Here is a 139,122-nt window from a genome sequence, read left to right as displayed (position 1 = left end):
CTGATTTTGAGACTTGGGTGAGACATCCAGGTGGTGCCTGGAAGGAAACACAGTTCTGCAGCTCTCTTGGGAGTCTGGGAGCCAACATCCTGGAGTGGATGGGATTGGCCAGAGGAAAAGAGCTTGAGGCCAAGGCTCGCGGTCTGGCCTCTGTGGGTAGATTTCCTGAGTACATGGGCCTCTTGAGTTAGATTGGAGATGCTGGCAATCTGTAATCATGCCAGATGAGTACGTGGTCCATCAAAGAGATAAAGGACCCCAGATACGAGTCGTGGGCAGATAAAGAGGATTCAAGAATGAAGACTGGAAAGGAATGGCCCGAGAGATAGTAAGAAATTTAGAAGGGGATGTCAGGAATCCAAGGAAGTAGTCCTTTAAGAACCATGGAGCGGTCAGTGGTGTCCAGTCCAAAATTCTAGGGAGGTCAGATAAGAGGAAACTTGAAAAGAGTCCACCAAATTCAGCTATTAATTGATCGTTAGTGTTTTTAATGATTTCCACGGCTGGTGGCTGGGGGAAGTGGGCAGGGTAAAGCGAGAATTGAGAATGAGTATGGCCTCTTCGTTTGGGAAACTTAGGTGTAGACAGAGAGGCGTCAAGGGTCAAGGATAATTTCCCTCCCCTCTCCCCTTCCTTCTTTTCTTCCTTTCTTTCTCTTTTTAAGGAGGAAAGGGCTTGCACATGGATACAGGAAGAGGGGGGAAATCCATGGCAGTGGGGGTAGCAGGACCGAGAGAGAGGCCACTCGACAGAGCAAGTAGAGGGGGTAGAGTCGAGAGCGCTGGTGGAAGGCCTGGCCCTGAGTGCAGGAAGTGCCACCTGCAGGAAGGAGTGAAGGCTGGGGGTGAATACAGATAACAGGCAAGGGAGGCATTAAGGTGGTGCCAGCCATGGAAGTCCTTTCGGGAGCCCCTTTAGGAGTCTGGTGCCTGGCAGAGGGCGAGGCGTGATGTCTCCAGATGAGGAGACACCCTCTTCTGCTCTGAAGACTTCGTGGCGTTTTCCTTGGTCTGGGACACTCTCCTCCTTCTGCTCTGCCTTGTCTTCCTCCAGGAAGTCTTCCCGGACTGACACCCCCACTCCGCCTCTCCCAGCGGCTGGCTCAGGTCCTCATTCCTTCTTTGCTCCAGCACAGAGGCAAAGAGCTCCCCCTGCTTCAGTATCTGTCTGTGTGTGTCTGGTCTCTGGAGAGAAAGCACCCAGAAAGGGGAGGGGTGGGATGAGGACATATGTGTATCTGTAAAACGGGTGGCTTCTCTCTCAGGACTGCCCTCTCCTCAGTTCTCAGGATGAGCTCAGGCCACAAGGGGGCTGGCATGGTCTGGGCAGCCCGCCCAGTTGGCAGGCTGGCAGCCAGGCCCCTACTCTGCCTGGGACCTTTGCTCCCTGCTCTGATGGCCCTGGCCTCCGTTGCCATGGCGGCCCCTTAGTTTGGGGGTAAACAGAGCTCTTCCTCCTCCTCTTGTCCAGTTCACTGACACTCGAGTGTCTCTCCAGGGATGGGCTGGAATTTCAAGTGTGCAGGCACCCCCCCTGCCCCACTTGCGGAAGGCACAAGGTGATGAGTCACAGAATTTAGGCCTCTTTCTGCCCCCTCACTGTTATCTCACTGCCCCTGCTGCTCCCTTCCTGCCCAGCCTGTGTCCCGCTGGAATTGCGGAGGGATGGAGATAAGGACTGAGACTCATTTGGCCTATCGGACTGGGCGGTGGGTGTAGGGAGGAACCTTTCTATCCTGGATTCCCTCCTTCAGGCTGTTTCCAGGCTATGGAGGCCTTCCTGAGGCCCATCCACTCCCTGGTATCAGTGAGAATAATCAGGGCTTCTCTTCTCCCTTATCTTCTGGATCCTTGGGGCCCAGAGTGAAGGAGAGGAGAAGATAGAAAAAAGGAATGTGGGAGAGAGGAAATGGGGAACAGAGTGGTGAAGAAGACTCACCCAGGTAGAATAGAATCATAGAACCATTCATTCATTCATTCTTTCATGTCGTGAATCAAACCGCTTTTTGTGCTGAGTACCAAGGGAAACAGAAACATGTGTAAGACACGACCCTGCTTTTTTTTTTTTTAATTTTTTTTTCCAACGTTTATTTATTTTTGAGACAGAGAGAGACAGAGCATGAACGGGGGAGGGGCAAAGAGAGAGGGAGACACAGAATTGGAAGCAGGCTCCAGGCTCTGAGCCATCAGCCCAGAGCCCGACGCGGGGCTCGAACTCACGGACCGCGAGATCGTGACCTGAGCTGAAGTCGGACGCCCAACCGACTGAGCCACCAAGGGGCCCTGACGTGACCCTGCTTTTAAGGTAAGTGACTTGGTGCTGACGTGAGGGCCCTCTACTTGGCATTTGGGGGATTCTGTTTTATGCCCCAATTACTAGCTGCTGGGCAAGTAACTTCTCTGAGTCTTGGGTTCCTCATCTGTGAGGAAGGATAATGACACTGATTCCCCAAGGTCATTGGGAGGACCAAACGGGACAAATATGCAAGACTGCCTCCTTAGCTGATGTTCAAGGCATGTTAGATGCCTGCAGATCAGGTTTACAACCAGGGAGGTGTTCGGGTAAGGGTAACCCAGCCCAGGGGTGTAACAAAGGCTGGTTTTGGGGGTCTCTCTGGGAGTGCCAACTCCCAGAGGTGGTGTGTCGGGGCAGGCTGTGTGGGCAGGTGCCTGGTGTGTGGTTTTCATTCAGTAAATGTTTGCAGAATGAATGGGGTGTGCGGGAGCCAGAGCCTGCAGGAAGGGTAAGGTTTCAGCAGGTGCAAATGGTGGGGAGGTGTTGTGGGAGGGAAGGGCACAGCCCTGGGGCTGGGGCAGGGAGGCAGCTAGTGCCAGGCGGGGAAGGCTCAGCTCAACCAGAGGAGGAGTTTGACCTTTCCCGAAGGCAATGGGAAGCCCTGAGCTGGGGAGTGACAGCACTATAAGTGGTGTTTATAGAGGATCAATCTGGCTGGGCATGGTGAGAGGACGTTTCAGAGCAAAGCCACTTGGGGAGGTGGAGGGGCACAGGGACAGAGGGGTGGAGGGAGAATGTGTACGTGTCAGAGCTTCAGGGCAGGTAATAGTGTCATCTCCCCCTCCAGTCTGCAGGGGGGCCCTTCACCCCAGCACGTCTCCAGGGCCCATCTCAGCTGCCTGCAAGAAGGAGAAGGGAACATCACAAGAAGGTGGAGAATTTCTCAGGAACCCAGAGAGCCAAAGAACACTACCTCCTTTCTCCTCGCCCCTCCTTGGGACTCAGAGCCCAGCTCAGAGTAAGGGGGTGGGGGGAGAAGACCAGGATTGGAGCTGGGACCTGGGTCCTTTGGTTTTCTGGGTCCTGCTCCTGTCCTCTAAGAGGAAGAGTGACTCAATATGTGTGTGTGTGTGTGTGTGTGTGTGTGTGTGTGTGTTTTAAGTTTTTGATCTTTTATTTATTTTTGAGTGAGACCCAGTGTGAGTGGGGGAGGGGCAGAGAGGGAGAGGGAGACACAGAATCCGAAGCAGGCTCCAGCCTCCGAGCTAGTAGCAAAGAGCCCGACGCAGGGCTCGACCTCACAAACTGGTGAGATCATGACCTGAGCCAAAGTCGGACGCTTAACTGACTGAGCCACCCAGGCGCCCCTCAATGTGGTTTTTAAAGCTAGAGAGGTAGTTACTGGTGGCAGAGAGAGCGAGATTCCATTATGCTCCAGGAAGAGCTGTGAGGGAACCCCAGAGCTCAGTAACCAGAGGTTGAGGTGACAGTGTTGACCGGCCCTGGGACTGAACTTCCCTGGGAGGGAATTTTCTGTCTCGGGGCTGGCCACTAGGAATCTGAGACCTTAGCCTTTGCTGGGATCAGTCATCCTGATCCAACTCTTCTCCCCCTTTGCTCCCACCTCCTTTGGTCCCATCTCCTCATGGACCACACACCCTGGAGGCACGCTGCCCAGGTCCACCACCCCCTCAGCCCCCAGCTCTGACTCAGCCTGAGCCCCTGGGAACTCAGAGATAACTATTTTTGCTCTCCCGAGGTGGGAGATAAGGTTTACGACTCTGATGGGCCCATTCTCCATGAGGCAGTCTGTTATATACACACACACCTTCAACTGCATTCCTTCCGGGGCCTGACTTTGCCTTACTCAGTCTTTTCTAGAATTGCAGACCATCTGGGAGCATCATTTTCGTCCCTGAGGGCAGTTCCCCACTGTCTGGCCCTTGCTGTGCTCCTGCTGCTCCCACTGTCCTCTGTTCTTCGGCGTCTGAGCAGGCCTGACCCAGTCTAGGTCCGAGTGGGGACCTAGCCTCTAGTGACCCTAGTCACTCAGTGCTACTCCTATTACTCCTTGGATGAGCCAGTCCTTCGTCCAGTCTATCCTTTGGCCCCTTTCAATGCTCCGTGAAGGAGAGGATGCTGTCATGTTCACTGGCTATTACTGCAGTAGGAGGGAGCTATGGTCGACTCCAGAGTATTGTCGAAGGCATGCTTCATCACAGGGGCCCTTTAAGTAAAGGTGGGAGATGAAGGACAGGAGGAAAGGTGAATTCTTGGAGAAGAGTTTGTAGTTTTCTGCCATCACAGTAGGAGTCCTATACAGGGACTTTACAGGGCAAAGAAAGTCTCTTGCAAATACTGTCACCATATAATTCATTTGATATACGAGAGAATTACAGCTGAGAGCCCAGATCAGGTATGATTTCAAGTTTAATGCTGTCCCCACTATGCTGCAATAACTTCTAAAAACCACATGGATTTACGTGAACTGGAAGGAATTCCAGAAATAAATGGTGCCTCTCCTTCGTTACACAGATGCCACTGTAACTCAGAGAGGGGAAGTGACTTGTCCAATGTCACACGGCAATTTAGAGACTGAGTTGAGATCAGAACACATGTTATTAGATTTCCAAGTTTATCTTTTTCAGCGACTTTACCTTGTTCTAGGAATGGTTTAAGACAATTCTCAAGGGGTGCCTGGATGGCTCAACTGGTTAAGCGTCCCACTCTTGATTTTGGCTCCGGTCATGATCTCACCGTTTGTGGGATCGAGCCCCGCATTGGGCTCTGCTCTGGGCGTGGAGCCTGCTTGGGATTCTCTCTCTCCCTTTCTCCCTCTCTCTGCCCCTCCCTCGCTTGTTCTCTCTTGTTCTCTCTCTCTCTCTCAAAACACATGAATATTAAAAGAATAAAACAATTCTCAAAATGGAAATTAATTTTCATTCCATTTCATCTTAATCCCAAATCCAAGAGCACTCAGTGGTGGTAGGAATTCGCAGATGTGAAAGGGCCTGAGGGCATGTCAGCTGGCAGGATAAGGAGGGAGGGTGGAGAGCCAGAGGTCAGTTATGCCAGCTACGCCAGCGGGCGCTCAGCTGTTCTGGGATTCCTGGGTCTCCCCAGATCAACAAGGCAGCGTCTGGAGGCCTTCTGGAAGGCATCTTCCTTTATCAGAAGTGCTGGCTTTCTCTGCTGGTTTGCAGACGACGCTGCTATCTCCTGCCTCCCTCCGCCTGTCTCTGGCTAGACCTGAGAGCCTGGGACAGCTAACTTTGGGTTTTAGAGCCAGAAGGGTTGGGTGGAATTCTGAGCCTGGTGCTTAAGTGCTTTGTGACCTTAGGAAATATTTCGAAAGTTTCAGAGCTTCCGTATCTTCAGATGTAAAATGAGGCTATTTGTACTTTCCTATAGGCTTAATTGTGAGGCCTGAATGGGGTTATAAAAGGTCTATGGTATGGGGAGTGCCCTGGCATCTGGCACTATCTTGGGGCGACAGGGAGAGAGGGAGGTGTAAGGCAGGAAGGTGAGACAAGGCTCTGGGGGCAGAGAGGGTCCAGTTCTGCCTTTCCCATTGGCTACTGTGCAACACAAGCTTTTCTTGACCTCTAGGCTGTTTCCTCAGCTCTGAAATGGAGATAGCACTTGTTTCATAGTTTCTGTAAGGATGAAATGTAGTCATTACTGTCTTAGGGGAACTCCTAGGCCATTGGGAGTGGCTGAACCCGTGCCCGAGTCTGGGAGACCAGGTCAGAGCTGAGGGTATCTAATCAGGCTTGGAGGGCTGGTGGGGAGAAGCCTGGGAAGGAATGTCTGGGAGGGCTTCCTGAAGGAGTTGCTTAGGGTAGAACCAGACTGGAGGGACAGAGAGAGAGAGAAGGAGGGTCCCTGGTCTGGTGACCTGTGTGGGTAGAGAGAGGGTTTGTGTAGGTGCTGGGTGCCACGTGGAATAGGGTCAGGTCATGGGTGGGAAGGGGCGGCTGGAGGTGGAGGGTCAGTGTGGCTGGATGTGGGAGCCATGGGAGCCATGGACCCACGAGCTTGACTCCTGTAGCTGGACACTTCTGAGACGGAAGCCCAAATCTGGGAGGGGAAACGGCCCTCTCCTTGGGTAGGCCTTTCTCTCCTCTGCCTTTTTTTTTTTAAGTCTTGCACAAACAGTATATATTTTATCTATTTTTTCTTATTAATAATTTATTTCTTTTTAAATTTACATCCAAATTAGTTAGCATATGGTGCAACAGTGATTTCAGGAGTAGATTCCTTAGTGCCCCTTACCCATTTAGCCCATCCCCCCTCCCACAACCCTTCCAGTAACCCTCTGTTTGTTCTCCATTTTTAAGAATCTCTTACGTTTTATCCCCCTCCATGTTTTTATATTATTTTTGTTTCCCTTCCCTTATGTTCATCTGTTTTGTCTCTTAAAGTCCTCATATGAGTGAAGTCATCTGATTTTTGTCTTTCTCTGCCTGACTAATTTCACTTAGCATAATACCCTCCAGTTCCATCCACGTAGTTGCAAATGGCAAGATTTCATTCTTTTTGATTGCCGAGTAATACTCCATTGTGTGTGTGTGTGTGTGTGTGTGTGTGTGTGTGTGTGTATCACATCTTCTTTATCCATTCATCCATCAATGGACATTTGGGCTCTTTCCACACTTTGGCTATTGTCGATAGTGCTGCTATAAACATGGGGGTGCATGCGTCCCTTCGAAACAGCACACCTGTATCCCTTGGATAAATACTTAGTAGTGCAATTGCTGGGTCATAGGGTAGTTCTATTTTTAATTTTTTGAGACTCTCCTCTGCTTTCTATGTTCTGAAGGCTGCTTCTGCTGCTCAGGCTTCTCTTAGTTTCCAGAGACGATCACCTGGGAAACCTGAGGAGTCAAGGAAGGAGATGAGGCAGCCCCTGGCCTTGGGGAATAGATGGCCTTAGCCTGGAATTCTGTTGGGAACACATAAACACACACCAAACTGTGTTGCCATGGGAGCCTGCCTAACACTTCCCTGAGGCTAAACTGGCCCGGCCACACCAATGGCCCTCCTTCTGAGTCCATTCCTACCTTTCAGGTCAGCAGGCTTACCAGAAGACCTATGAGAGAGTCACTGTGTCCTGCTTTGGGATTGTCTTAGCCCTTAGAGCCCATGGGATCTGGGAGGTAGGTTGGTTTCTGAGTGATAGATAGCAGGCCCTTCCTTGACCCGAGCTACTGATTCGTAAATTCATTCATCCTATTATTGGTGGCATGCCTGCAAGGCATTTCCCAAAATTTTATTATTTTTTAAGTTTATTTATTTATTTTGAGAGAAGAGAGAGAGAGAGAGAGAGAGAGAGAGAGAGAGAGAGAGAATGAGTAGGGTAGGGGCAGAGAGAGAGGGAGAGAGAATTCCAAGCAGGTTCCTCGCTGTCGGCGCAGGCTCCCATGGGCTCAAACTCACAAACCGTGAGATCATGACCTGAGCTGAGATCAAGCTGGGTGCTTGGGGCGCCTGGGTGGCTCAGTCGGTTGAGCGTCCCACTTCGGCACAGGTCATGATTTCGCGGTTTGTGAGTTTGAGCCCCGTGTCGGCCTCTGTGCTGGCAGCTGGGAGCCTGGAGCCTGCTTCGGATTCTGTGTCCTTTTCTCGCTCTGCCCCTCCCCCACTCATGCTCTATCTCTCTCTCTCTCCCTCAAGAATAAATAAAACATTAAAAAAAAATTTTTAAAAAGATTTGGATGCTTAACCTACTGAGCCACCCAGGTGCCCTGGCATTTCTAATGCCGCCATTATGGTCATTAATGAGACAGTCAAGGTCCCTGCGTGTATGGAGCTTTTTCCTCTTGGTGGGAGAGGTCCCCTAAGTTTGTCAGAATCCCTAAAGTAGGAGGTCTAATTTAGATGTTTGCCATATACTAATTGAATAAATGTAATAGATATATTTTCAAGTTACTAACTAAAATAAGAAAACCGTCTTTGGACAATTTCTTCTGGATTATCCATATTACCGCTTCCCTTGGTGGAGACACCTGGATACTGACTTTGTAAGAAAGCGTCGCTGGAGACAGCATGTGCAGGCTTTGGACTTAGTCCAGACTTGAGGTCAAGTCTTGAAGGGCTTTTAGTTTCCTGATCTGTAAAATATGGTTAATGGTACCTTCCTCATACAAATGATATATGCAAGAGATCTGACACTTAAAAAAATTTTTTTTATGTTTATCTACCTTTGAGAGAGAGAGAGAGAGAGAGAGAGAGAGAGAGAACGAGCAGGGGAGGAGCAGAGAGAGGGAGACACAGAATCCGAAGCAGGCTCCAGGCTCCAAGCCATCAGCACAGAGCCCAATGCGAGGCTTGAACTCACAAACTGCAAGATCATGAACCAAGCCGAAGTCAGAGGCTTAACTGATGGAGCCACCCAAGTGCCCCGAGATCTGACACTTTGATATTAGTGGGAACCCAATAAATGAGGGCTGCCACCATTATCCCCACTGTTTCGACAACCACCACCACCAGTACCATTGCTGGCAGGGAAAGGGGCCCTGGGTTGAAAGCTGGGGACGACAAGAGGGTGGCAGGGCTCAGTTTGCATGGCCAGCTCCCTAGGAATTGGATTTGCAAGCTTGTGTTTTGCATGGTGGCAGATTTTTGCATGCTATCCCTTTATTACTCTCTCCTAGAGTCCTCCTTACAGCCCCAATTGCCACCTCCCTCAGCTCTTGTGAGCCAGCTCGAACCCACCTGGGCACCTACCGTGGGCTGGGCAAGTACTTTGGAGGACACAACGATGCACGAGATACTGTTCCACCCTGCAAGAGGGAATACTGGGACTTCAATTTTTTTTTTTAAATATAATTTATTGTCAAATCGGTTTCCATACAACACCCAGTGCTCATCCCAACAAGTGCCCTCCTCCCTGCCCATCACCCATTTTCCCCTCTCCCCCACACCCCATCTACCCTCAGTTTATTCTCAGTCCTTAAGAGTCTCTTATGGTTTGCCTCCCTCCCTCTCTAACTTTTTTCCTCCCCTTCCCCTCCTCCATGGTCTTCTGCTAAGTTTCTCAAGATCCACATATGAGTGAAAACATACGCTAGGTCTTTCTCCGACTGACTTATTTCACTTAGCATAATACCCTCCAGTTCCATCCACATTGCTGCAAAAGGCCATATTTCATTCTTTCTCATTGACAAGTAGTATTCCACTGTGTATATAAACCACATCTTCTTTATCCATTCATCAGTTGATGGACATTTAGGCTCTTTCCACGATTTGGCTATTGTTGAGAGTGCTGCTGTAAACATTGGGGTACAAGTGCCCCTATGCATCAGCACTCCTGTATCCCTTGGGTAGATTCCTAGCAGTGCTACTGCTGGGTCATAGGGTAGGTCTATTTTTAATGTTTTGAGGCACCTCCACACTGTTTTCCAGAGTGGCTGCACCAATTTGCATTCCCACCAACAGTGCAAGAGGGTTCCCGTTTCTCCACATCCTCACCAGCATCTATAGTTTCCTGATTTGTTCATTTTTGGGACTTTAATTCTTACAAGGCCAATGTGTCCAAGCAGGTGCCTGCTCAAGTTCCACGGGGGTGGTGCTGAAGGGGGAGAAGGGGTGGGGAAGCTGCATGGAGGGAGGCTTTAGGAAAGGCAGGGGGACGCGAAAAAGAGAGGCGGTGGAAATCAGGCTGACATTGACTGGAAACCTGCAACTGTTGGGGAAACGTTCCTTTATCTCATGTTCACATCAGCCCTCTTGGGTAGTTGTCTGTATCTGCATTTTCAGCCGAGGAAAAGGAACGTCAGAGACAATCTATGATTAAGTAACTCGCCCAGCTCCGCACACTTAGGAAGTGGCTCCAAAATTCTTTTGATTGCATTCACCATCCTGTGGCTTTCCGTCACACCTGGCTGTGGGGCAGTAGCATGTGCACGGGGACAATCCCAGCAGTGAGGAATCCATGGGATTCAGATCCCAGTTCTTTAAAAAAAATTTTTTTTTGATGTTTTATTTATTTTTGAGACAGAGAGAGACAGAGCATGAGCAGGGGAGGGGCAGAGAGAGAGGGAGACACAGAATCTAAAGCAGGCTCCAGGCTCCGAGCCGTCAGCACAGAGCCCGACGCGGGGCTCCAACTCACGAATCGTGAGATCATGACCTGAGCCGAAATTGGACGCTTAACCGACTGAGCCACCCAGGCACCCTAGGACCACAGAAGTTCCGTGGTGGCCTCATCATGCTGTTGCTGGAGTGAAGGCGTGCACTCGCGTGCATGTGTGATGAACAAAAGGAAGGAGGCAAGTGTAAACTGTTCAGGGGAGGGTCTGCACACTCACTCTGCAACATCCACTCCGGGCCAGTGCCCTGCCAGGCAGAGGCCGGCACAGAGATAGGAACCAGACTTGGACACTAGAGGACCCCGACCTGTCTGCAAGGAGCTCTGGTCTGGCGCCGGTGGGACAAACGCGATGGCAGGGGTGGGCCCAGCAGCCGCTCTGGCAAATGCGTGTACCAATCTGGCTGGAGCAGAAGGTGGGTGCTAGGGTTGAGTGGGGAGCTACCAGAAGTGCATCTGAGCCACCATCTTGCTTCCCTTCACCTTGGACCCAGTCCTGCAATCGACTGCCATATCCTGTTGGTTCTTTCTTCTTACCGTAAGCTCGATTCCATCCCTGCCTTCCCGCCTCACTGCTCCCACCCCACCACAGGGCTCCCCACTTATGTTCTGCAGTAGCCCCCGTCTAGTCTCCTGCCTCCAGTTTTGCCTCTACCACTTAACCTACACATCTCAACTCTCTTAATCTCCCTAAAACACTGCTCTAACCATGTAGCCCTCCTGCCCCACACCTTCACTGCCTCTGTGATCTACAGGATGAGCTCTCGTCTGGCCTTTGAAACCCTCAGTCCTCCCACCTCCTCACTACCTAAACTACCTAAACTCCAAAACCTGGAGTTTTTCTGCTTCATTCCAGAGGATTCCTGTTCCCGTCTAATGACTCCTCGCATTTCTGGATCTTTCCATCCAAATTCTTCTTTTGTAAACTCAACTCAATCAAGCCCCAAACCATTTGAAACAGTGCTTCGCCTTCTTCGAAGTCCTAACAGCGTATGTTTGGATCACTCATGTATTTGAAATCAATATTTCATTGAAAAGGTACAAAAGGTAGGGGCGCCTGGGTGGCTCAGTCGGTTAGGCGGCCGACCTTGGCTCAGGTCATGATCTCGCGGTCCGTGAGTTCGAGCCCCGCGTCGGGCTCTGTGCTGACAGCTCAGAGCCTGGAGCCTGTTTCAGATTCTGTGTCTCCCTCTCTCTGACCCTCCCCCGTTCATGCTCTCTCTCTGTCTCAAAAATAAACGTTAAAAAAAAAAATTTAGAAAAGGTACAAAAGGTAGACTTTGGCCAGGCAGAATTTATATTTGCACAAGAGCTCAGTGTGTACGCCGATATCTTTACACCCCTGCAGCCCTCTAGATTTCCATGCCTTCCTTTGTGTACATTTGGATTAGTGTAGGTAGTGAACATCTGTTGTTGTTACCTGCCCTATATCTCATCCTCCTTTTTTGGCGGATCACCAAACTACCACTTTCCCGTAGTTTGGGTGGGGCGGACCACCCCTCTCCAGGCTCTGGCCATGTGTGCGATCTGGTCTTATCAAGGTTTACAGTCTTGTACAGCCCTGGTGGGTTCTGGGACGAGCACGTGATCCAAGACAGCCCAAGGAGAGTCGGCCTTGCCACTTAGGCTGGGAGGATGGGGTGGTCGTTCCAGCCGCAGCCTGGAGCCGGTCTGCCCGGGGAAGGAAGGTGACACAGAGGAAAATAAGAGAAGTAGAGAGAGACACTTTCTGATGCCATCACTGAGCCCCTCATCCGGCTATGCCAAAAGTCATATGCACCCCTGATCCTCCCAATTGGGTGAGCAAATAAGTGATCTCTGACCCTGAAGCCCCTTTGAGTTGGATCTCAGTCACTTGCAAGCAAGAGTTGTGAGCAATGTGTATCTGCGTGCTGGGGTGTGGATGATATGGCCCCTTGTCCATGGGTGTGTGTGTGGTGTACATTGGAGAGTGGTGTGTATGTGGCTGTGAGGGATGGGCAAGGTGAGGGGGCGGGCACATGCTCACGTGAGGGAGGGCGATGTGTGGTGTGTGTGTGTGCGTGTGCGCGAGCCTGTGGGGTGAGGCTGATGTGACTAGCTGTGAAGGCATGTGTACATGGGGACAGGGGATGTGGGGTATAGATTGGGGTTGTGTGTGCATAGGCGGGGGTGGACATGTGAGGGATTGTTTGTTCTGGCAGAGCACCTGCCTCCTGTGTGTCCTGAGGGCAGGAGTCCAGCTTTGTGTCTCTATATACCCAGGGAGAACCCAGCGGTTGCTCAGAAAACCCCTGTTTATCATCAGTAGCCTCCACCCTTCAGAGAAAACCCTCATTGTTTTTAGATGAGGCCAAATTGCTTGGAACCCTTGAGTGACATATGGAATCATAAAACGTGATGTTCTTGAGTAAGTCAGAAATATCCGAGGCTGTTTAGACCAACTCCTAATATCAGAGGAGGAAACTGAGACTCAGGGTGTGTGACTCCTTGTTTGTTACTTCCTTTTAACCCAGACGGTAGGGACAGGGGTGGGCAAGGCTGGCATTGGGGCAGCTCACTTTAAAAAAAATTTTTTTAATCTTTATTTATTTGTGTGTGAGAGAGAGAGAGAGAGAGAGAGAGAGAAAGTGGGGGAGCAACAGAGAGAGAAGGAGACACAGCAGAATCCAAAGCAGGCTCCAGGCTCTGAGCTGTCAGCACAGAGCCTGACGTGTGGCTCGAACTCACGATCCGTGAGTTCATGACCTGAACCGGAGTTGGATGCTCAATGGACTAAACCACCCGGGCGCCCCTGAGGCAGCTCACTTTTTTTGTTTAAAAAATTTTTAATGTTTTTATTTATTTTTGAGACAGAGAGAGACAGAGCATGAGCAGGGGAGGGGCAGAGAGGGGGAGACACAGAATCCAAAGCGGGCTCCAGGCTCTGAGCTGTCAGCACAGAACCCGACGCAGGGCTCCAACTCACAGAGTGTGAGATCATGACCTGAGCTGAAGTCGGACGCCCAACCAACTGAGCCACCCAGACGCCCCATGGGGCAGCTCACTTTTGAGGAGACCCCTCCTCAGTCCTGCCTCTCCATGGGCTATGGTTGCTTTTATGGTGAGTGATTAACCTCTGGCTGTGCGTAGATACCGGGGTATTAGATACCGGGGTGTTTATGACTTCCCTTGATGGGTGCCCTTGATCCCTGAGCCTTCTCTGTAGGGAGGGCTGTGCTTTAGCTGTTTGCATCCTGTTCCTCCTTCAGCTCCTCACCTCCCTAGAACAGACTGGTGTCCCCAAGCCAGAGTGTCCCAGCCACCATGCCAGAAATGGGCTATTACCGTGTGATGTATTGGGCCCCTCAGCCCTCTGAATGTCTGAGTCAGGCCTGACCACGTCTGGTCTCAGGCTGACCCTTCTGTTCACACCAACCTGCCATACACAGATGACCATTTCTTATATACCATGATCCACAACTGTGGAAAAGGTTAGGAAAGGCCTAAGCAGTGGCCGTATCCCTGAATGAGGTGGAGACCCGAAGAGCACCTCTCAGAGGCGTAGGCTTCGCGCATGACTTTTCAGGACCCCGCCGGTGCCGTGCCATTGGCTTTTCTGTAACCGGTGTGGAAGGCTCATTGCTCCTGTGTAACACAAGCAACAGAGGAGCACTTCTCTTCACCTGGGGGCAGGGAGGGTGCCTTGGGCTACATGTTAGTGTGTGCCTAACCTGGGGCCATCTGCCAATATGGGGTATCGGGGATTCAAAGGTTCTTGTCCAACCCCCTTGTGTTATGGATGATCTCCTTTAGAAGCAGAGCCCAAGAATTTTCTGAGCAACTGGGGCCGGGGGGAGGGGGCTGGAAAATGGAGACTCCGAAGTTTTCATCCTAGACAAGAGTGACTTCAGGCAGCGCGGAGGTGAGGAAGCTCTTCTCCGCAGCTTTTACCATCCTCCTTGCTGGACCCTGGGGCTCGTGGTGGCATCCTGTTCTCAGCCCTTTCTCTCAGACCCTGCCCCCTGCTCTTTCGTACCAAGTAAGTATCATTATTAAAGTATTAGAGCGCGTGGCATTACGTGTCTCTCTGTCTCCCTCAACATATAGTGAAGGCCGTTAGGGACCCTGCTCCCCCAGAGCCTTCCCAACACGTGCCCAGTGTTGAGCCAGCCACCAATGTACTGAGTCAGTGACCGAGGACTCCTAATGGTCACTTTGCAATAGAGATCTTCAAGATGCACTTTGCCTTGGCCAAAGGAGGCTCCCACGTGTACCTAACTGGTGCGAAAGGACCCTAAAAGCTATCTCCCCAGACTTTTCAGGTTGGTGCCTGATAGGCAAATGAATAGATGAAGGAATGAGAGGGTGAATAAAAGCAGGAGGGAATCGAGACCGTGGGTCCCTGCCCCAACTCCCCACCTTCCGGCTCAAGTTGCTAGGCAGGAAGTTCAGAACAATAGACCTCTGGATGAGAGCTCCGTTGTTGCCTGTTGCCCGGATAATTCTCAGGGCTGGAGGGTGGGGGTGGGCCTGGGGGCTGAGCCTCAGGTCCTGCTTTTTCTTTCCTCCCTCCTGCACTCCTGTCTGGTAACCTGAACACACTCTGGAGGAAAACTTTTTTCCTGCAGCGGAGCTATGGGGGTCCCGTGTGACTCCTTCCGTAGGGCTCCTCCCCTCTCCCCTGGGAGGCATTCTCCAGTGACTCCCTGACTTCCACTTCCTGTCACTCAGGTCACCCACACCGTTGTCCTCACTGCCACGAGTGGGCCCCTTTCAGGCCTTCTTTTAGTCTCTGTTTCCTTGGCCAGCGCCGTGGAATGCCAGGCTCTGGGGACCAGCCCCTCTGTTTCCCTTCTTGAGGAACAGGCGTATTATCCTTGTAAGTAGGGATTCTGCAGTGATCTGGGTTGGGGCTTTGGCCTATTTTTTTTTTTTAATTTTTTTTAATGTTTATTTATTTTTGAGAGAGAGACAGAGAGGGACAGAGCGTGAGAGGCGGAGGGGCAGAGAGAGAAGGAGTCACAGAATCCGAAGCAGGCTCCAGGCCCTGAGCTGTCAGCAGAGAGCCCGACGCGGAGTTCGAACTCACGGACCGCGAGATCATGACCCGATCTGAAGTCAGATGCTCAACCGACTGAGCCACCCAGCCGTCCTGGGGGCGTTGGCCTATTTTCTCTGGGGAGAGAAGAGTGTGTTCCTGGAAGTCCGGATGGTGCAACCAGACCTAAAGTCTTGTGTTCGACCTTGGATTAATGGAGGAAGCTTTCAACAAAACCAGATGGATTGCAGCCTGGATGATTTGGGTGTGCAGGCTCCAGACGGAACCTAAGTAAAGGGGAAGGACTCCAAGTGGCTCCCTCCCACCTCGGCTTGCTGGCTCACCCGATGGATGGCGTCTTCCAGTTTGATATGTGTGGAGATCAGGGTGTGAGGAGGTCAAGGTGGGCGGGAGACCTCATCATCTCCAGGCTGTTGGGTGGAGGACTGCAAAATGATTGGTCCCAAGATCGGCCACTTTGGCATGTGGATTCTTTTGAGCTGAGGATAATCAAGGCCCACAAGACTCAGAAAGAAACTTTGATGTTCCCCCTAGCTGCCTAAAGGATTTAGATAGAGGACCTCTGTTCCAGGAAGGGAGCTATCACCACGGATTACAGAATAATATGAACTAGAGGTGGTAGACATGAGAAATTCAGCAAAGTCTGTTAAAATTCCTCTCTCTGTCCCATTGTTTCCTTATGGCCCAGCCTACATTTGTTTACCAAACATTTACTCTTTTCCACCTTCCTGTGAATTGCTTTCCTTTCCCTTGAAGTGCCAGACCCTATAGCCTTGTCCTTAGCTCAGGATGACATATACACCTAATTTTGCCCAACTGTCTCTGGAATCTCTCATGTTTATGAGGATTCCTCACACATAATTAAATTTGATTTCTCCTGTTAAGCTGTCTCATGTCAGGTTCATTCTTAGACCAGTCAGAAGAATCTTGAAGTGTAAAGGGAAATTTTTCTCCTCGAACACGAGGTTGTGTGTCTTTTTCCTCTGCGATGAGGCTTATCTTGCCGTCCTTCTTCCCATACTTGTTCTAGTAACATATTTTTTAAAAATCTTAAACAATAATTTTTTTTTTCAACGTTTATTTATTTTTGGGACAGAGAGAGACAGAGCATGAACGGGAGAGGGGCAGAGAGAGAGGGAGACACAGAATCGGAAACAGGCTCCAGGCTCTGAGCCATCAGCCCAGAGCCTGACGCGGGGCTCGAACTCCCGGACCGCGAGATCGTGACCTGGTTGAAGTCGGACGCTTAACCGACTGCGCCACCCAGGCGCCCCAAACAATAATTTTTTTTTAATGTTTACTTATTTTCGAGAGAGAGAAAGAGTGTGAGTAGGGGAGAGGCAGAGAGAGAGAGAGAGAAACAGAGAATCTGAAGCAGGCTCCAGGCTCTGACCTGGAACCCGACGTGGGGCTCGAACTCACAAACTGTGAGATCATGACCTGAGCTGAAGTCAGATGCTCAACCGACTGAGCCACCCAGGCATCCCTAAAAAAATCTTTTTTAATGTTTGGTTTAATTTTGAGAGAGAGTGTGTGAGTGGGGGAGGGGGGAGGAGGTTGCCAGAGGGTCCAAAGCGGGCTCCGCGCTGAAAGCCGTAATCCCGATGCCGGGCTCGAACCCATGAACTGCGAGATCATGACTTGAGCGAAAGTCCCAACCCGCGAAACCGTGAGATCATGACCTCGGCGAAAGTCAGACGCTCAACCGACTGAGACACCCAGGCGTCCCCTAATGACTTCTAATCACATCTCCTATCAGGATCAAAATTTCAGTTCAGAGAACATTCGTGGACGTCTAATCTTCTATGTGTAAAGCTCTATGGTGGTGGGATATGGATCAAAGGCTCTGAGCGTGGAGGATTTGCAAGTTCTAGTCCTAACCCTTACCTGACCTAGGAATTCTCCCTGAGCCTGGTGGGCAGCTGCTAAGCCAGCCTTTGTCTCAGTACTTCTCAGGAGAGGAGCTTGCTGTCTCTCTAGGCAGTCTATTCTCACTCTGGCTTTAATCATCAGAGCCGCCACTTATCATGAAGAAAAAGAGTCACCACTTAGTGAACATTGAACAATTTAGGCCTGAGGCCCACAGCACAAAAATCAACCATAAAATCCACTTTATTATTCATGATTTGGTTTACTGATGGGTGTTCCCGACATCTGTGGCTTCCCACTTAAACTAATTGTTCTTGCTGCCTACGAGCTAAACTCAGCTATTTTTATGCCAACATTAAGATTTTAAGTTGCCCATCTTTTCGAGTGATTTCGGTGCTTTGGGAACACTGCCCTGGTTACTAATGGAGAGGCAGGGAACCTGCTGACCTTTGACATCTAAACAAAATCTTCCCTCCTGTCCCCTGATCCCTATGCTGGCCCACAGGTCTCTGCTTTATATATGTGGCTAATTTATGTTTTTGTGGCCCTTTTGTGTAACAGCTTTATTGACCTATAATTCACACACCGTACAATCCAACCATTTAAAGTATACAATTCAATGGTTTTTAGCATTTTCATGAGCTTGTGCAACCATAACCATAATCAAATTTAAAATATTTTCATCTCTCCCAAAATAATACCTTTGTTCTTTTTTTCCTTTAATGTTTATTTGTTTTTGAGAGAGAGAGAGAGAGAGAGTAAGCAGGGGAGGGGCAGAGAGAGAGGAAGACAGAATCTGAGGCAGGCTCCACACTGTCAGTGCAAAGCCCGATGTGGGGCTCGAACCCACAAACCTGGGAACTGTGAGATCATGACCTGAGCCAAAGTTGGACATTCAACTGACTGAGTCACCCAGTGTCCCAAGAATACCTTTATTCTTTAGCAATCACCTCCACTCCCCACCCAGGCTGGAGGTGGTCCAGCAACCATGAACCGATTTTCTGTCTGTACAGATTTTCCTGTTCTGGAGAATTCACATAAATAGAATTATGCAGTATGTGGCCTTCTGTGATGGCTTCCTTCACTTAGCAGTGAAAGTGTTACCATATTGTAACATATATCACGACTTCATTCCTTCTTAATGTGAATGATGTTCCATCATGTGGCTATATCACATTTTGCTTATCCATTCATTCATCAGTTGGTGGGCATTTGGGTTGTTTCTTTTTCGGCTATTACGAATAGTGCTGCTATGAATGCGGTGTCTTGTGTCTTCTCTCCTGATCACCGAGAGGAACTCTGTGCAGACCGTCTTTTTTTTAAAAATTTTTTTTCAACGTTTTTTATTTATTTTTGGGACAGAGAGAGACAGAGCATGAACGGGGGAGGGGCAGAGAGAGAGGGAGACACAGAATCGGAAACAGGCTCCAGGCTCTGAGCCATCAGCCCAGAGCCCGACGCGGGGCTCGAACTCACGGACCGCGAGATCGTGACCTGGCTGAAGTCGGACGCGTAACCGACTGCGCCACCCAGGTGCCCCTGTGCAGACCGTCTTTCCTGATGGTTTCGAGAGACGTGAGGGTAGCGACTACCCTGCCCACCAACCTCTGCCCCTCCCCCGCCTTCCTGACACAGCTGCCCATGACTCAAGGCCTCCTGGGGTCTTTCAGCTATACCATCTGTCTCCTCTTTCCTCCTTCTGTTCTCTAGGAAAGGCAGTTTGGGGCAGAGTCATCTGGGTTGTCAGGGTCAGGCACAGTCAACGCTTTCCCTTTTGTTGGGCAGACCGCAGTGACCAGAGACAGCCTTATAAGGAGTTGGGCCCTGGGCTGCCCCAGGCTGGTTTTCTCTTCACTCACCACTTGGCCCTAGTTCCAGGGCCTTTCCCTTCTGCCTCCAACCCCAGAATCCCAGGCAGGGGCCCTTGGAGAGGGCAGCTCGGGCCTTCTTTTGCATTGAGGCTGGCTTGGGGCATCAGGGGAGGGGTTGGCTGGGGTCTCTGGACAACAGGGAGCTGACAGATGAGATGCACATACTTCTAGCCTAGGATAGTTCTGCGCTGCCCCACAGCTTGAGAACCACAGGGCTCCTTGTAACCCCCTTTGTCCTCACCTAAACAAAATGCACTTTAGGAACCAGAAAGCCAGGTGGGTGGAGGCAGAGGGGCTGAGATGTCAGGACTGGCTCTGGGTAGTTCTTTTGTGCTCAGGATCCTTCCGCCCCCCCCCCCCAACATCCCCCCTCCTCCCCACCCACCCTGCCACCTCTGCCCCTAATCTGCCCTGGTCCACCTGACGACAGTTGTTGGGGAGGGGAAGAAGTGGGGAGCTGGTGTCCTCCCTCCCCAGGGCTGCCATACCTGTCTGACCAGCCCCTCCCTCTCTCTTTCCGGCTCAGCTCTCTGTCCCTGGTTTTGGCCATGGGCCCACATGCCCTCCCTTTGGTCTCTGGAAGGAGAAGTCTCTCTGCCTTGCTAGCGTGGGTGTTTGTTGCAGGGGTAGGGGGGCATGCATTCGATTCACTTTTTGGAAATCAAATCTTCTTTGAAGGGGCTGGGAGAGGGCCTGGTGCAAACAGGTACTCACTGGATTTCGCTGTGCTGGTCCAGCACCTCAGGAGGTGGTGGGGAGAGTGGGGAGGAGAAAAGAGGGGAGGGGAGAAAGGAATGTGGTCTTTGTGTTCCCTCTGGGAGTCTCTGACTCATCTTTCTGGAAGGGACTTACGAGTGTGTACTTCTGTGTGTATCTGTGCGTGCGTTTGGTCTGAGTGGAGCTTTTCTGTGTGTTTTTCTTTTTGGATTTATCTCCGTCGCCAAAGAGGGGGCTGCTGGGTCTTTCTGTCCCTCTGGGTAGGGGTCTGTGTGTCTCTCCTTCTGGAAGTCTGAGCGTGTCTGCTGAAGGATGGGAAGGGTCCTATATACCTGGCCTCCTGGCAGGTGGGGGCAGTCACTGTCACCCCTTTCCCTGGGGGGGGGGGCGTGTGCCGCTCAGCCATCTCCTCCAAGGGACTCAGGTTTCTGGCATCAAGTTGGATGTCACCCAGTCCCCACCTCATGCCCTGCAGGAACTTTCCGAAAATCTAGCCCCAGTCATCACTTAATTGCAGCTGGAATCTCTGCCTCAGGGACCCAAACCTCTTGCCTTACACCTGCAGCCTGCCCCGCCCAGCCCGCCCAGGCCCCGGGGTGCCCTGCACAGCTCCCCATTCTCCAACCTTCTACAGGTGCGTGTTCTGTCCCAACCTGCTGTCCTGACTCATTCTAATAATGGGTTCAGGGAGACAGGTGCAGGGACTCCTCCATCTCCTCCGGCCTGAGAAGAGAAAGAGGGGCCAGGTGGCTACAGCTTGACTCACCATCAGTGCCCCCAACTCCACCCCACCCCACACCTTCCTGCCTCAGGATCCTGCCTCCCTTCCTGTGAATTACCCCCTGGGCGCTATGGGAATGACTCACTCTTCCAAGGAGCAATTATAATGCAGCTTCCCTCTCTCCCGGGCTCCCCCATCTTTCCTTAGTCCTTATTTTTCATTCTCTGTGCCCTTTAGTAAGGCCTACAGTGTTCAGCCTGGCCCCGGGGAATCCTGGGATCTTGGGAGGAGAGGAAGGCACTAGGCCGTGTGCAGGAAAAGTGCTCTGTTGGATCTCACTTTATCTTGCACCTAGAGACCCAGAGGGAAGACAACCAGTGTGTATGCGTGTGTGTGTGTGTGTGTGTGTGTGCATTTATGCCACAATTATTTACCTGGCCCCTTTGGGCACTATAAAAAAAAGTAACTGAGGAGAAGGGGAGCCTGGGTGGCTCAGTCGGTTAAGCGTCCATCCAACTTCAGCTCAGGTCATGATCTCAGGGCTCGTGGGTTCGAGCCTCACGTTGGGCTCTGTGCTGACAGCTCAGATCCTGGAGCCTGCTTTGTATTCTATGTCTCCCTCTCTCCTGCCCCTCCCCCGCTCATGCTCTGTCTCTCAAAAATGAATAAATGTTAAAAAAATTAAAAAAAAAAAGCAACCAAGGAGATACCAGACAGTTGGTTGGCCTCAGGTTCAAGGATTTGGAACCTAGAGGGCCTGTCCTCCAGCCTGGGCAGAGTTTCATAATAACTCAACATGGAGACAACATGACGTGGTGTCTTTGGGGTGTTGGGGGTTCAGGGATCCCTTTCCTGCTATGCTTCTGAGTCCTTGCATTTATTTCTCCAAGGAGGGAAGGAGATGACGCCCAGAGTAGGACTGCAGCGGCTCGGTGACCCCAAGCAAGTCTCTTTGTTACGTGGGGCCCCTGCAAGGCAACTGTTCTCCCCAGTTTTACACTTCCGGAATCCTTCTTTTCTGAGCTTTTGGGGCAGTGCTAGAGTGGGCTCCTGGGTAGGAGCAGCTCTCTGCTGCCCCCACCTGAGTCCGGCCTGTAGGTGGCAGGTGTCGGGTTAGGCCCAGCCCCCTCAGGGCCTAGCCACTCAGGTACCAGGCTGATCCCCCTCCCCTTGGGCTGTGCTCTCTGTTATAAAGGGCCAACCCTGGGGAGCTCTTCCCACCATAGAAGCAGCTTCTCGGCTTCTTCTCGAACCTCAGGCAGGTTCAGCCTACTCGCCTCCACTCCAGCCTCCACACCGGCCTCCACCATGTCCATCAGGGTGACCCAGAAGTCCTACAAGGTGTCCTCCTCCGGCCCCCGGGGTTTCAGCAGCCTCTCCTTCACTAGTGCGCCTGGCTCCCGCATGAGCTCTGCCCTGTCCCGGGTGGGCAGCGGCAGCAGCTTCCGGGGTGGCCTGGGCAGCAGCATGAGTGTGGTTGGGGGCTATGGCAGGCCCGGCGGTATGGGGGCCATCACGGCTGTCTCAGTGAACCAGAGCCTGCTGAGCCCCCTTAAGTTGGAGGTGGACCCCAACATCCAGGCCGTGCGCACCCAGGAGAAGGAGCAGATCAAGACCCTCAACAACAGGTTTGCCTCCTTCATCGACAAGGTGAGGATAGCCCCCCCCCCCCCCCCGCCCCGCTCCGCCCCCCTGCGTGGCTGGCAGTGCCTGGGGCTTGCCAGGGGTCCCGACCGGTCTCTTGGTCACCCAGTCTGTGGGTACATCTCCAGCTCTCCACTGGCGACCTGTTGGGCGCCACCCACCCTGCAACACTCTCCCTTCCAGCGATGACTCAGTCCTCCCGTGCATTTTGGTTTGGGCTGGGGCAGCTGTGGGGAGAGGGTCCGGGCCGCTTCTGACTCTCAAACTTGAGGCTTCCTCCCTTCACGCATCTCACCCCTACCCGAGTGCTGACCGGGCTATGAAGCTTTAGACCTGGAAGAGCCTTAGCTGTTCAGTTGTGGGGTGGGAGGGAGGCCCCTCGTCCAGGTTCACCCTCTCCCTAGCCCTGCCCCTAGGGCTCCCCAAAGGTGCCCCTCTGCTTTTTTTTTTTTTTAATTTAAATAGGGTTCGATAGGATTCTGGAAGAAGGAAACGGGTGCCTTGACTCAACCAGGCAAATATTGATTGAGGCCTTTGTCGTCCCAGGGCCCGGGTGTGGGGGCACCGAGATGAGTCATCACCCGGCCCCTGCCCTGGGAACCCGCGGGGTGGGCGGGGTCGGGCGGGGCAGAGCCTCCGTTTCCCCCCCCCCCCCCCCCCCCGTCTCCCCCCCGCCCCGCCCCATGGGGTGAGGGGCTGAGGCCTTCCATCGTGGGGGAGCGCTCCCCTACTTGGGGAGCTCTTAGTTTCTGGGGGGTGGGGTCGGGGTGAGGGGACGCCAGGGCCTGGCTTCGGGAAAGCTCCATCCAGGATTCAAAGTCTGCGGGCGTTGGATACCTCGCCCAGGTTTCGTGTCCTGTTCAACCCCATAGTTTATGGCTTCAAATAAGGTGTCTGTCTGCCAACGCCCCTCTCCCCACTCGGCCCTTGGCCCCTTTCACTCTTTCCTACCCCGGCTCCGCCCCAACCTGGCTCCACTTTCCCGACGGCAGGCACCTGGCCGGGTTTTGCAGCCTGGATGTTTGCTGCCCCAGGGGCCCCGGTGGGGGTGGGGGTGGGGGGAGTGCCCAGCGCGCTGGAGGATTGGGCCACTCCCTGCTGAGTGGCTCCTGGAGGCATTGTGGGAAGGGAAGGAGGCAAATCCTGGGGCAGAGTGACGCCCTTAGGAATTGGAGTCCCCCAGGGAATTGGCACTCCCCTGTTTGTGGCCGGCTTGCTGCCCCCTTGGCCCAAAGCACCCTTGACTTTACTCCTTGACGGGGTTTTGTTAGCTTTGGGGTCCTCGCAAGTGAGTAGTTAGGCACCGGGCTCTGAGTCCGAGTTCCTGGATCACAGTACTCTGCCCTTCCCTTTGATGGGGCTATTTTGCCAAATCTGATCTCATCTATAAAATGGGCTTGATAATCCCTAAATCAAAGAGGTTTTGCCGATTCAAGCATATGATGTATGTAAAGAGCTTAGCAGTGCTTGGCCCATATTAAGCAGTCCAGTAAGGCTAAAGGTTAAAATCATGTACTCTTTATAATTTGGGGGCTGAATGACATGGGGAGAAAAGATTTCTAGAGAAGAATTTGTTGGCTCTAGACCAGACCCTTAAATCCACCTTCTCTTTTAAGTCCCCTCAGGTTAAAGAACAGAAAAAGTGACGACTTGGGGTTAAGAAAAACACATTCTTGTTTTTGGAACCAGTCTGTTATTCTTTCTTTTAAAAATTTCCTTTCTGGGGAGCTTGGCTGGCTCAGTCAGTGGAGTATGTGACTCATGATCTCGGAGTTGTGAGTTCAAGCCCCATGTTGGGTGTAGAGATTACTTAAAAAATAAAATCTTATATAAAAAAAATCCTTTTTGATATGCCCTAGTTTCTTCCTGAAATCTGGATCCCTTGAGCCCAAGGAACCCAGAAACTTTGTGTTTGGGGCAGGAGGAGAGGGCTGTGGATTCGGGGGTGGGGGTTAGTGGGAAGACCTCCGTGATGCTGGAGAATCACAAAGGGAGTGTGGTGGAGACGAGGTCTGCCTGGTCTCTTGCCCCTTTCCCAACGCCCAGTCACATCTGCACAGAGATAGGCTCCTGAAAGGGCCCGCCTGGGCTTCTCTAGGCTACCACAGGGTTGGGGAGACCCAGGCTCAGAGAGGGTAAGCAACTGAATGTTGCTCGGCACAGGTTGGTAGCAGCATTTGGCTAAAACCTGGGTCTTCTGGTCAGTGTTCTCCAGGCCGAAGAGCTCAAGTTTCTCTCTAATCTCTAGGAGTCCCTCAGAGCCACTCCCAATAATAATGATAATGACAGTAATATTTGATATGAGCCCTTGAATTTCCTTTTCAACCTTACATAAAGTATTAATCGAAACTTGGCTATTCTTGCTGATTTGTAATACACAGTCTAAGTAAAGAAGACCTATTCGTTCTACGACTATCGTTTCAGCGTAACTCCCCAGCTGATCCCTTCCATCTATGCGCTTGCCTATCATCCCCACTTGTCCCCACCCCAGCACTAGAGGCACATGGCCCCCTAGTCCACTGACCGCCGTGCTGTCTCTTTCAGGCCATTGGTGATTCTCCCAGAACAGCTAACCAGCTCTCTGGGTTCTGGAGACCCCACTGCCCGGGAAGTGGGCTAGAGGAAAGGACAGTGCTTGCTTCCCCCCACACTGCACCTGATGGCCTGATGTGGACCTTCTTGCTCCCTCCTTCCCTCATGCAGGTGCGGCACCTGGAGCAGCAGAACAAGATTCTGGAGACCAAGTGGAACCTCCTGCAGCAGCAGAAAACCGCTCGCAGCAACATGGACAACATGTTCGAGAGTTACATCAACAATCTCCGACGGCAGCTGGACACCCTGGGCCAGGAGAAGCTGAAGCTAGAGGTGGAGCTTGGCAACATGCAGGGCCTGGTGGAGGACTTCAAGAATAAGTGAGCTGCCCTCCCACCGCCCCCTACCGACTGAAGTCCTCCTGCCCTGCCTAAGACCCCAGGGCCCTCTGCTTGTTGGGCAGTGCAGTCCTATGTAATTAGGGTGACCAGAGGCCCAGGCTTTCCAGGACAGTCTAGGTTTATGCCCATGGTCCAGGCATAATTGTTAACAGCACCCACCCCCTTTCGATCTCAGAACTGTCCAGATTTGGACAACGAGGTGTATGTTAATATTTACGTCGTAAGCATCAGATGGGAGAGGCCTCTGGTACGTACCTGCAGCCCTGGCCTCATTTTCTCCTTACCCTTGATTTCCAGCACACCCCAGAAAGTTCTGTCTGAGGTCTCCTGTCAATCCCCGCTGCTAACCCTCTTCATATGCCTAATCCAATGTGCACACGTGGATTCAGAGAGGGGTTTCCTGCCACAGGCCTCCCCACTGGCTGATGATAGCCTGGGGTAGGGGTGGGGAAAGAGTTGACTGGTTGGGGCGGAAGCACCAGACCAGCCCTCGTGTCCTTCATGAACTGAGTTTCCTAGATATCGCCTCCCCAAATACTCAGGATAACCTCACCTTTGCCTTCACCCTGATTCTAATTCTGTTCCTCACCAGATACGAGGAGGAGATCAAAGAACGTGCAGACATGGAGAATGAATTTGTCCTCATCAAGAAGGTGAGGGAACACTCCTCCCCGACCAGACATGGGACGCGGGGCTTAGAGACCTGGATTAGGAGGTTTTCCGGGTTCTGTCCCTAAATGTGTCCAAGTAATGGGGCATTTGGGTGCCTCCCAGGTATACAGCATAGAAAGATAGACAAGGACTGAGGGATACTTAGGTACACTTGGACAGAACTCTGAACATTGATGTTAGGACGTGGTTAAGAAAATGGAGGTCTGGCCATGGAAGGGCCTCTTAGTGGAGGAGGAGGAGGGCTGCAGAAACTGAGGTAAACGTGTTTGGGCTGGGGATACAGGTGTGATGGGGCTGAGGCTGGAGAATCAGGCCATGGAGTGAGGTGGAAAAGTCAGTTGGTTAGAGGTTCTGTGTCTGGGCCATTGGGTGTCCCTGGTTGGGGTTGTGTGTGGACACTCAGCTCAGGCTGCCCCTCCCCTACCACCCAGGATGTGGACGAAGCTTACATGAACAAGGTAGAGCTGGAGTCCCGCTTGGAAGGGCTGACCGACGAGATCAACTTCTTAAGGCAGCTGTATGAAGAGGTATGTTCTTGGGGGCTGAGGACTGAGGGCCCCCCCGCCCTGTCAGAGGCTCCTCCCAGCCCCCAGGGCATCAGCAGACAGAGTATCACCAACTGAATGATTACAATTATTGACATAACCCAGCATGATGGTTCTATATGTTTTGCCCCCCCTGCATGAGGGTGAGGGAGGCTTTATTACCCCATTTCGTAGGCGAGAAAACAGGCTCGGGAGTGAAGTATCTTGTCCAAGGTCTTCATACAGAGTGGTGACCCAGCTACAACCTGAACCTGCTCTGTCCCCAGAGCCTTTGTTCTGAATCTTTGGGCCTTCTAGAAAGCTCTTCAGGGGCTTACTACTGGTAGCTGAGTGTGGAAGGGCGCTGCTGCTCAGGTTACTCACCTGAAGCCAGGTTGCCTTATTATCCTTATCTTCTTTCACCTGTACTTCCCCCCAGGTTTCAGGTCTTTGACATGTCTTCCTTCTTCAGGAACGTGGCCCTCTCCCCAGCTCTAACTCCACCTGCTTCTCTCCTCTGTTGCTGGCCTCCCTGCTTTTTCCCTAAAGAAGTCCCTTCTGCCAGAGGGGGCTTCTTGGGTGCAGGGACAGGGCCTTACCCCCCCACCCCACCTGCCCCCTACAGGAGATCCGTGAGCTGCAGTCCCAGATCTCGGACACGTCCGTGGTGCTGTCCATGGACAACAGCCGCTCCCTGGATCTGGATGGCATCATTGCCGAGGTCAAGGCCCAGTACGAGGAAATCGCCAACCGCAGCCGGGCTGAGGCTGAGACCATGTACCAGATCAAGGTGAAGAGTGGGGTCACTAGGCTGGCCCTCCCCTCTGGCTGGTTCTGTGCCCTAGTACTTAAGGAGGGAGCAGGATTTCAAAGTCGACCTTGCCTGCTGTGAGCTGGGCCTGCTGAGTGGGTACTGTGGAGACAGGGATATCCGTGTGCCTGGAGGTCTGGAAGAAGGCCGGCAGTGGTGTGTGCATGTGTGTGTGTGGGGGGGGGGGGTGGGGGGGTGGGGCAGGGGTGAGGTGAGATGAGCAGGGCACTTGCCTCACTCGTGCCTCATACCTGCAGTACGAGGAGCTGCAGACATTGGCCGGGAAGCATGGGGATGACCTCCGTCGCACGAAGACGGAGATTTCCGAGATGAACCGGAACATTAACCGACTCCAGGCTGAGATTGAGGGCCTCAAAAACCAGGTATGGGCTGGGCTGGCGGTGGGAGAGGATCCCTGGACATGTGTGGGTGACAGCGAGCAATGCAGCAGGGAGTGAGGGGCCTGGGAAAGAATCCTAGACCGGACTTCCAGGTTCTCAGGCTGCTCCTGGGAGGCTGAAGGGTGCGGAAAAGGTTCCTGGGGCCGTCGCAGGGGCCAGAGGGGGTGCGACAGACAGGTTGGGGTCCAGAATGGGTTGTCCCAAGCCTGCTTTATTTTATTGTCTTGTATATCAGGGTAAGGTCAGGCTCTGCTGCTTTTAACACAGTCTGGAAAGCAGAGAGCTGGCCCAGTTAGGGCGGGGATGATGCTTCATGGCGTCCCAGGTGAGAAGTTTGTGCAAGGAAGAGTCTGGGAACTGCTTGGATTTCCCTATTCTGGTTCCTTTTTTTTTTTTATTTCATTTATTTATTATAAGTAAACTCTATACCCAACGTGGGGCTTGAACTCATGACCCTGGGATCAAGAGTCACATGCTCCACCACCGCCAGCCACTGCCCCGCCCCACTCTATTTGGGTTCCTGAAGCTCATTGGTAGCATTTTCTTGGTGCTAGGTGGAGTTGGTTAATCTAGGTCAGGGAGAGGCTCTGGTCCCTAAAAAAGGGAAAGGGAAGGTGGGTGCAGGGGGAGGAGATAACCAGGCTCTGCCCTGACCTGCTTACCTTCTCCCTGCCCCCACAGAGGGCTTCCCTGGAGGCCGCCGTAGCTGATGCCGAGCAGCGTGGGGAGCTGGCCGTGAAGGACGCCAATGCTAAGGTGGCCGAGCTGGAGGCCGCCCTGCAGCGGGCCAAGCAGGACATGGCCCGGCAGCTGCGGGAGTACCAGGAGCTCATGAACGTCAAGCTGGCTCTGGACATCGAGATCGCCACCTACCGCAAGCTGCTGGAGGGCGAGGAGAGCAGGTGGGTGTTGGGGTCTCTGAGCGGCCCTGGCGCCCCAGCCCTGGGACCTGGCATGGGGAGGGGTGGGAATTGAGTCCCGTGGTCCTGGAACCAGGGTCAGGAGTTGGGTCTGATGTCCCGTGTGTCCTCTGGGTCCAGGCTGGAGTCTGGGATGCAGAACATGAGTATCCACACTAAGACCTCCACCGGCTACTCAGGTGAGTGTCCTGGCCCTGGGGTGCAGGGCAGGAGGGTGGGGCCTTTTCAGCCAGCTCCTATACGTCTCCCTCTTGTACAGGTGAGGAAACTGGGGTGCAGTCAGATGTCTTGTCCAAGGTCACCTAACTAATTCAAAGCTCTGTCCTACTCTGCTCCTGGTTTCCCCCCAGTAATCTTAAAATAACGAAGCAGGGTGATTTCCCAGGCCTGCGGACCGTGTAGGGAGTGACAGGGAACAGGGGACACGGAGCCTGATGTGTACATGGCCTTGTGCGCTCATGTGACTGCTTCTATCCCTGACCAGGTGGGCTGGTCTCAGCCTACGGGGGCCTCATGAGCCCTGGCCTCAGCTATGCCATGCAGTCTGGCTTCGGCTCTGGTGGGAGCTCTGCTTCCTCCAGCCGTGTCAGCTCCTCCAAGGCTGTGGTGGTGAAGAAGATCGAGACCCGTGATGGGAAGCTGGTGTCCGAGTCGTCTGACGTCCTGTCCAAGTGAACAACCACTGTGGTCTCTCCCAGCCTCCCCGCTCCAGTGGCTGCCATAGACCCTGTGGGGGAAGGAGCTGTGCAGGGGAGCATCGGGAACGGGAGGCCCACCTAAGCCTCGCCCCAGTCCTCGGCCTACCCTTAGGGGGAGTCCACTGCCCCGGGTACCCCCTCTTGCCCCCAGCTAAAAGCCAATTCAAGAGTCTTTTCCCAAATAAAGCCTCAGATGGCTCTGCCAATCCCACTTGGCTGTGTGCAGCCCGTGTTAAGGGGTGGGGTGGGGTGAGGTGGGGGAGAGGTGGTCGGGAGGCCTCTCTTGGGACTCAGAAGCTGGGGGGAGGGGGTCCTGGAAAGTAGGGGGCACCGGGGAGGAAAGTCTGGCCTTCTCTAGGCTGTTCCCAGAGAGACTTCTTTGCTGAAAGCCAGATGACGCCTTGCCCATTAACGTGCTCTTAAATACCCATTTCATTTTATCTGTGCAACAAAGCCTTCGAGGCCAGCAGAGCAGGTTTTGGGTGGTATTATCCGGAGAGAGTTCAGTTTCCTTTCTATAGCATCACAGGACCGCTTGCACATAGGGCCAAGTAACTGGCCCAGCTAGAAAGAGGAGGGTCTGGCATTGGAACCCAGTTCAGTTCCCAAGCCTCTCCTCTTCCTCCTCAGCCAGGCGCATGGCATTTTCTCGGTGGCCACAGATGTCTTTTTACCATCGTGATTCCTTTGCAGCTGAGGACCAAGGAGTCCTGGTTTTCCCATCCCTTCAGAAGCCCAGAGTCCATTTCTAGTAACTGGGTGTGTGTCACACCTGCAATTTCTAGAAGCCAAGATCGTATAGGACTTGGCATTGATAAGTGGGCTCTTCCTGTTCCACTCACGGTTGCACCCACCCTACAGTGGTCTTTGCCCCCCCCCCCCCACTTTCCACCCTTTTAAATGCACTTTTTATATTGTAGACACAGCTGAGTATGCGAAGGGCGTGTGCGTTCTGTGTTTGCATGTGGAGGGTGTGCTGTGTGTATATGGGTGTGGATATATTCTGTGGAATGTGTAAAGGGGTTTGCCTGTTTTTGCTGAAATGCAGCCTCCAAGGTCTAGGGCAGGACCAGAGGTTTAGGACACAGCGAGGTGGGGCAGCGCATCCCTGGCCTGTGGTTTCACTGCCACGACCAGGGAGTTCTAGGCTGATATGTTGGCCCCCTAGACTAAGTGTGGACAGGCCCTTATTTACTTTCCGAAACACCAAGGGAGAATAAACAAGACAATACAGAAGTGTGGACAGCTGGCACTGGAAGTTCAAGTTCTGGTCCTGCTTGTGGGTCTCCAAGCTTCTGTCCCCAGACCCTTGGTTTCCCAGCCTCTGGACTCTATCTTGCTACCTCCCTAGCCACCCACCTCAGTGAAGCTGCTTCCTGACTGATTCCCCTCATTCTACTGCCCCACCCCCTCCCGGGGCCAGGGTTCTGGACTCTGTTGCAATAAAGGACTTCCCTCTTCAATGATAAAACTAAGCACCATTATTTAGAACAGCACTGGGGTGCCTGGGTGGCTCAGTCTGTTGAGTGACTTGGGCTCAGGTCATAATCTCATGGTTCGTGAGTTCGAGCTCTGCGCCGGGCTCTGTGCGGACAGCTCAGAGCCTGGAGCCTGCTTTGGATTCTGTGTCTCCCTCTCTCTCTGCCCCTCGCCCGCTCGTGCTCTCTTTCTCCCTCTCAAAAATAAAGAAACGTAACCAAAAAATTTAGAACAGCATCATCTCTCTAATTATTGTGGCAGCAGCTTGAAGTAAATTCATTTTTGTTGCAACTTGCAAATGCATATACAACGCTAACCAGCCTTCTGCTCACGTGTGACTGACTCACCAGGTCCCAGGAGGTGGCAGGGTAGTGTTAGAGCCCAGAGCAAGCCCACCACGAAGTGAAAGGGACCTCTTGCCCACTGAGGCCCCGAGTCAATATTTTCTATTGTGCCCCCCCCCCCAATCCTTCTTGAAGCTAGCCACCTTTCTTATTAGGCCCTGCCCCCCGGGACAGTGGGCATGCAGGGGGCAGCCAAGGGTCCCACCAGTAGCCTCCTGGAATTTACTTCTACACCCCAGGTGTTTGTTCAGGGAAAGACAGAAAAGCTTTGGGGAGAATTCCTTTTCCCTCCCTCCCCCTCCTTCCTGTCCCAGTTGCTGTGTACCTACTATGTGATCAAGGTCACTCAGGAGATAACAAAATACCAGAGCTTAGACAAGGACACTGAGGAAGGATGGAAACGTTACTTCAATACCCACTTGAGGGCGGAGCTTGTCCATCACATTCCAGCCCTCCGAGGGGCCTGGGTATTAAAATCCCCATTTTATGCACAGACTTTGCATACGGTTACCCTGTAAGTGATGGAAGTGATGTCTGATGCTTGGACCAGCGGGCGCTTTTTTGACGATACTCGATTTTTATCATATGTACGCATGTCACACGCAGCTGAAAAAATTTAAGCTCGTTTTTGTTTTTGAGTAGATCTAAAGGTCCCCCATACACAATTCTAAGTACAAACGGCCTCCTTCCTCACCAGCCACCCGGTTTCTCGCCCAGAGGGTAACTAACATTACCTGTTTCTTGTAATTCATCTCAGCTAGAGTTTATGTACATATTAATTCCTTAGGTACATACATATATACAGGTGTACTTTTCTTTCACAAAGGGTTTTACACTATATGTAGTATTGTATGTCGTGCTTTGACATTCAGTCAGTGCCTGTTCTTCCATATCAGCATGCAAATTGTTGTCTTATGCTTTTTCAAAGCTGCATAATATTCCGCCTATGGATGCTATGTATGTATTAGTGTCAGGAAGTAAGTAAGTAAGTAAGCAAGCAAGCTCTATGCCCAACGTGGGGCTTGAACTCACGACTCTGAGATCAAGGGTTCTGTGTGCTACCGATCGAGCCAGCCAGGTGCCCCATATTACAAAAATTTTTTTAATTGAGTTTTTAATTTTAATTCCAGGATAAAGTCTCATATTTTATTTAACCAATCCTCAAATTGTGGGTCTTTTCAATCTTCTGCTATGACAGCAAAGTTGCAGTTAATGACCTTGGATACATGGCATACTGTACATGATGAGGGTATCTGAATAATTCCCGGAGTTGCTGAGTCAAAGTAAATGTACATTAAAAATTTTTTTTAAGGTTTTATTTTTTTTTTAATTTTTTTTCAACGTTTATTTATTTTTTGGGACAGAGAGAGACAGAGCATGAACGGGGGAGGGGCAGAGAGAGAGAGGGAGACACAGAATAGGAAGCAGGCTCCAGGCTCTGAGCCATCAGCCCAGAGCCTGACGCGGGGCTCGAACTCACGGAGCGTGAGATCGTGACCTGGCTGAAGTCGGACGCTTAACCGACTGCGCCACCCAGGCGCCCCTAAGGTTTTATTTTTAAGTAATCTCTACACCCAGCATGGGGCTTGAACTCACAACCTCAAGATCGAGAGTCGCATGCCCCACTGACTGAGCCAGCTAGGCACCCCTGTACGTTTAAATCTTCCATAGATATTAGAAAAGAAGCTTGTGTTTTTATAGGACTGAATTTTAGTTTTCTAGAAAATCTATGGGTATAGAAGGCCCATGTTTGACTATCCCAGGGAAATCAGACATTGCTCCTCAACTCTCACCCCTCCAGGAATAAAATAATGAATCTTCCAAGCATTTGTGGGCCATTCTTCATACATTGTCGTTTCAAGGTTTGCTCTGCCCTCCGAAGGTGATCTGGGCTAAGATGGCCCGTGATCACCTTAGGTGATCTAAAGCAGGCTCAGGAGGAGGTCCGGACAGAACTAGGGTGCAAGGTGGTGGGAAGGGAGGAGGCTGCTGGGAGAAGTACCCCGTGAGGAAGAGAAGAGGGGGCTGGAGATCAGCTGGCCAGTGGGCCAGCCACAGGCTTCTTCTTTGCATATCCTGGTCAGTGTTAGCTGCTTTGCCTATTCGGCACCCCTTCTCCTGTTCTGGTAACAGAACAAACACTCCGCCTACCTGGCCACTCCCACTGTATCCCCCTTCTTTTCAGGAACTGTCCTTTCCAGCTCTAGCCTGTGGTTCTGGTGGGCCTGCCAGTCACAGTACCTCTTCTCTGGGCCCACGGAGGGCTGGAGTCAGCCTGGCCAATCAGAGAACAAAGCCTTTGTTCCTTTTTTGCTGAAGTGTAACATAGATGTAATAAAGGGCAGAAAGGGCTTGATGGATTTCTGCTTATATCTTCCCACGTACAACATAGAACATTTCTTGTATCATAGAAGCTTTCCTTGGACTCCTTGCCAGAGTGCGCTTTTTTTCTTTTCTTTTTTGATGTTTATTTATTTATTTTGGAGAGAGAGCACAAGCAGGGGAGGAGCAGAGAGAGAGGGAGACACAGAATCCAAAGCAGGCTTCAGACCCCGGGCTGCCAGCACAGAGCGGGACAGTGCGGGACTCGAACCCACGAACTGCGAGATCAAGACCTGAGCCGAAGTCGGACACTTAATCCACTGAGCCACCCAGGCGCCCCCAGAGTGCACTTTTAAAAGTACAAATGAGGGGCACCTGGGTGGCTCAGTCAGCTGAGCATCTGACTTCAGCTCAGGTCGTGATCTCATGGCTCGTGAGTTTGACCCCGCATCGGGTTCTGTGCTGACAGCTCAGAGCCTAAAGCTTCCTTCTGATTCTCTCTCTCTCTCTCTGCCCTTCCCCTCTAGCGTTCTGTCTCTCTCTTTCTCTCAAAAATAAATAAATATTAAAAAAAAAGTACAAATGAAAAATAAAAGTAGAGATCAGACTTGGTTACTCTCTTACTTAGAACCCTCTAATGTCGGGGTGCCTGGGTGGCTCAGTGGGTTAAGTGTCCAACTCTTGATCTCGGCTCAGGTCATCATCTCATGGCTCGTGGGATCGAGTCCTGCGTCAGGCTCTGCCCTGAGAGCGTGAAGCCTGCTTGGAATTCTTCTCTCTCTGCCTCTCTACGTGCACACACGCACCTGTGTGTGTGCCTTTCTCTCTCTCTCTCTCTCCCTCAAAATAAATAAACATAAAAAAAAGAACTCCTTGATATAGACACTCCCCACGTCCTGCCTCGGCCCACAGTTTGGGCCTGCTCGGCCTCTGCCTACTCCTCAGGCCTCCTCCTGGCCATTGTCTCCTGTGTTCTCGTTGACTCAGTGATGTGGGCTTTTTGGTGCTTGGTCACACTTCCTTCTGCCCAGGGCCCTTGCACATGCTGTTCTGTCTTTTTGGGGACATGTTGCTTTTCTATGCACACATAGCAGTTTCCTATTCTTTTTTCATGGTGCAGCACAATGCAGCTTCTGCAGGAAAGCCTTCTAGACACGTGGGCTGGGTGGGCTATTTCTTTAAAAAACAATTTTTTTTTTTAATGCTGATTTATTATTGAGAGACAGAGAGACAGAGCATGAGCATGGGAGGGGCAGAGAGAGTGGGAGACACAGAATCCGAAGCAGGCTCCAGGCTCTGAGCTGTCAACACAGAGACGCACGCGGGGCTGGAACTCACAAACCGCGAGTTCATGACCGGAGCCGAAGTGGGACGCTTAACCTCCTGAGCCACCCAGGCGCCCCGGGGCTGTTTCTATAATAAGTTCTCAAAGTATCCTGTACTTTCTCCTTGTAGACTATCACCCTCTGCTCATCTGTAGTGATGCCTTATTCATGTCAGCCGTGCCTGATAGACTGGAAGCTCCACTGGGGCAGGGACCACATCACATCTGCCCAGTTTTTCCTTATCTTCAGTACCTAGCAGAGTGTCCGGCATAACGTAGGTGATCAAGAAAAAAAATTATTAAATAAAAGAATAAGTGAGCCATTTCCCTATTGATGGTCATCTGTTTTTTATTTGTTTTCTGCTATTTTAATCCTTTAAAAGTCCTTCCTTAGGGCTGCCTATCTGGCTCAGTCAGCTGAGCATGTGACTCTTGATCTCAGGGTTGTGAATTCAAGCTCCCTGTTAGGCACGGAGCCTACTTAAAAAAACAATGTCAGGGCACCTGAGTGGCTCAGTCGGTTGAGTGTCTGACTTTTGATTTCGGCACAGGTCATGATCCTAGGGGTAGTGAGATTGAGCCCTGCACCTGTTTGAGATTCTCTCCCTCTGCCTCTCTCCCCCACTCATGTGCTCTCTCTCTCTCTCTCTTTCTTAAAAAAAAAAAAAAAAGGTTAAAAAAAAAAAGGGTGCCTGGCTGGCTCAGTTGGTGAAGCACGTGGCTCTTGATTTTGGGGTTGTGAGTTCAGGCCCCCACTGGGTGCAGAGATTACTTAAAACTAAAACCTTAAAAAAAAACAAACAAAAAAATCCCTCCTTCTTTTAGGGGAAAAATGATCAATTTGCTCATACCTAGTCCAGAAACTGCTGATGTGGTGGTCTTTTTTTTTTTTTTAAGTTTATTTATTTATTTTTCAGAGAGAGCGCGAGAGAGAGATAGAGAGAGCAAGAGTGGAGAAGGGACAGAGAGATAGGGAAAGAGAATCCTAAGCAGCCTCCCCCCACTGTCAGTGCAAAGCCCTACTCGGGGCCTGAACTCATGAACCGTGAGATCATGACCTGAGCCGAAATCAAGAGTCAGATGCTTAACCAACTGAGCCACCCAGGTGCCCCTGATGTATTGGTCTTTTAAAGCATGTCCCTTAGGGGTGCCTGGGTGGCTCAGTCCGTTAAGCGTCCGACTTTGGCTCAGGTCACGATCTCGCTGTCCGTGGGTTCGAGCCCTGCGTCAGGCTCTGTGCTGACCGCTCAGAGCCTGGAGCCTGTTTCAGATTCTGTGTCTCCCTCTCTCTCTGACCCTCCCCCGTTCATGCTCTGTCTCTCCCTGTCTCAAAAATAAATGTTAAAAAAAAAAAAAAAAAAAAAAAAAGCATGTCCCTGCAAAGTGGCCTCGGCCCCACATCAGCAACTGTGGCCTTCGGTAAGTGCCTGGGAAGGAGTGGGAAAGCAGGCTTGGGACCAAACTTGGCCCAAATGTGCATAGCTAGCAGTGTGGGCCTGGTGCCTGGAGGGTGGGGATGAGGATGGCAGAACTGAATCCAAAGACACCTACGACAACGACAGGGTCCTTGGCTTCAAACGACTTCCAGCTTACCCGGGAAGACAATACACAACCCAGAAAAGTCAACTTCACTTGCTCATTCAGCAAGCCGTTGGTCACCTGGGAGGAGGCAGACGGTCAGGCACAGGGTAGAAGAGGGCTGGACGTTTGGCACGTGGCAAGGTGAGAAGTCGCTATGCATGATGGACTCAGTGATGATTTAGGGAGCACTGACCACGGGTGGTCCCCCAATTCGCGTTCTCTCCCCCTTTCCTCAGTAGTTTGCCACTTTTAGGTGGGCACATGGCCATGTAGACTAAAGCCTGCATACTTCTGCCTTCCCTGCAGTTAGCTGTGGCCACGTGACAAAAGGATAGAAGTGGAGGGTGCAACTTCTGGGAAGTATCCTAAAAGGGAGGGAGTGTGAACTGCTCCCTTCACCCCTCCCTTCTGCTGGTGGGAATGCATACGAAATGGCTGCAGTTCAGCAGCTATCTTGGACCATGAGGTGACCTGGGGAATGAAAGCCATCCTTAGAGCAAAGGAGAGATGAGACTTGGGTCCATGGCACCATGGGATGCCATACTAGCCTTGGACAGATTATTTCCATGTCTGGACATCGGGAGAGAAATAGACTTCCATCTGCACTGAGGCATTGTTATTCTTTTTTTTTTTTTCTGTTACGCTTACCTGAAGCCAATCTTTTTTTTAATTAAAAACAAATTTTAATGTTTATTTATTTTTGAGAGAGAGAGAGAGAGCACAAGCAGGGAAGGGACAGAGAGAGAGAGGGAGACACAGAGTCTGAGCTGTCAGCACAGAGCCCGACACAGGGCTTGAACCCACAGACCATGAGATCAGGACCTGAGCCGAAGTCGAATGCTTAACCTACTGAGCTGCCCAGGTGCCCCCTGAAGCCAATCTTAATACAATGAGCATATTAGCCTGACTCAGGGGTATAGCTGCCAAAGGAGCCTAGAAGATGATCAGAGAGGGGGCTGGCTGGGGTAAGCAAACTGGCTTCCAGCCCCGTCCTGCCTTTGACCTGCTCTGGAAGGTTTGGAAAATCTCTGTCTTCTCTAGGCCTCAGTCCGCTCTTCTTGAACGGGGTTGTTGGACTCTTTGGCTGCTAAGATCTCTTCTTCCCCTGCCATTTTAATCTTCTGGCTATTTCGGTGAGCCCTGGAGGCCCGGAATGCTGCGCTGGGGAAGTTGTACTCGATCTGAGAAGCGGTGGGGGTCACTGGGGATTTTTCCCGGCGGGGGGGGGGGGGGGCAAAGAAGTGAAGTGAAGGAGGAAGTACTTTAGGAAGATGAGCCTGGCAGCTCCTGGCAGGGACGCGTGGTGACATGGGGTGGGCTCTGGGTGAGCATCAGAAGGCCGGCTCTCCCCCTCACAGGGTCTGTGGACACCCTGCCTGCCCTCTCCGAATGCCAGTTTGCTGCCGGTGACATGGGAATGATCAACACCATCCCCGGGGGGTTGGGGCTGGAACTCGGTAATGAACGTGAAGGTGTTCTGTGAGCCATACATGGTGGTGCCTGCTCTTTCCCTCAGGAGCCCTTTCAGGATGAGTCCTCTCTCTGCCTTCCCTTCTGTGTCTGTCGCTCACCCCCGTGACCCACTCCCCAATAAGACCGGGGAGCCCCACGAAGCATGGCGCTGGCATTATGGCCGAGGGGCCCTCAGGCAACTGCCCACTCCGGTCCCCTCTCCACCTCCACGCCCCAATTTCGCCCTCTCCTGTGTCGGGCGTCTTTGCAGATGTCAGAGAGCTTACGAAGGCTTCACTGGGTCTGGTTCTCACATGTTCTCTGTGAGGAAGGGTCACATCTCATTTAACAGGTGAGGGACGGGGTCTGAGGCCAGGGAGGGAAAGTCATTTCCTCAGGGTTGCCCGGTTGTTTGGTGGCAGAGAGTGGATTGGAAAAAGGAGCGCTAAATCTGGATTATTATTTGACCTGTCCAGACCCTTCTAACCTGGGGGGGAACTTGTGGGTTAAGAGGAGAGGACTGTGGAGTAGGCCAGGCTGGTGGGCCGCCGCGGGGCTGGGGGAGGGGCAGCTGGGCTTCTGTGACCTTGAGGCCCGTGCGTCACTTCGGGCAGGCTTCAGGTGCCCCCTGGCGGGAACTTTGGGGAGTGCGCAGCCAATCCGTTTCCTCGCTGTAGCCTGCTTCTGGCTTCTGGATGGTTCCCCTGACGCTACCTTTCCTTCCAGCTGCTGGTCTACCTGTGGGACTTATTGCAACAGTGAGAACGTGAGCAACTTGGAGGATTTTTTTGGTGGAGGGGGTTAAAAATTCAAATGCCAATGGGGGCCAGAGAGCTAAGGTAAAAGAGGGAAGTTGGTCTGGGGTGAGAAATTGTGGAGAGTCACAGGTTGTTTGCACATAAAAATTGCTGGGGTAGGGGCGCCTGGGTGGCTCAGTTGGGTTAAATGGCCGATCGTGACTCGGTTAAGCAGCCGACTTTGGCTCAGGTCATCATCTCACAGTTCGTGAGTTCGAGTCTCGCATCGGGCTCTCTGCTGTCAGTGAGGAGCCTGCTTCGGATCCTCTGCCCGCGCCCCCCCCTCCCGCCCCTCCCCTGCTTGTGCTGTCTCTCTCTCTCTCTCTCAAAACTAAATAAATACTAAAAAAATTGCTGGAGGTATTCTTCACATTCACAAAGAACTATGCTTTCCCACTGTCTTTTTGGAAACATGCCGGCTGTTCATCCTCCCACTGTAGACTGAAAGATAAGCATAGGATGGGTTATTTTTCTTTCTCTATCTCATCTTTTCTCATTTTCTCATTCTTTTCTCTATTTCGTCTTTACCCTAAGATGGCCCAAGTATAGACATGGCATTGGACACTCAGCTTCAATATGGGGACAGCGAAAGGGCATGGTGAGGACTGTGGCAAACCAGAATTACTTACAGTACCTGAGCCAGAGGCACCCCTTGCCAGGCGTTTTGACAGCCCTGCTCTGTTATCCTCTGCCTGTGCCCCTGCATCCCTGGTGGTGAGTCCGAGGGGCCAAGGGAGTGTGCCCACCCACAAAGCCTGGGTCTCCCCATCCTGTCCACATGGCCCTAAGCTCACTTCCAGGAACTGCTTGGGCTTCTTCCCTGGGTCCTCCTCCCTTTGCACCTAGTCCTGGCGAGGGGATGGCTGATTTGGGGGTGGGGGAGTCTCTAGAGCTGCCCTGTCCCACCAGGCAGCCGCCAGCCACGTGTGGCCAAGAACTTTGAATGTGGCTAGTCTGCATTGAGATGTGCTGTAACTATAAGATACACACCAGCTCTTGAAGACAGTGTGAGAAAAGATGAATATAAGAGATGAATAATTTTACATATTGATTACATGTTGAAATCATATTTTGCATATATTGGGTTAAATAAATACACCATTCAAGTTAATTCTACCTATTTCTTTTTACTTTACGAACGTGGCTACTAGAAAACTAAAAATTCAGGGGAGCCTGGACGGCTCAGTTGGTTAAACGTCTGACTTCGGCTCAGCTCATGATCTCAGGGCTGGTGGGTTTGAGCCCCACGTCGGGCTCTGTGCTGACAGCTCAGAGCCTGGAGCCTGCTTCGGATTCTGTGTCTCCCTCTCTCACTGCCTCTCCCCTGCTCGCACCCTGTCTCTCTGTCTCCTTCTCTCAAAAATAAACACACACACACACACACACACACAAAGAAAACTAAAAATTCGTATGTAGCTTGCATTTGTAGTTCACACTGTATTCCTGTTGGGTTGGTACAGCCAGCCCTTGGAAGAGTTGTCCTGGTGACCCCTCCAAATGTGGGGTGAGGTACGGGATGGACCTGGGTTGGAAGGGGAGGGGAGCTGTAGGCCTCCTTTTGTACCCTTTGGTGCCTGCCCAAGTGTTGGGGCCAGGCCCTGGGCAGCATCTTTACTCAACCCCTGCCTGCTGTAGACATGCAGGGTCTAGAACTTTTATCCAGAATTTTCAGAACTTACAACTTTGCAACAGAAATTGGAAATCGGAATTTTTGCATGAAATCTGATTTTAAAAAGTTTTTATTTTATTTTATATATATAGAGAGAGCACAAGTGGGGGAGAGGGGCAGAGGGAGAGAGAGAGAATCTCAAACAGGCTCCCCACTCAGCAGAGCCCGACGAGGGGCTCCATCCCACAACCCTGAGATCATGACCTGGGCTGAAATCAAGAGTCGGTATGCCCAACTGACTGAGCCACCCAGGCGCCCCATGGAATCTGATTTTTCAATGTTGACAGCTAATTCAAGTGTTTAGGAAAAAACAGTCTAAGAGCACACAAGCCAGGGAAAACACAAGCCAGGCTCTGGTTCAAAGAGGGGAGACTGAGGTCAGAGAGACAAAGTTGGAATTGGTTCCCACAGCAAAGGAGCCCACACCACCATGCAAGGGACTGTGGGAAGCATAGAAAAGGAGCTGGAAAATCTCCAATACCAGTCTCCACCCCCATTTGCCACACTTTGAGTCCAGTATTGATGTTAGGGGCCAGTGCAATGGTGGGGACCCAAGGGACGCAGAAAATCTTGGATTTTCATCGTTCCCTGAAGCCCGCTGCTTAGCCCGTCTGGACCTTGGAAGACTGGGCACTAACACTGGGCCATAGTCTGAGGGAAGGTTGAATTTGAGCGAATAGAAGGTACCTCAGATGTCCACTGGGGGGCAGCAGAGGAGTAGGGAAGAAGCCCGTCTACACGCTCCTTAGAGCTGAGTTGGCAGGACTGCCCCGCCCTCCCCACTCCAGGAGCCAGAAGGGGGGAGGTCCCTGGGCTGCAGTCCACCACAATCCCACAAGGTGCTATCCTGCAAATCAGAGGATGCTCCCATCCTCCTGGGGGATTCAGCCCTGGGCACGGCTTGGTGAGTGGAGCTTGGGGAGGATTTCAGTCCCCATTTACCTATGTCTTACACACCTGACAACCTAGGGGCCAATGCTGTGGTGGTGGGGAGCTGGGGGACGAGGGCCCCCAGGAGTTGAGTGGGGTGTGTCCCCTGCTACAGGGCACTGGAAGGTTGAGTTCCATGAGAGAGGTGGCAGGGGCTCCCCTAGAGGGCGCCACACTGCCAGGTGCCAGTCCACTGGGTCCCGCCTCTCCAGCAGCAAAGCCAGCGGAGGCCAGGGTGGGAGGGCTATGCTGAGGAAGAAGGGCTGGCTGGTGAAGCTGGGGACAGGACCCAGGAGGATGTGCACAGCAGGCGTGGGAGGGGACGGGTCTTGGTTCTGGAAGAAGGGACATCTACCCCATCAGAACATGGCTGCCCCCCCCGGCCTGGTCAGCAGCACAGAGCCCTGGTACTCTTGTTTTGGAGGTTCAGAGAGGGAAGTCACTGAGTGTCTCAGCAGAGCCAGGATAAGGACTTGAGTGTCCGTGCTCCCAGGCAGTGCTCCTGTCTCCACAGCACTCCTTTGGGTTGATTCTGATCATGTCGCCCCCTGGCCAAATCCCTTCATTGAAGACAACCGAGCCCCTGAGCTTGGCACTCAAGGCCCTGCCTGCCCTGGCTGAAGACCATCCCTGCAGCCACAACCCCCGCCATTCCCCCCCCCCCCCCACCCCCACCATTGCAGGTTCCTGGAGGAAGCCTCCTGGCGCCTCTCAGTCTTTGTGTGTGCTCTCCCCCTGTCCGCGATGTGCATCTCCTGTCCGGCCCCTCTGAGGCTGGGCTCCCTCGCTGCCCTGCACTCCACCACGTGGCCTGTGCACTGTGTTGCAGCTTCCCCAACAGACGGTGACGTTGGTGAGGGCTGAGTCGGCCTGGAATGCATCCTGTGTCCCCGTGCCTGGCACAGAGCGAGCGATCGTAAATATCTGTTGTTTCAATGAAAGGGAGGCCTCGCCCTGCCGGCTGCAGCCTCGCCGTCACGGAGAGAAAACAGGCATGTGCGTGCATATGTGTGTGTGTGTGTGTGTGTGTGTGCACTTGTGAGCACACATGTATGTGGTGCAGCGCACACACAGAGGGCCTCGGGCAGCAGAGATAGGGAATAATTCATGGGGGAGGCTGTACGTGCACAGGCACAGACAGGCACAGACAGGCACAGGCAGATGGCATCGACCCGGAAAGACACAGCGCTCTGTACGTGGTGGGGGATTTGCTTTTTAACCAATATTGTCCTTGTTGTATACCATACACACAGGGGCGCTCATGCCATAAGTATATAGCTTGATGGGTTTTCACAAACTGGGCGCCCTGATCGCGAAAGAGCAGGGCAGACCCCCAAAGCCCCCAGTGGGAGCTTTTAAAATGCCTGTTGCTTGACTCTCAAGCCAAGAGAGGGAGGCAGAGAGGAGCGTGGAGAGGAGAGAGTCTGGGCGTTCAGATCGCCGCCTCTCCCGCTTGCAGGCTCTGGGCCTCCCAATTTTGCCAGAGGAGCTTTACTGCCTTTTGGACGCAGGCCCCGTCCCTGATGCCTCTGCCACCATTTTGTCACTGTCCCTCTTCTGTCAGCACCCGGCCTGCTGGGCCCCTGCAGGGCCCCCTGCCAGAGCCTACTCCTTTTCCTTGTCCACCTCAGGTACCAGAGGGTGTCTATGCTCAAATCAGCCCCCTGGCCAGTTTTGCTTCTCTTCCTCATACCTGGGGGGGGGGGCGGTCTGTGAGAGGGCATGGCTTCTGGGATGACATCCCCCAACCCTCTGCCCTGGCCTGACTGATCAGAGCTGCAGAACAGGAATAAGGCATGGATCACACGAAGCCCACCCCGAAGTCTCGGAAGTGCAAACACAAGGGGTGTGTGTGCGCGGAGCCCTGCGCCCCCAGAACCAGCTGTCTCAGGGCACAGCTGGCATGACCGTTCGGGACGATTATAAACACCCAGCGGTCTGCGCAAGTCTGTGTGACGGGCCACGCGCAGGGCACTGTTTTCGACCGTGTATATTTCCCGAAGGCTGCCTGAAACTCTGTGTCTGTGATGGGGCTCTGGGTGACTGGCAGTGCCGGGGCCCCGGCTGTGATGGGCTGGGAGCAGACGACTGAGTGGTCGCGTGTGCGCGGCTGCATGTCGTCGGGCCATGAGACAGCGCTGGTTGTGTGTGTGCTTGAAAGCCCGCGAGTATGGACAGATGCCCGCGGGCTAGGGGACAGTGTGATGGAGCTGTGGCTCTGCGTGTGTTTGCTCACTGCAGTCGGGAAGTCACTGGTTGCTGGGGGACCCAGGATTGCTGAGGGTCAGTCAGAGGCACCTGATCATCTTCAGGTCAGTCTGAAGGAGAAGGGAGCAGGGTGTCGTGGTGGGGACTCTGGAAGGGCTGTCCCTTTCCCCTAGGGTCTTGCCAGCAGGCCCTTCCTTGTAGCCACCCCCCCACCCCCCACCGGCTCTGGGGATCAGGCGCTGTGCCGACTGCCTGCAGAAATGGGCTAGGTGGAGCCCAGGCTGGGGCCCAGATGCTGAGGTGGCAGGCCTAGGAGGAGGAGGTGGGGCCAGCGACATGCCACAGCGGCAGCCGGGAGCTAGGGCGCCCTGCCCTGTGCTGAGCTGGCAGCTGGCGCTGGGAGTGGGCGGGGCCCCACCCGTGCAGGCCAGGGCAGGCCAGGCAGGGTCTGTCTCAGGCCAGGGAGGGGAGACAGCTAATGGGGCAAGCCTGGGCCTTGTTTGGTCAAGATGCAAGCTTGAGGGGCAGTGGTCCCTGCTGGGGGAATTAATTCCTTGTGTGAGGGGGGCGGTGTGCCTGCACCCTCACTCCTATTGTATGTGTGTTTGATTTACGTTACGTATTTGTGTGTCTGTCTCGTTGGGTGCGTGTATCCGTGGGCCGTGGGCGGTGGTGTGTGTGTGTGTGTGTGTGTGCGTGTGTGGCTGGCACCCAGGCATGTGTGCGTGAGGGTCTTGCTCGGATGTGTCTGTGGACAGGCCGTGTGCCCGCACGACTGCTATGTCACGCTTGTGGAAGACATCTGTGTAAGGCAGGGCAAGCTTTCTCCAAGGCCTGTGTGTGCGCGCGCATGATTCACGAAGGTTCTAGGTGCAGATTGCCGAGGGGCGGTGGTTGGCAGTGGCCTGTCCCCGGTGAGTGGGCACAGAGAGTGCAGGGGGCTGGGCTTCCTGGGTTGTTTGTTCAGGACCTGGAACCTGCTTGTTTCTGCAACAAATCCACATGTTCTTCCTGTTCCCCCATCACCCCCTTTTTGGGAGTTCTGACGGCGTGTGTGTGTGTGTGTGTGTGTGTGTAATGACCTACAAACCATTTACCGTTCTGTGTAACCACTCCACTGGTTATATGTGTTTGTAGCAATCCTAAAAACCACGTGTGCCGCGTGCAGCGTGTGAAATATACGTGTGTAAGTGTGACACATACCCCTGTGTGTGTCCATGTGCAACAGCCCCCACAAAACATCGGGTATGTGCGCGCGCGTGTGTGTGTGGCTCCCGTGCAGTATAAGGATCTAGCTGACCGTGTCCCTCAGCCTTCTCTCTGCTGGGAACCTGGCACATACATTCTGTTGCTCCTCCAAAGCCCACATGCCCTGACACTCAGTTTCTTTCTGTTCCGCTCCCTGGTCCCCACCCCACTCCCTCTCACAGCCCGCAGGGATCCTTCCCTGGGCTAGGAAATTCTGGGCCCTTCTGTGAAGTCAGTGGTTTCCCCCAAGTGTGCCATGGTACAATGGGGCCAAGTGGAGGCTGCCGCCAGCTCAGGGGTTTAGGGAGCAGCCACAGCCAGCGGCAAGAGCATACGTTTTGCCGCCAGACAGACCTGGGGTCAAATTCAGACTCTCACAAACTATACGTGTGTGACTCTCTATGCCTCAGTTTCTCCGAGGCTTATCTTTAGAGTTGCTGTGAGAAGCAACGGATGAGAGGAGCGTGAAACTTCTAGCATAGGGCTTGGCATGCAGTAGTCTCTGGACATGGGTCCTTTTCTTCTCAAGGGATGGCTTTTTTTTTTTTTTAATGTTTATTTATTTTTGAGAGAGAGAGAGAGAGAGAGTGCAAGTAGGGCAGGGGCAGAAAGAGAGAGGGAGACACAGAATCCGAAGCAGGCTCCAGGCTCTGAGCTGGCAGCACAGAGCACGACGCGCGGCTCGAACTCACGAACCATGAGGTCATGACCTGAGCTGAAGTCTGATGCTTAACCAACTGAGCCACCCAGGCGCCCCTCAAGGAATGGCTTTAAAAGCACTGTGAGATCTTGCAGGTAAGGCCCAGGGGATGGAAGGATGCTTTGAACCTCATGTGCAGGGTAGCATCTGGTCTCTGACCTCCAGGGGCCCTGTAGCATGGAGGTGGGCAGAGCCGGAGCCAGAGAACTCTCCCAACGTAGCCTCTGACAGACTGGTCTGGGCCTCTCTGAACCCAGGCCTCAAAGAGGCGTGGAGGTGGTGTCCAGGATGTGTTTGGAGGGCCTTGCGGGGGGGGGGGGGGGGCGGTGCAGAGATGATCTTGAAAGGGTGGTCAGGGAATGACACTCCAAATGGAGACTCAAAAGAGTACCATAAACATCAGCGGGACCCACAAAGATCTGGGAGAGGGAGACACAGACACTTCCCGAAGGATAGGCACGGCTTCCCGTTTCAGAAGGACAGAAGTCCCCACCACCCCAAGGGTAGACACTCGGATCCCCCAGAAAACCAGACACCAGACTGTGCGCCCTACAAAGGACCCAGTTTAGATGTCCCGCGCGCTCTCCCTGCTGAGTCAGGCGGGCCTAGCTTAGCAGCGGGCAGGTGTTGGCTGGAAGCTACTGGGCATTCGTCCAACTCCAGGGGTGGGGGATGGGGGGTTAGGGTGAGTCACCGAGAGGTGCCCCGCGGGAGCCGCCCTGGGCCCTGGGGCCGCCGTGGGAGCGCTGGGGCCCAGCCAATCACCGGCTGCCACCCGGCCTGGAGCTCTGGCCCCGCCCCCGCGGGGGTGGGGGGGTGCGCTGGCTTCCCAGCTCCCAGGGTCCTTTGCAGCCCAAGGGACCTCTGATGAGACACCTGGCCCGATCCTATGGTCAGTGCTTCCCGAGGGGGGTTGTAGGAGACAGCACTGGGCTCTCAGGGAAAAGAGCTCCCAGCCGGAGTCAGCTCCTGTCCCAGAGGCCCCCTTCCTGTTTTCGCAGGGGTTGGTTAGGGAACCGGCCAGGGGTGGGATTGCCCCCTTCTTGCTCTGAGTCCTTCCCAGGTTGTCTCTGCAGGGCACTCAGCCTCTCTGGGGAGGGGACAGACTGCCCTCGTTTCCCAGGCTAAGGGGCTGTGCACTGGCATTTCCTCCAACAGTCTCCACGGCACAGGTCCTTGGCCCGCAGTCAGGCACACGGCTGTATTCAGAAAACACAGGCATTATTTTCTAGAGGGTCATTGTTCCTGAGGTTCTGGTGGCCCCAGCTACTGAGCCTGGCTTGGCTGGGGCCTGGGCCTTGACACAGACCCACGTGCAGACATGCATAGACTCCCTGAGCAGGTATGACTGTGCAGATACATGGACACATACAGACAGACGTGCAGATGTCATGTCTCGTATATCTGAGAAAACACACACACACACACACACACACACACACACACTTTGAGCACAAGAGGCAGGCATCCCAGCTCTGTCCCTTACTAGGGACTTTGGGTCAGTTATCAAATCTCTCTGTTTCCCTACCTGTGAAATAGACATTGCTAGAATACCTTCCTTAAGGGTCGTTGAGAGAATTAAAGGCAATAAGAGGTGGAAAGTGCCCCGTGCATTGTAATAGTTCCATAAATGGCAGCTATGATGATCACTGAGGCCCACACGAATATACCCACACAAACACGCTTAAGGACACATACCAAGGCACGCAGACACATCAAACCTCAGACATCGATACATACATAAGGACCAGGTGTGTTTGCACATAGATACACAGACACAAACAGCACCCCCAAGGAAAACAGCAACCCCCACGACAACCATAAAAGCAAGTTTTACTGCTCTGGGTGTGATGGGAACAGTCAGCCCAGCTGGGTGGGGGGCGGAGGCCTCCGCGTCGGGCGGTGCCTGCCGAGCTCCTGCTCCCACTCAGCCCCAGGGAGAGGACGCTTTCATTCTTCCAACACGCCCCTCTCTGTCCCCCTAGAGCAGTCACCCCATGCTCTCTCCACTGTCATCTGAAATCAAACCCCACCTTCTCCTAACATCCTGAGTCCCAGGGTGGGGCCCCCAAGGATTTGGGCTCCGGGTGGTTAGTGGTCGGGCATGATGGCCTGGCTTCCTGGGGAGGGCTTGGGGGTTGTCAGGGGTAGCCCTGTCCCCACCACGTCTCTGGGCCGGTGGGTTCTGGAGGGTAGTGGTTGTGGGGATTTGGCTGCTGGGTCCTGGAAGCAGCCAGAAGTGGACCACCTGCAGTGGGGGACACCCCTCTGGACTCAGGTCCCCTTGGGCTCTGGACAGGATTCGGATAGCTTCTCTCTACTTTTTTATTTTCTTTCTATTATGGTAAGAACTCTTACCATGAGATCTACCCTCCTAACCTTTACATGTTCAGTACGGTATTGCTAACCAAAGGCAGAGCCGTGTGCGACAACTCTCTAGAACTTACTTGGGGGCCCAACTGAGCCACCCTCTACTTTGCCTTGTGCCCCCTGTCCCCAGCTCTTGCCTGTCTTCAACCCTCCCCAGGGCCGAGGACATTGGAAAATGGGTCTTTAGTCTCAGGGAAAGCTAGAAGGAATCCCTGACCCCAGCTTTGGGAGTGAGAGTCCTTCCCTGTGGAGTCATGGCCACCCCAGCCTGGTTTTCCACTTAGTGCTTTGCCGTTTCACTGGAGTGAAGCCCTCTCCTCATGGATGCATTAGGATTCTGGATAATTTTAGTACCCCAGGCTGTCGGAGCTGGAAGGAACTCCCAAGGTTACTGAGTCAAAACCGGAGATGCAGGGCCTCATGTCTGAGGTCACACAGTGATTCTGTAAGGGCAGCAGTGGGATCATCCAGAGGAACCCCACTTCTAAGTGCTTCTGTCTCCCCTGCCCCTCCTGTCCATTTTCACAACGAGCAGGTCTGAGCTCCTTCCCCGGCCCCCTGGTCCTAGGAGCTGTGGTTGGAGACCAGAGCAATGGGGGACTCAGACCCTGTTCTCTGGAGCTCCAGCCTGATGGCGGAGGAGGGTGTCAGATCCAGGGAACAGAGGCACATGCCATAGCTGGGACTTGAACATAAACACACACCAGACTGGAAGGGTCTCACAGCCTCTGGGAGGTTTATCAAGCAGTTGCCTGGAGGAGGGTTTTGGGGGGCATGGACAAGTCCAGGGGATGGCCTCCAGACAGTGGGGCTGGGGGTCTTGAGGGAAGATGGATGAGGCTTGTTCTATCCACTTAAGGAGTAAATCTCTGCTGCTTCTACCCTGGGGACCAGAATCCGGGGATTGACTGGGTGACTCTTTGCTTCAAATGTTTGGCGCAACTAAAATGGCCAGAGAGAGGCTTGTGTGTCTTACCCAGGCCTGGACCTGGGCGTAATGCCCTGTAGTGTAGGACACTGGAAACGTTCAGGGATTGGTCTCACTGGTGGAGCTGGGAGCAAGGAGATGATGGTTCCACCAATTCCTTGCCAACTGCCACTCGCCTGCTCCAGAAAAAGCCAGTCCGAACTTCCTGGAGGCATGCTGGCCCTTGGTTGTGGCCCTGTCCTGCTGAGGGGTCTTCAGAGGACTGAGAAAGCCTTTCAAACACCCAGGCGTTCAACAGACCCCTTCCTTCCCTGCTCTTAGATTTCCTGCCCCTTTCTGCCCCCAGGGCCTGGATGAGCCAGAAGGGTGGGGCTCCCAGTTGGCAAGACTCAATTTTGCTGGCTGGGAGTTTTTCAGGGTGCTAATTAAAAGGAGCCACCCAGAGAGAATGACTTCACTTGTTCACACACACACCCTTCTGCCCTGCCCTCTCCTCTGCCCCCATTCACACGCCCAGCCAAGGCAGGGGCGGCAGGCAGAGGGAGCCCAGCGGCGAAAGCAAGGGTTGTGAGTATGTGTAGATGTCAACAAGCAAACTGCAGGCTCAGAGCATTTTTGACATTTTTTTTGAGAGTCAAATGTTGCAGGCACTGCATTTCTCCGTGGCTCCCCTCCCATCGGAACTGAACTGGCAGAGCTGACCTGGACGGGAAGATAGGTGTCTCCCAGAGGCCCCCAAAGAGCCCCATTGCTGTGGGGGAAATCCTCCCCTGGCTTGACCTCAATACAGCCAGCTGCTGCCCCTCCCTAGTGGTTTCATCCCCCATGGGCTGAGGCCTGGGCTGGAGAGACCTCGGCCTTGGCTGTGTGAGGCTCTCCCCACTTCCTCAATCTTCTCTGTATTCCCTAATCTTCCAACAGTAAAACCACGACCCCTTCTGTGGCCGGGGCCGCAGGATGGGGGCGTGGGTGCCCAGGTGGCCACTGGTGCAGATCCAGGGGTATCTGGGGCCACGGGTGATGCCGACAGCTCAGAGCTCCCAGTGTTTTTGCTTTGGTGCTTGCTACAACCCCGCTGAGCCCTTGGTCTTGGCTCGTCGGGGGCGAGATGTGAGTTTCCAGATTCTATAAAGATCTAGTGGGGGACGACCCTCAGTCTCCATGGGGCCGGGGAGCATTGGGGCGCCCGGGAGGCTTAGGGGCTGGGCGGCTGCGCCCACGTGGGGCCTGGAGGGGAGGAGCGGCTGCTCGCTCTCCTTCCTCCCCCTCCATTCTGGGAATGCCCTGCAGGGGTCGCCCTAAGCCAGGCTTCCTGTCGGCGGCCAGCGGTCAGGCCCTGTTGAGAGGCGGGGTCCCGTCTCAGCCCCCTGCAGCCAGCACCGGCTCTCTTCTCCCGCTGGGGTCCTCCAGCAGTGTAGGAAGGGCCAGAGGCACCATGGGGCCCAGGGACTCTGAAGCGACGGGAGTGACAAATGTCTGGGGTGGCCAGACAGAGAGCTTGCAAAGGACATGCAAATGAGCCTGGCTAGCGTGCGCGCCCAGGCCTGAGCCAGCGGGTGTTTGGGCCCAGGCCCCTCTTCCCTATCGGAGGGGTGTGGAGAGAAGTTGGCGGCCTGCTGTCTGCCGGCCCCCGTGGGTGTTAGGATCCCATCCTGGCTGCTTGCGCCTCCGAGAAACTGTGCCAGGCACGCGCTGGGTGCTTTAGATGCTGTGCTTACTTGTCACGATAACCCACTGGCAGGGAACGTCACCCTCATTTACACCCGTGGGCTTGGCATGAGGTTTCCCAGTCTCTCCCTTTTTCCTCACAAATCAGCAGATACCGAATGGGCTGGAAAAGAATGTGACGCGGCCCCACCCCCCACCCTCTGGAGAGCTGGGTCCTCCTGGGAGGTCCCTGAGAAAGGGGGCTTCGGTTTGCCCTTTGCCACAAAATGACTCCTGGGGGTCAAGCCTGGGAGAGGACTCTAAAGAGGTCATCTGAGCATTCCCCTGCCTCTGTGGGGCAGCCTCTCCCGGCCTGATTCGGGTCTCCCAGCCCCCTCTCCCAATGCTCCTTGACTCTGACCTTTCCTCATTGTCAGCTGTCTGCCCCCAGGCACCCTTGCTGCAGCACTAGCCCCTTACCCTGGCCGGGCCGGGCTTGCCAAGGAACTTTGAAAAGGGGTTTTTATTTATTTTATTTTTTAATTTTATGTTTTAAATTTGCAGCCAGTGGGAGGGGACTAAATGGGAAAAGGGATTTTGATACAGTTTCTCTGCTTCCTACTTGAAAAGCGCCTTCGTGAGGCACGGGTCGCTTTCCGGGAGTAGAGTCCCAGAGAGGGAGGGCCGAGTGGAACTGATGCTCTGGCTCCCTGGGTTTCTGACACGGGTTCTCCCTGGCACTTGGCTGGGCCCGGACAAGCTGGAAGGGGGCTGGGGTGGGGCCAGGGGAGGTGTGCCCTCCCCCCTCCCCCCACAGTGCTTTGCCTCGGCCCCACCTCAGCAAGGATCCTGTGCCAGGCTTCCTTGGCACCGCTCCCCCCATGGTCTCTTCCCTTCACCGTGCCTTCCGGTCCCTCTCCCTCCGGCCCCTGTGGATCCCCTCTCTCCTGAATCTTTCCCTGGGCAACCCCTCCTCCAGGCCTGCCTCTCTGGGCACTTTGGATGGTTACTCTGGAGTCCCACTGAGTTCTCCCTCCCTACAAGCCCAGGGGCTCCGGTGCTCCTCCCTGTTGCTGGGAACAAGGCAGCTCGAGGAATGAAGCTCTGGCACATTCCAGAATTTGAAGGTGCTCAGTGGCTCAGCGCCTGGGCTGCCTGGGGTCTGAGACCCCTGGCTCGGGAGGGGTCAAGAGGCAGATGGCCCAGGCCTCCTTAGGGGTAGTGATGGCACAGGGAGACGGGTACTTTGGGGGCTCAGCCACCAGGCCTCAATTCTTACCTTCTCTGTTCCCCCCTGTCCTCCACCCTGCGTGCAGCCATGCGCCCACCCTCCCCAGCCAGGTGTCACAGAGGCCAGAGTCCTCCTTCTCATCCCTGCTTCCCTCCACTCAACAACCTTTCCCCCTTGCTTCCTGAGCTCCCACCACGCTCCCATCCTCTGCAAGTCTTTGCCAACAGCCCAGCCCCCCATTCCCCCTAGTTGTTCTGTCTGGTCTGAGCATGTTTCTGTCTGTCTTTGGTTCCCCCCCGCCCCCATCCCCTTGGAGGAGGAGGAAGAACAGAGGTGCCCATTCTGGCTGAGAACAGACAGGAAGATGAGAACAGGGCCTAAGAAAGGGTCCAGACTTTACAGACAGACCTGGGTTCTAATCCGGACTCTGTCACCACTGATTGTGTGATCTGGGACAGGTTATTTAACCTGACCGAACTTTAGTTTCCCCGTCTATAAAGTGGGGTTAATTAGAGGTCCTATATGCAAAGCACCTGGCATTAGTAGTTGTGCATTAAGTGATGATTACTGTTAATGCATATAACACCGTAAACTATCGAGACAACTTCCTGGAAGAGAGGTCTTCTCTGGAACCCCGAAATGAAGGGAAGGACCCTTCTTGATGTCTGGCCTCTGCATCCAAGTGACCCTTCTTTCTGCGATGTCCTCCCCACCCACTCCTGTATTGTGGTTTTGCCTTCTCAGGAGATGCAGGGTTGGGTGGGGTGCCTGCCTCCTGGGAGGGGGTTGGTTGTGGGCTCTGAAGTTGTTCCCCCCACCCCAGGCCCCAGTTCCCCTCTGGCAGGGCGTTGCCAGCCCCCCTGCCCCCCATAAGGATGGCTGGGGCAGGGAGGCAAAGTGCTCTCAAAGCCTGGAGAAGGGCTTAAGCTTTCTGTCCATGGCTGGGAGCTGCCCCAGGTGCCCTCAGAGGGGCTGCAGTTTGGTTCACAGGGAGAGGGTGTGGGTCCAGCAGAGCAGCGAGTGGGAAGTGGGGGGCGAGGTGTGGGTCCTGTGCTGCCAGGAGCATTCCACGACAGGGGTGGGGGTGCAGGGTGGAGATGGCTGGCACTGGTTTTCTTCCCGAGTTTCGATCAGTGGGGCGGGGTTTAAGGCTGGGCTCTGTTGAGCTAGCAGCTTTTCTCTAGGAAACGAGAAGAGAGAAAAACAATGAAGGCTGTTCCCCGATCAGGTCAGGGGCACTGTCCCCTCAGCATGGGGAATTTGTGTCTCTGGTGGCCCCCTCCCCAAGAGCTGTGTGCTTGGGGTGGGGCTGGGAAGCATGGACATTCACACACAGCCTTCGCACACACACATACCCTTACGCACTCACAATATACAACCTGGTACACCCCCTTACATGCTGATGTGCACGAGTATCTTCTATGATGTTCACAGAGCTACGTGTGCACGCTCCCACCCTTATACATGCACGGCTAGCTTCCACAGTCGCGTGTGAACCATATATGCTTCCAGGGCCCCTACACTTTGACTTGTGCACACACATATTTTGTCCTACGTGGTCATCTGATCTCTGCACATTCACACTCGTTGTCCTGCATTCAGTTAAAAGCTCCCCACGATGCACTCCCCACATGTCCCCCCCCACCCCCCCACATGTCCCTGTTCTCTCTCTCTCTTGCCCCAGGTTGTCCTCAGAGAACGTGAGAGCAGGAGGAGTCCCGGGAAAGGCAGCCTTTAGTAGGCCAGGGCCTGGCTGGCGAGTGGGGGCTGAGAAGATAATAATCAAAGCTAATAGTTGGTAGACACCACCCTGTGCTTGGTGCTGTTCTGGGCACTACGTGTATCATCTTGTTTGACGTACACAGCAACCCTATGAAATAGGAATTATTATTCCCTTATTATAGTTGTGAACATGGAGGCACAGAGAGGTTAGGTCACTTGCCTGAGGCCACAGAGCTAGTCAGTAGTGGAGACAGAACCTGAACCCAGGCAGTCTGACTGATGCTCTTAACCATCAGCCTATAGGTCCTCTCTTCCTGATCCTGACCCTCAGGTCACTCTTGGGCTCTGCCCAAGGTACCCTGAGGACCCCAGGAGCTAGCTTCCGGGGAGTCCGCGTACTGTGTGGGTTTCCCCAGGGCCAGCTGGGACTTTACCATGTCCAGAAAAACACCCAGGAGTCCCTGGTGGTTTACGTTCCCATTTGGGGGCCTGTTTGGGGGCTCTCACCTTATAACCCCATCAGGCACCACAGAAGTGGTGGCAGGGAAGGCACTTCAGAGAGGTCCTGATCAGCCCCTACTCCTGTTTCACGAATTGCTGCGGGGCTGGCTTCTGCCTGGCTCCCAGACCCTGTTCTAGCTGTGAGAGCCCCGGCTGCCTGCAGGGGGAGTGAAGAGCAGGAGAAGCCAGGCCTGCTTCTGCTCCTGTCTGGAAGGGAATACCAGGAATGGGTCTGAGCCCTGGAAAATCCTAGAAAGATGTCTGGGACCAGGACTGGATTAGCCTGCCCTGTCCAGTGACTTGCTGGCTGGCCCCCGTGGGAGACAGCGTATGCATGCATGTTCGTGTATGTGCGTACGTGCGTTCAGACGGGGCTCCCAGAGGTTCACGTGTCCTCTGGGAAAGAAATCACACAGTGGACCCGGTGGAAAGCCCCGAGGATCCCTGCAAAGGAGTACCCAACCATTTACAATACTCTGATCTACATTTATTGATACAGACAGGGTGAAACTGGCCACAAATCCATATGTGTAATCTGATCCCACCTCCGGGAAATACATATTTATATGAATAAGTGGTGCTTTCGCTAGAGTAGCATACAGCACTACGCTAGAAACATGCATATACACATATGCCTTCAGATTTATGCATATATATAATTATAACACACAAACTCCATAAGGGCATGGATCTTGATCTGTTTCATTGGCTACTTTATTGCTAGATAGTACTAGAACAGTACCTGGCACAGAGAAAGTGTCCAATAAATATGGGTTGAAGGAATGATGAAAGATATTTACATGTGGAAAAAGTCTGGAAGGTTCGGCACCAAAATGTTGACAGCGACTACCTCTAGGTTGTAGTTTTTGGAAGAGTTTTATTTTTCCTAACTTTATTTCATTATCTGTCGTTCTAAAATTTTCAGTGATGAACTTGTATCATCTGTATAAAGAAAAGGAAGTGCCACAAGCCTTACAATCCGGAAAGCAACAAGTGTCTGGGCAGGGCAGGAGGGGGTCACAGAGCCAGTCTCCCTTCCTGGAGGACAGCATTCTTAGCTGGATGGGATTATTTGTTGTATCTGAAACACCTAGCACGGTGCTTGGTGGTGAAAAGTGGCTGGGTAAATGTGATGGGTGGAGGGTAGCCTTCATGAGCTTGCTGGGGTGGTGGGAGTGGGTAGGTGACTGGGGGCTTGGGGTCCTCCTCCGTGGGTCTCTATCCTAGACTCACGGCTGTCTATAATGCGGGATGAAATGAGTCCTGGCTTAGTGGGTTCTAGTCCTATCCTTGCTGTGTGCCCTGGGTAGGCTGCTTTCCCTCCCTGAGCCTCAGTTTCTTGTGCTGTAAAACAAGGGTATTGAACAAGATGACCTCTTAGATCTCTCTGCTCTGACATTTTACAACTGGCAGGTGTTATATGGGGTATTTTTGTTGTTGGGTCACTCTCTGGTTGTGCGTTATTGTGGTCTTTTATTTTTTTAATGTTTATTTATTTTGAGAGAGAGAGAGAACACAAGCAAGGGAGGGGCAGAGAGAGAATCCCAAGCAGACTCTGTGCTGACAGCGCAGAACTGAATGTGGGCCTGGAACTCACGAACTGTGAGATCATGACCTGAGCCGAAATCAAGAGTTGGACGCTTAACCGCCTGAGCCACCCAGGTGCCCCTGTGGTCTTCTTAACTGGAGTCTACATTCCTCAAGGTCAGGCATACGGTCTGACCCAGTCTGGGTGGCTCACAGCAGGCCCACTGTCAGGCCCCTTGGGCCCTGTCTGTGCTCAGCCTGCTGCTGTCTGCTCTTTCTCCAGCCGGGCCAGCCTTGTTCTCCGTGGACCCAACCAAGGGTTCCCGCCCTCATCACTGTCATGACTTAGTGGTTCCATGGATGAGGGGGCCATGATTCTTCGCTTTGGGGGGGTGGGTGCGCTGCAGGGCAGAACATGCATCAGTGGGTTTAGGGATTAGATTAGATATTAGAATTTCCTAACCCTCGGGATAGATTGGAAGAGCCCCTTACCCTCTGCTTTCCCCCTTCTCAAACCTGTTTTCATTACCTCCCTCTTCTGGAAAAGCTTCCCAGAGGAAACCTCTATTTCCCATCGCCCATCCTGACAGCTAACGCTGCTCCTGGTTCTGGTCTTATTTCTTAGGTTTGTGTGTATTTGGGTGTGGGACCACTTCTATCAGAGAGTTTCTTAAACGTTTGTGGACAATGATCCCTAGGAAGAAATTCATTTTATTTATTTTTATTTTATTCTTATTAAAAATTTTTAGATGTTTATTTTTTTATTTTTTATTTTTTTAAATTTTTTTTTTCAACGTTTATTTATTTTGGGGACAGAGAGAGACAGAGCATGAACGGGGGAGGGGCAGAGAGAGAGGGAGACACAGAATCGGAAATAGGCTCCAGGCTCTGAGCCATCAGCCCAGAGCCCGACGCGGGGCTCGAACTCACGGACCGCGAGATCGTGACCTGGCTGAAGTCGGACGCCCAACCGACTGCGCCACCCAGGCGCCCCAATGTTTATTTATTTTTGACAGAAAGACAGCTCTGTCATGAGTGGGGGAGGGGCAGAGAGAGAGGGAGACACAGAATTTGAAACAGGCTTCGAGTTGTCAGCACAGAGCCCGATGTGGGGCTTGAACTCACAGACCGTGAGATCATGACCTGAGCCAGAGTCAGATGCTCAACCGAATGAGCCACCCAGGCGCCCCTATTCTTATTTTTTAAAATGTCTATTTATTTATTTTTGAGAGAGAGAGAGAGAGAGACAGCAAGCAGGGAAGGGGAATCCCAAGCAGGCTCCGCCCTGTTAGCACAGAGCCCAATGTGGGGCTCGAACTCACAAAGGGTGACATCATGACCTGAGCGGAAACTAAGAGTCGGATGCTTCACCGACTGGGCCACCCAGGCGCCCTGGAAAAAATCCATTTTATATCACAGTTCTGTACACACTTACACACACACACACACACACACAGAACAAAATTTCGTGGTGCCTCACTGTGATGCACGCTGATAGGCTGGTTGAGACCCATTCAATTGATTTCACAACCTCCTGCTGGGTTGTGACTTGCAGTTTTGAAAATACTGTTCTCTCAGACTGAAGTTCCTTGGGGGGCGGGGGCAGAAGATTCAACCCCCATCCCCAATCCCTCCCTTGGTCCGGGTACAGCTCTGCAGATGGCCAGGGGAGGGATGCTGGCGAGGGGGATGAGCGGGGCGGAGGGTGTGGGGGGGAGCTCATCCGGGTAACCCCCCCTTCCCCCACTTCCCAGTCCAGGACTTCCGGTAAGGCCTTACCTTACTTTTCCCCAGCGCTGTAGGAATCCTGGGAACTTTCCCCTAGAAATTGCCCCATGGGCCTTTCACCCTCTGGGGTGTTAGGAGGCTGACCTTAGCAACACGTCTCACAAATATTTACCACATCAGGGGCACTTGGCTGCTAGCGACAGGGCACCCAACTGGCTGAACCTGATTGGTTCAGAGTGGCGGCGCCTGCGTGCTGAGCCCTGGACGGGCAAGTCTGGACTCCCAGGTTGTCTGGTGTGAACACCTCCCTCTTCCCTCGGTCCGGCCCTGCCTCGTTTCCCTCTCCCAGGCACCACTGGTTTGCTCCCCGATGCCTGGGAGGGTCTCTCTCACCTCCGCTAGTGGCGTGCTGAGCCAGCTTGTGCAAACGCAGGGGAGCTAATTGTGCCCATTTTGTCCCGGCTCTGCAGTCACTGGCCCGAGCGCCATGCCGCGGGCCTCCTGAGAAGACCTGGGTTCGCGTCCTGCCTTGGCGTCTTGCTGTCTTTGAGATCTCAGGCACTTGCTTTTGTGCCTGTAGCGTAAGCAACCATAATGCTCGCTTCTTGGATTCTGGAAACAAGATGAAGGATCTGCCAAGGCCTGGCCCGGGCACAGCGATGGTGCCCAGAGGGTCCTCAACAGGCATTTGAGGAGTGCTTCACGAAACGTGATCAGGTTTTATGTGTAAAAGGTTATTATTCCAAAGTAGGAGTTGGGGCATTGTCCCTTACTGCCTCTCTCTCTCAACCCTGAACTTGGGGACATACATTTAAATTCGGAACTCCCAGGCAAAGCTTTGCAAATCCCTGCTCTCCCAGGCCTCTGTCTTGGGATTGCACTCCCTGTGGGTTTTGGAGCCTCATTACCTGGACTTGGAGGGGTTGCGGGGCTGTAGCTTGGCCCACCCTTGATGCAGTAAGCCCATTTTCGGGGTACCTGGGTGGCTCAGTCGTTTGAGCGTCTGACTTCGGCTCAGGACATGATCGCCTGGTTCATCGGTTCCAGCCCTGCGTCAGGCTCTATGCTGGCAGCTCAGAGCCTGGAGCCTGTTTCAGATTCTGTGTCTCCCTCTCTCTCTGCCCCTTTTCCCCCTATCAAAAACAAATGAACAAAAAACTAAGCCCATTCTCTGGATGGTGCCACCTTCCTCCATTGCCAGTGAAGTGAGGAGGACTTGGGCCACCTGTCCCAACCCAGCGGGCAGGAGGCTACTGAGGCAGAGAATGCCGGAGTGTGCTCTGCTTGGCCTGGGGCGGAGCAAGGGACTGCCTCTTTAATCTCCTCCCTCTCCTTTCCTGCCCCACAGGCCACCAGAGATGTATGTTAATTACAGAAACTGGCCACATCTGAAAAAGTGCTGCCCCTTCCTTGTCCTCACTGGCTTTGGGCAGCTTCGAGCCTTCCAGCTTTTTCTTTTTTTTTAAAGTTTTTATTTATTTTGAGAGAGAGCAAGAGAGAGCGTGCGCATGAATTGGGGAGGGGCAGGGAGAGAGGGGGAGAGAGAGAATCCCAAGCAGGCTCCTTGCTGTCAGTGCAGAGCCTGATGCAGGGATCTATCCCAGAAACCTGTGCGATCATGACCTGAGCTGAAATCAAGAGCCAGACACTTAACTGATTGAGCCACCCAGGCGCCCTGAGCCTTCCAGCTCTGATGCAGGAAGCAGCTCCAGGTTGAACTGCGTTTCCTGTGTAGGCCATTGGCACATGGATGAACGCGTGACATTTTAATAGCTCTATTTTATTTAAATACGAATTGGAAAAGTTGGAACTACCACACAAAAGCCATGATTTGAAGGACATTACTGGCTAGGGTCAGAATTAGAAACAAAGTGAATTGATTTAGATTTGATTTAAAGAAAACTATTGGGGCGCCCGGGTGGCTCAGTCAGTTAAGCATCTGACTCTTGATTTCAGCTCAGGTCACCACTGAGCCCCTTGTTGGGCTCTTGGCTGACAGTGTGGGGCCTGCTTGTTATTCTCTCCTCTCTCTCTGCCCCTCCCCATTGACGCTTTCTCTCTTTCAAAACAAATAAATAAAGTTAAAAAAAAAGAACACCATTAAGTACATGATGGTGAGGATCGCATGCGCGAAGGACTGATGTTCTGGATGTTCTGGATAAGAATTTGGCATGTATTTCTCAGCCGTGAAGGCCAAACTGAGGGAACCTTCTGTGACTAACAGAGAAGTCATGGGCTGTGCGTGGTGGGGGGTGGGGAGGCTGGCTGAAGACAAGTGAGGGACACTTTTCTGTCCAGTCCCCCTCAAACAACAGGACAGTAACCAACCCCTTCATTGCCCTGCAAAAGCCAGGAAAACCAGAACAAGCGTGGGCAGCACAGCCTCGCCTTGACCCCAGGAGAGGATTATCTTCTTCCTGAACTTGTCAAGAACACGAACACCTGCTGCTGCTTCTAGAAGATCCCCGGGCCCCCACGGTATCCTGTACATATAGTACAGCAGCGCCTCCAACACCTCTGTTGCATTTACTGGTTTTCACATAGATTCCCCACCAGACTGCAAATTCCTCTAAGGCAGGGACTTCTCGGTATTCTTTGTTTCATCGAGTCTAGCACCCGGTAGTGCTTAATGAATGTTGATAATTGATGTGGAGGAATGACCTTTACTTTTGCATCTACTGTGTGATCTCAGGCAAATAGTCCTACCTCTCTGGGCTTCAGCTGGATACGGTGTCCTTCAACACGGATATTTCCAGGTCTCTGAGAGCATCATAGTGTGGTGGCCAAGCACAGAGACTCGAGAGCCCAACTACCTCGTTCATGTTCTGGCTCTGTAGCATACTAGCTGCGTGGCCTTGAGCAAATTGTCTGTTCTCGTCAGTGCCTCAGTTCCCCTTTCTGTAAGATGGTGATACTAAAAGTCCCTGCTTCATAGAGTCGTTAGGATTAAATGCTTCATATACGTAAAATTCTTAGAATGGGGCTTGGCACGCAGGCCCCATTTGGTGTTTTATTGTTGTTTAAAATAGTTCACTGACAATGTTACCTTGATAGTTTTTTGGGTCAGACAAAGGCTTTCTGGGATTCAGTGAGATTTTTTTTTTTTTTTTAAAGTGGCCCCAGCACAGGGCTTGACCTCATGATCCTGAGATCCAAGACCTGAGCTGAGATCAAGAGTCAGACACTTAACCGACTAAACCACGTAGGTGCCCCAATGAGATATCTGATACATTTTCTGATCTTCTTGTAGAGAGACAGGAAAATGGGGTCAGGATAAAATGGGTGCAGGGGACGGGGACATACAGGCCTCCAGTTATGGAATGAATGTCACAAGAATGAAAGACACAGCACAGGGAATGGAGTCTATGTTATTGTGATAGAGTTACATGGTGACAGATACCTACACTTGTGGTGAGAACAGCACAATGTGTAGAGTTGTGGAATCACTGTGTTGTACACCCGAAACTGACGTTGTATGTCAATTCTACTTCAATTAAAAGAATTGGATGCTGGATTTAAAAAAAATGGGGTCTGGAGAAAAGTATGACTGGGTAGATTCCCAAATAGCTGAGCATAAGACCCAAAAGCACAGACCCTGGGAGGATGTAAAGGGAGGGCGTCCAGTGGCATGCTACCTGAGTCTGCCCTTGCTTTCCTCCAAGACCAGGACCCTGGGTCAAGGTTCTTCCAAAAGAGTAATTCCCCACTGTTACGCCAACACACCAACTTACAACCCGGTGCGGCCCCTCTCAGACCACCTCCCATTCTGTATTCATATGTGTTGTATCCTCCGTGGGACTATATATTCCTTCAGAATGAGGATGGGGCCTTATCCATCTTTTATCTCCTGTATCATGTAGCTCAGTGCTGACCCAAAGTAGGAGTTCAATAAACACACACACACACACACACACACACACACAGACACAGACACACAGACACACGACCGTGTTTCTCAAATGCATTCATGCCCCCCACCTTCAGTGGTTGGTTGGGGATTGACCAATGCTTCAGAGAATTAAGAGTCACAAGGACTTCCAGAGGTTGAAAGATGGAAGGAAATCAATGAAACGAAACTGAACGGGGATCCATTCATTCATAAGGTATTTATTAAGTGCCTCCTGTATGCCAGGCACCATTCTTTTTTTTTTTTTTTTTTAAGTTTATTTTTGTTTATTTTGGGAGAGAGACAGAGAATGGGTGGGGGGGGGGCAGAGAGAAAGGTAGAGTAAGAATCCCAAGCGGGCTCCGGGCTGTCAGCGCAGAGCCTGATGTGGAGCTTGAACTCACAAACCACGAGATCATGACCTGAGCTGAAATCAAGAGTCAGATGCTTAACTGCCTGAGCCACCCAGGCGCCCCTGCCAGGTGCCATTCTAAGTGCAGAAGATACATAAATGAACAAAGGGGCCAAATGCCTGCCCTCATGAGGCTCACAGTCTGCTGTGGGAAGGCAGGTGAGCAAAATGAATAAGTAAAGTACATGGAATGTTAGGAAGTGCCAGGAGCTAAGTGGAAAGAAAGAAAGCAGAGAAATGGATAAAAAGTGTCAGAGGAGGGATGGACCCAGGGTTGCAATTTTGGTTTTAAGGCAGCAGAGAAGGTGACTTTTAGGCATGGGTATCGGCGGAGGAGCATTCCAGGAAGAAGGAACAGCAAATGCAAAGGCTCTGAGGCATGAGTGTTCCTGGCACGCTCGAGAATAAATCAGGGGATCAGCTAGGTTAGGCCTGTCTCATGTCGTATACTTTTCTTTCCTTATTGTAATTGCAATGAAATACTTGTCTAATTACCTGTTCACTGTGTGTGTCTCCACGAGACTCTAGGCTTTCTTGGTGTGGGGGCTGGGCTTTGCCCTTTGCTGAATTCTTAACCTTCAGAACAGGCTCCCGCATGCAGTCGGTGCTCAATCACATTTTGTTGATACAAAATTAAATAAATGTGAGTAACGAATGGCATTTGGGTCAAGAAATTGCACAGGCAGGACAGGCTTGAGCCAAAGAGGTTGGGGAATTCTAGCGGTGGCCAGGGGCGAGCTTAGGGCCCCCGGGAGTTACAAGAAGCGGTGCCAGCCTGGCACTTTCCTGAAGGTGGGCCCAAGTGGTCACGGGCTACAGAGCAGGAGGTGTGGCTGAGGAGGGTTAACCGGGAGCAGGGAGCCTGAAGACAGCCGTAACCGTGACCATAACAGTGACCCATCAGAGCCTTCACACTCCCGGGTTTGGTGTGAAGTCCGTGATTCGAGCTGTTTGTCCTTCGGCTGCTGCATGAATTGAGACCTCTCTGTGCACCTTTGTGTACGGGAGCAGATCGCTCAGGCCGTGAGGGCCTCGCATTCAAATCTCCAAACTGCGTCAGCATTCTCTCCATCACTGAATGATTGTTTATTTATTTATTTCAAAAAAAAATTTTAATGTTTATTTATTTTTGAGAGAGAGAGAGAGACAGAGTACGAGTGGGGAGGGGCAGAGAGAGAGTGAGACACAGAATCCGGAGCAGGCTCCAGGCTCCGAGCTGTCAGCACAGAGGCCCACGCGGGGCTCAAACCCACCAACTGCAAGATGATGACCTGAGCTGAAGTCGGACGCTCAACCGACTGAGCCACCCAGGCGCCCCTACTTATTTATTTATTTATTTATTTATTTATTTATTTATTTTTGATTTCTTGATTTTGATTTTATTTTTTTAAATTGTTTTTAATGTTTATTTAATTTTGAGAGAGAGAGAGAGAGAGAGAGAGAGACTGAGTGTGAGTGGGGGAGAGGCAGAGAGAGACATAGAATCGAAAGCAGGCTCCAGGCTCTGAGCTGTCAGCACAGAGCCCGACGTGGGGCTCGAACTCACAGACCATGAGCTCATGACCTGAGCTGAAGTCGGGTGCTTAACCGACTGAGCCACCCAGGCGCCCCTTATTATTATTTTTAATGGAAGGAAACAGCAGCATTTGAGAACCGGGGCGATTCAAGAAGGTCCTTGGGTGTGACAGTCACGGATAAGGACTCATGTCTTAAAACACTTATTGGTGCCTAGCGTATGCCAGACCCTGAGCTGGATAGAGTGGTGGACAAGTTATGACCAAGGGCTTAGTGGGTTGCTCCGTGGGACGGTGGCCTGAGCTGAGTGGTGGTCCTGGCTCCAGCCTGATCAGCTGTGTGGGTGGCCTTGAGCAAAAGTCACTCAGATCACGGAGTGATGGGTCAAAGCAGGCTTAGAGGACATCTGGTGCCATCTCTTAGGTTACCCAAGGGTGCACAAGTCTCTGCACCCCGCCCTACACCCTATGGGGCCTCAGTCTTTAAGTGTAAAATGGGGGCATTGGTCAGATGCCCTTGAAGTTCACTCTGGCTTTACTATTCTATAACATTACAAATATGAGGAAGTTCTAGGGAGGTGGATTTGGTGCCATCCCACCGTGATCTCTGTCCTCCACCCTTAATACCAGGGGGAGGGGTGGTAGAGTCCAGTTCACAGAGATGTTTCTCAAACACATTCACGGAGCCCGGAAGGCAGGCATCTGGCTTTCCTTGTTGCTGCAAGGTGGTCCCCAGGGGGGAGGGTTTGGAGGTGAGTCCTCAGTGGGATTCAGCCCATTTCCCGGATTCTCTTTCTAGACCCCAGAGTGGCTCCACGCTGCCTCCCTCTCCATGGCACACTCGGATTTCCTGCTGGGATCTTTTCGCTCTTCTTCTCTTCCTCACCTGGCCCCTTAGCGCTTTGATCTCCTTTGTTCTCCCCACCGAAGGCCCCACTACTTCTTCCCCTTGAGGTCATCTGTGGTTCAGCTTCGTTCAGGGGTGTGCCAAGTGGGGCGAGAAGAAGGAGGAAGGGGCTTCTAATCCTCTGGAGGGAGGGGAGACTTGCTCACTGTTGTCTGGCCTGCGGGTAGGGCAGCCACAGGATGGTTCACATTGCTAGGACTGACTTCCTCATAGCATGTCCCTTGAGTGTCCATTATGCCGAGTCCCTGCTTATTCTTGCTTTGAGTTGCATTATCAAAGGCACAGTATCCTAGTATCAGGGGCCATCGGCTCTAGGAGCAGGTGGGGGGCGGGGAGGAAGAAATTGCCCTCCCACCATATAAAGAAGGAACTTTAGAAATTTCTAAAAATCCGAGCTGTCCAATGCTGCTCACCAGCAGTGGAGGAGCTTCAGGGAGCTTCAGTGGTGGTGGCTGGATGCCCCCTACCAGGCGTCCTGGACCTGGTGGGAGGCTCACGGAATACCAGAGGGCAGACACAGAATCTATCCTGGGGGGAGCCCCGGACTCCCGTGTCTGCTCCCAGTACCCCAAGGGAGTATTTTTCTTTTTCTTCTTATTTTTTTATTTTTTATTAAAAAACATTTTTTTTAACGTTTATTTATTTTTGAGACAGAGACAAAGCATGAATGGGGGAGGGGCAGAGAGAGAGGGAGACACAGAATCAGAAGCAGCCTCCAGGCCCAGAGCCGTCAGCCCAGAGCCGTCAGCCCAGAGCCCGACGTGGGGCTCGAACTCACAGACCGTGAGATCATGACCTGAGCCGAAGTCGGACGCTTAACCTACTGAGCCACCCAGGCGCCCCTCTTCTTATTTTTTTAATATGAAATTTATTGTCAAATTGGTTTCCATACAACACCCAGTGCTCACCCCAACAGGTGCCCTCCTCAATGCCCATCACCCACTTTCCCCGGGAGTATTTTTCTAAATACATATTTTACTTCAGAGCCCAGGTGCCTCTGATCTGTAAGCTGATACACTCAGTGTGTGACCCAAGTGGATGGGCCTGGGCTGCGTGCCTGTGGAAGGAGCGGGGACATAGGCTGGGCTTGGAAATGCGCCACTTGCCCAGATCCTGGATGGAGATGCCTGGTTGGAGTGGGGTGGCGCCTCATGGATGATTGCTGGGTTGAGCAAGAGAAGGGACTTGGACACCCTGTTTTTCGGTTTCATTTCCAAATCCTGGAGCGTCTTTCAGCCAACGATGACAATAACACCTTTATTAACCTCGTAGTTTCTCCTAGTGCCACCAAGCGCCTTCCTTCTCCAATTATTGCAGGTAGATTCTCCCTCGAGAAGCTTCACCCTCTTCTGTCCAGTGTCTCCTGGGCACTCAGATGCTCCATCTGAACCCCGTCTCTCCTTTCCCACCCCCCCATCTCCTTCTCTGGGAAGCCTTCCTTGAATGACCCACAGTGACTGCTCGGGGCCATCGCTCCCACCCCCAGCCCCGGGGTCCAGGTCTCCGGCTGCTTCCTTGTCTTTGGGACGGGCCCAGCTCTCTTGCTGGCCTGGGAGCTCTGAGGGCAGGGTCTGGGCCTCCTTCTCCCTTGGGCTCCGCACGTGTTGGGCCCCTGTTCTCCAGCCATGTCGGAATAGGTCAGCTGGAGCCAGTGACAGATACAGTCAGGCCAAGAGCATCTTGCTCCCCAAGGCCCAGCCCAGGCATGGGAGGGGATAAAAGTCTCGTGCTGGGGCCTCGGGGCAGGAACTCACACACTTCGATTATTGTCCGTCTGTCTGCCTGCAGCTGTGTGACCTTCCGTCTCTACCATGTCTCACCCCTCCTGCCAGGCCCAGAGGGGCTTCAGTGTTCGCTCGGCCTGCTCTCCTCGCTCTGGGGGCTGTGGCAGAGGCAGCTTCAGTAGCAGGAGCTTCGGTTCTTTTGGGGGGCGCAGGGGGGGCTTTCGTGGGAGGGCCTGGGCATCAGGGGGAAGGCTAGGGGTGTGGCTTGGGGAGGGCCGCTGTGGGCCTGGGCTTTCCCTGTGCCCTCCGGGGGGCATCCGGGAAGTGACCATCGACCACAGTCTGCTGACCCCCTTGAAGATTGAGATTGACTCCCAGTTCCAGGCGGTGCGGACTCAGGAGACCCAAGAGATCAGGACCCTCAACAACCAGTTTGCTTCCTTCATTGACAAGGTGAGGGTCAACTCGGCTAAGCCCCTCTCTCTGGGCCTCCCTCGGAGGAACTGTCCTCAGTGGGTTTGGGAATGGAGAAGTTTCCTTGGCTACCACTTTTCTAATCACTTCTGCAGTGAGGAAGGCCTTCCAGTGGTTTAACTGCAGTCCTGATTAGGCTGAGGCCCTGCTGTTCTATGGTTGGGGCGCAGGGACAGAGAACAGTCGTTCAGCAGTGGGAAGCCCCTCCCCTGTTAGCCATCCTGATCATTTTGATGTGCTCAGAGCCTCATGCGAGGGCGTGAGGCTGCCCCTGCCCAGGCTGGATTTGGGAGGTAGGGGAAAGGTGGGCCAAGTGGTGGTGGGGGGTTCCTGGGGCTTGACTTTCCAGAGCCTGTGGCCAGGGAGTCCTACCGGAGCCTCAGGGACCCTCTGTTTGTGCTGCAGGTGCGGTTCCTGGAGCAGCAGAACAAGGTCCTGGAGACTAAGTGGCACTTGCTACAGCAGCAGGGGGTAAGCGACAGTCCCCAGGGCCTGGAGTCTTTCTCCGAGGCCTATGTGGCCCAGCTCAAGAGGTGGCTGGAGCAGCTCCAGAGAGAACGAGGGGCCCTGGATGCCGAGCTGAAGTTTTGCCAGGACCAGGAGGAGGAGTATAAGGCCAAGTAGGCAAACCCCAGTGCCCCCGGGGGCCCGGGTGGGGTCCAGGAGGATTTGGATCGGGGCTGTTGTTTGGAGGGTCTCCCACATGCTGAGCTCCCGGAGACACATGGGTGGCCTCCCTTCTGCATCCCAAGCCCTCTGATTCTCAGGGTGCCCCGCTGTCACAGGTAAGGAGGCCCCACAGTGCCTGATGCCCAGGTCTAGAGAGCCTCAGTTCCAATAGATCCAGCTACAAGGGCCACGTGTCCGGTCAGGGCTGGGAGGGGCCTGTTTAAACAATGCCGTAGTGGGTTTTTCCTCGATAAATCCTGTTGAGCAAGCTGTGGGCTAAAATGACTCAGATGTTCTCTGGGCTCGGTAGTGGAAGGGAATCCACTTAGGGGGACCATCCCCAGGCTTGTGGCATGATTCACAGCTGGGCTGTGTTTCTGGGCTCCCCACCTAGGTCACCTGGTGGTGTGGAGAGAGCCCTGGACTAACCAGAGGCTTGGGTTTGGCGACTGTGAGCAAAGGGGTAGCTGTGTGGCCTTTTACCTTTGCCGGCCTCAGTTCTTTACCTGTAGGTTGGGAACATGTCACCTGCTCTTCTCATCTCCCAGAGCCATTGGGAGGATGGCTTGTGAGGCGGGGTGGGTCCTGCAAAGAGCCCAGGATTGGGACCGGGAGAGCTGGTCTTAGATCTGCTCGAGCCACCTAATTATCTACGACTTGGGCAAAGTCACGTGATCTCCCTGACACAATCCAAAATGTCCCCTTCACATGACGATTGTGAGTAGTGAGGAGAGGTGTGGGAATGTGCCTTATAGACGTGAAGGAAAGTGGCCTCATGTGGTCGGGTGGACACGGGCTGAAAGAGTGGAGAGGGTCATAGCCAGATTGTGACAATGACCTCCTGATAGGGAAGGTAGGGGAGCTGGCTGGTTATGTGTCCTGCTTGGAAGCATCTAAAGGCAAGAGGGGCCTTTTCTGGGAGGCTGTGCTTGGAGGAGGGGCATGGGTTCTGATCTCACCACCTCAGGCATCGTCCTTCTGTACGTATTTGACAGGTATGAGCAGGAGGCCTACAGGCACGCCACACTTGAGAATGACTTTGTGGTCCTAAAAAAGGTGAGGGGGGGGTTGTCCAGCTGCTTCCTGCGGATCCTGAGCACCCACCATGCACCTTTAAAACCCAATTCAGGGCTGGGAGGGCAGGGGGTGGGAATCCTAATGCAGCACATGATCTCATGCAGCCTGTAGGGGGCCCCAGGGAAATGAGATTTCTATGTAGACAGAGGGACCACAGGACAAGATCGGATGGAAGGACTGCATGATGAGCTCTGGGTGTCACTGTGGGAGAGGGTGGGGAGGGAGTGGAAGAAGCAGAACTGGTTGAGAGTAATCCGGGAAGGCTTCCTGAAGGCAGTGTGGGTCAGTGTCAGGCAAAAGGGAGAACAGGGTGGGGCGGGGTTGGAGGAGGAAGGAGTGGGTCTGCGGGGAGAGCTGTGGATGAGTATTGGGCAGTGCGCGACCAGAATTCCTGAGCCAGAGTGGGACCCACAAGCAGGAAGTGGGAGTACATGGCTTCTGTCTTCCTGTCCCCAGGATGCGGATGGGGTTTTCCTGAGCAAGATGGAGCTAGAAGGCGCACTGGAGTCTCTGCAAGGGTACTTCTGCTTCTTGAGGCATCTGTATGAAGAAGTGAGGATCCACCAATGCAGGGTGGTGGTCTGCTGAGGGCAGGTGGGAGTGAGGGGAGGGGATGGGGCCAGCAGGCTCCCTGGCCACAGTGGGAGTGGCCAGGAGGCGAAGCCTGGTTAGGGTGACTTGGATCCAGTCATGCAGACATTTGACAAGCAAATACTGAGAATGTACTGTGTGGATTGCTAGGTCCTGGAGATGCACGAGTCAATAACCAGACACAAATCACAACGCCTGCTTTCTGTTGGGAGACAGGCAATAAACAATAGACCTACTAAAGAAGTAAATTGTAGAGTACATTAGAACGTGATCAGTGCTATGGCCAACAGGAAAAATCAGAGCAGGGAAAGGGAGCTTAGGAAGGTGGGGAGGGGGAAGGCAGGTGGCAATTTCAGATAGGGTGGTCAGAGTGGCCTTAATTAATTTTTTTTTTTACGTTTGCTTTTTTTTTTTTTTTAATTTTTTTTTTCAACGTTTATTTATTTTTGGGACAGAGAGAGACAGAGCATGAACGGGGGAGGGGCAGAGAGAGAGGGAGACACAGAATCGGAAACAGGCTCCAGGCTCTGAGCCATCAGCCCAGAGCCTGACGCGGGGCTCGAACTCACGGACCACGAGATCGTGACCTGGCTGAAGTCGGACGCCCAACCGACTGCGCCACCCAGGCGCCCCTACGTTTGCTTTTTTTGATAGACCGAGAGAGACAGAGCACAGGTGGGGGAGGGGCAGGGAGAGAGGGAGACACAGAATCCGAAACAGGCTCCAGGCTCTGAGCTGTCAGCACAGAGCCCGATGCGGGGCTCAAACTCACAAACCATGAGATCATGACCTGAGCCGAAGTCGGACGCTTACCCGACTGAGCCACCCAGGCACCCTGAGGGGCCTTATTTGGAAGACAAAGTTTGAGAGAAGATTAGAAGGCTGGTGGGGAAGTTAACCAGGCAGGTGGAACCGGGGAATTGCAGGTGGAGCGCAGGGCCCCCAGTGGAGCACTGGTATCTTTGTGGAAATGAAGAGGCTGTGGGGGTTGGAGCAGAAGGAGCGAGAGGGAGGCAGGTGTGATAAGAAGTCAGGGCAGTGATGGGGACCAGGCGATTTTGAGCTTGCAGGACATTTACCTTTAATGTCCACGCTGCAAGAGTCATCAGAGATCACCTCCTACAACCCTCCTTTTCAGGAGAGGAGACAACAGAGGGCATGCTCAGCACCACCCAGGGGAATGAGGGCTGCCCCCTGACGGAGTGTGGGCAGAAGTCAGGCATCCTGACAACCTGCCCGGGACTCCAAGGGGGAGAGGGAGCAGGGGCAGGTGGACACTGAGTCAGTCTTCCCTGCAGGAGCTGAACCAGCTCCAGACCCAGGCCAGCGACACGTCCGTGGTGCTGTCCATGGACAACAACCGCTGCTTGGACTTCAGTGACATCATCGCTGAGGTCCGTGCCCGGTACGAGGAGATTGCCCGGAACAGCAAAGCCGAGGCCGAGATGCTGTACCAGACCAAGGTGCCAGGGCCAGAGGGCAGCACCGGGCTGGAAAGGGCTGTGTCTCCATGCCCATGCCCCAGAGTGGTCGTCCCCCTCGGTCCCCTTGGGGCAGTTCTGATAACCTCCTTGGGGCTCCAGGGCTGGGTGGGCATGGCCACTTCCCCTCTCCAGGAGGGGGGCAGTGAGGGAAACCAGGGGACACCAGCCCAGACTGGCGTGGGCTCATCCCACCGTGTCCTGCCTTCAGCGTTTCACCTGCATTCCGAGTGAGGATGCGAGGAGGCGAAGAATTGGGGACACGATGTTTCTCATGGTCTTGGGGTCAAAGGTGAAGGTCCTCTCAACTAATGGTGTCACCTCTGTCCCCCTCAGTACCAGGAGCTTCAGGCGTCCGCCCAGCTTCACGGGGATAGCATGAAGGAAACCAAAGTCCAGATTTCTCAGTTGCAGCAGGCGAGTCAGAGGCTGCAAAGTCAGATTGAGAACCTCAAGAAGCAGGTAAGGCTCCCAGAGCTCCCCAGGCCCTCCCGGCACTCTCTTGGTGCCAGGGTCACTGCTAGGTTTGTGTCCAGGTTTGAGTACTGGCTGAAGCTTTGGATAATTTGGGTGGAGAGAACCTCAAGCCCCATTTCGGAGGAATTTGACCTCCTTCTGAATTCAAGCCTGTGTGTGTTTTGCACTGAACAACTCCAGGGGGCGCTGCTCGCGCTGCCTTTCATGGCCAGGTGTACATTTGGCTTTTGGCTCCTTGGGGGAGAGTGTTAATCCATCTGTTTTCTAGTCTTTTCGTTTGAGTCTTACTCCTCAAGCCCAGCGGAGACTCTAAGGCTAGGTGCTGACTTTCTGGGTCCCGCCTTGGGGAGTGTGAGAGCCAGGAACTCAGGGGGCAGGCGAGATGGGAAGTGGAATGGGGGTGCATGGGGGGGGGGCGAGCCCTCCGTAAGCAGATGCTTTAGATGCTTTGTGTGGGTTGGAGGTGATGCTGTAGGTGCCTGGTGTGGGCTGGCAGGGGGAGAGGGAGAGGGCAGCAAGGAGAGAGACATGGTTTCCTGCTAGTCCCGGAGACCTCACTTCTAGACGTGAAGGATTACAGACTCTTCAGCTCTCAGTATCTTTGCACCCACTTTCCCCAAACCCGAAGAATCGGTTTTGGGATCGGCAGAGGGTTGAGAACCGAGACGGCAGATCAGGCGGGCTCCTCACGCGCTTCAGCTTGGCAAGCAGGGCGCGTGTGACCCGTCCACTCCCCGGTGGGGCCCCCCTGGGAAAGCCCTTGGAGCTCAGGCCATTCAAAGCCCAGACGCAGTCTCCACCCATCCTCACCTGCTCTCCTGTGGGATGTGATTCGGGACCCGAGATGAAGGTGACCAGGTCTTATTATTCAATTTGCTGCCAGTGTTTTGTCCATAGATTTGAATTCCTTGCTTGCGAATGCCTCGGCAATGTCTATTAAAATGCAGATCCCTGGGCCTCTGTCAGACTGAGGGAATCAGTATCTAAGGGCAGAGCCCAGATACTCTCTAAGCTCAGTTCGTTTACCAGGGTGACTGAGGGTGCGGAGCCTCAGCCCAGCAGCCAGTACTTAGGAGTGCTACTCTGTCCCCACATCTGGGACCCACAGCTTCTGCCACACAGCAAGGTGCCTGTCCTGCGAGAATCCCTCTTGGGAATTCTTCCCGCCCGGCCCCATTTTCCTGCACACACATGGTGGACTGGATATCCTTGTGCCAGACCTAGGGCAGAGCCCCGCGGTCTAGGACCAGACATCAGCTGTCCGGGGTTAGGGTCCCAGTTCTGCCCCTCACCGCTTTTCTGAACCTCAGTTTCTTCATTTGTAGGATAGAGATGATATTTCCCAACAACAAGGTGCTTGTGAATAGAATACAAAAGAAAAGAAAAGAATAGAAAAACATAGAATAGAATAGAATAGAATAGAATAGAATAGAATAGAATAGAATGGAATGAGACTATGCTGGGATTAGAATAATGAGAGCCTTTAGGGAATGCCTTCTTTCCTGACCCAAACAGGAAGGTAAACCCACTGGATGGCAGATTAGATAGAGAAGTTGTTCCCCTTCTGGGAGTTTTCTATCAGATCAGAGAGGTAAGCACAGAGAGTGCACATGGTTTGATATACAGTAAAACCTTGGCTTGCAAGTAACTTGTTCTGCGAGCGTTCCGCAAGGCGAGCAAACATTTCTAACATATTTTAACTTGACAAACGCGCGATGTCTGGCAATACGAGTAGTATGTGACACTGAATGTCACATGATCACAACTGAGCCAATGGTTCTTGAAATTCGCTTTGATATAGGAGTGCTTTGGATTACAAGCATGGTTCCGGAATGAATTACACTCCCGTACCAAGGTTTTACTGTACTTTGATAACAGGACAAAGTGTTTGAAATGGGGCTGTTCTCAAACCATCAAGGATGGTGGTCACCCTCAAGATGAGACTTGTAGATACTGCTCCATACAGGACAGGAAGGGCATTAAGTGCCTGGGTAGAGGTAAAGTGCCTCGGGTAAGGAGCTAAGGGGCAGGAGTGGGAAGAAATAGGGGAAGATCATTGGAGGAGGTGAGACAGGAAGCAGATGAGTTTGCTGTGGCTGCCGTAACAAAGTACCACCAACTTGGAGGCTTGAAAACACCAGACCGTGTATCCTCTCAGTTCTGGAGACTAGAGGCATGCCATCGGGTGTTAGCAGGTGCACTCTCTCTGAAGGAGCTGGGCGGGGGAATTCTTCCTCGCCTTTTCCTAGCCTTTGGCGGCCCTGGGACTCCTGGGCATTCCTTGTCTTACGGTTGCATCACTCCAGTCCCTGCTTCCGTTGTCACATGGCGTCATCTCTCTGTGCTCGTCTCCGTGTTCTCTTGTCTTTTTCTAGGGACACAACTCATTGGATTTAGGGCTCATCTTGCATGCAGGATGCTATCATCTTGTGGTCCTTAATGCATTACGTTTGCAAAGACCCTCTTTCCAAATAAGACCACAGTCTGAAGTTCTGGGTGGACATGACATTTTTGGGGACACTATTCGACCCACTCGGGGAGTTAAGGAAGCAGAAGAGGCAATGCGTTCCCTTAGGATGAGAGCAACGGGGAAGTGGGGGTGACCATGGATACTTTGAGCTCATGAGATTGTGGTCTACCCTGGGCTTTAAGCTCCATCCACAGCAGGTGACTTGGGAGGCTGTATTGGGCTTGCAGCCACTTTCTCCCTCATTTCTACACCCATCCCAGAATGCCGACCTGCAGGCCACCATCACTGATGCTGAGCAGCGTGGGGACCTGGCCCTGAAGGACGCCCAGGCCAAGCTGGAGGAGCTGGAGGCTGCTCTGAGAGCGGCCAAGCAGGACCTGGCCCGGATGCTGCGGGAGTACCAGGAGCTCATGGGCATGAAGCTGGCCCTTGATGTGGAGATCGCCACCTACCGCAGGCTGCTGGAGGCCGAGGAGTGCAGGTGGGGGGCCTGGGAACTCAGCTGAGGGGGCAAAGGGCGATGGACTGCCACCGCAGTGCTCTCCTTGCTGAGGGGGATTCTGAGATTTCCTGGCACTCCGAGCCACTAAGGGCAACCCATTCTGCTGGGGGGCGGGGAGGCAGAGATTTAAAATCGGGACTGTGGGTTTTATCTGCTGATTGGGTATGTGAGCTGCTCCAAGAAGCTAAAAAGCATAGGGAATGCATTCTTTGCAGCCCTCCTTAGCATTTCCTTCTCTTGTCCTTTCTCCATCAGGATGTCTGGGGAATGCACCAGCCAGGTCACTGTCTGTGAGTATCAGGGGACTTGGGGAGAGGGGTCCCCGTGGGGAGCTGAGGACCCTGCCGTGACTCTGGCGCATTTCTTGGCAGCTGTAGGGGGAGGCAGCACCATTGTGTCTGGAGGAGCTGGTGGTGACCTGGGGGGCGCTTGTGGACTCAGAGGCGGGAAAGGCAGCTTCGGGTCTGGCTGCTCCAGCATCGTGACCGGAGGCTCCAGCGTCACCCTGGGCTCTGGGCAGGGCCCGGTTTGGGGCCCCTGCTCTGTGTCCGGCTCCGGCTTCAGCTCTGGCTCCAGCTCCGGCGGCCACACCATCCTGAAGAAGACGGTGGAGTCAAGTCTGAAGACGTCCGTCACATACTGAGTGACTTGGCAGCCGCTTGCTCCTCTTGCCTTCCAGAACCTTCTCAGCCCAGTTCCCACCTCCACCGCCCTTCCTGGCCAGCTCTGTGTCCCTTGCCCACAACCTGAGCCAGCTCACAGGGGACTCTGCACAAGTCAATAAAATCATGCCTGCCCGCTGTTCCGAGTGTTTGCCCTGTCTCCCTTGCTCTGCCTGCTGACCCACATCTCCTTTGCCTGCTGTCCACCCCAGGCCAAGTCCACAGCACCCTGTCCTCTAGCCAGCCAGCCTCGTCCTCTCCTCCCTGCAGCCCTCAGGAGGAGCTGGGAAACCCCTGATGGGCTTGGCCAGCCAAATATTGTCCTTTGTGGGGAGGGGAGGGGCCTGAGGCCCACTGACCAGAGCCTGCGGGCTGGAATCACGGGCCAACCTGCCTACTCCTCTTCCCCTGTCTCTGGACCATTTCTCTAGCTCTTCTGTGACATGAAACAGCACCCACTTCTCCCTGAGGGGGCATCTTCCCTTCTCTCTCTCCCCTCTCCCACTCTTTCCCTTTCACGAAGTCTACCGAGTGCAAACCATACTTGAGGCACTGTGCCAGGACTGGGCTATGCTGGCAAGCTGGATCAATCCCAGCCTGCCCTCCTAATGGGTTCAGTCTCTCTTTCTCTCTCTTTGAGTAAATTCTATGTCCAATGTGGGGCTCAAACTCATGACCCCAAGATCAAGAGTCACATGCTCCATAGACGGAGCCAGCCAGGTGCCCCCGGGGTTCAGCATCTTCCCCGTCCCCTTCAGTTTCTGGGTTCTCCAACATAACCCCTCCCACCCATGAGAGCCAGATCGTCCTTCCAGAGGCCTTGGTTACCAGGGCCAGAGGCCAGCCTCCTGTAGCTAATTCAGACAGCCTCCGTTGGGGGATGGGGGTTTCTGGTGAAGTTCCCTCTGTGTCCTGCCCCTTTGTACAGTCTCCTCCAGGGACACGCTGGCTCCAGCTCCATCCGAGGTAGCAAGCTGGGTCCTGTTGCCTCAGCCCCACCTCATCTCTGAGCTTTAACCTGGCCCTTCTCCTGGACAGCAGTGCCCCCAGGAGATTAACAATTCAGCAGTGATGCTAAACACTAGCTTTAAACAGGTGATCCAAGGGCATTTAGAGGGGAGGCTGAAGGGCAGAGATGAAGGTACCCTGTGGCGGTGTGCAGTCTCTCTGCCACTCCCTCTGGCAATTCAGCTCGGCCCCCAGGCTTGCACCTCACCCAGTAAAACAGAAGCAGGCCTGCTGCCCAGCCCGTGCTCTCTGCAGAAGTCAACCTGGGAAATATCGATCACTGTTTGGGAATATCCAACGGGCATCCCACACCTCATCCCAATCAGCTCATTGGGGGGCTCCTTCTAGCCCTCTGCTCTGCTCCCTGGGATGTCCTTCATTCCCTCCATCTCTGCTGATGTTTCAGTATCTCTTTTAGCTTGTTCCCTGGTAAATTGGCTGTACTCCTGACTGAACACAGCCCCTCATCCCTGTTCTTCCTTCTTCCCATGTCTGCACCAGATTTTTCTCCTCCTGGAAACCTTCTCTAATTCCCTCAGTCTGAATGCGCCAGACCCTTTCTGTCCCCGGCCCAGCCTGGCTGTACCCGTAGCTATCCTTGGCTCTGTCTCTGTCTGGTTCTTGCCTGGGACCCAGGTTTTCCCATTAGCCTGGAACCCGTGGGCAAGTTCTTCTCCTGCACCCAGGATGGGGACCAGCTGCTCAGCTTGTGCAGGGGGGCTCTGGTGGGCACTTGGGACTGAAACTCAGCCCATCCCCTTACCTCTTGACTCTCATCCCACCACCGGGCCTGTCTGAACATGAGACTGGAAAAGTCTTCTTCCCTCTTCCGTGGGAAGCTCTGCAGGAGGCCAGGAGTGTGGGCATCAGGGCCAGGTGCTAAGACGGTGGGGAGGGTCACCTTCTCCACCCGGGCCCCTACCCCAGCAGCCCGTCAGCTCCTGCATGGCTCCTCTTGTCTCCTCCCTCCGCATGTGGCTAACACCAAACTCCGTGGTCTTGGCCACAGGAAGTCAGGCCGTTCCCCAACCCCCGTCCCAGTTTTAAGGGGAGGTCAGCCCTTTTCTCAGACCTGTGGATCTCTCCACTGAAAATGTCTGAGAAGGAAGCTTTTGAGCCTTCTTTAAGGGAGATAGGGGTTGGGGGTACACGGCTCAGGAGCCAGGATTCCTGGGCTTGCGTCCCAGCTCTGCCACTTACTAGTGGTATGACTTTGACCAAGCTGTGGAACCTCTCCAGTTTCCTCATCCGTGGAAAGAGATTAATAACAGCGCTTACCTCACAGGGCTGGTGGAGGGTCGTGCCATTTGGCGTCCCAGCAGGAAACGAAATTCACCTAAAAGGTCGGCTAAATGGACTTTAATGAAAGGAGTACCTATGGAGGTGTGGGCGTGGCTAAGGACACAGAAAGGATGGAGGGGCCCAGAGGCTGGGAGCAGTGGGAAGCCACTGCCATCCCCAGAGGTAGCGAGGCTAGTGGTTTGTCCAGGACTGAACCTTTTTCCAAGACGTGGGGCTTTCAGTGCTAAATAAGGACAATCCTGGAAGAACCAGGGTGAGGAGGCCACCCGGTGTAGAGCCGAAAGACAGGAGGAAGGAGTGACAGATGAGACAGGAGCAGGGACTCTTGGGGGCATCACTTGGAAGAAGCCATAATCATGGAAGAGGCTGGGGAGAAATACCAGTCCTCCCTTCCTCTCTCCCAGATCTCCTACTGACCCCGCCTCCCGCCCCCCATCCCCTCTGCCTTGGCCAACCCACCTGGAAGCCGGAGAGCAAGGGAGCAACCTACAAGGGTCTAGAAGGTAGATGACTGATCTGGGGCAGGAAGGAGGTGGACGGAGCCTACCCATCATGGACGTGAGATGTGTTACTGCACTGATGTGTCTGCCACGTAGGAAGTGCTCAGTAAATGCTGATTATAAGAACCATTGCTGTTAGTTTAGAAAGTCCTATCCCTGTATGAGGGCTCCCAAGGGCAGCAAGTGTTTTCTTTACCCCGTATCTTTCCTTTTTTTTTCTTTTTAAAGTTTGTTTATTTATTTTGAGGGGCACCTGGGTAGCTCAGTTGGTTAAGTGTCCGACTTCGTTTCAGGTCATGATCTCGCGGTCCGTGGGTTCCAGTCCCGCATTGGGCCCTGTGCTGACAGCTCAGAGCCTGGAGCCTGCTTCGGATTCTGTGTCTCCTTCCTTGTCTGCCCCTCCCCGGCTCACGCTGTCTCTCTCTCTCTCAGAAATAAACATTAAAAAAATTTTTTAAAAAAGTTTATTTATTTTGAGGGGGAGGGGCTGAGAGAAGGAGAGAGAGAATCTGAAGCAGGTTCCCCACTATCAGCCCAGAGCCCAGCTCCACGAACCATGAGATCATGACCTGAGCCAAAATCAAGAGTCAGACACTTAATGGACTGAGCCACGCAGGTGCCTGGCACCCGTATCTTTCCTACCGCTCTGTCCCCAGCCTGGCCTATGTTGGGTGCTCAGCTGACACCATCAGCCATCTTACCTTGTCCCTCCTGCGGCAGCCTGCCATCCCCTCTGCTCTTGTGTCCTGCCACAGTGGGGGGGGGGGCCCAGGCAGGTGACAGTCTGCAGACACAGAAGCCCTTGGTTGGAGCGGCAGCAGAGGGGAGGAAGCGATTCCTAAGCCACAGAAAGAAGGTCTAAGCTTGGGTGTTCAGTATGAAAGCAGAGAGGACAGTCAAGGCCCCAAGAAGAAGGTCCCAACGGTGGCTGGGTTGGGACCCGTGAGCCCCCATCCCCCCCACTGCCTAGGAGGGAGCATGTCTCCAAGCAGTAACTCAGAGAACAAGCCCTGGGCGGCCTGTGCCGCTGTCTGTCACCAGCTTTCAGCACAAAGCCTGGCTCAGCGTGCCAGGTCAATGACATGAGGCTGTCGTCCCTGGGGAGTGGTGGAATGTTTGTTTGTAGCAGACGCTACTCCCACCTCCCCGGCTACCCTGACTCAGACAGCTGACATCACTCCCTTCCCCACCTTCCCCAGAAGCCCCACTCCCCGCATCCCCTCCTGCCTTCCCCCTCCCACACCCCTGCAGGGAGAGATAGAGGAGGCTGAGAAAGTGATCACAGCCTCGGGGACTGCAGGCAAAGGTCAGTGGGAAGTAATGGCTCAGTCCTGGGATGGCTGGCCAAGGCTTTTTGAAAGGATTTTCCCTGCAGGCTCTGCTTATAGGAAGAGGCAAAGGAGGCCCAGAGAGGTTGAGAGAGCAGCCCCAGGACACACAGCTCAGTGGGGATTCCGTCCCAGCCTGGCTTGCCCCAGTGCCTTGTATCCGAGCTCCCAGCAGGGAGGAAGAGCCTCTCTTGGGCAGTAAGGGTCTAGTTCTCTGAGTGCCCTTCACCCCATCCCTCCTGGGTGTTAGGTTTGACCTAACTTGCAGCCTCTCACAGTGGTCCTGGGAAAGAGTCCCACAGCCTCCCCTGGGCCTGGAGTGGGCCCGCTCTCCGCCTGACTTCCTTGGGCTGTGGAGCAGGCCATGTCCTTTCCTTTGGGATCCTGGGGACACAAGTGGCCACAGCCCCAGCTCCCTGCCCAGCCACTGTGGGAGAAGCACGGCAAGCACTGTGTCTGCTCCTTCCCTCAGGCGAGTTTCTCTCACCTCTCTGGGCCCATTTTCCAGTTTTCCAGCTAAAAGCTCAAGGGGGGAGGAGGGACATCTCTGAAGTCACCTCCTCAACGTTGTCTCAGTCCTAACGGCTGACACCTCCAAGTCTTCCTTTGGGGCTGTGCCTGGGACTGTGTGAAGTGATTGAAAAGCCTCCAGCCCTTGGGATTCAAGCATCAGGATCCTTGGGGGCTGGGAAGATGAGAATGTTGGGACGCCCCGTGGGCCTCTTGTGGTCTTTGTTGGACACGTACTTCTCAGATCTGTACTTATGTCCAGTCCGAATGGGGCCTCCAGCCCCCTCCAAAGTGGCTGGGCCCTTCTGGGGATGCTCAGCTGCAGGGCAGAGGGTTGGGGGTCTCAGGTGATGGTCAAAGCCCTCCATCTCTCTTCGGTCCCTAGAAGAATGTGCTTTTCCCCACTCATCTCCCTGGTCTCGGGGACCCCACCCAGCAGACCATCTGCCCGTGTATGACTGAAGAGCAGACTGCTCCCGCCCCCGCTCTGTCACCTGTGCCCCCCACCCTGGACGTGCCAGGAGGCAGTGAGGCCGTGGGTTGGGAGGCTGGGACTGGAGCAGGCCTGGGCACCCTCTCCCCAGCCCATTGCTCAATGTTCCTTCCCTTACCGCCTGTGCAGCCATGGGCCCTGGGGCCTTGGCTTACGACAGGGGCCTGGGCCAAATCCCACAGAACAGAGCCCCATTGATGGCGGCCATCAGGGCTGAGTAGGAGGAGACCAAGCCAGCCACTGGGTGGTGGGGGTGGCCGTGGGAGACTGTATCATCCTGTTCCAAGTCAGGAGAGCCCCGGGGGGGAGAAGGTGGCATCCTGCCCCACACAGTCTCGGCTCAGCCCCAGCTCTGGAGCACAGGTGATAACTGGGCAGCCCCTCCCTCCCACTGGGGGAGAGGGGACTCCCCTGGCCCCCGGGGCCCCTCCCTCTCTTCCTGGGGCAATGGGGCAGGAGTGTCTGTGGAGCCCAGGAGCCAGCCCAACCGGGAAAAGATAAAAAGCCCTTCAGTGTCACAGAAGCTCACTGCGTTCCCTCACAGCTCTCTCAGCCTGTGCTCCGGCCCCTCTGACAGCCATGAGGTCCTCTATGTCTCGGCAGACATACTCCACTAAAGGAGGCTTTAGCTCTAACTCTGCAGGTGGAGGAGGCGGGTCCCGGGCCCACACCAGCTTCAGTTCGGTGACGGTGTCCCGGAGCAGTGGCAGTGCTGGGGGAACCCGCTGTGGCCCCAGCAAGGGGGGCTTTGGCAGCCGAAGCCTCTATAACTTGGGGGGCAGCAAGAGCATCTCGGTCAGTGTGGCTGGAGGGGCCTCCTCAGGGAGGGCCCCGGGGGGCTTCGGCTTTGGCGGTGGGGCCTATGGGGGCCTGGGCGCCGGCAGGCAGACATTCGGGCCTGCCTGTCCTCCCGGAGGCATCCAGGAGGTCACTGTCAACCAGAGCCTGCTGACCCCTCTCAACGTGGAGATAGACCCGGAGATCCAGCGGGTTCGTACCCAGGAGCGGGAGCAGATCAAGACCCTCAACAACAAGTTCGCCTCCTTCATTGACAAGGTGAGCCTGGGTGGAAGGAGGCCGGGAGGGGCCCTTGGAGTAGAAGCAGGGTCCCTAAGAGAGGGTGGGCTGGGCAGAGGCTGATGTAGTCCATGTGCAGTGTGGCGGGGTTGATGGAATGACTTTTAGAGCTCTCCCGCCTGCGCCTGGGATGCCCAGACGTGGATGGCTGGAGACAGTCTTCTGGATCTTACTGTCATTGCTCAGGTGAATCTCAATTCTGCTCAGGAGGTCTGCGGCCAAGCCCACCTTGACTGTGGTGCAGCCTTTTCTCTGGCCATCATTAACACGGTCACACAGCAGCCTATCACACAGTGAAGGGGCAGACTGTCCTCACTACTCCTCTTAACAGGGTGGTCCTTATTGCCTCTTGTCATTTCACCGCTGGGAAAACTGGTTCAAAGGTCACACATGTTATCCAAGGAGCCCCATCTGTTTCCTGTTCTCTCAGTTTTGGAGAAGGCCTAAGGACAAAGATGTGATTGGGCGTGATAGAGGGGGTTGTCCTGGGAGAAGTCACCTTTCTCTTCTATTCCCACTTGCTCTTCTGGCCAAGAAGCTCAAGTGGGGATGAATGGTGAAGAGGGTGGTCACCAGAGCTAGGGGTATAGAGTTTGGTCTGTTCCAGATCGGGGGCGTCCTGACTCTTTCCCTGGCCTCCAGGCTGACCACGTGGCTCTTGTACTGCCCTCCGGCATTTTCAGGTCCATTTCACTGTATCGTCTACTTCTACTCCAACCCCCCAGGTAGAGGGACCATGATGGGGAAAATCATGGCAGATGGCCACACCTTGGTTCAGTGATGTGTGGGTTCCCAGAGAACATTCATGTCCTTTTCTGACGTGAAACCTAGTGTCCCATGAGGAATCAGAATAGGTGATATTGTGTCTATTTTAAAGAAGAGAAAACAGAAGTCTAGAGGGGTCAAGAGATTTCCCCAGGCTCACACGGATACTTGGAGGCAGAGGTGGGCCTGAAACTCAGGTTCATGGGTCCTATGGTCCTTGGCATTAAGAGGCCCTGTCACCGCTCGTGGCAGGTGCACCTGATGCATGGTTCCCAGGCCATGTGATTTAGGGCCTGGGGTGCTGTGGAGGTGGGACCTGGAGAAACCAGATGGTGGAAGGTGAAGCAAGCTATTCCGCCCACCTCCTCACCTTCTCCCCTAGTGACTTTTGGTCCTCCTGTGGGACTGTCCCAGAGGTCAGACAAGCAAAAACCTCTCCCAGGCTCTCAGCATCACAGTCTAGGACGTGGTCTGTGTGGTTGTCCCTGCCGGCCGGGCAGAGAAGCCCCCCAGAGCCCACCCCTGAGCTCCCTTCTAAGTCTTTAGAGATAGGACTGGGCATCTAGAGTTAAAATTTAAAAAAAAATGTCAAATTTACAGAAAAGTTACAAGCACAGTACAACATATTTCTAACTATTTTTTCACCCAGATGCACCCATTTTTAAAATTTAATTTAATTTTATTTCCAATACAGTTAACCTACAGTGTTATATTAGCTTCAGGTGAACAGTATAGTGATTCAACAGCTCTACACATCACCCTGTGCTCATCATGACAAGTGCCCTCCTCAGACCCTGTCCCCTACTTCACCCACCTCCTCTCTGGTAACCATCGGCTTGTTCTCTCGAGTTAAGAGTCTTTTTCTTGGTTTCTCTCTCTCTCTCTCTCTCTCTCTCTCTCTCTCTATTTTCTTTTCTTTTTTGTTCTTTTTCTTAAATTCCACACGTGAGTGAAATCATATGGTCTTGTCTTTCTCTGACAGACTTATTTTGCTTTAGATTCACCAATGTTTACATTTTGTCACATTTGCTTTCTCTGTATATGTGTGCGTGTCCACACGTCCATACATACATGTTTGTATATATGCATACATACATTCACATACACTATATACGCATTTGCATTAAAAAAATTTTTTTTAATGTTTATTTTTGAGAGAGAAAGAGACAGAGTGCAAGCGGGGGAGGGGCAGAGAGAAAGGGAGACACAGAATCCGAAACAGGTTCCAGGCTCTGAGCTTGTTAGCACAGAGCCTGATGCGGGGCTTGAACTCACAGACCGCGAGATCACGACCTGAGCTGAAGTCGGACACTTAACTGCCTGAGCCACCCAGGTGCCCCCATCATCTGCATTTTTAACAGTTGATTTTGATGCAGAATGAGGGTTCACAAACATTGATCTAGTCCAGTGTAATCAGTGTAAGTAGGAAAGGGAGATGCAGAGAGAAGTGACTTGACCATCACCAACCACCAAATGACTGAGCTGGGGCTTTGATGGTTTATTAACTCTTTAGAGTCTTGTCATTGGATTGGACTGTCTTTTTCCAGCAAAGAATGTTTTCTCAGGAACTCCTCCCCTTGGCAATGTGTAGTCTGCACTGGCCCTGTGATGTCCTGGTCGGGGATGGGTGGTGGTGATGGGCCCAGTCCTGGGTCCCTCCTGGGGCCAGAGGAATGGTACCAGCCCACCACCCTTCTTGCTCTGGCTCAGGTGCGGTTTCTGGAGCAGCAGAATAAGGTGCTGGAGACCAAGTGGGCACTGCTGCAGGAGCAGGGCCAGAACACGGGTGTCACCAGGAACAACCTGGAGCCCCTCTTTGAGAGCTACTTGGGCAACCTGCGGAGGCAGCTGGACAGCCTCCAGAGCGATCGGGGGAGGCTGGACTCAGAGCTGAGAAATGTGCAGGATCTCCTTGAGGACTTCAAGAGCAAGTAAGGAGGACTGGACAGGCTGGGAGCTTGTGGGGGTGGGGAGGGGACAGCGTGGGAAATCACCCCATTCCCAGGCTCCTGGGACCCACCCGGGGCAGTGCCCGGACAGAGCTACTCCCCTTGGGTGTCCAGGCTCTGGACCCATTGCGTCCTGGAGAATTGTCCCACTTACTTGTGTATTGTTCCTCATTGTAAAAACTCTAAGGTAGGGAGGACAGTGCAATGAACATTTATGTCCTCATTACTCAGCTTTAATAATTCTTAACTCGTAGCCCATCTTGTTTTATTTCTACATCTACTTGATTTTTCCCTTACCTTATTGTCTTGAAGCAAATCCCAGCCATCGTGTGATTCCATTCACAAATATTTGCTGGCTATATTCATAGAGCCTATCTGCATAACTTGACTTAATAAAACATAAACACAATGCCATAATCACACCTAAAACTTTAAAATTAAAAAAAAATTAATGTTTGTTTTATTTTTGAGAGAGAGACAGGGACAGAGTGCTAACAGGGGAGGGGCAGAGAGAGAGAGAGAGAGAGAGAGAGAATCCAAAGCAGGCTCCAGGCTCTGAGCTGTCAGCACAGAGCCCGACGTGGGGCTCGAAATCATGAACCGCGGGATCGTGACCTGAGCTGAAGTTGGACGCTTAGCCAACTGAGCCACCTAGACACCTCACACACCTAAAACTTTCAAAAGAGTAATTCTTCAATATCATCGACTGTCCGTTCATTATGAATTTCCAATTGTCCATACATGTCCGAAGTTTTAAAAATACAGTTTGTTTGAATCAAGACCCAAATAAAGTTCACATATTATGATCAGTTGATATGTATATTTGTCATTTTAGGGCCCAATCTTTCATAACTTTTCCAATAACTCGATACTGGCAATTTCTAACCCTTCAAGTCTCAGCAAAAGCAGTTGGAGAGAAGTTAGTTGTTTTAAAAGATGTCCCGTCTGTTGAAAGTGAAAGCAAAGATGAGCCACTGTGGACACATCTTTGCCTGTTCTTATAAAAGCCTCCTCAGGGCTCTGATCCAAAGAGATAGTTGTTCTTGGTCGCCATATTATTGCACAAATTCTGTGTCCATTTCCTCAAAGGGGGGCGGGGCAGGAATATTTAAAGACTGTACCCCAAGTTTCTTCACTGGTGGGTTGTATTACAGAACTCCTTCTCAAAGGTGTTCTTAGATAACGTGGGACCCAACGGGGCTTAAAGCCGAGTGGGTTAAATGTCCCAAAAGGCAGAACCTGGCTGAGCCTGGCCTGAGTCTTCCTGTGTAACAGGTATGAGGATGAAATCAACAAGCGCACTACAGCGGAGAACGAGTTTGTGGTGCTCAAGAAGGTGAGCAGGGTGGCAGGGAGTGGGGGAGGTGGTTTTTGGGCTTGCCAGGGTGCTGGGCTGACTCAGAGGGAGGTGAGAGTCCTGGGGGCTGAGGCATCTGCCCTGCTGTCTCTCTTGCCCCCAGGATGTGGATGCTGCGTACATGAGCCGGATGGATCTACACGGCAAAGTAGGGACCTTGACCGAGGAGCTCGAGTTCCTAAACCACCTCTATGAACTGGTGAGTTGGCAATGGACAGAGACAATTACATTTACATATGGCATTGGGGATTCCCCCGCAGGTCTGATCTGAATTCACCAGTGCAATTTAATTGAGGGAATATAGAACCTGGGCCTTTAATTAATACAGGCTTCCATGTATCAGGTGCTAAGGATGGGTCAGACACTGGGCTAAGCTTTATATGATCCTCTCAACAAAGCCACAATATAGATACCATTATTGTTTCCATTTTATAGTCAGGGACACTGAGGCTCAGAGTAGCTTCCTCATGGTTACATAGCTAGTTAGATGCAGTGCTGGAAATAAAGCCTGGTTCTTGGACTTCTTCAAAGTCTGACTCTTATTCCTGTGTTAGACCGTTTTCCTTCTAGAGCATTTGTAATGGAGCAAGGGTTGGAGGAGCAGAGATGGACAGAGAGGGGATGGAGATTCCAGGTTGGCTTGGGAGTTGAGGTATGGGTAGTGGGTAGATTGTAGAATCCAGGCCGGGTCCCAGGAAACAAGGGGCTTTGAAGACCAGGCTAAGAGGGCTGAAGTTAACCCGAGTTGATCCTAGCATCTCAGACTCAGACTTGGAAGGGACCTCGTGGCCCCCCTTCCCCTCCATGCTGGAGCCCTTCCTCAAACATCGCTGATAGGAGTCATGTAGTCTCGACTTGAATGCTTTTAGTGTCAGGGAACTCACTATTTTCTAGGGCAGGCATTTTCATTGTTGATCAAATTAGAAAGCTGACTTCAATCTTCTTCCCGTCACTTCTGCTCCTGATTGGCCCTGCTTCTGCCCTCCAGGCTGCACACATCCGTGTGGCATGTGTCTTTCATATGGCAGCACTTTAGAGGTCAGGATGCTTAGGTGACTGCCATCTGTGGCATATGAAGAAGCTGAGGAAATAGGGTTCTGATCTCAGACTTTGGGAAACAGGGGAGGTAGGGAGGGCGGTTACAGACTTGCATTCCTGCAGCCTAATGTCGCACTAGTTTATGTGTCATCTTTAGAAGTCACTTCACGATATTTGATCCTTCATAAAAACCCTGGAGTTTTTCACATGAGTGCTTCCAAGTGAGGTATGTATCTGTTTGCTTCCAGCTTCCAAAGACAGGAAGTTGGCCGTTGAATTTTTGTAACCGAAGAGTTAATGAGTCCCATTTCTCCTGTGAAATATCATTGTGGTTTCATCCCATTGTCTGGGCAACTAGACACTATTGGGCACTTTGAAACTTGATTTCCCCCATCCATATGTTGGAGATACCCAGTTGGGTAATTGGATATATTTATTGATGATGCCCCAGCTTTAGGTTCTCTGTGGACCTGGTCAACTTTCAGTTCAGTGGGGTGATAACATTTCAGTGTAAGTGACTGGTAAGCACATTAAAGCAGATGGGGCCAAGAACGGAGTCCTAGTGCAAGACCTAGGCCTTCAGTGGTGCCTTTCTCCCAGGCTGACCTCACTCCACCAATCAATAATTTATGATTCAAGTGGCTCAGCTACTGTAAAATCTAGGTGACCACATCATTATCTGGCCCACATCTTTCTGTCTTGTGTTCAAGAAGTTGTTGGTCAAGCAATATCTGTGATGGTCCCTTAGCATTTTAGTAAGACAACCATAGTAGAAAGTGAAATCCATTTGGCTTGGCCTTTCCTTAGGGAAGTCTTGCTGGCTCCTTGCCTCTTACTTATATTTTGTATTTCTAGAGGTTCATAGGAAGATGACATCAAATTTAAGTTGAGAAAGTCTAAATATCATCCCCTCAAAGATGAGGACATTTGCCGTGTCTGGGGTTCTGGAACCTGTCCTACTCTCCATATTTCTCATGGATCTCTGGGAGTGTTCATCCCCTTGGCAATGCCATGGCCTTCTAGGATATGCTCCTTTGGCCTGGACCCCTGAGATCCCCAACAAGGCCAAGGCCTCTCATACTCTCTGTGTCTGTCTTGGTTTTCCATTTCTTCTCCAGAATGCTGCTCTTTCTAGGTTGATGATTGTTCTCTTTGATGGGAAAGAGGCAAATGACGTAGCAGTTGAGTTATTGGTGTTTTGGGTTAGTCCAATGCTGCCTCTCTGTTCTTTTCACTAGAGCTTACCTACAGCCCTTGTCTACTGGCCTCAGCATTTCCCCTGGCTCATCCATGGCTGTGTTTTTCTCCTTCCAACATCTCCATCTGCCCTGTCAGAATGGAACTTGTTGGGGAGTGTTCTGTGCCATCATGATGATTTCCTAGGTGCCTCCCCACTTTTTTCCTTGCTGGACCACTGATGGTCATTCATTGCTTGTGGATTCCTCATTCTCCTCTCTTAGATTCTTTTTGCTTTTGGGCCAGGTCAACGGTGCCCACCCCCTCTTCTCTGAATGGACAACAATTGGCTTTCTTACTAAGACCCATGTCTGCATGCTCAGTGTTTCTTTCCTTTGCGGTCCCTTATTCATTTAACACATATTACTGAGTAGCTTCCACATGGCACCAGAAGGACAAAGTCCCTGCTTTGGGGGCCCTGTATCTCCAGTTACCATGTGGTGAGGCCGTGCTGGGACAGAGACAAGGTATATGGGGCAGGTTGAGCCTGATTCTTCCTGGGAGAGCTGTGGGAGCTTCAGAAGAGACGGGATTTGAGACGAATTTTGAGGGAAGGGCAGGAATTCTAAAGGAAGAGCAGGAAGGGCCTGCTAGCCAGGGTCCAGCCTGCACAGTGACACAGAGGCAGCATAGAGCACCTTGTGTTTGGGGAGCAGCATGGATGTTCACCCCTTCCTCTTCACCCATCCCACATTTTTAAAAAAATTTTATAGAGAGAGATAGAGTGAGTGGGGGAGAGGAGAAGAGGGAGAGAGAGAGAGAGAGAGAGAGAGAGAGAGAGAGAGAATCTCAAGCAGGCTCCACACTCAGTGCAGAGCCTGATGTGGGGCTTGATCTCATGACCCTGGGGTCATGACCTGAGCCAAAAGCAAGAGTCAGATGCTCAACCTACTAAACCACCCTGGCGCCTCTGGATGAGATATTTGATTGGCGCTGGGGTTTGGGCAGTTTGTTGGCAGCCCAGGGCAGGAAGGACCATGGGAGAGACGGAGGCAGAGCTCAGCTAGGAGCCAATGCACATGGTGTAGCGATAGAGTTGAACCCAAAGCCAGAACACAGAAACTAAGCTGCTGTTCATGACATCTTTAAATGCCTGTTTCTATGTCAAAGTTGATGGTCCTAGAAACCCAGGAAGGGTCCAAGAATATCACCAAGGTCTATAAATGTCAGTATATTCTAGAGGAAACGATTTGGGATTTGTCGCTCAACTGACTGGTTCCAGTTGGGCTCCAGGACAGGACTGGATGACCTTGGATGTGTCACTTCTCTTCTCCAAGACTCTTTCCTCACCAACTTCCATCAGGACCACCGTGAATGATGCTGCAGGTTGTTAACTGGCTGAGTGGAGAGTGGGGTTCGAATGAGGCCCACGGTCAGCTCCCTGGGCCCCACCAGCTGCTTCCACTCAGAGGGGAGACTTTTCCCAACTTGACAAAAGCACCCTGTGCGCCAGTCATGGCCTTGCCTGCCTCCCAGGGCTTTCTGATGATGAAAGGGACTGGTGGACGTGCTGGCTGAATGCCTGGCACCAGGGTTAAGGGCAGTAAGTATGCATTCTTTCCCCTTCTTTAATCTCTTGGAAACTTGTAAATGCACAAAAAAAAAAAAATGTCTTTACCAAAATGAGAGCGCCATTTCACAGCCGGGGAGAATGATGCTTTTCCTTCTAGGCTGGAGCCTGGGGCAGAGCACAGGCCTCCTGATGCCACCTGGGGACCCCGTCCTTCACCCTTCAGCTGTCTCCTGGGGGCCTGGAGCAGGGGCACCGCTGGCAGCTCTCTCTTTTTCCGCAGGAGCTGAGCCAAGTGCAGACCCACGTGTCTGACACCAATGTCATCCTTTCCATGGACAACAATCGCAGACTTGACCTGGATAGCATCATTGCTGAGGTCAAGGCCCAGTATGAGCTGATTGCCCAGAGGAGCAGGGCTGAGGCTGAGGCTTGGTACCAGACCAAGGTGAGGAGAATGGCCGGTCAGGTGTATGGGCTGGGACTGGACACAGAACATCCCCCATCGTGAGAGGCCTGGGGCCAGACACACCCAGCCTCCTCAGGCCCCTAGTCACCCAGGAGGGCCGGGAACTGACAGCTCACAACAGCCACCTTTTTGGTCTCTAGTATGAAGAGCTGCAGGTGACAGCTGGGAAGCATGGGGACAACCTGCGGGACACTAAGAACGAGATTGCTGAGCTCACCCGCACTGTCCAGAGGCTGCAGGGTGAGGTGGATGCAGTTAAGAAGCAGGTGAGCCTTTGGCTGGGAGCCTGGGGGTCAGGCCTGGGTTGGCGGAGGTGGGGACCTTCTCACTGTCATGCTGAGGGGGTCAGAGCTGCTCTTTTCCTGATGGATGGGACACACTCAAACACTGGATCAATGTACTCCTTTTACAGGACAGGAAACTGAGGCCTGGGGAAGGTCACATGGCATATTAGTGGTAGAGCAGTTGGGACAACGTCCTCCAAGGTGGTTGGTCCCATGTCCAGGGGGTCAGAGCAGGAGGCTGAGGGTTCAAGTGTTCAGGTCCTAGATGCTGATTCCATTTAGGGCGTGGCTAAAAAAGCAAGGACTTTTCCCCGTATCAGGGTGAAGCACCTGGTGAACGGTGAGGTTACATTATTTATTTTGTCTCTTTTGAGGCACTGGGTTGAGTTGCAGCAGGAAAGGCTAAGGTTAGACTTCAGTAAGGACTTCCCCAGTGGTGCTACAAGACCCTGCTTGTGTATTAGTATCTCTTCTCTCAGAGGAATATTTCTGCTTTCCTTCCAGCTCGGTTAGTCAGGGTGGGTGGGGTGGGTGGGGGATGGTGACGTCTGGTTTGAGGGCAGAGAGGTGGATGTGATGACCCTGGAGGGTGTCCCCAACCCCTCTCCTCCCCTGGGCAGTGCCAGCAACTGCAGAATGCCATCGCAGAAGCGGAACAGCGTGGGGATCTGGCGCTGAAGGATGCTCAGAAGAAGCTTGGGGACCTGGACACGGCCCTGCACCAGGCCAAGGAGGACCTAGCCCGGCTGCTGCGTGACTACCAGGCCCTCATGAATGTCAAGCTGGCCCTGGATGTGGAGATCGCCACCTACCGCAAGTTGCTGGAGAGCGAGGAGAGCAGGTGGGGGCCCCTCCTGCTTCAGAGGGCTTCCCAGCCCTGCCCTGGGGGAGAGCTTGACCGCCTCTGCCATGCGTTTCCTCGGTTAGCACAGTCATTGGTAATCCTTAGGGTGTCTGGAATCCCTGTAAGAGTGAGCCTTCTCCTTCCAACACCAGGTGCCACCACCTTTGGAGCTTCGAGAAAAAATGAATCATCTCTGTCCTTGGGAAGGCACGAGATGTAAAGAAATTCCCCTCAGCCAGAAACTGGGTGTTTTTTGGCATGGGCTGTTTGCTGTCCGTGGTGTGTGTGCAGAGGGAAGTGAGGACGGCGCAGGACGGGGCCACTTGGCTTGCCCTGGCTCTGCTTTCTCTGCAGCAGCGGCTGGAAGGGCCACGACGTGTTTCTCGTGTCTCCTGGTCTTGTCTTGCGGGCCCTGGCTCGAGAGATGACCCACTGAGTTGACCCATTGTAAAGGCAGAGAGAGGGAAGGAGGGAGTCGGGGAGACAGAGGGTTTTCGCTTGGGCTCCGGGGACCCCTGACCCTTCTCCTGGTCTTTCTGCTTCTGCAGGATGTCTGGAGAGTGCCCCAGTGCAGTCAGCATTTGTGAGTATTTTGCTGCCTTCCCCTGCCCCAGGCCCAGCCCCGTCCTCTGCTCAGTCCACTCAATCTATCCTTGGCCGGGAGCCCATGTTCCCCCCGCCTGAGCCCCTGGAGACCAGTTGGGGGGTTCCCAAAGAATGAGCTTCCCGCCCCACCTTCTCCATCAGTGTTCCATGGCTCCACGGCCTGCGTTTGTTGCTGTCCCTCACTGGTTTCTCCAAGTCCCCGGCCCTCCTCCAGCACGGCTGCCCTACCTCACCCAGACCCTTTGTCTTGCAGCGGTGACTGGCAACTCCACCACTGTGTGCGGAAGCGGTGCCGCCGGCTTCGGGGGTGGCATGTCCCTGGGCGGGAGTGGGGGTGCTGGCAAGGGCGGGTTCAGCACCAGTGTGGGCTACAGCACCAAGGGAGGGCCCATCTCTGGGGGTACCTCTATCCTGCGGAAGACCACCACGGTCAAGACGTCCAGCCGGAGGTATTAGCTGCCCAGCCTCGCAAGCGGGGCTCCTGCCGTTTTCTCCTTGCTCTACTCACCGCACCTCTGCTGCCCTCCCTGCCTACCTCCATAGGAGCGGGAACAGCCCCCGGACCACAGGTCCAGTGTTACTTGCATGCCAGACTCTTTGCACGTGATCTGCATTTTGGGAAGGCTCAAATCTGCCCAGGTTTTCTCCTTGCTTCTGCAATGTGATGGGAGGGGGGCGGGGGTTAAGGCTACCATCTTGAGTGATGTATTTGAGTGCTTTGGGAGTGATCTTTTGACAACCGAGAGGAGGCTAGATTTCCCTCAGTTCCTCTGCTTGTCTGCTCTGCACTCGGGACAGGCTGGGGGGAGGAAGGAGGGAAGTTGGGAATGGTCCCCGAAGGCCTTTCAACCTCCCCGGGCTCCCACCAACCCCCAATCCCTTTCCAAATTTACCCACCCCACCTCCCCTGTCTGTGCCTGTGATGTATCTCAATAAATGGTAACTGCAGCTAGATGTCTGTGGCTCCAGTCTCTCCTGCCCCGGGGAACTGAAATTGTCAACCACATGCTCATTATGCCCCCATGCTAATTACCATGTTAAAAGCACATCCACTGATAACCATCACCACTGTAGGCCTGGCTCTTACTCTCTCCCTTGTGGAATTCACAGGGGGAGACTTGAGGGAATATCTAAGTTGTTCAAGGCAGAACCCAGCCACTGAGCATCTGCCTATTACCGGCCCATCCCCTGATGCTGTTGAGCCCTCTGTTAAGGGGCTCAACTTGGCCTTCAGAACTGGGCCGACTTGGCTTCAAATCCCGGTTCTGCCACTTACTGTGTGACCTTGGGCAAGTCACTTAACCGCTGAGCCCCAGTTTCCTCTGTCATAAAAGCAAGGTGTGATGAGGACATGTGTAAATCACCTGGCTAATGAGGGTCTTAACAGGAACCAGTTCTCTTCACTTGCTTTCCCTCTGGCTCCTGGTTTCCCAAGTAATTCATCATCTTGGCGTCAGATAGCTTCTCTCTCAGCCCTCATATCTGGTCATTAAGAAAAATCCACATTTTTCCAACAACAGCAGAATACACATTTTTCTCAAGCACACACAGAACAATTTTCTAGGGTAGATCATATGTCAGGCCACAAAACAAGTCTTGGCAAATTCGGGAAGATTGAAATCATACCAAGTGTTTCTCTGGCCACAATGGTATGAAACTAGAAGTCAGTAATAGGAGGAGAACTGAGAAATTCACAAACACATGGAAATGAAACAGTAGTTTCCTCAACAACTAATGGATCATAAAAGAAATTCAAAGGAAAATAAAAAAGTATCTTGAGACAAATAATAATGGAAAAAAAAAACTTATGGGATACTGCAGAAGTAGTTCTCAGAGGAAATTTTATAGCTATAAACACACATGTCAAGGAAATAAGAGGGGCTCATGAGTGGCTCAGTTGGTTAAGCATCTGACTTCGGGCCAGGTCATGATCTTACGGTTCATGAGTTTGAGCCCCATGTTGGGCTCTGTGCTGACAGCTCAGAGCCTGGAGCCTGCTTCAGATTCTGTGTCTCCCTCTCTCTCTGCCCATCCCCTGCTCACGCTCCGTCTCTCTCCCTCAACATTAAAATAAACCTTAAAGAAAAAAAAGAACATAGAAAGACTTTAACTAAACCACCTAACTTTACACCTTAAGTAACTAGAAAAAGAAGAACAAACTAAGCCCAAAGTCAGCAGAAGGAAGAAAAGGATAAAGATTAGAGTAGAAACAAATGAAATAAAGAATAGAAAAACAATAGAAAAGACTAACCAAACTAAGAGTTCTATCTTTGACCCTTCAAACAAAATTGACAAACCTTTAGCTGGACTTCCCAAGGAAAAGAGAGAGAGGATCCAAATTAACAAAATTATAAGTGAAAAAGGAGGTACAATAACGGATCCCATGGAAATGCAAAGGATCATAAGAAGCTCCTCTGAGCACTCATATGACAAAAAACTGGACACCCTGGAAGAAATGGCTGCATTCCTAGAAACATACAACCTACCAAGACCAAATCAGAAAGAAATACAAAATCTGAACAGACCAATTACTAAGTAAGGAGATTGAATCAGTAATCAAAAATCTCCTAACAAAAAAAAGTCCAGGACCAGATGGCCTCACTGGTGAATTAAACATTTAAAGAAGAATGAATGCCAATCCTTCTCAAACTCTTACAAAAAATAAAAGAGGAGGGAACACTCCCAACTATTCTACCAGGCCAGCCTACCTTGATACCAAAGGCAGACAAGGGCACTACAAGAAAAGAAAAATACAGGCCAATATCCCTGATAAACATAGTTGCCAACATTCTCAAGAAAATTCTAGCAAACTGAACTCAGCAGCACATTAAAAGGACGCTACACTATTGGGGCTCCTAGGTGGCTCAGTTGGTTAAGTGTTTGACTCTTGATTTTGGCTCAGGTCATGATCTCATGGTTCAGAAGATCAAGTCCTGGGTTGGGTTCTGCACTGACAGCATGGGGCCTGCTTGGGATTCTCTCTCTCTTCCTCTTCCCTGCTTGTGCACATGTGCTGTCTCTCAAAATAAATAAATAAGCTTAAAAAAAAGGGCCTTACATTGTGATCAAGTGGGATTTATCTCTGGCATACAAGATTGGTTCAAAATACACAAATCAATAAATGTGATACATCACATTAATATAATGAAAGATAGGGACGCTCGGGTGGCTCAGTCAGTTAAGCGTCTGTCTTTGGCTCACAGTTTGTGAGTTCGAGCCCCACAATGGGCTCTGTGCTGACAGCTCAGAGCCGGGATCCTGCTTCAGGTTCTGCCTCTGTTCTCTCTGCCCCTCCCCTGCTCATGCTCTGTCTCTCTTTCTACCTCAAAAACAAATAAACCTTAAAAAACTAAAAAAATATATAATGTAAGATAAAAATCATATGATCATCTCAATGAATGTAGGAAAAGCTTTTGAAAAAACTCAACACCCATTCATAGTAAAAACTGTCAGCAAACAGGGCCACATATAACAAGCCCACAGGTAGCATCATACTCAATGGTGAATAATTAAAAGTTTTTCTTCTTGGATCAGGATCAACACAAGGGTGCCCTCTCTTACCATTCCTATTCAACAGAGTACTAGAAGTCCTAGCCTGAGACATCAGGCAACAAAAAGAAATAGAAGCTGTCAGAATTGGAAAAGGAAGAAGTAAAATGGTCTCTCTTTGCAGATGACATGGTTTTATATATAGAAAATCTTAAAGACTCCACCAAATAACCATTAGATCTAATCAATGCATTCAGTAAAGTTGCAGGGCACAAAATCAACATACAAAAGTCAGTAGTGTTTCTACACACTAATGATGAATTATCTGAAAGAGAAATTATGAAAATGATCTCACTTACAATAGCATCAAAACCAATAAAATACTTAGGAAGAAACTTAAGCAAGGCAGTGACAGATCTGTACACTGGAAGCTGTAAGACATTGATGAAAGAAATTGGATAAGACATAAATACATGGAAAGATATCTGTGTTCATGGATTGGAAGAATTTAATATTGTTAGAATGTCCATACTACTCAAAGCCATCTATAGATTCAATACAATCCCTATCAAGATTCCAATAGTAATTTTTTTTTTTTTACGAAAGTAAAAAAAACAGTCATAAAATTTGTATGGAACTACAAAGGAGTGCAAATAGTCAAAGCAATCCTGAGAAAGAAGACCAAAGCTGGAGGCATCACACTTCCTGATCTCAAAGTATACTATGAAGTTATAGTAATTAAAACAGTATGGCACCAGTGTAAAAACAGACTCAGAGACCAATAGAACAGAATCAAGAGCCCAGAAATAAACCCATTTATGCATATACAGTCAACTAATATTGATAAGGGAGCCAAGAATACTCAATGGAGAAAAGACATTATCTTCAATAAATAGTGCTGGGGGAATTGGGTATTCACATAAAAGAATAAAACTATCTCATAGCACCCACAAAAGTGAATTCTTTAATGGATTAAAAACTTAAAGGTAAGACCCGAAACCATAAAACCATAAAACTCCTAGAAGGAAAAACAGGGAAAAAGCCTCTTGACAGGGTCTTGGCAATGATGTTTTGTGGGTTTGACACGTAAAGCATAAACAACAAAATAAAAAATAAACAAGTGGGACTCTATCAAACTAAAAGCTTCCACACAGCAAAAGAAACAATCAACAAAATGAGAAGGCCACCATGGATTGGGAAAAAATATTTGCAAATCACATATACGATCCAAATTATATAAATAACCTTTACAACTCAAAAGCAAAAAAATCCAAATAACCCAATTAAAAAATGGCCAGAGGACCTGAATAGACATTTTCCCAAAGAGGAAATTAAAATAGTCCACAGGTACATGAAAAGATGTTCAATGTCCCTTATCTTCAGGGAAATGCAAAGCAAAACAACAATGAGATATCACCTCCCACCTGTTTGAATGGCCCCCATCACAAAGGCAAGAGATACAAATGTGGGCGAGGATGTGGAGGATAAGGGAAACCTCGTGCACTGTTGATGAGAATGTAGATTGGTGCAGCCACTATGGAAAACAGTGCGTAGTGTCCTCAAAAAATGAAAAATAGAACTCTCCAGATGATCTCGTAATTCCACTCCTGGGAATATATTTGAAGGAAACAAAATCACTATGTGGAAGAGATCTCTGCACTCCATGTTCATTGCAGCATTATTTTTTTTAAGTAAATGTTTATTTATTTTTGAGAGAGAGGGAGAGAGAGAGAGAGCGCATGGGAAGGGCAGAGAGAGAGGGAGACGAGAATCCCAAGCAGGGGAGGCTATTAAGGCTCAGGGAAACTAACTCTCACACCAGCAGCCATATGGCTGGTTAGTGGCTTCTAGGGCTGCTGATATCAAGCCGTATGTCCCTTTCCTGTGAGGCTATCTCTGTCCCACCCCTGCTTCCCTCTCTCTCCAAATCTTCTCGTCCTTCCCCTATCGTGGCTCTCAGAGTCACCCCTTTCCCTCTTCATCTCCACAGCTCCCTACTCTGAGCTTGGACCTCACTCCTCAATCTACACCCAACTGGTCTATGCCCTCCACCCCCCCAAACCTTACTACCAAATCAGGAGAGTGGCCTCCTGTGTTGAGGCTATCATTGTATCCACCCCATCCCGGACAACCTTAGACCTCCTGACGATTCATCTGAACCCCTCTTGGTGGATGTCCCCTGTACTCTGAGCCTGGTCACCCCATCCTCCTTGGAAGAGCCCAGACATGTCCCATGAAAGCTTCCTCTAGGGTTACGGGAAGGTCTGCGGATGGGCTGTGAGCCAAACCCTAAACCACAGCTTAGGAACACAAAGACTTAGTGCTCGGCAAAACCAGTTCCACCTTACCAAACTGGGTGGTCTCCAGCTTGGGAAGACAGTCACACTTTCAGAGTGATGTTTCTCGTTGCAGGGGTGGACCGTAGGCCACCCCTGATGTCCAGCGCCTTCTAGGAATAACAGCTACTGTCCCCTGAGTGCTTACTGTGTGCTGGAGCCACTGTCAACGCTCTAGCTGATCCACTCCCAACAGCCTCTGATAGAAGTACTGTTATCATCCTGATCTTGCAGATGAGGAAGCTGAGGCACCGAATGGCTAAGTAACTTGTCTAAGGGCACTCAGCCAGTAAGTAGCAGAGCTGGGCATGGAACCTAAACAATCTGATTCCAAACCCCAAGTTCTTAACAGCTGGGTTATGCTGCTTTTACGGAGAAAGATACAGAGGACAGGATGCCGAAGCTGGAAGGGGACTTTGGATGCGATCCAGTCCAAACTTTTGATTTTATATGTAAGAAAACTAGGGTTGAGAGCTGGGAGGACTTGCTAATGGTTGAATAGAACAAGCAAACAGTTTTACTGAAATTATATTTACAGCTTAAAAACTCGAGATATTTGGGTTATCATGCAATAAAGCACAAGGATTCTATCACTTGTCCGGAAGGTCCACTAACAACAACGTGTTCCTTAGAAATACTTGTTGAAGGCTGGGAATGACCAGCACACAGGGGTTCCCACACAGAGCTCCTGGAGCCTGAAGACCCCAGGGACCGCTTGGGGTGGGAGTGGGGTGGGGTGGAGGCTAGCCCGTGAGAAACCCACACTTCCCTTCTCCTAACAGCAGTCGGTCAGAGTATGTCTCCTTTTGTCTGTTTTACAAGTGGGGCTATGCAAGTCTTGGATGGCAAGAATGGTTTTGCCATCCATATGTGTCAGGTCGTCCCTGCTTGCACGTGCCCAGGGTGGGAAAACCTCCCCTCCCCCATTCTAGGAGTCCTCACCTCTCACTGTTCTTCCTGGCCCCTTCCTTGAATGCCGACTGCTCCTTTCCTACCAAGTCTCTGATCCCCAAGTTGACTCTGGCTGCCCGAAGGGTGACTCAGGCCTGTGTGCAGCTGAGGTCCAGTGACAGTGACTGCAGGCACAAGGGCACGGATCGGCCAGGGAGGGCGGGGGTACTTTCTCACAGCGCCAGCCAGCTTTGGGGCTGCGTGAACGACCTCGGGATCTCTGTAATCCCAGGCTGAATTCGAGTGCACACCTGCCTCACTCAGAAAGCCCTAAACAAACACACCCTCCTGCCCCTGCTCCACACCCCTGTCAGCGAGCCATCCTCTTTGTAAGTGTTCTCTTTTTTTTAAAAAAAAATTAAAGTTTATTGCTTATTTTTGAGAGAAAGAGAGAGAGAGAGAGAGAGAGCAAGTAGGGGAGGGAGGGGCAGGGAGAGAGGGAGACACAGAATCTGAAGCAGGCTCCAGGCTCTGAGCTGTCAGCACAAAGCCCGACGCGGGGCTCGAACCCACTGACCCTGGGATCATGACCCGAGCTGAAGTCGGTCGCTTCACCATGGTTAAGCGTCTGACTTCAGCTCGGGTCCTGATCTCCTGGCCCAACAACCTCTTTGATGAGAGTGGGAACAGTGGCTGGAGGACAAAGGGTCACCGAGGACAATAGCGGAAGCTGGGGGGTGGGATGGCAGCCAGCTTTTAGACTTCGCTGTCTGGTAGAGTCACCTTGCTGCACCTCCTGAGTCCAGCCTATGTGGGCAGCAGCCGTCTCTCCCTTTTCTAGGGAATGACCCTCATGTGTGCTTCTGTCACTCCAGGAAAAATCTGCCCCTGCAGACGGGAGGCATGTCTACCTTCGGTTTCCCATGTTACAGTTTGAGGGGCTTGTGAACTTCTGGCAATTCTGACTTAATAAAGGCACAGACTATGGCTATAGTCTAGAACTTTCTTCCTGTTTGGCTTGGGTTTATTGTAGGATGTGTAATTAAGTTAATTTGCTTTTAATGAAAAAAAATTAAACAATTTTTGTAGGTGCATACCTTATTTTTTTAATGCTTCAGGTTTTTATTTAAATTCTAGTTAGTTAACATATAGGGTCATATTGGTTTCAGGAATAGAATTGAGTGATTCGTCACTTACATACAGCACCCAGTCACAAGTGCCCTCCTTAATGCCATCACCTACCTCGCCCACCCCCATCAACCTTCAGTTTATTCTCTGTATGTAAGAGTCTTTTATGGTTTGTCTCTCTCTCTCTTTTGTTTCTTTTCTCTATGTTCATCTGTTTTGTTTCTTAAATTCCACATTTGAGTGAAATCATATGGTATCTGTCTTTCTCTGACTGACTTATTTTGCTTAGCATAGTACCTTCCAGTTCCATCTGGGTTGTTGCCAATGGCAAGATTTCATTCTTTTTGATTGCGGAGTAATATTCCATTACACACACACACACACACACACACACACACACACACACCACATCTTCTTTATCCATCAGAATGGCTAACATGAACAACACAGGAAACAGCAGATGTGAAGAAAGGGGAACCCTCTTACACTGTTGGTGGGAATGCAAACTGGTGCAGCCACTCTGGAAAACAGCGTGGGGTTTTCTCAAGAAGTTAAAATAGAACCACCCTACTACCCAGCAATTGCACTATTCACCCAAAGGTTACGAAAATATGGATTCGAAGGGGGCACGCACCCTGATGTTTATACCCTGATGTTTGTCTACAGTAGCCAAATTATGGAAAAAGCCCAAATGTAATTACATTAATTTGGATCTGGTTAATTGAACGACACAGAATCGCTCCCTTGGGACAATGTCCTACCTAATTGGATACTTGCAAGGACGAGGTAATGTAAACAGAACAACCAATCATGTAACGAGAGAAAGGGCAGAAGGAGCAGAGACAGCTCTATAGAGCATGCTCGTTAAGGACCCTGTTGATGCCCTGTTGGATTATAAACTATGGTTCTGTAGAAGTTGCTGTATGTTTGTTTTTCTTTTTTCCTGCAGGTATTGTGTGGGGCAGAGTCACTGATGTCAAGTGGTATAGAGGTTAAGGTCATTAGACTTTGCAGTTAGACGGATAGGACTGGTTTCCGACTGCCATCACTTCCTAGCTGTGTGACCTCAGGCAAGTTGCATAACCTCTCTGAGCCTCAAATGCCTGCAGCCCTAAACTGAGCATAGCAACACCTCTTTTACAGGGTTGTTGTAAGGAATGGAACTGTTATCAGAAAAGCATCCAGTGTCCCGCACATAATGGCAACTGTAAATGACAGTCCCTTCTACCTGGAAAGCACTAAGCCCTTTCCTTTGTTTTATTTTTTGTCTCAGGGTGGTGTGTGCGTTAGCATTAGCTTCATGAGCAGTACCTCAACTGAGAAGCACCCACAGGCACAAAATAAGTTGAATGTTATATATCATCTCGCCCCAAATCCCTTCCATCCCCACTTGCGTTCTCTTCTAGGCTCTGGGCACGAGTGGACACAACTCCAGGTGCAACACCACATCATTTTCTCCTAGCATGGGAGTGTCACAGTCACAGACGACAAGGCACAATGGACATCTCAGGAGCCTCCTTGGGGCTTCACCTCTGCAGATATAAACCTTCCTCCTAGCCAGGAAGGTTCTCGTCAACCGTTCAGGGGCAAGAGGATGGAGCTGTGAGTGGGAGGTGTGGAGACCCAGGTGAGGCAGCCGGGGTCTGAGCTCAGGCTGCAATCCTGGTGGCCTTCCTGTCTCCTCTCAGGGCAGGACAGCCGAGCATCAGACCTCAGCTCCACAAAGGGGGTGGCGCCAGATCTCTGCTCCTATAGCTGCAGCCCCAGACACCTGGAGTAGCTCTGCCTTCCTACCCAGCCATGCCCATACCTGCGGTCAGGGTGGAGGGCAGTAGACCCTGGGATACCAGTGCCCTCAGAGCCCCCTTGACCTGAATGGTCGGGTCAGCCAGGTTTGTTCAGGTGACCAATTCTGGACTGGCTGCTGTAGAAATTAGACAAGCGGCTTCACGCTGGGCAGGGTGATATGGTGAGAGGCCAGGGGCACCGAGCCTCTGGGATGAGACTGATGCGGGTTCCAGTCCTGGCTCCACCACGTGCTACTGCGTGACCTTGCGGAGACCCTTTAGGAAGACAGAATGGTGCCCTGTGTGCAAAGCACTCAGCACAGGGAGGGCACGAAGCTGGCGTTCAATAAATACTCATGGAAGGAGGGAGTGAAGTGTCAGCGGCATCCCTTGTAGGAAGTGGTCCTCGCTCTAGGGTGCTCACTTACTCGAGGGGGATGGACTACCCAGTGGGTTTTCTTCCGTGGACCTTCCATGGAGCCTGGGAGCCTCCTGTCTTCACGGCCACGGCTCCTCCACCCCCCTTCCACCTGAACCCTGACAGGTGGAGCTCCGCAGAGGCTGAGGTAGGTGGGACTGGGGGGGGGGTGTTACAGATCAGAAGGAGAGAGGGGATGGGGGAGGGGAGGGGGAGAGGAGAGAGCCCCCCGCCAGTCCATTCTTCCGTGCAGCCCCGTCCCTGGGAACTGGACCCACCGCCTCCTTCTTTGCACCCCACGGGCCCTGCCCTTTCTCTCTGCAGGGAGGGAGCTGTTCATTTCTGCCGTGGCCAGCTTTCCGTAGGTCATGGTCAGCTCCGGCCTGTGGGAATTACCCAGGCCCCAATCACTGCTGTGCCTCAGATTTGCAACGGCAGTCTCATCAGGGCTTTAGAAGAGGAGGAGGACCACAGATTTGTCTAATTTCTCATCTTAAGTGGCAATGGCAAGGTCTGGGCCGGGTAGGAATGAATGTCCACTGACCTACTATGTGCCAGGCCCCGTAGGTACGTAAGAGGCAGGTGTCGAGTTTCTAGATGAGAAGATGGTTTGAATGCATTCAGCTAAAGTGAGATAAGTCATACAGAGAAAGACAGATACCATATGTTTTCACTCTTTTTTTTTTTTAATTTTTTTTTTTTTCAACGTTTATTTATTTTTGGGACAGAGAGAGACAGAGCATGAACGGGGGAGGGGCAGAGAGAGAGGGAGACACAGAATCGGAAGCAGGCTCCAGGCTCTGAGCCATCAGCCCAGAGCCTGACGCGGGGCTCGAACTCACGGACCGCGAGATCGTGACCTGGCTGAAGTCGGACGCTTAACCGACTGCGCCACCCAGGCGCCCCATATATGTTTTCACTCTTATGTGGATCCTGAGAAACTTAACAGAAGGCCATGGGGGAGGGGAAGGAAAAAAAAAGAGAGGGAGGGAGCCAAACCATAAGAGACTCTTAAAAACTGAGAATAAACTGAGGGTTGTTGGGGGGGGGGTGGGAGGGAGGGGAAAGTGGGTGATGGGCATTGAGGAGGGCACCTTTTGGGATGAGCACTGGGTGTGGTATGGAAACCAATTTGCCAATAAATTTCACATTAAAAAAATAAATAAAAATAAAAAAAAAAACAATGAATGCATTCAGCTAGTTAGTGGCACCAGGTGGGATTTGAACACAGATCCATGTCACTTAGTGGGGAAGAGTTTAAGTTAGGGCTTAAAAACTAGGATTTTGCACTTATTTTCACTCATTTATTTCTGTTTATTTATTTTTGAGAGAGAGAGAGAGAGAGACAGAGTGCAAGCAGGGGAGGGACAGAGAAAGAGAGGGAGACACAGAATCCGAAGCAGGCTCCAGGCTCTGAGCTGTCAGCACAGAGCCCCCGACATGGGGCTTCAACCCTTGAACCATAAGATCATGACCTGAGCGGATGTCGGACGCTTAACTCAGGCACCCAGATGCCCCTGGGATTTTGTGTTAAAAACATTGCTCTGAGAAGGGGCTCACGGGCTTCACTGTTCTGCTAAAGGGGTCCTCAGCACCAAAAGAGTTACAAACTCCTGCCCCGAATGCGGGGGTCATTACAGGCAAACAGAACATGCCCTGTCCCGGTGGAGTGGAGGGAACAGCTGGGCAGCAAACGGAGCAGTGGGGCACACGCCGTAGGGATGGGACCCAGGCTGGAGAGCACTGATCTAGAACCCCACAAACACAGACACGAACAGAGGCCAGAGAAGGAACCTGAGTCTTGAGGGCCAGAGACAGAGTTCTGTCTCCTCAGTCCCCAGCTCCATGCCTGGCACATAGTAGGGTCTCGACAACCGTGTCAAGTTGAGGTGAGTCTTGATCTAGGTTTGGAAGGCCATAAGGCTGGAATACGGGTTTCTCCTTTTGTGTGTGCACGTGGGCCCCAAGTGTGCGTGGAGGAATAATAATGAGGAGAATAAACATGGGGGCAGCTTCTGACGGTGTACGATTATCATCTCGTTGCATCTTGAGAGGAGCTGCAGGTAAATGTATTATTTCCAACTTCCGGGGGAAGCATCTGAGCCCAGGGCAGTGACTCGCTCCAGGTTTGCGGAGCAGGGGAGGGCGGGCCCTGCACTTGAACCCAGGCCCTCGGTTTCCAAAATCTGTGGAATGAGAGAATGGGCAATGGGCCATCTTGTGTGGAGCCGGGGGGGAGCCCCTGAGAGGCTGTTGAGATGGAAGGGGCAGTGGGTGGGGGCCCCTAAGGGCTGGGTCCAGGCAGGGGCCTGTGATTCAGGAGGCCCTGGGGCACCGGTTCAGGTTCTCCTGGAGGGGAGTGTGTTGGGATCCTGTAACCTGTGCCCTCCGAATGACATCTGTAGGTGTGTTTAGTGACATACTCAGCAGGTACGGGAAGGATGGGCCTGTGCCAAAGGCCAAGCCCAGAGATGTTTCAGATTTTTCCCTTTATGCCCCTGCAACCAAGCCCTGCTGCTTCAGCACATATAAGAGACCCAGGCTGGGGCTGCAGCATTCACGGGCCTGGCCCCTCGAGTTTCTCTGAGAAAGCCAAGCTCGCTCTCCTCTCCGCAACCATGATCTCCAGACAGCAGTGCGTCCGAGGCGGGTCCCAGGGCTTTAGCTGTGTCTCGGCTGTCGTCGGTGGGGGCAAGAGGCCTGCCTTCAGCTCAGTCTCCACGTCTGGGGGCACGGGCCGCTGCTCCTCTGGGGGCTTCGGCAGCAGGAGCCTCTACAATCTCGGGGGGAGAAAGAGCATCGCCATCAGCATGGCCGGGTCCCGGCAAGGCGCTGGCTTCGGGGCTGCTGGAGGTTTTGGCGTTGGCAACTTTGGTAGTGGATTTGGGGGTTCTTTTGGTGGACGGGGTGGTCCTGGCTTCCCCGTCTGCCCTGCTGGGGGGATTCAGGAGGTCACCATCAACCAGAGCCTGCTGACTCCACTCCACGTGGAGATCGACCCCGAGATCCAGAAGGTCCGGACTGAGGAGCGGGAGCAGATCAAGACCCTCAACAACAAGTTCGCGTCTTTCATCGACAAGGTGAGCCGCCCCTTTGGCCAGACACGGTGCTAGAAACCAGGGGTCCTGTGTCCTGGGCTTCCAGACCTGAGCCTGCCACAGCGTTGGGAACCACTGAACTTCTCTGGGCCTCTGTTTTCTAGCCGTTAAAGGGGGCTCATTCTTCCAAGTCTTCCTCTTTTGTCCATGGGGGTGGGAAGACAGGCTACTCAGAGCAATGCAGTGTTGGGAGTCTTCTTAGACGTGCTCTGTGACACTGGGCAAATTGCTCAACTTTGCTGAGTCCAGGCATCCCTGTTATACGGTTTCCCTGGGTGCATTGTTTCCCTGCTGTTTTCTCAGGTTTGGTTTTGGAAGTAACGTGGCTAATAATCTAATGATTAGCCAAAATTAATTATAGTTAATATAAGAATTTAACTATTGGCACTTTTGTTGTGGGAGCAGAAGAAAACCACGCTGGTTTCCCAAAGGCAAAAGGGACCAATGGGACCCTGGAGAGTCATCTTCTTCATCCTCCTGACTCTGGGCAGACTTGCTCATTTCTGGGTCTGTTAGAGAGGAGGGGTTGGGTCTCTCCTTTTCTCTTTGTACTTTAACTTCCTTTTCCATGCAGGGTCTAGAGATTCAAGTCCTTTTTTTTTTTTTTTTTAGATTTATTTATTTTTGAGAGAGAGAGAGAGAGAGACAGAATGTGAGTCGGGGAGAGGTAGGGAGAGACGGAGACACAGAATGCCGAGCTGTCAGTACAGAGCCCGATGCGGGGCTCGATCTCATGAACCGCGAGGTCACCACCTGAGCCAAAGTTGGATGCTCAACCGACTGAGCCACCCAGGCACCCCTAGAGATTCACGTCCTTGAAGCTCAGTTACAGCCAAGTATGATGGATGATAGCAAGCAGATAAGCCCAGATTTCTAAGTCATCTGAAGATTAATGATTTAGTGGATGAGTGTAGTACATTTAGTCAAGGGTGCCTTGATTGTCTGTGCATCGAAATCTCAATCCTCTTAGAACGTACAGGGCAAGAATGAACAATCTTGGAGTAGACTGAGTGGGAACGTTTTCTCTTCTTACTAGTTGGATAAGCCGTCAGTAGCTTAAAGAGGCTTTATGGTGACTCTAGGACACACAGATATAAAAGCAAGGCCCAGAGTTCGGTGCTTCCTTGTCTCATCTCCCCTCATCGCATCTTGTGGGTTCAGACTGTGATCAGTCACCCTTACCTGCTTTTCTTTCAGCTCTGAAGCACATACAGTGGGAATATTGTGCCAAACTGCTACCTTGGCTTATCTTGTTGGATCTCTTCGTAGAGAGAGGGAAGGTTCAGGGAAGTCCCCTTGGAGAGTGAGCCTGGCCGAGACTGGGAATGTGTCTAGGGCCTTGGTGCTAACTATTGATACTCAGTTGTGCACAGGTTTAAAGAGACACCTCAGGCCCATTTATTCCAAAAATCTTCAGCGAATTTATCGTGCCTTTGCCTTGGGTCAGCATCACTTTGAATGCCAGAGTTCCCAGACTGTGGTTTTATCTCCTAGTTTTGTTTATTTTATTATTGCATAGAAGTTCAATGTTCTTCTCAGCAAGTTGCCTCAGGGCCTCTGGGTCCCTGTGGTCAGGAAGTGGTGCCTGCAACACATGCGTTCCATTGTTGCCATGGAGCAGGGCCGCCATGTTGACCCCAATGGATGGTGCCTGGAGTTGTGACACGGTGGCCCTACTTGTATGGCTTTTGGGTCACCTGGGTGGCTGTGGCCAATCCTCCTGCCAAAGCTTCATTCAGGCCCTCATGGGCTGGCCGGTGCCTTTTTAACACAGGTGCGGTTCTTAGAGCAACAGAATAAGGTCCTGGAGACCAAGTGGAACCTCCTCCAGCAGCAGACGACCACTACATCCAGCAAAAACCTTGAGCCCCTCTTTGAGGCCTACATCAGTGTCCTGAGGAAGCAGCTGGATACCTTGGCCAATGACAAAGGACGGCTGCAGTCTGAGCTGAAGTCCACGCAGGACAGCGTGGAGGACTTCAAGACCAAGTATGTGTGGAGCACGGAGGGACACCGCCTGCCAATATCTGCCCAGCCACACCCCAGGGTCCCTGGGTTCCAGTCCAGTCATTTAGAATCTCAGCCTCTGAAGAGATCCCAAAAGCGTCAGGAAGGTTTTGTAGTTTGTTCCCCTGCATCCACATGGTCCCATTAAAAAATGGTGTGAGGCCTTGTTGCCCCAAATAGAAAATGAGTGATGCATTTGGGGAATTGGGCTTGCTGCATACAAACAAGATCAGAAACTGCACAGATGAAAAGTAGTAGGACATGGTCAGAAGAATACAGGTTGTAGAGACAGACAGACCTTGTTTGAATACTGATTCCTCCACTTACTAGCTGTGTGATCTTGGGTAACTTGCTTAACCTCTCTGAGCCTTAGTTTTCTTCATCTTTAAAATAGGCTAATAATCCTACCTTTTAGCTTTTGAGAATTAAATGAAATTAAATAAGATCGAGAAAAGAGGTAGCATAGCAATGGACATAACATGAACATTTAATGCAGTACCTCTTACTATACTTACTATGGTGTAGACCTGAGAAAATACTGATCCGCTGTCTCCATTCGCTCTCGCACCAAACAAAGAGAGCTGGAGCACTGGCAGCATTCCTGAGAATTTAATCCACCAAAGGGTCAGCCCTTCTATAAAGATAAAACCAACCAGACCATGCGGGGTTCTCCTCTTCACGCCTTATTTCTTGAAGACAGTCTTTATAAAGTTTGATTTTTCACTTCTCTGAATAAACCAGGGTCTAGACTGGTCTCTCATACATGGTAATTAACAAATGTAAGTTGAATGAGCATTTGCATGAAAACAGCAAAATGCAGCCAATTACTTGGATATTTCCAAAGAGTTAGATGTTTGAAAGCCAGCAGCAGAGATCGGGGAAACACTAGCTCACTGTGCGGCTTTTGTCTTTTCCTTCCCACCCCTCCCCCCAGGTATGAGGATGAGATCAGTAAGCGGACGACTGCCGAGAATGACTTTGTGGTCCTCAAGAAGGTAAGAGATGAAGGGTGGGAGGGGCTATGAGGGTATCCCTTCCCTCAAGAGTGGTCTTTGGCTGGAATCATGGGTTTGGTTCATCTCGGCCTCATCTTTACCCCACTTGGTACTCTCCAGATCTATGTGGTCAAAGGAGTGGGTAACTGCACCAGACCCTAAGGAACTGAAGTTGGGAATAAAAGCCCACTTGGATAAGTAGTTTCCATTTCTGCAGCTGGCTTTAGGGGCAGAGTATGTCAGACAATGAGTCCTTTGTCACCTCACCTGTACTGAGAAGACTTCCCTACATGCTTCTTTGTGTGTCATCTTTGTGTGTCACTTGACATTCGTTCCCTTGCCCCGCTTGTGATTTCTGTACCTTTGTCTCTTATCCCCCACTTCTGCAGGATGTGGACATCGCGTACATGACCAAGGTGGAGTTGGAGGCCAAGGTGGATGCTCTGAACGATGAGATCAACTTCTTGAGGGTCCTCTTTGCTGCGGTGAGGACTCCATCCCCGTCCATTCAAAGAAGGCAGTCCCTCATGTGTGAGGCTGCTGCAGGCATTCACAGTTCTTTGAAAGGACTCCAGCTCCCTTACTTGCTGAGGGCACTCCCAGCAAGGTCATGGGTAGAAAGAATTGAAGTGAGAGACTCAACTCGGAGGTTTTTGAAACCAGATGTGGTCTTAGGAGGAGTGATTAGATCCAAGATTGCATGGGATGGAATGTCTTGCTGTCCAGCGTTTCCCTGGTGAAATGAATCCATTCATTGATCACCTGCTTATGGTTCCCAGAGAGCAGCAAAGACCAGAAGCATTACTTTTTTTGTCTTGAAATGTCACCACCAATCACCTGATTTCCACATAAAAACTTACCACTCTCCCTACACATTGGGATGCCAACCCTACTTCCATCTGAGTCTGTGGCATGGCCATTTCCATCACCACAGTGGATTTCTGGTGTCAGAGATTAGGGAAGACTCTCTGGGGAAACTGACACGAGACATTTTCCCTGCAGGAGCTGTGCCAGATGCAGACTCATGTTTCAGACACGTCCGTGGTCCTGTCCATGGACAACAACCGGAACCTGGACCTGGACAGCATCATCGCTGAGGTCCGCGCCCAGTATGAGGAGATCGCCCAGAAGAGCAAGGCGGAGGCTGAGGCGCTGTACCAGACCAAGGTGGGTATTGGGGACCTCTCAGGAGCTGGGGGTGGTTTCTGGGACTCTGCTTTTGATGTTTGTGAGCAGGTGATCACCACTCAAGCCTGAGAGATGTCAGAGATGAACTCATGTCCCGGGCATCACTGGTCCTGGTCTAATTTGCGATTACATGATATTTTGTATTATCCTTGCCACCTATTCTTGCTGACTTCACTTGAGAGTAGACCCTACCCTTCATTCCCTGTGTTTTCCTGGATATTAGGTCCAACAGCTCCAGATCTCAGTTGACCAACATGGTGACAGCCTGAAGAACACCAAGAGTGAGATCTCAGAGCTCAACAGGATGATCCAGAGGCTGCGGGCTGAGATTGAGAATGTCAAGAAGCAGGTAAGTGTCACCACCTTCTAGCCATGGAACAGGGCCAGGGCAGGTGTCTCCATAGCAGACAAACAGATCTGGTAGCAGGCCAGGAGATCCTAAGCTTGTGTGCAGGGGATTTGTGACTCCTTATGTAAACCACACTCAGGTCTTCTTAGCAATGTTCTACTTAACCTGACATGACACCCTGGTAAATAAGGTTTCTTGGCTCTTTTTCATTGGTTTTTGCTCATCTTTATCTAATCAGTCTGGTAGGGATGTTGGCGGGCCCTGGTGGTAGTAAAGGAAATGTATGAATAGGACAGGTGGGGAGAAGGACAGAATCCTGACATCTTAGCCCAAGTGAAGCTGGCACAGCAGAGGGGCAGATGGAGAAGGCTTGACATTAGGGCACTGATGATTGCCTCTTCAATGCTGTTGTCTACAGTGCCAGACTCTGCAGGCATCCGTGGCTGATGCAGAGCAGCGTGGGGAGCTGGCCCTCAAAGATGCCTACAGCAAGCGCACAGAGCTGGAGGCCGCCCTGCAGAAGGCCAAGGAGGAGCTGGCCCGGATGCTGCGGGACTACCAGGAGCTCATGAGCGTGAAGCTGGCCCTGGACGTGGAGATCGCCACCTACCGCAAGCTGCTGGAGGGCGAGGAGTGCAGGTGGGATGGGCAAGGCAGAGAGGGAAGGTGAGGGACGGAGATATTCTGGAGCCTTGAGTTTGCACCTCTGCTGGGCCACCTGCTTCAGTGCTGCATGGGTGCGTTATGAAGCAGGGCAGTGTGGACAACAGGTTCACATTCAGACCTTCAACTTGGCTACATGAGGATGGGATATGTGTTTGAGACCCGCTCATTGAACGGAGCCTGGCTCCGGGCTCTGCTGTGACTCACTGCTCTTTCTCTCCCCCACAGAATGTCTGGAGAATGCCAGAGTGCCCTGAGCATCTGTAAGTACCTTCCACCCCTTCCATGGCCTTTTGTTCACCCCGGTTCGGGCGAGACCCCTGGGTGCCAGTGTTGTTGGAATAACCATACCCTTTGTGTCTCTCCTGCAGCTGTGGTTGGTGGTGGCGCTAGTGCTGGGACCATCGGCGGAGGATTAGGAAGCTGCTCTGGGTTTGGCCTGGGCAGTGGCTTTGGCTCTGGCTCCGGAAGTGGCTTTGGGTTTGGTGGCGGTGTCTGTGGCAGTTCTGGCAGCAAGATCATCTCTACCAGCACCATGATCAAGAGGTCCCACCGATAGAGGAGACAAGGTCCCTGCAGCCCTTGAGCCCAGCTGGGCCCAGCCCTGGTATCTCTGTGCTTCTTTCACCCCTGCCTCCACCCTCCCTCTCTGGGGCTCATCCTCCCAGTGTCACCTCAGTGTGGACTCTGCCCTCCTGGAGTTTGGTATCTTCCTCTCGATTTGGTCCTGGTTACCACCTGGAATGAAAGGGGTGTCAGCTGATTCTTCACCTCCTACAGGCAGAGGAGAACACAACCAGGGTCACGTATGTCCCCTCCCAGCCCGTGGCCCCAGATATCTCTCTACATCAGGACCAAACTCCTCTGTTAGTTGGCAGCAACCTGGCCTGCAAGGTCAGGACAGGAACCACTCAGGGTCCCATCCACCTCTTCTCCTCCCCTCTATCCATTTTGGGTGAATCTCTAATAAAACGCTTTTGTCATTCACTCTGAGTCATTGTCCTTGTTCCCTGGGGAGAAGTCTCCAGAATTCAGGTGGGAGCAAAGGAGGCTGGGGCCTGAGGGATATGTCTGCACAGATCAAGGTCATCATCTAATCTGGGGAAGACGTGCTGTGTGTGGAGTCTGAAGGCTGCTCCAGAACAGGGGCACAGACTCCCAACAACCAACAAGTACACAAAGATGGAAGACAATCAGAGCAGGTCCATCTCAGTGTGGAGGCTGCAGTGAGCCTGAAGGGAAGGGGTAGAGGAGAGGCAGTCAAGGGGTCTCCAATGAATATGGAATGAGAGGTTAGGGAGCTTATGGAGAGTTTATACTCAGTGTCTAGCAAGGCCTCCCAACTTTCATGAAACCCCACGCATGGGACTCAATCTAACTGGACCAGCAAGGGTTTCTGGAACTTCTTCCAAGAATCAACAAGATCCCGATTGCTGGATGGAGGGATGGAAGCATGTTGTTCTCGCAGAGCTTTCATGCCCTGCCCACTTTCCCATCTCAGGTGATTATGTCTAGGGTTATGTCCATACTGCTGTCCCTGAGTGGTGAGGACGTGGGGGATGGGAGGCAGTTCTGCTAGAGCGGTAGAAGGCGAGGCTGCCTGATTGGGCCAGCCCTGGAGAAATGAAGATGAGGAAATGAAGATGAGGTGAGGGCAGTGAGAGGTGGGGGTCTGGTTATAGCATTTGTGGACACCCTGTTTCTATATTGGACCAATTTCAAGCTATGCCGAGGAGCATAATTTTCCTGCACCGTTCCCCGTGTGGTCTGACCTAAATCCCTCCGACTGCAGATGCAGGAGGCACTCGTTCCCTTGGCCACTCAGTTGGAGCTTCCCACCCTGGACTGCCAGGCAATTCATTCAGACTCCAGTCCCCCCAGCACAGTGCCCATGGGGCCCTTCTGCATGCAGACAGAAGGGCACACGGGTTGCCCAGGGCCTGTCCCTGCCCAAGTGGCCTTCACACAGACCTGGAGGTGGGCTCAGGGCAGCATGGGCAGGCAACAAAGCATTAATCTCAGGGGCTTGTGCTCCCTGGGCTGGAAAGGCTGGTCCTTCTTCAGCCCCGCCCTAATCTCCCCTTTGTCTTGGGGCTCACCCCCATGTGTCAGACCAGGAAGTCTTTGACTTCTTCCCACCACTGAGCCCCTCCCCTGGGAACATGCTGAATTGGCTCTTTTCTAAGTTCCTGGAGCTGGGAGGAGGAGTCAAAGGTTAGCAGTAAGAGAGGGACTTCTCAAGTTCACCCACCAGGAAGGTTCGGGTTGTGATGGGCCACCCTGAGGAGCTGGGGGCAGATTACCGAATTTCTCATACCCGCTGAGCAAGTCAAGTGTGGGACTAGCCAGCCTGAGTGGCACCGCTAGGCCTCCAGGGCCTCTTTAGTTGGATATAATGGTTTACACAGGAAACTCAGGTCAAGTGCATGTGTGTCTTTGAATAAATGTGTTTCTGCAGGAAAGTGGTTATGTGAGTTTGTTTGTGTTTCATTTCTATAAAGAAGACTCCTGGTTCACCTACAAGAAGAAAAGCATTCCTGTTGGTCTCTGTTACCAGAACAATCCAGGGGAGTGGATCCTGGCCATGAGCCATAGGTCTGGAGCTGGCTGGCTATTGAAAGGGGATTATTATTTGTGGGGAAAGCCCAACTCTGAGATGATAGGCACCGCTCTTCTCTTAGATCTTTGAACTGGATCTGGCCAGCTCTTTGTGTTCAGGGAGCTATGGAGACACAGACTGTATTACTTACCCTTTGGAAGGCCCTGCAGTCTCCACACCCTCCCCCCACCCCCAAATGCTTTAACGTGAGGAGTACTAAAACCACTTCTCACATTGTAATGGCCCAAATGTGGGTTGGCAGATGTTTAACTCATTATATTTGGTTCATCTGCCTTGACCCCCACTCTTCAGGCTCTTGACCTCCAGCCTTGGCTGCAACCTCACTGGTGGTTTGGCTCAGGCTCCAGGCTCACAAGCAATGACCTTATTTGCATAGATCCCTCCCCCTTTGCCAAGACCCTCTGCTCTGAGTCCAGCCCTCCCAGTTTCAGAAAATTCTTGCCAACACTTCTGAAGTCTTCCTGCCTTGTTGCTAGTAAAACTGAAGGATATAACAGAGAGGGATTTATTTAGTGTTGCCCCCTTGTGGGATTTTGGTCTTGCCTGCTATGGGGACTCAGGTTTTGGATTCTAGGACCAGAGGACCTCAGAATAAGGCAGGTCCACTGCCATGTCTTGAGTGATGGTCAAGGTTTAATGAGACAGTGATCTAGGGAAATAACTAAGGGAGCTGTGTCCTCCTTTGTTAGCCCTTGAGGCAAGGGAATAGTGGGTCCAGCCAGGGCAAAGAGAAGGAGCAAGCTGAAGGAAGAAGCCATTTTAGCACCTGTTCCACTCTTTTGCTGTTTGAAGGTAGAGACTTAACAGTCATCTTTCTATCCCATGGAAAGAAGGCTGGGAGTGTAGGACCATGGCCATGAAGGGTCTTGGTGGGAGCCCCAGGACTCAGGCTTGTTGCTGCCCATGGTTTCTTGCATCTGTGGGGTTTTTACTTGAAGTGCTGTGGATTTGGTCCTCAAAAATTCAAAGGAGAAGCTAGATGAGCTAGGAAGAGGTTTTGGGGAGAAAGAGTTTGGATTGCCATTTGCCATTCACCTGTCCGTCATCCACCATCCATCCATCTACTGTCTATCCATCTGTCCATCCAACCATCCACCCATCCATGCACCCATTTATTAGCTTTTCAATTTTCTAGGGCAAGGACTGTGTTTATTCATTTTGATATTTCAAGGCCAGTGTGCTTGTCACATAGTAGATATTTCACAAATGTTGGTTTAATGAACCAATGTGAGTTGGTTTAATGAATGGATGTCCTAGGCAATGTTCTAATAAGAATTAGACGATTCTTTCAAGGAGTTTTCAATCAGGGTAATAATGTCTAGATAAAAACATGCACATATATAACCTGGAAGAGATGAAGAGGGAACTCTGGGCCACCTGCTTTTGGGGTGTGGCCTTCAGGCCCAGGGTGTGCTTTGGATTCACATCTGGGAAGTGCCACATGTGCACCTCTCTCCCCTTCAGGCAGCTGTAATGCTAAACCTTGGCCCTGCTCTGCCTCCTTTCCCACTCTTGTTTACTGTGAGCAAACGTTCTGGGGCCCAGCAGGTTTGTCGTCACTCCCTTATTTCCTGGTAGAATCGTCTTTCCCCTAGCGACATCCATTCCTTCGATATTTGCTGCGTGCTTTCCTTATGCTGGGTGCTGTCTCCTTGAACTAATTACATAGTATCCTGTGGTCCCCTTATTTCCCACCGTGATAGCACCCTCTGCCTGGTGTCCAACTGGATTCCCTCAAAGCTGCAGCAGAGAGGAGAGCCCTGCTTTTCAAATCATTGCCCGGAAAAATACATTTAAATTTCCTGTTAAATTTCTCTTTCCCAGGTTAAATGATCACTTGACCTTCCCCCCCCGCCTCTTTTAGTTTTTGTTTCAGGCAATTTATTTCATAACTTCCTAAGTTGTTTTTGGAATCTCCCACGGAGGACAAGATGGGATTTCTGCTACTGACAATCTCCAGTTTGAGAAGCGTACTGGACAAACACGATTCAGCACAAACATGGTGGAGAGCTCCTATCACTCAGGACAATCTTGCTTAGATAAAGCATTATTGAGGGCGAGCCTCCCTCTCGGTTTTATTGTCTTTTTTATCTTCTCTGTAAGTCTGCTTTGCGGCCATTGTTCTTTCAGTTTATTCTTACAGCGGGACGTGGAAGTGAGTTTTTTAAAATCAGGATGCAAGTTTCTGTCTTGGAAGGTAAAGAAGGTGAAATGGGTCTCAACACAGTCTGCCTTGACCTCATAACCTACTCTCTACACAGCTGCCAGACTCATCCTTTTACAAGTCACCTCACGTCGGGGCACCTGGGTGGCTGTCAGTTAAACGTCCAACTTCGGCTCAGGTCATGATCCTGCAGTCAGCGGGTTCGAGGCCTGAGTTGGGCTGTGCGGACAGCTCAGAGCCTGGAGTCTGCTTCAGATTCTGTGTCACCCTCTCTCTGACCCTCCCCTGCTCACGCTCTGTCTCTCTTTCCTGAAACCCTTCAGTGACATCTCCTCTCACCTCTTCCCTCATTCTGCTTCAGCTCTGCTGGCTCCATGCCGTTCCTCAAATGCTCCCCATTCTCCTGCCTCAGCCTCAGGGCCTTTGCACTTGTGGTTCTCTCTGCCCAGGACACCCTTTACTCACATGTTTGCATGTCTTGTTCCTTCACTGTGTTCGGATTATCCGCTCAGGTCCCCTTAGACCACTCTCTATGAGATAGCACCCCTTGTCATGTCTACCCCCCTTTCCTGCTGTATTTACTTGGTAGTGCCTTCCACTCCCTGACAAACATGTATTTATTTCTTTATTGTCTGTTTCCCACTGGCATTGTGGACTCTAGAAGAGTGGGGACTCATCTATTGTGTCCACTATTGCTTTCCTGGTGCCTAGAATGATGCTTGGTAAATAGTTAAGTGCTCAATAAGTATTCATTTTATAAGTAGACAGAGCCCAGGAAGGCTGATTAGAGCTGATGTTTGCATCTGTGGAAGAAGAAGGATATTAAGTCAAGAATATGATGGAGAACGCAGGGTGCTTGGGTCCTTGCTAGAGCAATTAATTCACTGAATTAACCTGTGAATGTTCCAGAGCAACAGAAGGGGCCCTACCTATTCTCACATTAGGACAGAAGCACATCTCAAAGTGACACACAATGACAAATGGAAAATAATAGTGACTGTTTCCTGAGTACTCAGTATGTGTAGGTAGCATCCTTAGAGTTTGCCATGCATTATTTAATTCAATGCTTGCGACAACTGTGGAAGATTAATTTGCTATTATTATCATCTTACAGAGGAGGAAACTAAGGCTTGGAGAAGCTTAGTAACTTGCCCAAGAACACAAGTGAGAAGCAGAGCCAGGATTCAAGCCCAGGACTGCCTGGTTTACCTGGGCAAAGCCCCTATCTTATCTCCAGGTGGGACCCACATGAGCCAACAGTTAAAGAAAGGGACAGAACCTTAACCTGCAGTGAAAGAAGCACAGCGTCCACATCACAGACAGTGAGGGTCCTCCTAGGGGTTTTGCCACACACCACGTCACCCCTGAGCATTATATCTTCATTAGGCACTGTGATTTTAAGAGTCTCGTGGACAGAATGAAGAGTCCTGGAAGGCACGTGCACAGAAAGAAGACTGGGAGGAGGGTCTGGGTGTACTGAACCTAGAGAACAGCTTCTGGAAATTCAACAGCATTTTCTAATATTGGAATAGTCGTTGTGCAGAAGTCAGGGAGCTTTGTGTGTATTACTCGGGAGGGTCAGACAAGAGCGAAGTCATGTCAGTTCAGTTCACATCTGTTGAAGGCCGGATGGGACCAGATGCTGATGGACACAAAGGCAGGGAGGGCTGGCAGTGACAGCACGCAGAGGGGAGTGGTCCCGCGGGGAGCTCCGGCAGGGGACAGTGAGCCCTGTGTAACGGACAGTGGAAGAGGCTGATCGGTAGGAGTTTGAGAACTGGGGCTTAAAGATCTCAGGTGGTTGTTGGGTTACTGCCAGGGTTCTGACCCTCCAAATGCACACACGTGTCCGTAGACTGAATAAATCAAATGTCTTTCACACACGTGTGTTACCCTTTTGAAATGTAGGCGAGTATAAAAGGCAATTTTAATGTTTATTTATTTTGAGGGAGAGAGGCAGAGTTGAATTCATAGTAAAAATAGATGTTCTCAAATGACCCTGAAAGGACAGAGTCTAACCTACGTGAAGGTCAATATAATTTTTAAAAAATGTTTATTTATTCTTGAGAGAGAGAGAGAGAGACAGAGCGTGAGTGGGGAGGGATCAGAGAGAGGGAGACACAGAATCCGAAGCAGGCTCCAGGCTCTGAGTTGTCAGCAGAGAGCCTAACGTGGGGCTTGAACTCATGAACCGCGAGATCATGACCTGAGCTGAAGTTGGACGCTTAACCAACTGAGCCGCCCAGGTGCCCCTGTCAATATAATTTTTAATGTCAAAAGGGGCCTTCAGATCTGGAGATGGGTGGGTGCCGTGGTGGTATGGTGGTCAGGTGGGTGAGACCCCTGCCAACCCCAACTTCACTGATTCCATGAAGAAGAGGTAGGCTCCTACTGGAGTAGAGGGCATTGAAGCTAGAGCCAAGAAGAACTTCCTCAGCTCAGGGTGATGGCTTGCTGGCCTGGGAAGACCAGAAGATTTGATGAACAGCCTTCCATGGGGATCCCAAAGAGCAAAGAGAGGCTGCAGGGAAGTGAGGGGACCACCTGGAGGCAGAGGAGTCCTCTGGCTGGCTTCCTGGGTGCAGCACCCTATGAGGATCTGATTTTATACACTGTAACACAGTGAGTCACTCATTTATCTAGGGAGAAAGAACCTAGGGTATTTAGTTAAGCTTCAAATAATCCAGGTGTTCAGGGTGAGTGTAAACCAACAAGTGTTTTCTCCAAATATTTTTTGGGTCCCCAGGTCCAGAGGGCTGGGCTGGACCATCATAAATTTCAACTTGGGATTGCTTCCTCCCCTGGCATCACCTGTATCACTCATGACTCTCCAATCAGAATTGACGTTCTAGTCATACTAAGGCACTCCCAATCCCTGGTTTACTTCCGGTTCCCTCGTGAGCGATGTCCGCTCTGAAACCCTGGCTGTAGAGTAAGAATAGATTAAGCCCTTCCTCTCACTCCTTCTGCCCCTGGCTGGGGAGGTCCCAGCTCTAGTACTAGGTGATGACTGTGGTGGCTGTGGCTTTGCTTCTCAAAGATTCTTCTCCAAGCTAATTCCCTCTGGAGGAATGGCAAGTATGGCTCAGGATCAGCGGGCTCTGGTCATGGCTGCCCCCAGTGGGGGGCAGTTGGGGATCTTGATTCACTGGGAGTTTCAGAATCCCAAGGATCCATTCCCTAGACTTCAGGGCTGGCACCTGGCCATGCAGCAGCCTTGTTCTGTCTGGCACAAAAGGCAGGCCTTCCATCCGTTCCGCCTTCCAGGTCTATCTCATCACTGAATTGATCAAGGCTCATGCTTGCAAATATGAGCATCCATTCTGTCTTATGTAAACTGAAAATAATATATGAAAGGACATTATTGCTCGTTTGCTCTCTGGGAGCTGGGTAGCTTGGAACCATGCACAGCCGCACCTGGAGGCATCTCTGGTGACAACAGTGTGACCACTGTTGCTGCACCGATGATGCCTGAGGCAAAACGACAACATCCCACCTCTGCCCATGGAGGCCCAGATGTCTCCATCATTGCACCCTCCAAGAAGCTAAACTGTTCTGTCTGTCCATGGCTGTCTCCTTACATTGTCTATATCAGAATCCGAAATCTCACGAGGGTCTACCTCATTGGAACACTGTAGGTCACAGTCCTGGCTTCCAGGTGCAAAGCAATTTGGGAATGTGTTTTCTGGATTTTGTCCTAGGAAGGTGGGGATCACAATGTGGGAAATGACTGAAACGTAGGAAAGGTGTTCACAGATGTTGCGTGGTCACAAATGACAAAAGTCCACCACGGTCTCCATTTTCTGAATCCAGCTGTGCTTGTTTTCAACACTGAGCCTTGGCTCATGACCTCCTGGGATGAAATGCTTTTCCTTCTGTCTAATCCTGCCTTCCTTGAAAGCTCTGGCCCATGTCTCTTCAGGAAGCCTTCCCATGCGACTCTGTTTTTTCTGACTCTTCATGCCCTCAGAGCACTCATTACACAGCACGTAGTTTTACAGTCTTGCTTTGTTTGGCTTGCCTAGACTGTGAGCTCTTTGAAAACCATTCTCTCTGTCACATGGCGACTGAGGAGTCAAGGCTCAGTAAACACTTCTCATATTTGTTCACTGGTTTCTCTTTGGTAGGCTGGCAGCTGAAGTCCGCTTCCCCTCACCCCAGGTCATAGAGTTGATATCTATCTAGCTATCTATCGGGCCACAAACTGTGCTCACATCCCCCGTAGGGCCGCCATGGATAAGTGCAAATGGACTCATCATTTTATGGGGCCGGTTCTTTGACGGGTGCGGAAGCTGAAATTCTCTGCGTGGGTTGCAAACACAAACAGTTAACAATAATAGTGAACACCGCTTGAACTCAGGTAGTGTGCTAGGTACTTTCCAGGCATGACAATGACCTTATGAGAGAGGTATCATTAAAAACTTAATTTTTTCGATAAGGAAACTGAGGCACAGAGAACCTGCTCATGGATGTGCCATGACAAAGCTGAGATTTAAACACTGGGCCTGTGTACACCTGAACTAATATGACATTGTACGTCAGTTATATCTCATTAAAAAAAAAAAAATCAAACAACTGGGTCTATTTGGCCTCAAAGTGCACACTCTTTAATATTAAGAAAAAGAAATATGGCCTAATTTTTTTTGTGATATGCAGCTTTGGTCATGGTTAGTCATGGGGTGGGGCTGGCCCAACTCTGGGTTTGGTTCATTCTTTAAAGTCTAGTTCTTCGGAGGGAGCCAAGTGGAGGAGCATGTCTGTGTGCGGCCACGCTCTGGGCCGTGGGCTCACTTCACATGTCATTAAGCCTTGGGCAACAGCTCTGGAAGGTCAGGGATCTAGTTCAGACCTGCTAGAGAGGAAATCCCAGTACTGGGCAGGGGGCAGATTGTAGGACCTCAAATGCCCAGTCAACTTCAAGCTGATTCTGTGATTGATTGATTCTTTTTAAAATTTTAAATTTTTAAAAGATTTAAAAAATTTAAAGTATAATTGACATACAGTATTATATTCATGTGCAACATAGTGTACAACATAGTGATTCCAAAATTACATACATTACAAAACGCTCAGCACGATAAGTGTAATTACCACCTGTCACCGTAAAAAGGCTTGCAAGACTATTGACTTCACAGGCCCCAGGCTCATTTATTTGATAACTGGAAGTTCATATCTCTTAATCCCCTTCACCTGTTTTGTTCATCCCCCCACCCCTCTGATTGAGTGATTGTTCTTTTTTTCCTTTTTTAGGATGACCACTTTTAAAAACATTTTTTTCTTTACATTTATTTATTTTTGATAGACAGAGAGACAGAGCACAAGTGGGGGAGGGGCAGAGAGAGAAGGAGACACAGAATCTAAAGCAGGCTCCAGGCTTTGAGCTGTCAGCATAGAGCCCAACGTGGGGCTCGAACCCACAAATCGCGAGATCATGACCTGAGCCGAAGTCGGACGCTTAACTGACTGAGCCACCCAGGTGCCCCTAGGATGACCACTTTTTAAAAAAGTTTTTATTTTAATTCTAGTAGAGTTAACATACAGTTAACAGATGTACAATATAGTGATCCAACTATTCCATACCTCCCCCAGTGCTCATACCGACAAGTACGTGCCTTAATTGATTGAGTGGTTCCTGATTGATTTATCAGTGATTCTTGATACTGTGATTCTACAACATTTTTTCCATTGGAAAAGAGGCGACACTCATTTTGCATGTATATTTTCTTAAGCTGTACACCAAATTTGAGGTGTCCAGATTCCTCATGTTGAGATGATCTCAATTAACTTGGGGTACCTCACGTAATGGGATTTGAATTCTTTTTTAGAAAGTTTATTTATTTTGAGAGAGAGAGAGAGAGAGTGCGAGTATGTGAGCAGGAGAGGGGCAGAAAGAGAGGGAGAGAGAATCCCAAGCAGGTTCTGTGCTGTCAGCACAGAGCCCAATGCGGGGCTTGATTTCACGAGCTGTGAGATCATGACCTGAGCCAAAATCAAGAGTCAGGTGCTTAACTGACTGAGCCACTCAGGCACCCCATGAACCCATTTTTGACCAGTTTTATTTGGTTGTAATCCAGGAAAGGCTTAATTTATTCATTAATTCATCAGTTAATTGATTGACTCATTCAACCAAACAATTTTTTTATCAGCACCTGTTATTGGCAAAGCACTGTGCTAAGAACGAAGGGATCCAGTACATTACCAAGACTATAAACTCCCGGAAAGCTTACGGCTTTATTCTGGGGAAGGGGCCAAGAGGATGCATAGCCTGTGGGCAACAAATGGGCGAGAGAAGGACAAAATAGGAGAACCAGGTCACTGAAGAAAATTTCATTTCCTCTGCACTCGGGCCATTCCCAGCCCCACCCAGCATTGAAACATCCCCTGTCCTTTCCTCCTTTTTCCTAATCTGAGACAGCTGCTGCCAAGGCTGCATAGGTTACACCCTTAGCAGGGCCTAACGTGCAGCAGACTGAACGAAAAAAGGCCTGTCCTGGAGAGATAAGCGGCTAATTTGGCAGGAAGGCTTTCCTCTTGGACAAGCCAAGCCCAGTACCTAAGCCTCTGAAAAACACCAGGCTGGCAGTTCTCAGGCTTTTGGAGTCAGACACGTATGGCAGTGCTGGGGCCCTGCCAGGTCTGTTTTCCCGAGGCCGGGGGTGGGGTATGGATGCTGAGGCCACAGACTTCTAGGAGCACAGCCCCTCAGCCCGAGGAGCGGTCTCACAGGGGATCCATGTATTTTGTTCACCAATGAGTCTCTGTACCTTGCACAGTGCCGGGCACGAGGTAGGCCATCTGTACCTATTTGTTGAATTGGTGGTAGAACTGGTGTTTGAATCTCTAGTCCTCTGGGTCTTGGGCTGAAACCAGAGAAGTGCCCAACATGTGGGGAGCAAGAAAGGAAGCTTTAGAGCTACACCAAAATGTGGAATAGTGTATGGTTCCTCTGGGAAGTTTTCAAAACAAACAAACGAGCAAACCAATAAACATTTCTCATACTGAATGTTGCTACCGGCTCATCAAAGCGCATAGGTGTTTACTGCCCCTTTTCTCAGAAAACAGTCATGAATCCCAATACCTCTGTCTCCTGAACTACAGCCTGGGATGGGCGGCAGGGGGTGGGGAGGCAGGAGGCAGAGTTTTCAGGGATCTGAGCTTTGTTTCCAGAAAGGGAGGCAGGGAGGTCATCCTTTCACCCCAAATCCAGCACAGAGTGGGGCACTCCATGACCATGTGTTGTCTGTGGAGTGAACTGAGTCACCCCTTCTGTTGAGATACTTCCCTTGAGTGCTTGGGTGGGCTTCATTGTTTCCACTACCCAGACAACCAGAACGTCCCCCACCCACCTTTCACTCCATTCTTGTCACAGCTGAGGGCAGACAAATGGCCGTTGGGCACCTGGCAAGGAGGAGTGTGCCTCTTGGGTCCTGTCAGACAAAGCTAAGGAGGTGGCCATGCCCAAGCATGGGGCAGTGCCGGGAGCCACCCCCTGCCAGGTAAGCCTGCCACCTTAGCATTTTTACCATTTCAGATTATTTTCAAGGTGTGTTTAGTAGCCTGGAACAAACTTATTGCCTTGGAGGCAAACCCAACCCATGACTATTTGGGATTAATTATCTCTCCTTCGTTTGAGCCCAGCAACCTCCTTGATGTATATAAAGGGATTTATTTTGCACAGGCCTTCAGTGCCCTTCCCTCTTCCTCTGACTCTCAGTGTCCTGCTTAACTCTGGTACTTTTCCTTCACCAAGCTCCCTCACCATGAGCAGACAAGTCAGCAAGACATCTGGCGGCGGCGGCCAGGGCTTCTCGGGTCGCTCTGCCGTGGTCTCAGGAAGCAGCAGGATGAGCTGTGTGGCCCGCTCGGGGGGAGCCAGCGGAGGGGCCTGCGGGTTCCGGGGTGGGGCGGGTGGCTTTGGCAGTCGCAGCCTCTACAGCCTGGGTGGCAACAAGAGCATCTCCATCAGCGTGGCCGGTGGCTCCCGGGCTGGTGGCTTTGGGGGAGGGCGTAGCAGCTGTGGCAGTGGCTTTGGGGGTGGCTATGGAGGTGGCTTTGGTGGTGGCTTTGGTGGTGGCAGAGGAATGGGAGGTGGCTTTGGAGGGGCTGGTGGCTTTGGAGGGGCTGGTGGCTTTGGAGGGGCTGGTGGCTTTGGAGGGCCCAGTGGCTTTGGAGGGGCTGGTGGCTTTGGAGGGCCCAGTGGCTTTGGAGGGCCTGGTGGCTTTGGAGGGCCCGGTGGCTTTGGTCCTGGTGGCTTCCCTGGGGGAATCCAGGAAGTGACTGTGAACCAGAGCCTCCTGCAGCCCCTCAATGTGGAGATCGACCCCCAGATTGGGCAAGTAAAGACCCAGGAGCGCGAGCAGATCAAGACCCTCAACAACAAGTTCGCTTCCTTCATCGACAAGGTGATGAAACTCTGACCGGGCCCCCATTTCCAGGCTGGGACTTTGAGTTTAACATTTAGGATCAATCTTGGATGAGCCAGGCTGGAGGGAGATGGTTAGGAAGAGTCTAGGATCTTGGAAGATGTTCGGGGCTGATGAGTTTGCTGACACGGTCACCTGAGTAGGAAAGACAATGGGCTCCTTTTTGGACCTGGACATCCTAAGTCCTACCTGTCTGGCTCCCTGCTCAAGCCTCCCGCCTATTGCCTTATCTATGCCCAGGCTGGCAGCATTGGGAACACATGGAAAGAGCCATGGCTACTGGCAGGAAAGGGTCTGACCCAGGAGTGGGCGTTTATCAGACATGAGGCTTCCCAGGAGACCTGTTCCCTCCACGCTGCTGTGCCGGGCAAAGGAGACACATGCCCTGGAGAAGGGATTAGAGGGGCTTACCTGGAAACTTTAGTCTCAACAGGGCTGCAGAGGAGCTAGCAACCAGTCTGCACCCCTAACTGACCAGGTCAGAAGGAGAAGGGTGCTTGGTGTCCCCCAGACCAGGGTAGCTCACAGCTGTGGGCTCTCTCCTGTGGTGCTGATTGAGGCATTTCAATCCGTATCAGCTCCCAGTGATTCACATCCTTTGAAGGGCTGAGCGTCAGCAAGGCTTTAGGTAGGAAGAATGCCGCTGAGGCTCAAGCACATTTCTGCAGAGTGTACTGTCATTTTGGACCTTGAGATAGAGTCACGAAGTCCCCGGGGAACACCGAGGGGTCATCTTTGCCATTCTGCTTCTGGACAGGGGCTACTTCCAGATTCCCCACCCATTTCTCCTCCTTCTGTAACTTTCCAAAGTGGTGCTGGATCTTTAACGGCCTGACCAGAGCGGCCGTCCGCCCGTAGCCTCTCCAGCTACTGCAGAAGCCTAGCTTCGCATCCCTTCTGGGCCTCTGTGCCGGGGGATGGGGGGATTCAGAGGCTCAGTCCCACCTGAGCCGGGGCCCCTCTGCTCCTCTGCCACAAGTGTTGCCTGATGCGGCTTCCCCCCACGACGCGCGGCAGGTGCGGTTCCTGGAGCAGCAGAACAAGGTCCTGGAGACCAAGTGGAACCTGCTCCAGCAGCAGGGCACAAATTCCATCACGGGCACCAGCAACCTGGAGCCCCTTTTTGAGACCTACATCAACAACCAGCGGAGCTACTTGGACAGCATCCTGGGGGAGAGGGGCCGCCTGGACTCGGAGCTGAGGAATATGCAGGACCTGGTGGAGGACTTCAAGAAGAAGTGAGTGACAGAGACAGGAGTGCGGCAGCCCTGTGTCAGAGCCCCGGCCCTTACTGCTTTCCTCCCACCCGCTGGCAGTGGTGCCAATGAGCTCATCTTCCTCTCCTGACCTTCGCAGAGGGCAGCTCGATTCGCTGGGCTCCCCACTCGCCCTCCTTCCCCAGGGACGAGTAAAGTCATGGCAAGTGGGATGAGTTTAGGGCTGAGGAAGCACTTCCTCATGATCCCGGCTGGGGAAGATTCGGGTTCTAGGATCTGAAGATTGCCGGGACAACTCAGGGCATGCTGACTGACGGTCCGGTTTCCTTGGGACCGAGGGGTTTCCCAGGAGGTGGGACTTCCAGTGCTAAAACCAGGCCAGTGTGCTTGGACAGACTGGAGTGGCTGGTCCTCCTAGCTAATAAGGGGCGAGTAAAGAGGGTGTGTTCAGCTAAGAGGGGCAGCAGAGGGATGGAGAGATGAACTTTCAGAGTTTCAGACAAAAGTGTTTATGACTACCTCGAAACCCAAACTCAGCTATTTCTTTTTAACCCTTACAGATATGAAGATGAAATCAATAAACGTACAGCTGCTGAGAATGAATTTGTGACCCTGAAGAAGGTAAGGCTGTGTGTGGGGTTCCCGGGGCTTGTGGACACGCACGGGTTTCCAGCTGAGCTGGGGGAACCTTCCCACTCCACTGCCACAGAGCTGCCGAGTTCCGGCAGTTGGAGCAAAAAAACAGAAGCCAGGTGCATCATAGTCTGGAAAGATCCCCAAGAGTCAGTTCATTGGTTTTTCATTTTTGAGTAACCATCCCAGTGAGACATGAGTCACTCCTTCACGTGGAGACCAGTCTCGGACAAGGGCCGGTCAATCACCAGCCTGTCCTGACCCTTTCCTGTGGCACGTGCAGTTTGTTGTTTGTTCCTTGTGGGGAATGAAGCCTTAATGCTTCTGTCTTTCTCAGGACGTGGACACCGCCTACATGAACAAGGTGGAGCTTCAGGCCAAAGTAGATGCCTTAATGGATGAAATCAACTTCCTGACGACCCTCTATGACATGGTGACGTTTCCTACTAAGAGGGGAGCCAGGGAGGGTGAGATATTCTCAGAGGCTGGGCTGCTTTGGTATCTAGGGCCCAGGAAGACTGAGCCTAGAGATAGGGCTGGCCCCTTGTTGGGGTTCCACAGGATGGACAATAGACACGGGTTCTCTGAGGGGCTGGGGGGGCAGGGTGGGGCAGATGCACATTCAGAACTGAGCTGGAGAATGGGTCTATTGTTCAGGAGTCTCTCTGCAAGACTCTGCTTGAGAAGTAACAGGCCCCTCTGTGTTGGTAGGAGCTGTCCCAGATGCAGAGCCACGTCAGCGACACCTCCGTGGTCCTGTCCATGGACAACAACCGCAGCCTGGACCTGGACAGCATCATCGCTGAGGTCAAGGCCCAGTATGAGGACATTGCCCAGAGGAGCAAGGCGGAGGCCGAGGCCCTGTACCAGACGAAGGTGGGAGCTAGGCACCTCCCAGAGGATCCCTTGAGGGTCTCAGGGAGGCTGTGGCCTGTGGGGACTGCTGGGTGGTGGGTCCCTGGTGGTCACTGGGTGGACCCCTCTCGCTTCTGCCCTCTGGAGACATCCTTCTAATGGCTGTTTGGCTATCCCTGGAGGAAGGTGGTTCCACTGTCCCTTGCCAGGCCACATGGGACTGGTTCTAGCTTGTTCAGAGACTGCAGGGTAGGGGAATTCCTACCACGGTGACCCAGATATTCTCTTCCCTGCTGCCACAGAAGTGTCCCTGCTGAAATAGGGTTCAATGTCATTTTAACAAATGCTTACTAAGCACCTCAAGGTTGGGTGGGTGATGTTAGGGATAGAGAAACAAGTCAGGCAAAGCTGCGTTAACACCCGATCTTCCCTTCTGTTCTCCAGCTTGGGGAGCTGCAGACCACGGCCGGCAGGCATGGAGATGACCTGAAGAACACCAAGAGTGAGATCTCTGAGCTCAACAGAATGATCCAGAGGCTGCGGGCCGAGATCGAGAATGTTAAGAAGCAGGTGGGAGGGCAATGCATATAGGCGCCTGGATGGACCAGTGGGGAGTGGGGCTGGGATCTCAGGACTCCTAGTCTGGAATGGACTGCTGGGGTCATCTCAGGCAGCATTGACCTCCGGCAAGTTCAAAGACTGAGCCAGTCCAGATGGCTGGTAATCCATGGGGAAAATATCTCCATAGATGAGGAAAAGATAGAGGTATTGGGGAGAGGGGGATGTTGCCTGGCTTTCAGATGCTTGCTATGGGGTAAGCCATGGTAAGACTCAGAGAGCCTGGGACCCTCCTGCTAGGCTCATCTCTTCCCCTGCCTCCCCCCCTGCCCCCATCCCCCAGAACGCCAACCTGCAGGTGGCCATCACCGAAGCTGAGCAGCGTGGGGAGCTGGCCCTCAAGGATGCCAATGCCAAGCTCCAAGAGCTACAGGCCGCCCTGCAGCAGGCCAAAGATGACCTGGCCCGGCTGCTGAAGGACTACCAGGAGCTGATGAACGTGAAGCTGGCCCTGGACGTGGAGATCGCCACCTACCGCAAGCTGCTGGAGGGCGAGGAGTGCAGGTGGGGCTTCCAATTCACTCTCCCTACCTTTCCTGACCTGGCGCACATGCTGAGGGTCAGATGAGTGACTAAGTGAATGGGAATGGAGGCCTTTTGTATATAGAGAGGACCCATCATTGTCAGTAGGCCCTGAAGAGGCCTTCACCCGCCCACTCTCTCCATAGATGGCCAAAGTGCACTCACGACCAAGGGCGCACAGGGGTTCTGAATGAAACAGAATCTTTGGTCAGGGAGGCAGGTGCCTTTTCTGGCTGGCATCCCTCTGTGGACAAGGCTAGGGTACTGCTCTGCTTGGCTTCTGAATTCAGTTCAGGTTGCAATTCATCACCTTCATCCATGAAAAATTGCTGGTTATTTGCTTTGTGACAGAGCTATTTCTCTGGCTTTGTCCTGTAGGATGTCTGGAGAGTGCCAGAGTGCTGTGAGCATCTGTAAGTAGCCAGAATAACCATGACCGTGAGAACCGAATCTGAAATACCTGCAATCACACAGGGCAGTAGCACCTTATTTAAAAAAAAATTTTTTTTTTTTTCTATGGAAGTTGGAGAGGTTTTCCGTGGGCAGAAGGGGCAGCAGACCTGCTTCTGTAATTATTTTGGGTTCAGGGCACTATTAATAGATGTCTATGGGATGGGGAGTATGCAGTAGGGAGCCTATTCATGGGAGGAGAAATTCTGGATCATCTCCAGCGTGGGGGGCGGGGCATCAAGAGTTGACCACGAGTAGAAGGAACTATTGGGAGAATTCATAACCACTTAGCACTATGGGATGAGCACCCTATGCCATTAGAACGTGTCACAATGATCAACCGGTGCAAAGCTGCCTTGGTCGCCTCCCCGTCATCCCGGGCCCCGTGGGTCATTAATTATGATACAGCTAGGAGGGCGAGGGGCGCTGATCGTGGTTCTGTCCTCTCCCCGGCAGCGGTGGTCAGCGGCGGCGGCGCTGCAGGTGGTTACGGCGGCGGCTACGGCGGCGGCTTCGGCGGCGGCTTCGGCGGCGGCTTCGGCCGGGCAGGCGGCGGAGGCGGCGGCAGCGGCAGCGGCAGCGGCTTCAGCTTCGGCGGCGGCAGCGGCATCGGCATTGGCAGCGGCAGCGGCAGCGGCATCGGCGGCAGCGGTTTCGGCTTCGGCGGCGGCAGCGGCAGCGGCATCGGAGGCAGCGGCTTCGGCTCCGGAGCTCGCTGCGGGGTCAGTGGCGGAGGCTTCAGCTCGGGCAGCAGCCGGGGCGGCAGCGTCAAGTTCTCCCAGTCTTCGCAGCGCTTCTCCAGATAAACACCGCGCGCCGCAGCGCCTCGCGCCCCCAGCCAGCCCCTGCTCCCCGCCCATGTCAGCGACATCCTCAGTGCCACCCCCCATTCCTGACCCCAGCCCACCCTCCCGGGGCCCGCTCTCTGGGGGCTGGAAGACCCGGGGCACTGGATCCTCCATCCAGACTCCTGGCCGAGCGCTGCCGTGAGAATTTCAGGCGCCCTCTCGGGCTCCGGTCTGTGCCTGTGATTGTCCACGTGTGGCCTCAGCCACCGCCTTCTCCTGCCCTTGGGGTCCCCCCGCCCCTGGTGGAATGGTCACCACTGCTGATGTATATAACACAGGGACCCCTCTGCCAACCGTTCTGTCGCCAATAAAGTGCATTGTGTTTCACATCAGGCCTCGGGGCCTCCCTGGCCGCCTTTCTCCCCATTGGACTGACTCCTCTCGCTCCGTGCCAGTGGGCTGTGCTGTTCACAGAACAGCTGGAGTGCTCTTCCTCCGCGACTAAGGCAGTTACTCCCGACTGTCCCGTCCACTGTATCAAAACGGGCAAGAGCTGGCGGTTCCTTTGTTCTTTGAGCGCTCGGGGCCTGGTGGGAGGACATTCCAGGAGGCGTTGTGGCCTCAGTTCTTAGAGGGGAAGGTCTGACCATGCACACATCGATTCACTCCTGGCCTTCTCTCATTTGGGGGAACCTAAGAGGACCTTGAGTGGCTGAGGGGTTTGGGGACAGAGGGTTTCTTTCCTTGGCCCTAGTCCCTACTCCAGCTGACATCCTGAAAGCTTTCTCCTTATCAAGGTGCACTTGGGAAAGTGTAAGCTGCTAGAACTCCAGGGCTGCAGGGATTTCTTGAGAGTCACCTATCTCAAAGTTGGGCCCAAACAACACCAGTCTGCTGACAGAGCTCTGAAAAAAAAAAAACGTTCTGTGTCCATTACATCTTTCCTCCTGGGAATACGTATTAGAGTTTCTGAGAAGTTTTGTAGGAAAGAATACCTGTTAGCTGTCTTTAACCAGGCATTTCCCACAGAGGCCTCCCTTCTGGGTAGACGACTACCGACCCCTCAGAAAATGTCCTGCACCTGTCTGCATGCACTCTGGGTCCTTAGGTGGTGCGCCAGCCATGGAAACTTCCAGCACCAGGAAGCCCTGATAAAGTGTTAGCTGGCCATGGCAGTGCTGTCTGGAAGGTCATGGCTGGAAGAAATTCAGGCACAAGGAGTCCAGGAGCTTCGTTTGCAAAGGAGGAGACTGAGGCTCAGAGAGGTGGAGAGGCTTGCTTAAGGTCATAGAGCGTCTGAGGGTCTGAGCTGGGAGTACAGCCAGGTATCCTGAGTCTCGAGCTCCTTCCACTGGCCCACACTGTCTCTGAGACTACGGTGGCTGTCCTCCTGGCATGGCCAGCTGCCTGGGTACCCAGAGAACACACAGGCAATGGAGTAGAAACATTTAGCCAAGCCAGGCCAGGGAAGCAATATATCCAACTCAGGCCAAAGCTGAATTTCTTTCAGAGAAGGGAAATGACAATTAAACAAAGAAAACCAGAAACTGGGGCTTGAGGATTCATATGGAAATCGCATGGTCACACTTAGCAGAGCAATCCAATGCCAGTTCTATCTGATCTCCCAGGAAGGCTGTTTGGAGGAGGTGGGGTTTGGTAGCTATTGCTTCACCTTTGGGCAGGAAGGTGTCTTTTCTGGCTGGCATTCCTCTGTGGACCAAGCTAGGTGGGGAGACCCAATGCCTGCCCCAGCTCAGAGGGTTGGCCCGGTGGGAAGGTGCCAGGCCAGTGACAGGACAGCTGCTTCCCCTTGGATGAAGTCATTGTTAATGAATTCCTTCCTTCAGCCAATATTCATTAACACTTGTTGTGGCACGGGAGCACATCAACACAGTAAACAAACAAATAAAATAATTTCAAGCTGTAATAAGTGGATGAAGACGAGAACCCAGGGGCTGAGCTGGAGAAAGGCAGGGCTTGTGAGCAGGCTGGATGTGGGGGTAAAGGAGAGGGAAGGTGTGGCTGTGCTTCCTGGTTTCCTCTCACCCAGTGGGAGCAGCTGGGTGGCTGGGTGGGAGCAGATGGGTGGGGAGGGGAGGGCAGTGGAAGGGAGGGGTGGAGGGGTGGGATGGGTCAGATGAGGCCCTTCAGGAGCTCCACTTTAGACAAGTTTGAGCTGCTCATGAAGTAGACATCTGGCCTACAGTTGGAGCAGTAAATGTAGATTCAGAAGGGACACCTGTTAAGACCGGAGACTCACATTTGGATGTTGTCTGCATAAGGACAGTTAGGGGAGTTTCTAGAGCCATGGGAACTGATGAACTCTCCCAGGGAGAGGAAAGAGAAGAGGGACCAGGCTGAGCTCCAGCATCTAGAGTTAGGGAGAAGGGAACAGTCAGCTAGGCAGCACAGCCTGGTCTAAGTTTTCCAGGAACTTGGAAGCCTGTCCCTGAGAAGTCAAGGGGTTTCTAAATGGGCTCCAAAGGAAAGCCACAACAGGGCCAGACTTTGTTGGGACACTGTCCACTGGTCTCAGAGTTCACATTCAGCCAGTGGCCTCTTTCCTTTGCTGCTCCTCCCTGGATTCTGGTCTATGCCCACTGGCCCCTATGCATCCTGTGGGCATTTATAGGAGACCTCCCCTACCTAAGTAGCCTTCAGGTGGCAGGGAGGATCCATACAGCTTCTTAAAGAGAGAGTAGCCAGGGGTTAGTCTGGCTCAGGAAGAACGGCACCACAGAGAGGGCTATTTCTTGGAGATGTCATTGTCCCAGAGGAACGACTAGGCAGGTGAACTTGGTGCCAAGCCCTGAGACTGAAGGAGTTAACTCCATGCTTGGCTGGATAGTCTCCGCCCAGCCCTGATTATTTCTAATCTAGCCTGAAAACACTTCCAGGGAACTTTGCCTGCTCCCAAGTGCTCCTTCTTTTCCTTCTTGGCTTCAGCTTTCACAGAATTTCTTTGTGAAATTCTATGGTGATTTTTCAGGTGCTCTTAAGTCTCTGGGCTTGGGTTGGGTTTCTTGCCCTTGACTAGACTTTTTTATTCTTTGAGTAAGGAGCCAATTTGTGCTGTGCTGTCCATTCTTCTCCTGTCCTCTGAGGCATGCTTGTTTGCTCACGGGGAAGCTCTCAGAGATTGTTGAACAATGCTGACTTGTATGCCCTAAACTGGGATTTGGGGCCATTGGTCAGTGGTGAAGCATTTCTTTTGCTCTCTCTGCTTTGTTGCACGTTTCCTCCTTGGCTGCAGAATGATACATCCTCCTGAGGTGACACGGGGACCCAACTACTATCCCTCACCCCGCTCCCATCCCCATCCACCCCTCTCTGCCTCCTCCCTCCCCAACCCCCACCTGGAAAGAATGCTCAAAACAGCACCTTCCTGTTCTAAGAGCTTCTTGACCCACTGGTTCACACATTCCTTGACGTTAAGGAAACCAAGATGGGTTTTTAGATTTCAGGTTATTTCATTCTTGTTCCTTCTGGTATGTAGGCTATGGGCCCGAGCAAGTATCAACAGTGATGGTAACACAGCCACAAAAGTCTCAGTTAAAGAAACCAGGGGATTGTTTCCCCCACAAGAATCTGCCTCCGGATAATCCAGACTGCTGATGATCCGCATTTGCATAGAAAGTTCTGGGTAATTTGTAGGAAAATCTCTACTTCTCTGTTTTGCCCAGAGCTGGGTGGGGGCTGGTTAGCCAACCATCAAAGATCTCGTCTATCGGGATTTGGGCAGCCCCTTCCCTTCTTCTCAACAGTTTCACCCATGTGGATTCTCCCTCCACCTCCAAGGCCAGAAATGTAGACACCCCACAACAATCTTGGGAAGCCTGAGAAAAACCCACTTGAGTTCTGAAAACACTTCTTCACTATTTTATCTATGTCCCTCACTAGCCCTTCTGGGATTCAGACTGCACAGTACACCTCTCTCTTGTGCCTAAAATCAGGCTAACCACCACCAATAATACCTCCAGTGCCATTGGCACAGGCTGAAGGTTGAAGACTGAAGTCTAGTTGGTTCTCCCAGGAAACTGATGGAGGTAACGTGGGAACAATCTGATAGCCTTGGAATCCATGGTGACATCAACTTCTGGAGAAGACAGGGGCAGGAAGTGATGGTTCTAGATGGCAGTAAGGCATGATTTTCATTGGGGGAAATCTCCCCTCCTCCACCAGAGAACATATGGCAACGTTGGGTGACATTTTTGGCTTTTGCAACTGGGACAGTGCTATTGGCATCCAGAGGGGAGAGGACTGGTTGCTACTTAACATCCTACATTTCAGGGACAGAGCCCAACCAAAGGATTATCCAAACTGAAGTGTTAATAGGGCTGCTGTTGAGAAATTCTGGACCCACACGAGGGGTCCTCTCGTTCACCCCTCTCCTTAGGGAAGGATACTTGTCTAGCTTGGTTGTGGTTATAGCTGAGCTGAATAGAGACCATTCTGAATTTGAGGGAGGGAGATAGTTTTAGAAGTTTGTTCATTTAAAATGGAAATGCCCAGGGGCCCCTGAGTGGCTCAGTCAGTTAAGCGGTTAAGCATCTGACTCTTGATTTCCGCTCAGGTCATGATCTCATGGTTTGTGAGCCCTGCATTCGGCTCTGTGCTGGCAGTGTGGAGCCTGTGTGGGATTCTCTCTCTCTCTCTCTCTCTCTCTCTCTTTCTCTGCCCCTCCCCTGCTTGTTCTCTCTCTCTCTCTCTCTCTCTCTCAAAATAAATAAACTGAAAAATAAAAATGGAAATGCCCTTCTATTCTGGGCAAAGGCACAGGAAACGAGCCAGGCAAGCAATGTGACCTTATGTGGGCACTTGCAAGACCTGTGCCAATGGCCCGGGGGGTCTTGCAGTTCTGGAATAAACTTGGCTGTTTCATGCCTCTGTGCTTTTGACAGTCTGTTCCCCTTGCCAGGAATACTCACTCCACCTTCAGTGACTAGACCAGCTCTTAGTTATCGTGGAAGATCACTCGGGCACTGCTGAGTCTGGGGTCTGTCTGTGTTCCCTTTGGACCTTTCCTCACTTGCCCTTTTAGATTAAAATGACTAGTTTCACGTCTGTTCTCCACACTAGAATGGAAGTAACTCGAAGGGAGGGACACGCCTTCCTCATCTATACGCTTCTCGCTGCTCACAGTGTCACACAGGAGACACTGAACTTTACTAAGCTGATGATGTGCTGGAAAAGGACAGGGTGGGCTCTTCGACTGCTGTCCTGACACATTTATCAAAAACAACATGATTAAACAGCTCGCTTTTGTTCGGCACCTCCTGGTACAAGTTGCACACTGGGCAATTCGCACGTGTCATTTCATTTAATCCTCACCAGAGGAGGCGGGTGGCAATTATCCCCATTTTCTAGATGAGGAAACTGGGGCTTAGAAAGGCAGAGTAACATGCCTGGCATCCTCAGATCCAAAGCCTACACTTGTAACCACCGTGCTCTGCCGGCCTCCGGGATGCCCTCTCTTGTGCTAGCTCCGGCATGTGGTGCTAACAACTCTGCAGAGTCTTGAGTTGCCAGAAGTTCCAAACCTGGTTTGGTTCCAAACCAAACCCGAGGCTCCTATGTCAGTAGGAGAGGTTTCTCCATGGTTCTGAGGCCCTGTGAGGGGGCAGGTCCACCTTCAGGTCTAGAGAGTTCAGCTCTCCAATAGAGAAGCCAGAGGCCAATCGGGGGAAATATCTTGATAGTGAGAGAAAGTGATCTCTCTTTCTCTCTTTAATTTTTAAATTTTATTTAATCTCTTTGATGCCAAAGAGGAACTTGTAAGGTTTAAAACTATTTTCATTAACACTAGTTGATGCTTCCAGGCACATCACATTCTGGGGGTGGGTTCTTTAAATGTTTTTTTCTTTTTCAACGTTTTTTTATTTTTTTTATTTTTGGGACAGAGAGAGACAGAGCATGAACGGGGGAGGGGCAGAGAGAGAGGGAGACACAGAATCGGAAACAGGCTCCAGGCTCTGAGCCATCAGCCCAGAGCCTGACGCGGGGCTCGAACTCCCGGACTGCGAGATCGTGACCTGGCTGAAGTCGGACGCTTAACCGACTGCGCCACCCAGGCGCCCCTGTTTTTTTCTTTCTAATGTTTATTTTTCAGAGAGAGAGAGACAGAGCATGAACAGGAGAGGGACAGAGAGAGGGGGAGACACAGAATCCGAAGCAGCTCCAGGCTTTGAGCTGTCAACACAGAGCCCAATGTGGGGCTGGAACCCACAGACTATGAGATTATGACCTGAGCCAAAGTTGGACACTCAACTGACTGGGCCACCTAGTCTCCCCATGTGGGTGAGTTCTTTCAATGACGAAGTGGACTTTTCTCTCTGGGTGCTGTAATTTGACTTGCTGAAGCTCACGTGAATTCATGACAGGCTTTGGATAAGCTAATTAAAATCCTAGGTCCGTCAGTAAGTTAATTAACCTCACTAAGCTTGTGTCCTTATCTATAAAAATGTGAGTAAAAAAAAAATGTGAGTGAAAATTCTGACCTAGTGGTGTTTTTATGACAATTAGAAATGATACTGAGGGTTGATGGTGGGGGTGGGGGAGAGGGGAAAATGGGTGATGGGCATTGAGGAGGGCACTTGTTGGGATGAGCCCTGGGTGTTGTATGTAAGCGATGAATCATGGGAATCTACCCCTGAAGCCAAGAGCACACTGTGTACACTGTATGTTAGCTAACTTGACAATAAATTATATTAAAAAATAAATCTAAAACTTTTGGTAAAAAAGAAAAAAAGAAATGATACTTGTAAACAGCTTAATTCAGTCCTGGTGTTATGGCAGGCACTCAGCCACTGTTAGCCATTTTTATATTCTTTTTACAGATGGGTGAAAGGAGCAAAGATTTGAAAGAGGAAATTATTTTCACTAAATCATAGTCCCCACAATCCTGGGAAGTATGCAGTAGCTCAGTAAATATTGTTGACTTATGGACTGCATTAACTGATGAGCCCCCGGAGCAGGAAACTGGCTTGGCCAGGCATGGAAGAATGGATTTTATGTAACTTGCAATACCGATGCTGTGATTCCTTGTCACTTTATGCAGAAATCATCAGACTTCAATGCCTCATTGACCTTAAACTGGGCTACCCCTTAGAACTCTTCCCACCTTTCAGCCTCTAAACTGATAACTTCTAGGAGGGCTCTGTACATCAACATTGTCACCAAAGGGACTGCCATATGCTGACCACCTGCTCTGTGTAGGGGCTTCTAACACTACTTCCCATAGTCCTCATGGAAACCCAATGAGGTGGTTATGCTAACCCCCATTTACAGAACAGAAGACTGAGGGCAGAGAGTAAAATGACTCGCTGGAGGCCTTGTAACTGGAAAGTAGTGAGGCTGGGGTTTGAACACATGCCTAACTCCAAGGCCTCTATGTTTTCCACTCCTCCAAGACAAGGAAGGATGGAAAGGAGGTGCCGTCATTTGACTTCCAGAAAATTCAGTATGCCGATCAAAAGGGATGAGACCTCTTTCACTTGGTGCTTCCCGAGGGAGGATCAATGACTTTCAGAAAGACTCAGCAAGAGAGATCTGGGTTTACAGGAGATTGGTCTTCAGGGACCAATAAAGAGAGTTAGCTAGTAATATATTTTTACTGTTCATTTGTTAAATAAAGTTATTTCTGTAGTGATAAGTTTGTATTTTACATTATTTTTTAAAGTTTTAATTTTAATTCCAGTTGGTTAACAGAGTGTAATATTAGTTTCAGATGCATAATATAGTGATTCAACACTTCCCTATATCACCTGGTGCTCATCACAAGTGCCCTCCTTATTCCCATCACCTATTTAAAAAAACTTATATCTTGGGGCGCCTGGGTGGCTCAGTCGGTTGAGTGTCCAACTTCGACTCAGGTCATGATCTCACAGCTCGTGGGTTCAAGTCCTGTGTCAGGCTCTGTGCTGAAGGCTCAGAGCCTAGAGTCTGCTTCAGATTCTGTGTCTCCCTCTCTCTCTGCTCCTCCCTTGCTCACACGCTGTCTCTCTCTCAAAAATAAATAAAGATTAAAAAACCTATATCTTCATGAGAGAAGATGTTACTTGAACGATGCATTCGTACACCGTGTAATGTCCGATATAAGTTTTTATTTTAACCTGGTAAGAAAATAGAAAATGACAATTCCTAGTCCAGAGACAGCAGATCCAGAATGACTGTACATTTTTCTTTTTTTTTTGAGAACAAATTAATGGTTATCTTGAAAATTGGATCTGTGAATCCACATGTATGAAGGGCATGTAGCTATCAGCTCCCAGGTGGAGAGGGATGTCTTCTCGCTTTGACCTAGAGGTAGTGACTGCTGTCTTATGATTCATTCTTCCGCTCACAATTATATTATGGGCAACTGTTATGCGTCCTCACCGCAGTTGAACATCAGAGAACAGATTGGCTAGAGGGAATAACTCTGCTTGGTGACCATCCCCCCTAATTTGTAGGTAAGACAATAAGGATCCAGAGGACTCAGCCATCCGGCAACTTTTATAAAGAAGGTTCTGGAAGGCCAGGGATTAGAAGAGCTCAGACTACTGGCAGCAGGCAGCCCGTTGAGACGCCACTGCTCTAAAAGATCCTGCAGTGAATAAGAGAAATATTGCCGAAGATGCTAACTCTGTCTCCTTCTAGCAGCTTCAGTCAACAGCTGAGAGAACAAACCCAACCAGCTAAAGAAAGCGATGCTTTGGCAGGCTCAGGAAATGTGGATTAGGGGAGCCCAACCCAAACCTGTGCTTTTGTGATCTGCCCATTGCGTCTCTCTATTCCTCTTCCCCATTATAGGCTAGGGTGACTGACATAAGCCACACTTAGGAGACTGCCACCCGCTGCCTCAGCACTGGAGCCAAGGGAGGGGAAGACAATCAGAGACACTGATGTCTGGTTTTGTTTGCTTTGGGCTCTCACTTGGAGCTTCAGGTGAGCCTGGCTCAACTCTCTTCCCAGCGAGGTATTTGTTCTTCTGCTTTTAAGGGAATTCCAAAGAATGAGACTAAAGAGCTCACCAAGAGGGGCTGGCATTCATCAGTTGATGGGTGGAGTAAATGTCTCAATGAAGAGCCCAACACAGACCCCCTTCATGGATTGTCTATGGATGGATAATATTGACTGCAATATCCAAACATTTGTTGGTGGACCATATTTAAATCTCAAAACAATCCTGCAGGTGGGGTAGAACCCTCGTTTTACAAATAAGGAAAGAGAGGCTCAAAGAAGTCAAGTACCTTGTCCAAGGTCACTCCATAGTGCGAGGTAAACAAGGGGTTTGAACCAGGTCTGAAGTTCATGATGACAGGCTCTCTGTTAGACCACAGCTACCTTACTCTTGTGAGGCATTTAATGATTTTCAAGGGACTTTCACTTATGTTATATCCTACGAGGCTCCCTACAAACCACTGAGGTAGGAAGGGATTTGACTGATGAGAACACAGACTTAGTGTGTTAAATCACAGCCCAAGGTCACCAGCCCAAATCCCTCCCAGCAGAGGTCATGCTCTCTACTATTCCAGCTTGGGTTTCTTACTCTCCATCCTCACTTGGCTTCCTTTTGCTACCATCCTTTGGTGAGCTGCTCAGGGGTGCAAAGTTGTTTTGAGAACAACCAAGTCCAAACTTAAGTTATCTCCTTTCTCCATATCTCTAAATAGAGTACTAGCAATAGCTTGGTATACAGTGTCTTACTAGGTGTCAAACACCATGCTACACATTTTATATTTATTTAACTTAATGCTCACAAAAGCCCCATGAAGTACCCGCCATTATCATACCCATTTTATCGTTGAGAAAACCAAGGCACATAGAAGTTAAGCAATGGCCAAGGTCAAAGAGCTAGTAGTGAGTGGTGGAGCTGGGATTCTAACCAGGCAGACTGGCTCTTGCCAAACTGCAGAACAGAAAATTAAGAATTAGCTGCAGAGTACTTAAAATTGATGGATTTGAGGATCTTCAGGCTAATCCTCTGCCCCAGATTGCCTTGTCTGGAAACCCCTCCAGAAAGACACAGTGCTGCTGATTTGATTGCAATTCTGGAGATAATACCAACCACCTACTTCTTGGGGAGTCCAGAATCACTCCCTCCTGCTCCGTCATACCTTGTAGAGTCTTCAATGTGGATAACAACTTGAAAACGTGTTCTTGCCATGGGTGGTGTGGTTGGGTGTGGAGCTGGGTTGGCATGGGGATGGGGGATAGTTGAGCCATTGGAAGTTAGAACAGTAGTGTACCAGTGTACCCAGTCTGCTACCTAGGATCCCCCACCCTACCTCCCCCTAACTCCCTGGCCCAGATGGAATACCCATAGTCTAGACCAGGGCTTCCCAAACTCCCCTGATCATAAGGATTACCTGTAGGGCTTATTAAAAATATAGACACTCAAGCCTCTGCTCTGAAGATTTTCATTCCATACAACTGAGGTGAGATCTGGGTCTAGATGGTTCTATTCTTAGACACAGGTCATTGGCCAGTTAACAACACACGTCAGTGGTGTGCTTTCCCTATGCAAGAAGCTGGCGATTCAGAATGAGTCGGACTCAATCCCTTCCGTTGATGAGCTCAGGGCCTACAGGGGTACTGACAAGTAAACATATAAGTTTACTTTAAGACATGGTGGGAAAAGTACAGGGTATGGTGGGAAAACAGGGAGGGGTATCTAACCCAGACCAGGTGGTGGAGGAGTAGGAGATCCTAAGGCCACCAGGACTGACGCAGCACACACTCTCATCCTGAGATGAATGGGATCTTTCAAACTACTCCACCCACCAGCTGGAGGGTCCCTACATTCTATCCTCTCTTGCTTCTGGATCCGGAAATCACCTGCTGTGGGTCAAGGGTGGTGGTGGAGGGGCTTGGTCTGAGGCTCCTCCCTGCGCCTGTCTTTGTCCTCTTCCCAAGCCTTATACTTGTTTGCTTCAAATATGACCCTCACTTTTCCCATGGGTCATTTTATCTTTGTTTTGTTTGCCATGAGCAGCACTGCTCATCTCAAATGACAGGCTGGCTTAAATGGATGCGTTTGACTGAAGTGGTGCCAGAGTGGACTCTGTGGGATCAGTGCACCTCTTCTCCCCACTTCCCCCACTCCAAGCCCTCCTCTGGATATTTCTCTGAAGAGGTGGGCACAGATGACATGTCACTGGGGCTTCGACACTCTGGCATTACAGGGAGGGACTCAGCCCATATGAAGAGGTTGTCTGGTCCTTACCCCTGTGTCATGGAGCTCAGTGGCTCCTAATTCCCTGGTGTCAAAATCCAATTCATCCTGCTGGGTCAGGTGCTGTCTGAGTTCCCTAGGCCCCCTGAGGAGATCACAGGAAGGGAGGGAGCAGAGCTCCTGTCTTTTGTCAGCTGTGGCAAGTTTGGGTGATTAAGCTAAAAAAGCAAAGTCATTTTGGTCCAGAGGATTAGTTTTGAGGTGTGTTGCAAATCTAGAAGCAACTTATTGCCTGGGAGGCAAACCAAACCCAAGATGACTCTCAGCTAATTGCTTGCCTTTCCTTGTGCCAAGCCTAACTCCTCAGTATATAAAGGCCAGCCTCTTCTCTGTCCCCATCCTCTGCCTTCATCCCTCTAGGCTCTTGCTAAGGGATTGCTAGCTGACCTCCAAGCTCTCTTACCATGAACAGACAAGTCTGCAAGAAGTCCTTCAGTGGCGGCAGCCAGGGCTTCTCGGGTCGCTCTGCCGTGGTCTCAGGAAGCAGCAGGATGAGCTGTGTGGCCCGCTCGGGGGGAGCCAGCGGAGGGGCCTGCGGGTTCCGGGGTGGGGCGGGTGGCTTTGGCAGTCGCAGCCTCTACAGCCTGGGTGGCAACAAGAGCATCTCCATCAGCGTGGCCGGTGGCTCCCGGGCTGGTGGCTTTGGGGGAGGGCGTAGCAGCTGTGGCAGTGGCTTTGGGGGTGGCTATGGAGGTGGCTTTGGTGGTGGCTTTGGTGGTGGCAGAGGAATGGGAGGTGGCTTTGGAGGGGCTGGTGGCTTTGGAGGGGCTGGTGGCTTTGGAGGGCCTGGTGGCTTTGGAGGGCCCGGTGGCTTTGGTGGGCCCGGTGGCTTTGGTCCTGGTGGCTTCCCTGGGGGAATTCAGGAAGTGACTGTGAACCAGAGCCTCCTGCAGCCCCTCAATGTGGAGATCGACCCCCAGATTGGGCAAGTAAAGACCCAGGAGCGCGAGCAGATCAAGACCCTCAACAACAAGTTCGCTTCCTTCATCGACAAGGTGAGAGCAAAGCTCAAAGGTGGCGTGGATGGTTTTGGCTGCCAGGGGATTGGTATACAAAGATGCCAGTAGGATCTGCCAGGCTCATAGGTGAGGTATTGGCTTCTTCTTTTTTTTTTTTCTAATTTTTTTTAATGTTTTATTTATTTTTGAGAGAGAGAGAGAGAGAGAGAGAGAGAATGAGCAGGGGAGGGGCAGAGGGAGGGAGACACAGAATCTGAAGCAGGCTCCAGGCTCTGAGCTGTCAGCACAGAGCCCGATGTGGGGCTCAAACTCATGAACTGTGAGATCATGACCTGAGCTGAAGTCGGACTC

The 139,122-nt window shown here is 51.8% G+C and overlaps 6 protein-coding genes across 7 annotated transcripts in view; all 6 read left to right on the top strand.

The window, feature by feature from the left end:
• Window positions 1–21,730: 21,730 nt before the first annotated feature.
• Window positions 21,731–29,339, top strand: KRT8 (keratin 8). The gene is made up of 9 exons (XM_030322691.1): window positions 21,731–22,175; window positions 24,873–25,081; window positions 25,695–25,755; window positions 26,206–26,301; window positions 26,924–27,088; window positions 27,367–27,492; window positions 28,192–28,412; window positions 28,551–28,609; window positions 28,915–29,339. The coding sequence occupies exons 1-9, from the start codon at window positions 21,834–21,836 to the stop codon at window positions 29,103–29,105; spliced, it is 1,470 nt and encodes a 489-aa protein (XP_030178551.1). The 5' UTR covers window positions 21,731–21,833; the 3' UTR covers window positions 29,106–29,339.
• Window positions 29,340–65,366: 36,027 nt separating this feature from the next.
• On the top strand, window positions 65,367–73,727 carry KRT78 (keratin 78). Its single transcript, XM_030321492.1, has 9 exons — window positions 65,367–65,732; window positions 66,159–66,373; window positions 67,418–67,478; window positions 67,956–68,051; window positions 69,389–69,553; window positions 69,908–70,033; window positions 72,779–72,999; window positions 73,276–73,310; window positions 73,392–73,727. The coding sequence occupies exons 1-9, from the start codon at window positions 65,367–65,369 to the stop codon at window positions 73,661–73,663; spliced, it is 1,557 nt and encodes a 518-aa protein (XP_030177352.1). The 3' UTR covers window positions 73,664–73,727.
• Window positions 73,728–79,402: 5,675 nt separating this feature from the next.
• Window positions 79,403–90,911, top strand: KRT79 (keratin 79). The gene is made up of 9 exons (XM_030321483.2): window positions 79,403–79,879; window positions 82,376–82,596; window positions 83,890–83,950; window positions 84,075–84,170; window positions 88,039–88,203; window positions 88,365–88,490; window positions 89,129–89,349; window positions 89,901–89,935; window positions 90,212–90,911. Exons 1-9 carry the CDS (start codon window positions 79,403–79,405, stop codon window positions 90,412–90,414), a joined length of 1,605 nt encoding a protein of 534 aa, XP_030177343.1. The 3' UTR covers window positions 90,415–90,911.
• Window positions 90,912–102,619: 11,708 nt separating this feature from the next.
• On the top strand, window positions 102,620–108,929 carry KRT4 (keratin 4). Its single transcript, XM_030321490.1, has 9 exons — window positions 102,620–103,087; window positions 104,880–105,094; window positions 106,047–106,107; window positions 106,497–106,592; window positions 107,110–107,274; window positions 107,519–107,644; window positions 108,063–108,283; window positions 108,536–108,570; window positions 108,679–108,929. The coding sequence occupies exons 1-9, from the start codon at window positions 102,626–102,628 to the stop codon at window positions 108,864–108,866; spliced, it is 1,569 nt and encodes a 522-aa protein (XP_030177350.1). The 5' UTR covers window positions 102,620–102,625; the 3' UTR covers window positions 108,867–108,929.
• Window positions 108,930–119,697: 10,768 nt separating this feature from the next.
• On the top strand, window positions 119,698–126,984 carry KRT3 (keratin 3). Of its 2 annotated transcripts, none has more exons than XM_030322689.1 (11): window positions 119,698–119,877; window positions 120,461–120,587; window positions 121,392–121,493; window positions 122,532–122,752; window positions 123,292–123,352; window positions 123,702–123,797; window positions 124,076–124,240; window positions 124,664–124,789; window positions 125,121–125,341; window positions 125,738–125,772; window positions 126,266–126,984. In XM_030322689.1, exons 2-11 carry the CDS (start codon window positions 120,546–120,548, stop codon window positions 126,613–126,615), a joined length of 1,419 nt encoding a protein of 472 aa, XP_030178549.1. In that variant the 5' UTR covers window positions 119,698–119,877; window positions 120,461–120,545; the 3' UTR covers window positions 126,616–126,984. The 2 variants fall into 2 exon arrangements, with proteins under 2 accessions (XP_030178549.1, XP_030178548.1); XM_030322688.1 differs by having other exon boundaries at window positions 120,842–121,493.
• Window positions 126,985–138,216: 11,232 nt separating this feature from the next.
• LOC115518120 (keratin, type II cytoskeletal 2 oral) overlaps window positions 138,217–139,122 on the top strand; it is a 9,659-nt gene continuing 8,753 nt past the window's right edge. Inside the window, exon 1 of the mRNA XM_030321429.1 lies at window positions 138,217–138,807. Within this exon, the coding sequence (XP_030177289.1) occupies window positions 138,217–138,807 (591 nt within the window). The remainder of the gene's footprint in view (window positions 138,808–139,122) is intronic.

This window comes from Lynx canadensis, chromosome B4 (assembly GCF_007474595.2).
Source record: "Lynx canadensis isolate LIC74 chromosome B4, mLynCan4.pri.v2, whole genome shotgun sequence".
Classification (NCBI taxonomy): Eukaryota; Metazoa; Chordata; class Mammalia; order Carnivora; family Felidae; genus Lynx; species Lynx canadensis.
This window is presented reverse-complemented; position numbering and strand designations above follow the sequence as displayed.

Bases quoted from the DNA above. Each gene is read 5' to 3' on its own strand.
- KRT79 (XM_030321483.2), top strand. From the start codon at position 79,403: ATGAGGTCCTCTATGTCTCGGCAGACATACTCCACTAAAGGAGGCTTT. The intron at 79,880-82,375 runs GTGAGCCTGGGT...GCTCTGGCTCAG, and splicing joins TCGCCTCCTTCATTGACAAG to GTGCGGTTTCTGGAGCAGCA. The intron at 88,204-88,364 runs GTGAGGAGAATG...TTTGGTCTCTAG, and splicing joins AGGCTTGGTACCAGACCAAG to TATGAAGAGCTGCAGGTGAC.
- KRT8 (XM_030322691.1), top strand. From the start codon at position 21,834: ATGTCCATCAGGGTGACCCAGAAGTCCTACAAGGTGTCCTCCTCCGGC. The intron at 27,089-27,366 runs GTGAAGAGTGGG...TCATACCTGCAG, and splicing joins AGACCATGTACCAGATCAAG to TACGAGGAGCTGCAGACATT. The intron at 28,413-28,550 runs GTGGGTGTTGGG...CTCTGGGTCCAG, and splicing joins CTGGAGGGCGAGGAGAGCAG to GCTGGAGTCTGGGATGCAGA.
- KRT3 (XM_030322688.1), top strand. From the start codon at position 120,475: ATGGCCGTTGGGCACCTGGCAAGGAGGAGTGTGCCTCTTGGGTCCTGT. The intron at 120,588-120,841 runs GTAAGCCTGCCA...TCCTTCACCAAG, and splicing joins CGGGAGCCACCCCCTGCCAG to CTCCCTCACCATGAGCAGAC. The intron at 121,494-122,531 runs GTGATGAAACTC...GACGCGCGGCAG, and splicing joins TCGCTTCCTTCATCGACAAG to GTGCGGTTCCTGGAGCAGCA.
- KRT78 (XM_030321492.1), top strand. From the start codon at position 65,367: ATGTCTCACCCCTCCTGCCAGGCCCAGAGGGGCTTCAGTGTTCGCTCG. The intron at 65,733-66,158 runs GTGAGGGTCAAC...TTTGTGCTGCAG, and splicing joins TTGCTTCCTTCATTGACAAG to GTGCGGTTCCTGGAGCAGCA. The intron at 70,034-72,778 runs GTAAGGCTCCCA...CACCCATCCCAG, and splicing joins TTGAGAACCTCAAGAAGCAG to AATGCCGACCTGCAGGCCAC.
- KRT4 (XM_030321490.1), top strand. From the start codon at position 102,626: ATGATCTCCAGACAGCAGTGCGTCCGAGGCGGGTCCCAGGGCTTTAGC. The intron at 106,108-106,496 runs GTAAGAGATGAA...CCACTTCTGCAG, and splicing joins ACTTTGTGGTCCTCAAGAAG to GATGTGGACATCGCGTACAT. The intron at 107,275-107,518 runs GTGGGTATTGGG...CCTGGATATTAG, and splicing joins AGGCGCTGTACCAGACCAAG to GTCCAACAGCTCCAGATCTC.